Source organism: Aulonocara stuartgranti, assembly GCF_965226115.1.
Source record: "Aulonocara stuartgranti genome assembly, chromosome: 7".
NCBI lineage: Eukaryota > Metazoa > Chordata > Actinopteri > Cichliformes > Cichlidae > Aulonocara > Aulonocara stuartgranti.
This window is the reverse complement of record NC_138945.1, coordinates 62,950,107-63,094,285: the sequence shown is the minus strand read 5'-3', so window position 1 is coordinate 63,094,285 and position 144,179 is coordinate 62,950,107. Positions and strand designations below refer to the sequence as shown.

Here is a 144,179-nt window from a genome sequence, read left to right as displayed (position 1 = left end):
AGTATAAGAATTTCAGCTGATGTTAATGGTACTTAAATCTTACTCTTGTGGATGAGGTCTGTAAATAAGGCAGTCTCTCCTGATTGAAGCGATGATGTGACAGCATCTCTTGCATGAACAGTGTTAAATAAAATTCCTTTCCATGGTCTACTCGCACCTGGTCCCACATACCATAGGTGATCACTGCAGGTCTGGTACAGGAAAAATAAAGAACATTTATTAACTATTTTGCTTTAAGACCAGCAAAGGTGTTATTATTTTGAATGTATTCATTCATGTTTTTTTTGGGTAATATTTTAGTTGTAGTAGGACAACATATATTTCTTAAGTTTCTTTGCAATGTCACTGTCATGCTCAGACTTTAGATGTATGTCAGAACAATTGAAAGATATGTGGAAATCCAAGAACCTTGTTCCATTCATAAATGAACACTGATTAATTGCAATAAAGTAGTTAAATGATTCATGTGCAATTCCATTTTATTTATTTTTACATTAATAGAAAATGTTGATCAAAATGTTTGGTAAGTTCTTAATATATTATATTCAGGAACATAACCAGACCCATCTGTTGCATGTCTAATTTAAATTCAAATATTGTAAATTTGGGTGCAGCTCATGTCCAATATGACTAACATGTCCATCAAAACACTTAAGATGAAATAAATGGTTTGAGAGGTTGTATTACCTGAAAACATATTCATAGATGCTCAAGTTGTTTTTGATTGGCATTGTGGAATGACTCACAATCTTTTTACTGAATCCATCTACAGCTAAAACATGGGTGACTCCAAACATTACAAGTTTCTCGTTTTGGTCCAGGTGAACCTTGTGCCCCATGCATTCAGCATGGTACGGTGTGGGATTAAGATTCCGAGCTCCCTTACAAAAAAATCACAAAAATAAATGACAGCTGACTGGATAAAGGCAGATTTGATCATACGTTTGAGGAAGAGTCAAGTAACTGTTAAAGCAGGGCGTACATCTGTTAAACAGAATTAGGCCCTACCATTACATGATGTATATCACAAATATGACAAAGAACATTGGAATACAGTTCTAGTGGAAGATTAAATAACATAGGCTACCTGGCGTCTTGCTTCATGATAAGGTTGATGCACCTCTCTTAAAATTGACCCAATTCGTCCCTCTGCAGCATGTACCCCTTTTGTGGACAGATAGCCCTTCATCATTTTGCGGCCATATGTTGGGCCCACCTGTTTAAAATAAAAGATCATGCTACTACTAGAACAACAAATGTAAAGTAGCTTATTCTGAAAGCAAATGTGTAAAGCTAAAGTATTGTGCTAATTAACTGTACAAATACCAGTGAGAGACATCTTTAAAATAACTAACGTTACCCACCACCCGCAAGACGCTAAAACGCGCGGGCGCGGGCGCGCGCACACAGTCTAGACTAACCCCCTTACAACCCAGTTAAGACAACCATACACAGTCATAAGGTGAAGGAAGAAAGTACCTTACCTCATTTATAGCTTGTGTCACCTCAAGCTCCAACCGTGTGTCCGAGAGTCGACAGCTAGTGATTTGCTCAGCACAAAACTTTCTAACATTTCTCGCAGAAAATCCTCTCACTTCCCCGTGTTCATATGACAGACGCTCTGATATAATTTCCGATGACAGGCCTTGTTTTGCCATCTCCATGATCACGTCTGAGTATTTTTCCAACGTCATGATGTCCACACTACAGTGTTTGCCATAAGTTTGCGCATCACTTGTACAGGTTGTTGACCTACTAAAACTTCCGGTTCAGACAAAATAAATAAAGGGCCCTTTCTCGTTCTTTTTTCTTGGGTTTTTCGTTTCTGATGTGCGAAAGGACAAAATGAAAAAAACAATTGTTTTACGTTTTTCATTTTAGCTTTTTAAGTTGAGAATTAAATAAGTGTCTCATTTTCTTTTTTAAATTATACTTTCTGAAACGAAACTTCAAATACCGAAAAGTACACGGACCTTTTCTGTTAATAGCAGTGTGAACTCTATTTTTAAATTAAATCGTATAAGGTAAAGAGACTTACATCTTTCAGTTTGTGTGCCCCAAAAATATAAATACAAGATGTAGAAATGGCAGTTTTGCCAGCTGTGGTCATTGACACTAATGAGTACTAATGATCGTTTTGAATATTGGAAACTATTAAATGTCTAGAATTGGGGAGTAGCTTATGGGATTCAGACAGTGCACACTTTTTATTATTATCATCATTATTATTATTATCATTATTATTTTTATTATTGTTTTTACTTTTTTATTTAAAATTTTCCATATTCCATAAACAAGACAATGTCTGATGATACAGCTTAAGAAAGTATTTGCCGTTGAGATGCTGTCAGCCCATGTATATATATATATATAAAAAATGGCATCATTTTCTTACTTGAAAAATGCAGTACATGGCAAAGTGTCTGGGTTATGCTAAAAAAAAGATAAACACATCACAGTGTTTTCCTCAAGTACAGTGGTGAGGCAAATTCAATTACAGGCAGGCTTATCCACTGGAGCTGAGGGTGGCTCTTACCCATGTGTCTGCAGGTGAAGTCTAGGGAGAGTTGAGCTCATTTTGTAGGTACCCTCAGGAGGACAGGTACTGAAAACCTACCCCACACTGCCTATTAAAAGAAGGCCCAAAACTTTGAAATAAACAGTTCTATTCCTTATAGCACTTTCTTCTATTTTTTTCAAGATACAAAAATATAAAAGGAAAATAATCAGCATGTTATTATTTGGAGTATCCATTCGGAGCTTTAAATATAGCAAGTATAGAGGTCATGAAGAATACTACTTAAGGGGTTTAAACCAATAGCAGTTTGAGCTTTAGCACCAAATATATCGAAACAGCCCAGCCCCATTCAGTTAGATTCCCAACATAAACTGCAATCACATTGTAATGAAAAGGCACAGACTGGTGAGAAGACTAGAGAAACAACCTAAGGAGTGTGAAAGTACAAGGTCAGGAATAGCATTAGGATAAAGATTTGTGTTGGTATGCAGGACTGTAGCATAAGGTTTATATTGTTAGCTGATAATGCGAATACATTTCAGTTTATAAAGACCCCTAATACAAAGGTAATGTAATATGTAGTGTAGCAAAGTTCTTTCGCTTTGAGTAATTAAATAACATACTGTATTGCTTTCAAGTTAAGTAATAAGTAATGTGTAATGATCCAAATATGTTGTAAATACTTATCTATATACACCAATTCTATTGTTTCATATTTATGAATATATTATTCATGTTCAGGGAGGTTGTTGTGGTCTGTTCTTAGATCTACTAGCCATTGACCATTGCTGTTAAGGGCTGTGTCCTTCTCCTATATGCTCTTCCAGTACTGTTCTGTCTTCAGCCTTGGTGGTGCTGTTCTCATATTGTTCCCCTGCCACTGAGAGTACACCTTGGTTGTTCTGTGGAGAACGGTTGGCTTATACTCCTGCCTTCTATCTCTGGTGTACCTCTTCAAGCGGCTGGCCAAGGCCGTGAGTCTTTGCTTGGCAGTTTTCTAGGCCTCAGGTATGGACAGCCTGTTGTATTTCTCAGGCACCTTCTTCATCACACCTTTCTGCAGCTCCGATAGTTGGCTTACCTTCCACCGTGCTACCGTGATCGTGGCCTCTAGTCTCCTTGTCCATGGAGGGTACTGCTCCTAGTGGCTGTTCAACTTGTAGCCAAGCTTCTCACTGATCACTGCTGCTGTACTGTAGATCAGCTAGTTAATCTTGGTAATGGTTGTGGAAGATTGTATCCGTAGTGGTGCATTCACATCACCTAGTATATCTTCTGAGGGTACTTCACATAGCCTTGGTAACTGGCCATTGAGGATCCAGGTTTCAAGCTTTGCCATGATCCTGTCTCTCAGGTCAGTTCCACTCGCACTCAACAAACTTTCTTCCATCGCACTTGGGGCTTGGTACCCAATCTCGGGTGGTGGTGATGATATCGTCTCCTTGGCCTGTCGTCCTAACTCCCCCTTACAAGAGCATTTGTGTTGTACCCCTCAATCTCTAGGCATAAGAGCAGTTCCTTCTTCCAAATGTTGGAACACTGAGCTACTAGTTGTTTCGCTGTCAATGCAGATGCTGGGTATCAAAGATTCCATAGGTCCCTCATCCTACTCATGTAACTCCATCGACTGGGGCCACTTGTGTAGTAGCATTCCGACAGTGGCCTATTTTCATCTCTTGCCCACCGATGCCGTCTTGTTCCAGTAGCCCACTCATCAGGGTGTCCTGGTTCCTCAACACCTTGTTATGGCTTCATATTTGTGTCTCTCACTCAAAGTCAGTCACTGAACTTTATCCTTACAAGTTCTATTCAAATTATATTAAGGAAAAGCAACTCCTTAAAGTAGAGTATTGCATTGGTTGGTGTTATATAAAACTGTTCTGTTTGTAGGAGATAACACACACAGCATTGTTGTTTGTCATATTAAATGTGAGACATCATGCTCCATGTATTGTTCAAGCAGTAATGCACATTTTAATGATGTGTGCATTTGTCTTACAAACCATTATTTGGCTTTTTATATTTTATGTGGGTCACGGGGTGCCAAAAACATAAACTGACACAATGAAAACATGATCTGCTTTTTTCTTTTCTCCAGTATTTCCCTCTTTATTAGCAAAGAGGTCTACCTAAATAAAGTATTCTCATTTGTTGCTGATTTTGTTTTAGGAGTAGTAGTTATTTTCTTTCTGAGAAACCTGCTACTGTATCTTCTGTATCTTCTCAACCTAGTGTAGAGATTGTTACACATGAACCTAATACAGGTGCACAGGGGTGACTTTGACAGAGATATCTCAGAGGTTAGGTAGGAATTGAGGCTACAGAGAATGAGATGCCAGCTGCAGATTTACACGCCTCCACTGGCTCACTGCACATCATTAAAGTCAGAGGCTGCTTGCAGTGGCTCCATCTCTGTCCCAGCCCACACAGGCTACATCAGGGCCCCACACACTGATTTATCTCAGCTGTCTTTCTGAACGGCTTTTCCCGCCAAGAGAGAGATGGGGGCTGACGAGATTTACGCTTGTATATGAGATGAAATTAATTTTGGGAAGAGCACATGCTTCCTCTGACAAAAAAAGAACCTTTTTTGTTTCCTTTCTCTCTCCCACCACATCTGTGACACACACCACCAGCATTTCCACAGCGAGAATCAGTGATGGATGATCACATACACAATGCCTCTAGAAATTGTGCACTAAAAATATGCAATTTAAATCACAGTTAACTTACTCTATTCTTTATTTTTTAATTGATTACTTTTGGCTTCTGATCTTACCTTATATTGCTTTTTCTACTTTTGGTAATTTTACTCAGCTGTACTATAAATGAGTTGAAATGGTCATTTGTTTTAATTGCACACAAAGTAATCAAAGTTTTACAAAAAAAAAAAGTAAAACCTTTTAATAATCTCTCAGTAGTGGCCACAATATTCTATGTGGAGCAGTATATTGGATTTGTCTAAATAACTCCCTCATCTCTAGTGCCAAATATACAATATACATGGGAATCCATCTCAACATCTGCTATATTAATATGATAATTTGGAGAAAATTCAATGCCTGAAGGAAGAAATGGTGCATTCATGTGCCCAGTAGTAAATGAAACACCTTCTTCTTCTTCTTCTACAAACTAGGTAGCACATATTTTACACACATTTCAATTTTTCTTTTTTTTCTTCTGACTATACACGTGCTTCAACACATTTAATTGAATTTCCCTCAGTGAACTAACTCTATATGCATACATATATGCAACTTACCTATTTGATGTAGTTTGACATGTTTATAGGTGTTGAATTCTATACTGCATCTACTTTTTTGTTTTAGATAAAAAAGGTTCTCTAAAGGTTTAAACTGCAGTTGTGTCATCACTAAACTTCACTGAGATCAAATCTGCATTAAAGAGGCAGGAAGTAGTGACATACACGAACTAGTCCTCTATGTCATACAGAACTAGTTAGCAGTAACTTTAAAACCGAACTTTTTATGGCACATTTCAAACAGTCTTAGAGGTCCTACATATATTATCTACATGTCTGAATTAATGCTCAAAATTTTTTCTTGATGTTTACTGATGTTTTGATGTTTGAAGATTTCTTGCTCTGGGAAAGTTAAATGACTCTAAAACAAGTAGCAAATCTTTTTTTTTTTTCAAACTTCAATTATGATAAAATCAGTCTGTAATCTGTTCAAATATATGTTACACACGTCTCAAATTTCTAATCTAGCTCGAGTCATTAGACTGAGGGATGGAATTACCATATACAGAATCAATTATTCACAAGAATCATTTAACATGACATTTATAAAATTAAGTAACCTCATCTTTAGAAGGAAATTTTTGTTGATTCATTTGAAGGGATTTTTCTCCAGGCCTTTTTTTTTTTTTTTTTAACCTATGAAAGCTACCTAGTTTAGCTACCAAATCTTTTTTTATCTTGAATGTACATAAAATTTCTATTAATATTGTGATAGGTAGTAGCATCTCCAGACACATCATTTGACCTTAATATAATGGCAAATGATAGGGATAGTTACCAATAACCTTAACCTGTGTGCAGCACACAGGTTAAGGTTTTGTGGACAATTCTGGATGAATAACTCTTTAACAAGTTAAAAGACAGATAGTTGATGTTAACAAAGAAGAAATCATGTGCGTCTGCTCCACAAAGCAAAACAACCTGAAAATACACTAAAAAGTGTAGTTTAATTAATTTATGGAGTCCAAGAAAAACAATACAATGTTTGCAAGCCTGTACAGAGCATCAGTGTGTCAATCAAGCTTACAAGGATGCATTGAAATCATCAATGCAATCTCATGTGGCATTTGGCCAAAGATGTATGCAGACATTGTTGGAAAGAAATGTTTCACGTACGTGATGATCCACATACTGAACAAAAGGTTATTGCGTCATACGACAATTTTTCTAAAGTTTCCAAAATACCATTATACAAAACATAGCAAGTGGATCTCACAACTGTCAAGTACTTTGCTATACCTGAGGTGAGTTTCATTCACCTAAGGTACAATAAGCAGAGTGAAAAACTGAACATTATTTGTTACAGTTAACATTAACCCTCTCAAGGCAGGCGTTGCCGATTTGCAACAGTTAAAAACTAACAACCTGATTACCCCACATACATATTTTATGAGTTTTTTTTACTCAGAAGTACCACTGCAGGACTTGGTTGTGCATTAGCAACACAAAGTTTAATTTGAGCCTGAGAGGGTTAAAGGTTCATTTATAGGCTAATGAACTACATGATCTTTAATAATAATGATAATTTAATTTTGTATTAGGTTTTGATATTTTTTCTTATAAGAATTGCACTGAATTTAGATAAATGAGGATGATGCATTTTATTTTGATGCAAAGCTTTGTACAGTGAAGATATGAAAGCAATGTTATGTTTAAATGGCAGAGGAATAAAAATATTTCTTTCAATAAATTCAATAATTGTAACAAATAATCATAATTATCATTATGAATAAAATTGCATAGCCCTAGCAACCAATATAACTGTTTAGGCTGGAGGATGCCATTCTAGATTCAGTAACTTGATAACACTGATAACTTCATAACGTCATGTTATTAAGTTAAAGTGAATATGTGTGATTACCTTGTGGAAAAAAAAAAAAAACAGGATTGCATTAGAATGCTTGCTCCCTCTCTGTCTGTCTTTGGCTAAGTGCATTGGAAAAATTAGATTGAAGTCTGAGCAACTGTCAGTTTAATTTACATACTACTATGTATAAGTTTCATAAGCATATAGAATTATGATAACTTATCAGGCCGTCAGGTACCAACAGATACAGATTTTGTATCCTGAACACAGACATGAGCACTTCCTATCTTGTACTTGTTCAGCAAGGGTAACCACAACACTGCTGTTTCTACATTAATTACTCCCTGAGTCTTGATAGAGCTGACAAATTACTTTTTTCCCCTTACTGCTAGAGACTTTCTGCATTCATGGTGGATAATACTACTGTCAGGGAAGTGTCCTGTGCAGTGTCTCTACCCAAACACTTTTTTCACTCTTCAATTTTCACTTTATCAGCTGAAAATACAATTTGGGGCTTAGTGGCTTGATTGTAAATTGAAATTCATTGAAGCATTTACATGACATTTAGCAATGGTTGCATAATTCAGGAATAATAAAACGTGTCAAATTGAAAGGATTCCCTTTCTGCTTGTGCTGTCTCATCATTAAGCCTACACACATAGTAATAAAAAATGTTTGTACATATTGTATGTGTTTGTACACGTGTGAGACTGTGTTATTGAGCAGAATTATATATGCATGGGTGGGGATCTGCTTGGAAGAATATTAATGCTACTGTCATGCAATGTATGCTTCACAGTAACACGAATGCATACATGGAATTCTTAATATATAGTAGACATCAAGGAAAATTCAAGTTAGGCATCAATCACACAGTCGTAGAAACTGCCTGGTAACCTCTGGTCACTAAGGGAAAATGTCTATTGCTGGTTGTTGCTGGTTGTTGCTAGTTGAAAAAAATGTAGCAAGAAAAAAGCCTTCTTGTGCTTGCTTTGGGCTCTAACAGATTGCTGTGGTTGTCTTTATGTTGCATGGAAGATGCTGACTTGTCTGCAAACACTAGCCAAATACTCACCAAGTGGTAATCAAAGTTGAAAAATTGTGACCAAATCTGGACATATTTGCTTTCATATTAAAAGTCGTGCCTTGCTGCACTTCAGTAAACATGTTTCAAAAGCCCCAGCTTTTAATTGAGATCTATGGTTCCTTGAAAGGAAGGGGGGAGGAGGAGGGAGGGGGAGTCTTTAGTCCTGCATGTCTGGGGATTTAGCAGTTGATTTCACAGCGATTTCCAGCAACCACTCGCCAACCATTTGGGGAATTTACATTTTACCATAGCAAGTAGTTTTCACCAACAAGTCCCTAAGCCTGTGTGACTAGAGTCTTAGCGTTTTATACAGCAGGATTCACCATTATAAGAAATATTGCAAGGACACTTGTACCTGGTTTTTCCTATGAAGATTGGACATCCTTAATAATGACAGCAAAGTAATACCTGAAACAAAAGGCTACTCTTACAAGCCAGGTATGTTAATAACTTTAATTGTTTTGCTGATAGTTTCCTGGCTGACCGACAGTTATTTAAATGATCAACATGCAGTCCATTGCATTTCAGTTGTGCATAACCTTTAGAAATGTGTCATGATGACTTGATCCTCCATGTGTACAGTGTATTTTGTATAGTATGTTTAGGGGACGTGTATTGTTACTAGAGCTAATATATGTTCAATCCACAAACTGTACAGCACCCAGGAACTATTTTTGAACAGTTTTACATTACACATTGTTACGTCCCTCTGCAGCCTCTAATCTGCTCAGTGTGTTTAGCTGGTGCTAATTGGCCACACCTAGTCAGGTGTGGATAAAAGCATACCTGAGGCAAGCTTCCCAGGGAGCTCACTTGTCTTTGACTTGGTGGCATCAACCATTTTAGCCAACCTGGTTTTCCATTTTAAGATGAAACCTCTTCTCACCCACACCCTGTTATTCATCTCCGTTTGTATGTTGCGGCTTTTGAGCCGGGTCCTAACACATGTACACATTTTTTAGAGCTTTTTAAAGGGACTTGGCATTTCATTTCCAAAGCCTGTATGTACAGTGGGGCAAAAAAGTATTTAGTCAGCCACCGATTGTGCAAGTTCCCCCACTTAAAATGATGACAGAGGTCAGTAAATTGCACCAGAGGTACACTTCAACTGTGAGAGACAGAATGTGAAAAAAAAATCCATGAATCCACATGGTAGGATTTGTAAAGAATTTATTCGTAAATCAGGGTGGAAAATAAGTATTTGGTCAATAACAGAAATACAACTCAATACTTTGTAACATAACCTTTGTTGGCAATAACAGAGGTCAAACGTTTACTATAGGTCTTTACCAGGTTTGCACACACAGTAGCTGGTATTTTGGCCCATTCCTCCATGCAGATCTTCTCGAGAGCAGTGATGTTTTGGGGCTGTCGCCGAGAAACACGGACTTTCAACTCCCGCCACAGATTTTCTATGGGGTTGAGGTCTGGAAACTGGCTAGGCCACTCCAGGACTTTCAAATGCTTCTTACGGAGCCACTCCTTTGTTGCCCGGGCGGTGTGTTTTGGATCATTGTCATGTTGGAAGACCCAGCCTCGTTTCATCTTCAAAGTTCTCACTGATGGAAGGAGGTTTTGGCTCGAAATCTCACGATACATGGCCCCATTCATTCTGTCCTTAACACGGATCAGTCGTCCTGTCCCCTTGGCAGAAAAACAGCCCCATAGCATGATGTTTCCACCCCCATGCTTCACAGTAGGTATGGTGTTCTTGGGATGCAACTCAGTATTCTTCTTCCTCCAAACACGACGAGTTGAGTTTATACCAAAAAGTTCTACTTTGGTTTCATCTGACCACATGACATTCTCCCAATCCTCTGCTGTATCATCCATGCGCTCTCTGGCCAACTTCAGACGGGCCTGGACATGCACTGGCTTCAGCAGCGGAACACGTCTGGCACTGCGGGATTTGATTCCCTGCCGTTGTAGTGTGTTACTGATGGTGACCTTTGTTACTTTGGTCCCAGCTCTCTGCAGGTCATTCACCAGGTCCCCCCGTGTGGTTCTGGGATCTTTGCTCACCGTTCTCATGATCATTTTGACCCCACGGGATGAGATCTTGCGTGGAGCCCCAGATCGAGGGAGATTATCAGTGGTCTTGTATGTCTTCCATTTTCTGATGATTGCTCCCACAGTTGATTTTTTCACACCAAGCTGCTTGCCTATTGTAGATTCACTCTTCCCAGTCTGGTGCAGGTCTACAATACTTTTCCTGGTGTCCTTCGAAAGCTCTTTGGTCTTGGCCATGGCGGAGTTTGGAGTCTGACTGTTTGAGGCTGCGGACAGGTGTCTTTTATACAGATGATGAGTTCAAACAGGTGCCATTCATACAGGTAACGAGTGGGGGACAGAAAAGCTTCTTACAGAAGATGTTACAGGTCTGTGAGAGCCAGAGATTTTCCTTGTTTGAGGTGACCAAATACTTATTTTCCACCCTAATTTACGAATAAATTCTTTACAAATCCTACCATGTGGATTCATGGATTTTTTTTTCACATTCTGTCTCTCACAGTTGAAGTGTACCTCTGGTGCAAATTACTGACCTCTGTCATCATTTTAAGTGGGGGAACTTGCACAATCGGTGGCTGACTAAATACTTTTTTGCCCCACTGTAGATGCTTTTTGTGTGTGTGAAATTTTAAAATAATACTAACCATTTCACTTATTTCCAGTGAAATTTGCCTACTGGTTATCACTTGTTTAGGGAATACCTCCATGCATCATTCATAAGAGTAATTTGACTATACCTTTAAATAGTTTTTCAGAGAATACTGATAATTGAGTATTTTTCCCTCAGGAATTGTGAATTTCTCTGTTGCAATGCTTAACCTACAAGGTAAAGCAAACCAGTAGCTAACATACATGCACAGTTTGTTCTGCAGTTTGTATATGCTATTTTGCATCAGTATAAGGGAAAAAAAGGGCAAGATTGAGGTGAAAAACAGAGAGTAGAGCAATCCAAGCCAAATATAAAGGGCTCTCGAAGCAGCTACAGAAAAAGCAGGTGTTTGTGCTCTTATCGGGCTGGAGACATGCCATATCAGCCACAGTCTTTGAAATATGAGATAGCATTGCATGATAAAGAACATTTGATGTTGAAATAGACTGATAGATGCACACTGTGTGAAGCAAAGGAAGAGCCTTTAAATTTGCATGTCACATCCTGAAGATCAGATTTAAGGCTTTCAACCATCTGTGATAATTCAGGGCTGAAGATGCTGAAAATTGTTATCTGTGGAATCATATGCTGTGAGTAGATTGCTTTATGAATTATTTGTATACTTGAATTATACATAACAGCATGTCTCTTTGCTAAGTTTCAACTGCCAGATTTTCCCCTTTTTTTCTGAATTTTATAAATGTTACAATAAAACAATTTTGTTAGGGGTAAAAAAAAAAGGTTACTTACAAAAATGCATTCTCATTTAAAAAATGGTCTGGATGGGCTAGATCTACCAGTTAGATGTGATATTTCTTAAACTTGCACTTTGTTGATGACATGCACACTTTAAGCATCTTATAAAACAGAATGTCAGAAAGCGTGCTGCTGATTTGAACCGAGGAGAGTTCTGTAACTCCATTTAGCTCAGTTCTGTAGCTGTCATTCTACATCTGTTAAACTCCTTTACTCAGTGTGTTCTTTCCCTCTCTCTGTGTGTATTCTGAATGAAAGGACACTGAGTACATTAAGCACTTAAATGCCTGAATGTGGGTAAATCTGGGGAAATAAAAATGAGTTATGAGCTTTATTACAATCTTGTGCAATCCCAAACACCTTTCTCTCTTATTTTCCAATTCTAATTACAGTTGTTCTATATGTATGTATGTGTGCGTGTGTGTGGTTTAGATGATGTATGAATACATGGTGAAAACGTGCCTTCTACTCTCAGTAATCTAAACTGTTTTGAGTGGTCAGTGACAGTAGAAAAAGGCTTTATAAATGTGGGCATGTATGGGACTGGGTTCTCTGCTTAAGTTCATGCCCATTTCTGTATCTATCAAGGCACAAAAATCTACAAATAACGCCTCATTGTGTGCAACATATGCATGCATGAGAGCATCCAGGTGTTTGGTGTATGCATGTGTGTGAGTGTAAGCTCGTTTCATTGCAGCTGGCTCACTGCTGTATGCTCCTCTACACTGAGGCACTCGGACAGACCCCTTCAGCATTAATTACTGCAGCCATTAATCAGACCAGCACAGATAGCTGTGTAATCCCTCTATAATGCAGTTTTCTGGAGGGGGCCACCAGTGTTAATTGGATTTGATTGGATGCTAGTATGATGCTGCACACAGAACATCTTAAGGTAATAATTAGAAGATAGATCAATTGGTCCTTTGTGACACTGATCCTGTAGTCGAGGCTGCACTGCAGTTCCAAGGTCTGTTTAAATCAAGAGCGTAATTTTGGCCTTAAGTCCTAGGCTGAATTGGCTAAGATGCTTATAACCTATAATAAAATGTAGTAAATTAATGTACAGAAATGTATTTGCATCTGTACACAAATACATTACAAAAGGATAACATATAATTAGTGGTATTACATAAACTGGTTTTTTTGGCATTGGTTTTGAAGATGACATTAATGACTTTAGCTTATTATTTAACTGGGTTAGAAACTTTGTGTTTAAAGTACATGAGAAATATACATAACAGCACACCTATTCCATTATAGTACATTTATTAAAGAATTATTAATGTGTGTTTTCGGTTGTTCCTCAAGGTCCTATTCTGTCCTTTTACAGAGCTGAATTTGGGGCATACGTGAGAAGCATTCCACCCACCCATAGTATTTTACCAGTGTCTGTGTGATTTTAGTCAATCCTACCTCAATATATTCAGCTTCCTGCGCTCATGTTGTACTCTGTATGTGCAGAGCATATTATTCTAATGGAGGAAAAATATATAATTTTGTGAAACATTAAATGTATCCATAATAAAAGACATGATTTAATGCTTGGCTACTGTAATATATTATTTTACTTATCCTTTCTCCACCATGTCTGCTTTCTGTACCAGTTTTGAAATGACACATCAATCATTTGTAAAAGCCTCAGGTGTCATTTTTACATGACGTGTTAAAAATAAATTCACTCTAAATGCAAAAGAACAGCTCATGAACATTTTCAGTGCTCACCTACACAAAGGTGTTACCTTTGGTTTTGTGAAATTAAGATTCTTCAGTCTTAAGTTCTCAGACACAAACGCCACATGGGACTTTTGTGTCCCGTGCCACATTTGTGTATGTTGAGTTTGGTAGTGATGTGCGGATCGATACTGAAATATCGATTCCTCCGATACCAGTCATTTATGTTCTAGAATCGATTCTCACATTAAAATATCGATATTTTAGTAATTTAGGGTAAATTTGTAGTTTATCATTAACAGGAACACGATGGAAAGAAACTATTTCATTTGGATTGTCTACAACTGGAAGGAACTACTTCCTCTTCCGCCTTTCATAGTCATGTGCGAAATACGGCTGTATAAATGTGACAGCCCTCACATCGCTAGAGTTTGGCATTTCTTGGGGCAGTCTCGATTTGGTTGCTTCACTGGTTCTCTTGGTTCTCTCGAGTAAGAACACATAGCCTCACTTCAGATTCAATGCAGAAAAAAAAGTGCAAGAAAAAAAAATAGATGTGGCTATCTGGAGTTTGGTTAGATTTGTATAGAGGCCTGTATACTCCAGTGCAGTGTGCAGGGTCCTAAGTTCATCACATCTCATGATTTTTATAGACTAATCTTTAATAAATTTATATTTATTGCAACTTAACCATACTTGCACTGTGAACTGCAATGTTGTATGACCTGCTTTTTGTCACCCTTCTGTTGCAACAGTGTTTTCAGTCATTCACTCTGAGATGTAGATATGTCTTCGCCCACTTTAAGTGTCTGGCCTTGTTTCCACTAGAAGTACTATAGTTTATAGACTGCTATTCATTCTCTGACATCACTATTAGATACCCTTCTTTTTACAGTAATCTTGATTATATGAGTCCCATTGAACAAAGCTTGTGTTAATCTTCTGATGGGGTTATCACTCTTGTTCTGATTGTGCTTCAGGTTTCTGGGTAATTGATCCAGTTTCCAGAAAGAGGTTTAGCATCCTGTGCCATACACTACTCCCATAAAAACCTTCAGTATGATCATGTCAACACTGAGAAAGCCTCTCTTTGTTTAGAAAAACAACATCTGATACTTTAAGTTCTGATACCATGTCTGACACACTATCACAACGCTACAAAAGCAATTTTGTACAGGAAGAGCCAATGTTTTTGGCTTTCTTTACATTCTGTTTATCATTATTTTTTTTTATATTAGACACTGACCATAGGGGTTGATTTGCAAAGCAATATCTTCACATTGTCTGAGCCGTCACTGTCAAACATATTTCCACTACTAATACTTAAAAACTACTTAATACTTGAAGTTGTTTACTTGAAGTACCTGGATGTCTGTTTAATAGTGGTGCAACGGATCGTGGTTGATCCGTAATCCGAACCGATCCCACTCCACGGTTCGGCACGCACGTGATCCAAAGATTCAAAAAAGAAGAAAAAAAAGTATGTGTATGGTGGCGTGGTGGGTCTGTCAAGCGATAGTTATGGCCAGTGCTAGCGATCCAAGTGGAGGAGCAGAGGAGTTTGCGGTGTTTAAGCAGCCCTTTGCTGCCCAATCCGACCGGGCTAAAGCTATTACAAAAGCTATTGGGGTGTTTAGCTGCAGACGGGAGGCCGTATTCCGTTGTGCAAAACAAGGGGTTTAAACTATGATGAACATGCTTGAGCCACACTATGATATCCCGTTGTGCGTCCACTTTAGTGGCAAGATCATTCCAAGCATGTATGAGCAGGAAAAGATTTAAGTTATGGCTGAACTGTCCCAGGCATCTTCTGTTGCCCTAACTACTACAAACGGGTGGACCTCCAGGGCAACGGAAAGCTACGTGACCGTGACAGCTCATTATATTACAGCGGAGTGCGATATAATGAGCGGTATGTATTATTGTAGGGTCTACCTTACAATATAAAGCACCTTGAGGCGACTGTTGTTGTGATTGGGTGCTTTATAAATAAAATTGAATTGAATTGAGTGGTAGATACACAAAGCCCTATACTGCCCTATATTGTACCATAATCTTTTTTTTTAATAACTGCGTGGAATGAGTCTAGACTTTAATGTTTTTAACAGGCAAAAAATACTTCAATAAGTAATTAATTAAATGTTCAATTTTTGTCTTTCTTTTTTTGCTGATCCGAAAATTGATCCGATCCGTGACTTAAAACCGTGACCCGATCCGAACCGTGAGATTTTTGATCTGTTGCACCACTACTGTTTATGATTTAAGTATAGAGCATTTATAGATTGGAAAGTCGGAGGTTTGATCCCTGGCTGCCGTTTCTCTCCTGCCCATGCTTTTCTATTCTTTTTAGGCCCCCTTGAACTGTTCCACATTTTGCCACATTACAGCCACAAACATGAATCAATTTTATTGGAATTCCACGTGAAAGACCAATACAAAGTGGTGTACACGTGAGAAGTGGAACGAAAATCATACATGATTCCAAACATTTTTTATAAATAAATAACTGCAAAGTGGGGTGTGTGTAATTATTCAGCCCCCTGAGTCAATACTTTGTAGAACCACCTTTTGCTGCAATTACAGCTGCCAGTCTTTTAGGGTATGTCTCTACCAGCTTTACACATCTAGAGACTGAAATCCTTGCCCATTCTTCTTTGCAAAACAGCTCCAGCTCAGTCAGATTAGATGGACAGCATTTGTGAACAGCAGTTTTCAGATCTTGCCACAGATTCTCGATTGGATTTAGATCTGGACTTTGACTGGGCCATTCTAACACATGGATATGTTTTGTTTTAAACCATTCCATTGTTACCCTGGCTTTATGTGTAGGGTCGTTGTCCTGCTGGAAGGTGAACCTCCGCCCCAGTCTCAAGTCTTTTACAGACTCCAAGAGGTTTTCTTCCAAGATTGCCCTGTATTTGGCTCCATCCATCTTCCCATCAACTCTGACCAGCTGTCCCTGCTGAAGAGAAGCGCCCCCAGAGCATGATGCTGCCACCACCATATTTGACAGTGGGGATGGTGTGTTCAGAGTGATGTGCAGTGTTAGTTTTCTGCCACACATAGCGTTTTGCATTTTGGCCAAAAAGTTCCATTTTGGTCTCATCTGACCAGAGCACCTTCTTCCAGCCTCTTTCGAGGATGCCAATGTTCACATTTTGGACAGAGAGGACACATGGTTTGAAAGAGGAGTGAAAGAAGCCATCTATGTCCACTGTGAGCAACCATCTTTGAACAGAGGCGGTGGTTTACGACACCAACTGTCTGCCATCTATAATTCAGTTTTGAGTTCCCTCCCCAGACGCCTTAACGCCCACTCACATCCTGGGCCATCTGACCTCAGGAATTCGCATGATAAGGTGGGGCCAGGTTTCACAATGAGCTCACCCGAAACCGTGGCTGATTGGGACCCACACCCATTTTCACACCTTGGTTTAGGCGATTAGAGAATCATCAGGGGGTCCTTTTGTCCCTCTGTGGGGGGATATTCTCCCACTAGGTTTAAATCTGGGACTCACCACCATTTGACATTAGAACTGAAGAAGCTTCTCGGATGAGAGGTGAAACGTCTTCAAGCAACTTAAAGAAGTCCAGACGCTTGTCTTTGCAAGCTCCTTTGACTACGATGACCTGGATGACTGAGAACCTTCACAGACTTCTTCCACATGTTTGCACATGGCTTGTGGCAAACTGCAAACAGGGATTCTTATGGTTTTCTGTTAACAATGGCTTTCTTCTTGCCACTCTTCCATAAAGGTCAACTTTGTGCAGTGCACGACTAATAGTTGTCCTATGGACAGATTCCCCCACCTGAGCTGTAGATCTCTGCAGCTCGTTCAGAGTCACCATGGGCCTCTTGGCTGCATTTCTGATCAGCGCTCTCCTTGTTCGGCCTGTGAGTTTAGGTGGACGGCCTTGTCTTGGTAGGTTTACAGTTGTTCCATACTCCTTCCATTTCTGAATGATCGCTTGAACAGTGGTCCGTGGGATGTTCAAGGCTTGGGAAATCTTTTTGTAGCCTAAGCCTGCTTTAAATTTCTCAATAACTTTATCCCTGACCTGTCTGGTGTGTTCTTTGGACTTCATGGTGTTGTTGCTCCCAATATTCTCTTAGACAATCTCTGAGGCTGTCACAGAGCAGCTGTATTTGTACTGACATTAGATTACACACAGGTGCACTCTATTTAGTCATCAGGCAGTGTCTATGGGCAACTGACTGCACTCAGACCAAAGGGGGCTGAATAATTACGCACACCCCACTTTGCAGTTACTTATTTGTAAAAAATGTTTGGGATAATGTATGATTTTCATTCCACTTCTCACGTGTACACCACTTTGTGTTGGTCTTTCACGTGGAATTCCAATAAAATTGATTCATGTTTGTGGCTGTAATGTGACAAAAGTTCAAGGGGGCCAAATACTTTTGCAAGCCACTGTATAAAGTGGCTGCAATATGTAAACAGTTAATGCTATTACAGATAGATACATAAGGTGGTTCAGGTATTAGGTTAGTATGCTTATAGGGACAAGTCATAGGTACATTTAGGTCATATTTCAAAGGGTCAAAATACACACAAGGGTTTTGCGACTGGCTTGGGAATGCCTTGTCATCACCAGGGAGAATCTGGAGGTGGCTTGGGAGAGTTGGGCATTTCTACTTAGACTGACAAATCTGTGAATCTGACGTGGAGAATTGTTGAAAAGTTCTTTCCATCACATAAACAATTAATCCAATTATTCTGTTGAACTACTTGATTTAAACTCCAGATTTAAAGTCCATGAAAGTCTACCAGTTTACTTGTGTTTTGTCGACATGGAGAAGGAATTCAACATTTGTTTTCAGGGTGTACTTTTTGGGAGTATTCAGTATCAAGCCTGTTATTATGGGGTATTTGGTCCCTGTCTATATGTTAGGCTGCCCTTCGTCATGGATTGTGTTCTGTTCATTTTTGCAACTAATTGTTGGCACAGCCAAAGGCTGAAACCTGTCCACTGGAGTGGTTAGAAGCTTGGTGCAAAGTAGTCAGGATAAAATTAGACTCTCAGAGTCTGAGGCATAGAGGTACAGAGGTTTAGAGCTGAAAAGCCATCTTTCATAACGTTTGAGCTTATTAAATAGGTAGTTTGATAAAGGACTCTTATTGGCTTTTAACCACACAGCTTTTGATAGCAGTTACAGTAGCAGCTGGACAATCTACTTGTCCAACATATTTCATGGCCCCAGGCCGCTGGTTGTGTCAAACCCTGATAAGAGGCAGAAGTGATTCCTCTGAAGGGTTTCTGGGCTTACCCTCAAATATAGGGTGAGGAACTCGGTTATTCAAGAGGTGCTCAGGCTAGATAGAGTAGGAGTTTCTTTGCAGTGAAAGTAGCAAGTGGAGGTGGCTTGAGCATCAGATTAGTATGTTCTGGGACAGCTCTGAGGTGAGATGCCATCATTGTAAAATCAAGAAAAAATTATTTCTCACTCCACCTGGGTTAGTTTCTTTGGCCTCATTGCTGCACACTGTTTGTGTGTGTCAGAAATGGGCCAGCTTCACCGATAACAGTGGCATTTTAACTGCTGTTGTGAAAAAGAAAACAGTATTTGGGTTGAATATTTTTCTCGACTTTTAGTCACAAATATTAGTGAAATGCCCACTCTGTTCAGTCCTGCGGCACCACTAAGAACTGCAGTTTTATTTCAGTAATTTATGATGCTTCATGTAATATGAAAATAGGTTACTGATATAAAAAAATCTGTTATTGTTGTTGCATCTGCCTGCTTGCTTTGCAGGTGAAATAATGTCACTGACCAGAACAGGACAGCAGCTGGCCAGTCTACTTGTCCGACATACTTTTTTAATGTGTCTGGGCCATAGGTGTTGATCTATGATAACAGACTGAAGTGACTCTTCTAAAGACTTTCTGGACGCATCCACAGCAATAGGGTGAAGAGCTCCGTTATTCAAGAGACACTCATAGAGTAGATAGGTAATTTCTTTGCAACAAAAATAACCAGTTGAGGTGGTTCAGGCATTAGATTAGATAGTATTCTTAGGAACAACTCCCAGGTATGTTTAGGTCATATCTGAAAGACACAGAACACATAAGAGACTTGTGACTGGTTTGGGAATGCCTCGGCATCACCCAGGATAAGGTGGAGGTGGTGACTTGGTAGAGAGATGGCACAGCATTTCTGCTTAGACTGACAAATCTATGAGTCTGACATAGACAATTGTTCTTTCTTTCCACCACCAAAAAGAGTTGATAGGCATGTGATAACACAATACCTCTCGGCAGTGATCTCCTGGTAGCCGTGGTGCTTTTTGTTTTGTTTGCTGACATTTACCAAAATAATTTTCAGTCAAATTACATTAACTTCATTTTTTTTCTTAAACAATCCTTCATCACCATTAGAAAATAAAATCAAGCAATAGAGTAATAATAATGAGCTTGAATTAATCTTCACTTTAAAACCACTTGTATCTTTTCCTTCAATTCCTTTTTTAAATAAGACCTACAATAGAAATTCTAGTGGGAGAATATGCTATCGTTTTTCAAGCGCCACTAAGTCCCCAGCAGCATCAATCAATGTAGAACGCTTTCCACAACAAACACAATCTCATTAATGTGTATAGAACCTCGTGTGAGTACAATGTGCACTGAAACAGCAGCAGACAAAGGGAACACTAACCTGTTATTTGTCTCCATCTTCCTCTATTGGGCATATCGATTTTTTTTCTCCTTTGTTTTCAATGTAGTGTAAGAATGTTAAAAACACATAAAACATTAAATTAACACTAACAAACATGTATAACATAGATATATAACATTAATAACATGTTGTTTTCTGGTACTGAGAAAGTCTCATGTATTCTGTTAGATTAACCTTTTTTAATTTGTTTATTTTTGTGATTAAAAAATAGCATCAATTAAAGTGACTGCAGTTCATCCTGAGGGTATTTGATGGCAATACGTCCTGTAGTTATTGAAATATTTCTCTCACAGGCACAAATATGAACCTCATAGTACTAGTAACGAAAAGGTACCTCATGCAACTCGGATTTGTCATCAAGAAACCATACCAGACATAGCATAACCAAACTAGTTCCACAATTTGGATGTCCAACCATTACCCACTTTGGACGTCAATGTGACGTTCAAAGTGGGTACTTTAGACTGGACAAGTTTTTGGGCTCTACCAAGTAATCTCCCTCACTGTGCCATAAAAGGCAATTTGGTTCTCATCTGAAAACTTTGTAAATGGACAAGATCCAGAATTCAGAGGTCAGGTTTACAAACAAATGAGACAAGAACATTCAACGAGCACAAAGGGCAAGGGCTATACTAAAACGGGGATATTTTATGATTTTTTTTTACAACATTTTTAAATGTTAAAGCATCACCTTGAAGCATTACATACTAAATTACTTATTTTATTATTTTTACACATATGTATGAAAGAGGATGAGGGCCACTGGAAAAAAAAAGTGGGCACAACTTTTTTCTCAAAATTTTTCAAAAAATGAAAATAAGAATCTCTGTGTTACGCCCCTAGTCTAGGCGTGTAGAGACGCACATAAGGTTGGAGGAGAGAGAGACAAGTACCCGCCCGGGTTCCCAAGCCAAACATCTGAAACCAGTTATGAGTAAAACAAAGGTGATTTTATTGAAGTTCAGGAAGCATAGCTCCAGGGTGAACCCAGGCCAAAATAATAAACAAAACCAACTAAGTCCCGCCAGAGGAAACTAACTAAACCCTAAGAAAGAAACAAAACAAACAAATGACAATAATATCCCTCGCTCCCTGGCTCCGAAAACAGGATAAAACTGTTCAAAAGAAAAAGGGTTAGGGTTAGGGTCACCCCTTCCGCTTCAGCCTATGCGTGCCTAAGCACTACGTTAATAGACCAGTGGCGGCTCACACAGATACACAGAAAAGTATAGGTTGGAAACCAGGGCCAGGTCCTCGTCTGCTGTCAAACTGCTCACTCGCTTTTCTCTCTCTCCCTCTGGCGGCAGCTGTCAGAGGGGCTTTTTGAACGCAGTCACGTGTTCCATGGTCCAATCAGCAGCTCACTACTCTTCATTAGGGGAGGAACCTGCAAAGAGTTTTAAGCACATTAGAGAGACACAGAAACAAAGCAGCCCACACAGAGTCCTTATGGCCACAGCCGTAACACTCTGATATACTAATTGTAAAGGTAATAGTCACTGATCAAACTTGGGTGGATTATTTCAGTAGTGGTCACTTTCAGTCACTTCGTCAGTTTTAGCCTTACACACTGCCACCTTATAATGCGCACTCTATTTTTTTGAGATAGCATATTTTCAAGTAGAATCTATTTTTATGATGCAACTCATTTTATTTCATGTAGAAAATAACAGTTATTAAGTTTAAAGTACACTCTCAAGTTTGTCTAATAAATTCAACAAAAAAACCCCAACATTTTTTGGTGGTGTTGAAGTCCCCCCAGAAAAGTCAATAAAAAAGTCTACGCCATGCATGCGTGCAACAATGAGACAGTCCCAGTCTGAGAGAGCTGTCATGTGTCAGTCTGATGATTTAGTACCTAAGAAGCAAGGCAGTTCAACCCCCCCTTCAAAAAGTATAATATTTTGTAAAATATGAACAAAAACTGTTCCTGCCAAAGTAGGAAACAACAAGCTTGTTTCACTACTTGAGGCAAAAACACAACATTCGAGTACAAGCAGGCTATGAAGGAGGAGATGCTAGCAACTAGTGATGTGCAAACCAAATTTAAACAATTGAGCATTACTGGAGCACTCACTAACTGCACTACATATGACAGGGACAGCAGACGGTGGATGGAAATTACCAATATGGTTACATGGTGGAAAAGCAGGGCTTAAAGCAGCTGGTTAAAAAGCTTGAGGCAAGATACTACATGACAGGTAGAAAACATTTTTCAGTATGACAATATGGTGTATGATTCTGAAAACGTATACTGTTATTTAAGTTATTATTAAACTAAAGGGTTAATCAGCCATTTCATAGTTTTATTATTAAAATTTAGAGGGAAAACAATCTATGTTACTTTTGTCATTACATTTGAGTTATGCTGTGTCCCTACTTTTACATGATAGTGCTGTTGCTGACAGCGTGTTACAAATGTGACAAATGGCCCAAATCATTTCATCTTCAATAAAATGATTAATGTGGCAACTCTCCTAGGTGTTAAAATAAAGTTTATTGACATCAATAGAAAAAGTTGATTTAAGAGGTTAGCATGAAGTTAGCTTGCTAGGTTTATGCCATGCTCTAAGGAATGAGTGAGGAATTTAAAAAAAAAATGGTTCTGGTATTACTTTGGACATGAATAAAAACAGAAAGCTAAACAGCAGAAATGTTTGTAAGGTTCTTCAATTTGGGCTAGCTGGTATATAATGATGTGCTAGGTGGATATCTACAGACCTGTGGTTAAGGTAATATAAACACATTCAGTGTTGGGAAGGTTACTTTTAAAATGTATTTCACTACAGATTACAGAATACATGCCCCAAAATGTAGTTTTCATTCCATTAAGTTACTCAATGTGAGTAACGTATTCTGAATACTTAATATATTATTTAATATATTGTCATGCTTTTTACAACTACTTGAATGTACAATTTCTGTGTGATTTATTACTGTTACTGAAGACCACTTGCCACTGGTGTTAGCTGAGGTTAGTTCATTGACTGCTTTCAGAACTGCACATGATTATTTGCAGCTAGCAGGTTGTTAATGCTATCCATCAAGTCCAACAGTCTGCAGTCTATGAACTAACCTCAGCTAACGCCAGCTAACCTCACAGCAGCTGATGATTACCATTTTCAATCACAGTTTATAGCTTCACCTGAAAAAAGGGATAAAGAAAATAAACAACATTTTTAAGTTTGTTGTTGGAACATTTTTGTATTAATGGTTGCACCAGGCTATACAGTGGGGCAAAAAAGTATTTAGTCAGCCACCAATTGTGCAAGTTCCCCCACTTAAAATGATGACAGAGGTCAGTAATTTGCACCAGAGGTACACTTCAACTGTGAGAGACAGAATGTGAAAAAATCCATGAATCCACATGGTAGGATTTGTAAAGAATTTATTCGTAAATCAGGGTGGAAAATAAGTATTTGGTCACCTCAAACAAGGAAAATCTCTGGCTCTCACAGACCTGTAACGTCTTCTGTAAGAAGCTTTTCTGTCCCCCACTCGTTACCTGTATGAATGGCACCTGTTTGAACTCATCATCTGTATAAAAGACACCTGTCCACAGCCTCAAACAGTCAGACTCCAAACTCCGCCATGGCCAAGACCAAAGAGCTTTCGAAGGACACCAGGAAAAGTATTGTAGACCTGCACCAGACTGGGAAGAGTGAATCTACAATAGGCAAGCAGCTTGGTGTGAAAAAAATCAACTGTGGGAGCAATCATTAGAAAATGGAAGACATACAAGACCACTGATAATCTCCCTCGATCTGGGGCTCCACGCAAGATCTCATCCCGTGGGGTCAAAATGATCATGAGAACGGTGAGCAAAGATCCCAGAACCACACGGGGGACCTGGTGAATGACCTGCAGAGAGCTGGGACCAAAGTAACAAAGGTCACCATCAGTAACACACTACAACGGCAGGGAATCAAATCCCGCAGTGCCAGACGTGTTCTGCTGCTGAAGCCAGTGCATGTCCAGGCCCGTCTGAAGTTTGCCAGAGAGCACATGGATGATACAGCAGAGGATTGGGAGAATGTCATGTGGTCAGATGAAACCAAAGTAGAACTTTTTGGTATAAACTCAACTCGTCGTGTTTGGAGGAAGAAGAATACTGAGTTGCATCCCAAGAACACCATACCTACTGTGAAGCATGGGGGTGGAAACATCATGCTTATGGGGCTGTTTTTCTGCCAAGGGGACAGGACGACTGATCCGTGTTAAGGACAGAATGAATGGGGCCATGTATCGTGAGATTTTGAGCCAAAACCTCCTTCCATCAGTGAGAACTTTGAAGATGAAACGAGGCTGGGTCTTCCAACATGACAATGATCCAAAACACACCACCCGGGCAACAAAGGAGTGGCTCCGTAAGAAGCCTTTGAAAGTCCTGGAGTGGCCTAGCCAGTCTCCAGACCTCAACCCCATAGAAAATCTGTGGCGGGAGTTGAAAGTCCGTGTTGCTCGGCGACAGCCCCAAAACATCACTGCTCTCGAGAAGATCTGCATGGAGGAATGGGCCAAAATACCAGCTACTGTGTGTGCAAACCTGGTAAAGACCTATAGTAAACGTTTGACCTCTGTTATTGCCAACAAAGGTTATGTTACAAAGTATTGAGTTGTATTTCTGTTATTGACCAAATACTTATTTTCCACCCTGATTTACGAATAAATTCTTTACAAATCCTACCATGTGGATTCATGGATTCTTTTTTCACATTCTGTCTCTCACAGTTGAAGTGTACCTCTGGTGCAAATTACTGACCTCTATCATCATTTTAGGTGGGGGAACTTGCACAATCGGTGGCTGACTAAATACTTTTTTGCCCCACTGTATATATAAGCGCTATGTAAATGCAGGCCATTTATATTTTAGAGTGGGATTTGGGGCAATTATCTCAGATTTGACACATTTCAGGGTGAGTAACAGTAACAGTACATAGATGTATGAACAGAATAATTATGTTTATTAACCTCTGACTGAGCAGGAGTATACTCCAGTCCAGTATACTACAATTACCACTGCAAGAAGTCAATTACAGTTTTGTTTTTTTTTCTTTCTCGGCACTAATTCACACAATACTTGCACCATTTGATGATTAAATTGCATTTATGTTTAATAGTGGCCACATAGAAACAGTATTCATCCATTTTTCCGTCAGTATATAGTGTATATTATACTGTATTTGTTTACTTGCACTACTCTAATTTATGTGCAGGAAACTTGGGAAACATTGAGGAAAAGTTTAAATGAAGAGGGCAACATAAAACAACTGTAAACAGGGCTCTAGACTAACTTCTTAGGTGTATCAGTGGAAAATTTACGTGCACCCAAATTTTTCAACCGCATCCCTTAACACCGCAGCTTTACATGTTCACTTTTTTTTAAAAGAAAATTGCTGTCCATACAGACAATACTGATTTGTAAATGATTAACTAACAATCTTGTCAACACAAAGTTCTTTATTTGGAGCACATTTCTACAAGAAAGATAAGCTACCCTATTTTTCAGACCATAAGGTGCACTTGATTATAAGGCGCATAAAGCAAAACCAAACAGTCAGATAGGTCTAACTTTACTCAACTCATTCTTCTTGCTTCCTCCATTTCCGTACCATTTTGGGATCCTTATAAACACACAATACTGTAATATTATGTTGAAGCACGGTACGTATTACTCTGCGAGGCTCCTGACTACGGTACCCATAATATTCCAACAATCCATCAAGTGGTGCTTACCAAAGTCATACTAAAACATTTTGACAGCTTTTTGCGCACCATGTACCACATAAAATCAGTTCGTGGTCAGTAAGCACAACCAGAATTCATACATAAGGCACACTTTTGAGAAAATGAAGGGATTTTAAGTGCACCTTATAGTCTGAAAAATATGGTATTGAATAAGTTCTTGTGCTTAAAGTGCTTCACTGAGCTGAAATTTAAACTTAAACTATCTCAAGATATATAAAATAAAAAGAAAGTCAAAATCAAAAAATGCCTCAAAAGCTTCAAACTGAACATTTCAATATCTGAACATCTTACCTTGGGCATGGGGATCTGAGAGGTTCCGCCCTTGACTATTGCTGATTGGTTTAGACCACGATATGGGCATAATGTGTGTCTGTTGTTGACCACACAGAAACTTTCAGAGCTGCTGAGACTTTTTTTTTTTTTTTTTTTTTTTTACTCGAACCGTTGGTCGACCTACGATTTTCTTTTAGTCACACCATTGAGAGATTAGGTCGCATTTGCGACCACATTGGTCGCACTCTAGAGCCCTGGTAAATCAAGGCTCTAATCAAATCAAGTCAGCACTTGCTCTTCCAGTTGTACAAAATAAAGGCAAAATGTTTTCACTTCTTAAGCATGATCATCCATATCAATAAGTGAAATAGAGAAAGCTCAACAAAGCAAAAAGCAAAAAAAAAAAAAAAAAAAAAAAAAAACAGGAAAGCTAATGTGAAATGTCATTAGGTATGTTATTAGCTAAAAAAAATTGTCAAAAATTTAACATTTGTGAGCTAAAATCATAGTGATTGATCAATGCAGGGTACTACTACAGCAACGGTTCAGTAGACTGTTGTAGCATGCTAGATACCTTTTATCTCATGTTCATTTGGGTTTTATTCTTTACCTTTAGTGTTTGATCACCTTTTAAGTTAGTTAAATCTTAGCTCCTGCACTTGCATTTTTTCACAAATCATCTAATACATTACCGATTGACAGGAAAAAAGTGCATTACTAACACATTTGTATACAGTGCTGACACCACCCAATTACATCTGTTCAGACAGTGAAATTGGGCTATTTTTTGAATTTCTGTACCACATCTATTTAAATTAAACTTGTCATGCTCCAAATATGATGGCTGTCAAAATGCTAGAGTGAACCAGCAATAACTCAACAAGGAAATAAATAAATAATTACATAGAAGGCTGTGGTCAGCAAAAGTGCTTACTACCACAGCCTTCTGCCTCTTTCTCTACCCTCCCCAAAATATTATTGTCCCAACTCAGCAACACTGGGCTTATGTTTTTGGATTAGATGTCTCGGAATTTAGGGATAGTCACACAAGTAAGGCAAACCAGGTAGTGTCACAGGTGTGAAGAGAATTAGACTATGAGATTAGAGCTGAGATGAGCTACTAAGGGACTCTACCTCTGGACAGCTGCAAAGTTATAGTGGTTCTAATTTCCCTTCCCGAATGAGGAATGGTATCTCACTTGGCAGAGATTCAAGCCAGAATATGGGAACAGAGAAAGGACTGAAAACAACAGAGCAGCTTTGTCCTTATGTGCCTTTACCTTCAGTGAAGCCATTGCGTTAAAATCTATTAGTTTTTAATCCCTTTTTCATATATATAGCATAATCTGCCTGGGATTGATAAAGATTGCTAAAATACATTGCTTTAGGAGGTCTTTACTAAATGGATTTTCAATGCCACATTTGAGATCTTTCCTCAGTTGGAATACAAATTGAATATATTTGGGACTTTTTGCACAACTGTGCTTTGCCTGAGCTACAAGATGCAAAGATTTGATACAGTGTTATAATTTCACAGTTTTCTCCAGTTGTCTGACACAGAAAGTACTGATTGATTCAGGAAAAAAACAAGGCACTTTATGAAACTACTCAAGGGTACAACTTTCTCATTAAAAAGAACCTTTCTCAGAGTATTTTATCTTGTGTCTTCTGTGGAGGGTAGAGATCTGTCTAAGTCATGGACACAAAGTACACAAACCATAGAAGCATAGATCAGAGCCATCAAAATCATGCAATTAGCATGGAAGCAGCATTTCTCAGCTTCCCATGATGATATTTCAAATTGAGTTATTTTCTGTTTTTTATCATCGAAGACCAAAACACATTTTCAGACATTCCTAAAATGGCAAAATTGTTCTTCAGCCACATGTTGTTGAAGGCTCACTCTTGCATCATCTATCTGATTTAGACGTCTTCTTCGTCTTTCAACTTTGAGGCAGAAAGTGATTCCGTTTACCGTGCTTCTTTGCTTAATCTTTAGTCTCACAAAAACATGTATTTTTTACAGGATTAAATGAGGTATCATAACCTGCAGTCAAAAAGAACTGTGCCTTAAATATAAAGAATGTAAAATCACTTTCTGAGGATAGATTGACAACAGCGAGGCTGAAAAGAAAGTGACACTATGTAATCACTTCTTCAAATTCTATTGCATTGTTATTAGAGCAGAAAATAAAAATAGAAAAACTAGACCACAGCATAAACTATTATAAAGAGTAAATAATTTTTTGATTTTATTTTTATTATTATTCATACATCAGTAAAAGATACAGTATCAGTAAGATCAATAAGTGGAGGTATGAAGAAGTAGAAGTTTAGTGTTTTGATATTCTTTACAAACTTGGGGCAACTTTTGTAAGAACTTTTCTCATATATGTGCCTTATGAGCCAAGATAGGTCGGTGTGTAATAGTAATAGATACTGTATTATGTTTTACAATAATCTTATTGAATGGAAAGGTTATTTCAGAATGCTGCAATCAATTAAATAATAATAGAAACTTTCACAGTGTTATTTAGAGACTACTACTGGTGATTTGGGACATAAACAATTTAAGTTTTCTATTAGTCCTATTCTCCCAAGTTTTGAGGCAAAAATGGTAGAGTTCATTGTATTGATTGCTGTATGGGTTTGAAATGTTTGTTTTTTTGTATTCTTGTCTAGTATAATTGTTTATCTTAGAAGAAGACAGAGAGATCACGGCCGCCTCCAAGACTATGAGCTACTGTGAGCTTTCTCAAAAATATGGTGGCAGGTCATAAAAGGCATTCCCTTTTTTGAGATTATTTTTCTCTAAAACAATGAGTAAAGAGATTCAGAGGCCAGCCTGTAGCTACTCATCACAATTCAAATGTTCAAAGCAAAGGGCATCATGCTAGTGTCCACTGAAAATAAGGATGCAAAGAACAGGGATGATACACAGAACTCAAGATTTAAGGAGAATTGTAGATTTAGACAAATTGGAAATGTCTCATTCTGGAACTTTGAATCACAGTGAAGTGATTTTTATGCCGGATTGAGAGGGTGTGAACCATGCATAAAGCCCCTGGTTCACAAACCACACCTTCAAAACTTGAATGAAATTTGCCGCTGTCCACTTGGACAGTTCACATGCCTTCTGGAGAAAACTTCTATAAATCAGAATACTTTATTAATCTCTGAGGAAGCTGACTATGGTTAGTTATGAGAAAGATTGAGCAAGTTTACACAGTGGCAAGAGATATATTTGGAGGAGCAAATGTGAGGCTTTTAAAGAACACTTTACCAAATGTCAGGCAAGGTGGTAGCATCATGCTCTGGGGCTGTTTGCTGTAAGTTGTTCTGGTGGACTGCATAAACTGGATGGACTAATGAAGAAGAGAACAACCTCCAAATTCTTCATTGTTACCTCACTCATTAGCTTAATGTTCAACCATATTGGTTACAACTGGGTGTTTCAAAAGGACAAATACACATCAAGACTGATTTTGGTCCTGATGAAGCAGGCTAGCATTAAGCTTCTGAAAAATCTTTCCCAAAGCAAATTTATAGACTACACTTAAAAGGTCTGTGCCAGGAAACCAGCCAACTTTAACTGACTCTGCCAATTCTGCCCAGAAAACTGGTCATATAGCAAAGCAAAATTATGTCAGAAGCTTGTTGGAAACTCGTGCTCACAATTCTTGTTTTCTTAAGATTTTAAAGGAGTGTGCTGTACCATCATTTCATCCTGCAAAACCAACAGTTCAAAGAGGTCATTTAAAACCCCAAATTACCATGGCATTTATGCCCATGATGAGTGTATGTAAACATCTGACCACAACTGTAAGCCGATAATGTGTGCTGAATGTACACAATAAAACATGTGCAACTCCCATAATTGTTGGTACCATCTCAGGCTGTATATTCTATCAGCAGAGTGAACGCAAATGTGTGGTGGGAACCTACTGAAATAATATACTCTGCTTAATTTTAAGTATGCAATAATTAATGAGCTAATAGTGTCATATTAAAGTCTATATGTCTGAGCTCTTCTTTTAATAAGATAGATAAAGGCAAAACGAATAAATAAATAAAAGGACTACATCATTGCTTTTCACCTTCATAGTTGGGGGCAGAAGTGGTTCTGTGTTTCCTCCTGCTGTCATAACTGGTGTTTATACTTTGACCTGTTGGCAACAAAGCTTCTAATCATCTGACCTTAAAGAGCCTGAGGTTTGGGGGTGTTTTTGTGATTGCTGTGTAGGACAGTGAATGAGTCATACTACAAGGGCTTTTTCCAAGGCCACTTTCCCAGTGGTGGCTCCTGCGGCATATTTATATTACTTCACCACCAAAGAGGTTGTGGAGAAGAAGGAGGAACAAACATAGATCACTAGTGGTTTGGCATCATGTATGCAAACTGCTACTAAAACACACAATAATTACTTTAATATTATTATTCTATCCTTTATTTGGGAAGGATAATATTTTCTGTATAATTCCTTGAGAGAAAGTAGGTGGATGCAAGATGGATGCAAAACAATCTACAGTTTTCCTTGAAAGTCTGCCCTTTGTATTCAGTGGTATCCGTGTATAACAGCATTGTTACTTGCAAGTCTCCATCTCTTCAAGACATGAATTCTCTTTTGGTCTTTGTCAGTGACAGTGTTGATGTTCTCTGGGTTTAAGGTCAGACTTCTGGCATGATGACTAGTCAGTGGAGAATGAGAAAATTATAGAAGTACAAAGAGGGAGTCTAGCTTCAGAACTGCAGACATTGCAGTTAGTTACATAGGACACAGTTCAAATGTGTTTATTCAGCCAGCCATTTTTGACACAGGGGATTTGTATTGAAGTGACATAGAACAGAAAACCTGAAATCCTTTACCCTAATGCCACATCCACCTCCCACTCATGTGAAATCCAGAGGTATTTTGAAGCCACTCTGGCTCTGATGGAATGGCTCTATTGGGAGATGCCTGGAAGGCATCCTAATCAATGCCTGATTTACCCCCAACTGGCTCGTTTCAATGCAAATGGTCAGAATTGCTTTACTGAGCCATTTAAGCATGTTTTAACACCTACTTTTTTTTTAATTGCTAATTTTAGTCATGTGTTTTTCTTGGATTTTTGTCTCATTTATTTCATTTTTATGTCATTTTTATTTATTTCATGGATTTTAAATGTTTGTGTATTCAGAGTATTTTCAGGCAACAGTTTCCACCATTTTTCTTGAGTACTATTGTGCTGTTTACAGGTTACAGTATTTCAGGTTGTCCGCAGGAATAATAATAATTCTTTATATATCAAACTGAAAATTCTAAACTTTTAATATTTGAACACAATTGTCCAGTTTGCCCATTTTACATTTGTAGTAACTTATTCCTAAGTGTGCAGTATTATTAATATTTATATTAATTGTATTTATATTAAAATATTTATAATGTAAGAAAATTTTTTTGAAGAAAAAAACCCAAAATAAACAAAAAAAATAATGATGATGATAATGTACTTATGTTTTTGTGAAAAGAAATATAATTTCTTTGCTCTTATCTCTTAATATTTTAAACAGGGTGATAGTGTTACATTATGCTAAACATGTATCCAACGTTGTTTCTGATTTGCTATTTCAAAAACTGTTTATGGTTGCTGAAGAAGACACAACAGAGCCACTTCGATGTCTGTGGTGACTCTAGGACTTACTGTAGTACTGTTACTTTATAAATCTGCTCTTTGTTACTAAGTGAAGTTGTGACAGATAAACAATAGCAATCTTTCTGATTGTTATTTAAATCTACATGAATCCAGGAGATGGACAGAGTTAACGCAACATAAACTTTAACTGTAGGCCTTCATTGTTAACACACCATGTTCTGCTATCTTAAAATGTGTTTAGCCTATGGACAAACAAAACTTCTTCACCTACAAATATAATACTACAACATAGCAGAACTTAGTAGAGTCAACCTCCCATCTTGAGCCATAGTCTACTCATTTTACTATTGGAGGTGTTTGTCAGTGGAAGAAACCACGGCGTGTTCTAATAGAGACGATGAATTCGACACATAGTAATTCAACCAGACAGTCATCTTCCCTTTTTGACACATCAGTCAAAGTGCATGACATGCTATTTAGCTGCCAGGCAGTAATAGGTGGAATAAAGGTCACATTCTATGTTTAAACAAATATCGACAACCTCAGAAACCCAATTTTTTTTTTTTTGCTGCAAATCATGGTGACTTAATGAAACATAAATAACAAAAGGACAGATGGATAGATTTGGCTTTTATGCACAACCAAGTGCTCTTCTTCATCCTCTTTAAAACTAAACACAAGCACAAACATATTCCAGTGGTACAGTAACTTTTTTAAGTATAGTGAAAGTACAGACTCAACCCGATGTCTTATTGCTGCTTATTGATTTTTTTTCCTAACAAACGTCCTGTAAAATGTGAAAGCAACATATCAGTGATTACTGATTTTGGCGACTCAGATCTAGAGCTACTGAGAGCCTGTCAGTTTTCCTTTCCTGCTTCATCCTTTTATTCCTGCCTGTCGGCCAGAAGACTGGACAGAAGGTCAGAGAGTTGATCTGTGCCAAAACTCTGAGGATTTTACCCCTCCCCCTTTTCTCTCGTTCTCCCTTTCATATGTGCAGATTCTGGACCTCCTAATGAGAATATGTTACTCCCCAATACCATCTGTTCCACTTGCACTCTGTATGAGAAAATAAAGAAAATGTGACATCATTCCAACGAGACTGATTAATCAAAGTCATGGGGTATTTGCACTTTGTAGAAGTATGTCACTGTCTGTCTGCAGAATACTTTTCTGTGTTTAACAGAAAACACATGTGAATAAGGATAATGAATATGGAAAATTGAGCATCCTAAGTTTATTTAAAACAAATTTGACACTTTTAGTTATCTGCACATCGCCTGGACTCAAACTCTAACTCTGTTTTTTTTTTTTTTCAAATATAGCTGCATATTTATTTAACTCTGATAACATGTACAACAATCACCATAGCAGTCCACACAATGCATTTATTGTTCTTTCATTTGAAGAACAATAATATCTTGAAATGAAAGCTTAGACTTTTAATAATGAAAGACACTCATCAAGGGGCCAAAATAATGATGTAGGCAGGGCTTTGTTATTCGCCTCTGTCTTTTGACCCTGGTCATTCTGTAAATATGCAGACTTGTTTATTTTTCTCCATTAAATCGCCACACACACACACACACACACACACACACACACACACACACACACACACACACACACACACACACACACACACACACAGAGCCTGGAAATCCCCCTAAAATGTAAGCCTTCAAACTGATTAATACCATGGAAATGGCTGTTGTGAAGAAAGACATTCATATCTACAATTTTTAGTAAAAACTAGTAGAAGATGATTTGTCTTGGTGGCTGGTTTCCATTTCTGCAGCATCGCAGCAAACATACAATGCTGTCACTGTCAAGATGGGCATTTCTGTGAGCTCAGTGCACATGTGCACTTATTATTCCAATCAAATCTAGTCCTGTCTGTGGGCATGAACTTCCTCCCTTTCCCAAATAAGAAATGACAGCCCAGAGTGCTGCTCTGGTAGACCAATCAAAGAACAGCTTCGGGATGTTACAGTGATTACCAGGACAACCTATGCTGGACCAGAAAGAGGCCACAGGCATCAGAAAGAGAAAAGTAACTTAATAACACAGTTAGTGCCAGCGGTCATACAACCTTGTGCACAGCAGACACAGCAGGGATAAAAATTATAGAGTTACAGTTAAGTTGCTACAACCATGGCTGTTAAATGTGAAAGGTTGCACAAGACAGACATGAGCTCAGAGCAGTAAAACAGTATTTAAAGATTTGGGAGGGAATTCGATTTTAATCAAGACTGGTAACATTCTTACTGACTGTTCTTTTCAATATATCTGGCATTTAATTAAGAAAAGGCACTGAAAGAGGTGAACAAGTTCAATACACTTTAATAAATTTTAGAACTCTACTGATTCAGAAATAGACATTACCAAATGATTTCAACAGCTTCACTGCATAGACTGTACTTGTGACCAAACCATGAATTCTTTACCAGTTACTTATTTTTGATGGAAAAATAGTCACTCATTAATTGTTACACTGCTCTTGCTAAAAACCTAGGCCAGGCTAACGCGTGGTGAAACATAGTATATAGTATACCTTTATACTAGGTGGTACAGCCTTGCACTGGTTAGCATGTCATCCCTGTGCATCTGCCTTGTCTCTAGGTACTCCAGCTTCTCCCCACACTCCAAAGACATGCATGTTAGGTTAAGTAGTGGTTTTAAATTAGCCATATATGGGAATGTGTTACTCCTGTGTCCAGCAGGTCCCCTGGATGCTTGTCTTGGTTATTATCGGGTATCATTAAATCATGGATGATTTAAATCAATTTGAAAAACTGGATAGCATTAGTGGGACATTGCAGTGCTGTCACTGTGTTTGGCCTGAAGCACTTTCTAAATAAGTTTAAGAGAGTTAAAGTGAATGTAATATGGTGGAAAATGCCAAGAGCAATTGCTTTAAAGGCCGTAGTCACAGAAACTAATTCCATTGATTTGGATTAAGTTGGATTTTGACTCCACTCCACAAAGAAATAAGCATCAGACAGTCCCAGACAAAAGTCATTAAAAAAAAACCTAAAAATGGATATGATACATTTGAGATAATAAATAAATACAAAAAATGCAAGAAGCACATTTTCACTAATATGAAGTTAACCATAGTAATTATTTTCCTAGGCAAAAGACAAATAAGACATGTGGGATTTTTAGTTGTTCTTCATGTGAAATCTGTGTAATTCATGTCAGTGCTACCACCTCCTTACTCCTATGCTGTTCCTTGACACTCCAAGTACAATTTGTGTCCATGAAGAGGAATGAATAGATTACTATTTTAAAAGCTGCCACCAGTCAGACTGTGTTAAAGCCATTCTTCAATCCGTGTACTTAAAAAATGAAAAATATAAAAAGCGTGTTGAAACCATGCATCAAAGCTTAAACGTAGTTACTGTTTCATAAACTGCCATTTTACTGTTTTGTGTAGCAAAGCCACTTGGCTCACAACACTGAGGCACAATGAATACTATAATAGTATTCAGTTTGAAATGTGAAAAAAACTAAAAAACATAGTACTTATAGAAAAAAAATGATATAACAACATCTAACGTCTTCTTCTTAGAAGTCTGAATTGCTGGTGTAAAGACCCATTGACTGAGCTCTTCCAATCAATATATGCATTCATCTATTAGCTACAGTGTTTTGCTTTAGTTTCTGATCCAGAAAGGTAAATACAAACTAAAATAGAATAAAATTTCGCAGAAGCAGCATCTTCCAGGAATTTTATTTCCTGGTGTTTTTTTATTTTTGAGTATCTTAGTAGAACAGTCCACAATGTCTTTTGGAAATACTAGTAAGTATTGCACATAATGCCTCATCAAGTGCTTATCTCCGAATGAAAATGATATAATGTGATGAAATTCAAAGGCTCCTGATATAAATGACAAAAACATCACACTTTGGTTGTTTTTGGACTAACTAAGAAATAGATTATTTGTCACGCTTCTTGTCTGATACGTAGAATAAAGTTTTCAAGAAAAGAAGATTTTTCTTTTTTTCCTTGTGTTGATTTTTTCCCAGTATTTCTAGTCCCTATTATTTATTTGTAGGAACTACACTTAACAGTAATAGTCGATACATTTATAAGCTAACAGATATATTATGTGTTTGAAATTTGAACTGATTTGAGGAGTATGAACCTGGAGCAACAGAGCTTAAGTAAAATATTTTACTTTACACAAAGTCAGAAAGGAAAGTAAGGTGGATGTGAAAGTTTGTACATTATTGCAAGGCTGTGGTTGTGATAACTTTTGAGGGATCACATCGCCCCAGTATTCAAATATGTTCATAACCAACTTCCTAAACTTGTCTTCCCCATAACAGCAGAGGTTATTTTGACCTCTGCTGAACAATCTGTACTCAGACCAAAAAGTCTTTTAATATTCTAACAAGAAAATCCTTTAAGAATTCAATCACACTCTAACCTCCTCCAGAACAAATCTTAAAGGCACTGCTTAAGAACTAGAAAAGAAAAGATTAGGATCATATTGTAAAGAACTTGGATCTGAAGAACGGAGTTAGGAATTTCTGAGTTATGGGTATTCAGAGCGATATCCTAGAAAGCTTCCAGTATCCATTGGGATTAACTATCCAAGTACTGTATCATTGGCACCATTATTCAGTGATTGAAATGCAACAAAGACGAAAGCTCACTCTCTGTACTTCATTTGATGCCATCTTCAAAGAATGTTTGATGTCTTTTGATTTTACAGTAATGCCACCCATGACCCCACCTTTGCAAATACTTACTGATATGCAATAAAGTGCTATTTTGATATTAAATCTGATATTGCACTCAGCAGTGTGTCCCACAGTAGAAACTTGGCTTTCTCTTTGAACACACAGACTGTCTCATTTTCTTCCAGCCCAGTACCATACACAAGTGTATCTCACACACAACTTGAATGTTAAAGTAATCATTGAAACAGATGGCATTACTTGGATGCAAATAGAATGCCAAGAAATTGTTTGAACATGCTGAGTGCAAACTGTTTTATCACAGACAGGAATCTGATCATTGGGCTGTTTTTTTTTTAGTTTTTTTTTTTAGAATGCTTATATGGTCAAATCACACATCAAGACACTATCCCATATTACATCAACACGTGGCAATAACATATTTCCATTAGGGGTGGGTTTTTATAATCGATTCATCGATTAAAATCGATTCTGGCTTGGATAACGTAAAATCGATTCATTTAAATCCTGAATCGATTTTTTTAATATAAATTTATTTTGCTTGAAATGCCAGAATCTTTGGTGACATCTCACAAAATTTCAAGAACCACCAAACAGTTAAGACAGTAAATGAGAGCAGGTACACGGATTCTGCACATAGACTTAAACACACAGTGCGACCCGCGGATCAGAATCAGTTAGATGTCGCCTTTCTCACGGTTGGGGCTGAAAGCCGACAGCTCGCTGATCCTGATGTTTCGGCGGGTCCGCGCTTTGTGTTTACGCCCTTTTTGCGCTGATTCTAAAGCTGTTAGTTTGATCTCTCTCCAAACAATATTGACCGAACCAGCAGCAAAAGAAGATCCAAACGATTCACATAAAATCGTCATGAATTCACTCTGACTTTTACTGTTTTGCTTCCACCGCGATGCACAGCTCTCTCTCTCTCTCTCTCTCCCTCCCCCCCCCTCTCTCTCTCTGTACTTCAAGAACAGTTTCCCTTTCTTCATTATTCGCTTGCTTGTTACGCACCAGTCTACCGTAGTTTACAGCGCTGTCAGCCGCTGTTTTTTTCCCTTTTACATTCTTCCGAAAAGAAAACCTCATTTCTGCTGTTCAATACTGAACAAATTTAAACTTTTTTAAAATTATTCAAAATGCAAAACGCTTAACCGTGTCTCTAATAAAACCGCTGTAACTTCAGAGGTAATGTTCATATGTTGATTAATGGTTTTCTTTCGTTTTTGATGTACTGCAGAATATTTTTATAAAACCCCAGGCCAGGAAAATCACCTTCATGTTTTTCTGTGTTTTATCTTCAGCTACTTTGACACAAAGGCATCTGCTGTGATGCTCACACCTTTGATAAAGTCTTGCGTGTGTCAGCTTCCTTTTTATTGATACAAAAATATGTAAATGTACTGATTTGAATTATAATATTTCTGACTGTCAAAATTTCCCAGATTTAAATCGAATCGAATCGAATTAAATCGAATTAAATCGAATCGTGGATCGAATCGATTCGGGACCTTGTGAATCGGAATTGAATCGATTCTAGAAATCAGTGACGATACCCAGCCCTAATTTCCATCCCAAGGACATGTGCTCCTTCAGATGTTCAAATCTGAAACTGCTTTCTCAAACTATAGCTAGTGTTGATGATGCGCATTATATCATTTTAATATATTCACATTTTCTTTTTGTCTTACTGCTCTCTGCATTTCCTTCTGTAAAATGTCTGTAATTTTACCTTTTCTGTCATTTTTTGACATCCACATCTTGTATGATTAAAGGCTAAAGAAATATTCTTGAAATACAGAAAGCACACTAGTCTCTTTTTCATGCTTTTACTGTACTTTGAGATAGTAAGAGAACTGTTGTTGTCAACAAAAATCAAGGACCATCTAGTGTGAATGAGAATGAAGGTAATAATGAAAGAGAGAATAATTCATGCATTAGCTGGAAACCTTCTTGACACATTTGAATCATGAAAGTCATTTACTAGAAAGGCCAATATTGTAAAGGGAGATGAAAGTCTTATATGAATGCTTGCCCAGCTTGCTTCTCTTATATGGCTTTAGTAAAGAGAGATTTATATCCTCCCTCTGAAGCTTCCAGGAGTGTCATATTTGTCTGTTTTTTTCCTCCACACTGTCATATTCAGACTATATTGACTTGCGTGTTTTCTCAGTATGAATGCTTCTCCAATGATATTGTGTCTTTAGACAAATGGATGGCCATCTATATCCATCCATCTACCCACTGTTCCATATTGCCTAACAAAGAACCTTATTAAAAGTAGATGTTAGTTTTTTTTTTAATCAGCCTGTATTGTATATTCTAGGTTAAACACAGGAAGTCATTTAAACGAAAACAAAATAAAACGAATGAATAAAAATAGAGAATTCTGGTGAGATTAAAAAAAAAAAAAACAGTTAATGCACTTATGTAGCCATGGTGACCAGGACCAGTCGCTAATCAACATGATGCTAAACTAATCAATAGACTGGCTCATGTAAACTCTTTTCCACATCACAGGCCTTATCCTTCTTAAGAAGAGTAAGATTAAGGCACCGTTTAAAACAGGCATTCCAGTCATAGGATAATACACATGGAAGTGCATGTTTTACCCAGTATGTAAATGAGATACATTTGTTACTCTGATTCACTGATTGCTCAAATTTTTAGATTGCTCCATATTGCACTTACTCTTTCCACAATTTACAACAGGCTGGCAGATGCTTAAAAATAATGACCAAGTGACAGAATAAACAGAAATAAATTTCAGACTTGGAAATTATTAAACTAGCAAATATTATCAGCAGTTTTACTTCTGTTTATCTTAGCAGCAGGCAAATAAGTGTATTTTATAAACATTGACATAAAACATGAACTTAAAGCTAGAGGGATTATTTTTTATTGTATTTTGTTTTGAATATTTAGGTCTGAAATACCTATTTGAATTGAATGCTTCAGCAATTATCTGTGGTAGAAATGTTAACAAAAATGTTGATTGAAGCAGTAGCAGCGGCACACACAACATAAATGATGCATTGGAAGCCTCAATTCCAAATAAATTTGATGTACTTTATACATATCAGTGCACAGTGGGGTTAAAAAAATATCTCTCTCGCGCGCGCTCTCCTTTCTCTCGCCAATTATATTCATTAAATAAATTTAGCGATTTTTTTTTTTAATGTTCATGTAAAAATGTGGAAATCTCATTTATGGCTTGATCCTTTTCCTTGGTTGTGTTAGAAAATTATTTTCCAAGGACCATTGCTATTGAAAAACTGACATAAAATCAACAGATGGCATCATGCATGAATCTCAATTTCCATATCAGAGCACTTTCTACACTCCCCGGATGGATGGCTACGCAGTATATGGAAAGCACTGATCATCAGAAGCCTTAGATTAGACATGAAACAGAACAAATATGCAGTAGTTGTACAAATTTGTCTCCAAATATGCACTAATCATAACATTAGCGGTTTTTCCCATGGTTAAAAAAAATAAATGGAGGGAAATAAAGTCTCTGATTTGTCAATCTGGAGAAATAGAGATGCCAGGATTTCAGCAGTTAGCAAAGCCGTGACAAATTTGCAATCTCTGGAGATTTGGTTTTATCCAAAAGAAGTTATTTTATGACTTCTTAAGTTTGTTATTATTGACTGCATCATCTAGAATCAAAGGAGAGGCATTTTACTAAGTTTTAACTATAGAAATAAGGCAACATGGGGAAAAAAAGCATAATTTTATACCTTTGAGTCTGTATTGTTAACATCTGCTGTCTAATTTAAAACTAAAAAAAGGACTTGTGAACATTTTGTTCCTTCTTTGGAGTGTTTAAGGATGGTATACATCACATCTTATTTTCCACTTGTCTCAATATATAATGATGAATGGCATTATTAAATTTGGAACCAAATACTTGGTATTTATACTGCGTAGTCCTGTTCACTCTACAGTTACCCCACAAAAGATGAATTTTCATGTCAGCACAGACGAGTTGAAGACAGGGAAGTAACAATCTCTTAACAAAAGAACAAGTGGAAAAAAGCAGCAACAAAATAGAACAATGCAGTGAAATTCCTTGAACACTGTTATGGTGCCATGCTGATATTTGTGCAGGAAATATTTGTATATAAAATTATAAAGACCACATGTTGTAATAGTGACATTAAGTAATGAGCAATCAAAGTCAGTGCTTATTTAATTGTTTCAATGACTGATCGGTAGACTACAAAGTGCACAACTACCAGTGTTGGAAGGAAAAAGTAATTAGTTATAGTTACTTCTTCAAAAAAGTAACTGAGTTACACTATTATAAAACTACCTAATTACTAGGAAAAGTAACTATTGTGTTACTTTAAAAAAAAAAAGTTTAACCCTCTGGGGCCCAGGGTATAATTGGCTGTTTTTTTTTCTCTATCATTGATTTTACCTCTGCATTTCACCTTTAAAAACTATTTATCTTGCCTTGTTTGGTATCATTCTTTTCAGCACAACCTCACGCGTTTAAATTTGATGTTATTTTTTCATTTTGACATACTATATTAACACAATTCATATAAAATCAGGCAAAAAAAACAGTAGAAAAAAAGTTACATTTTTTACTGTAACAACCACAAATATGTTTAACAAATCATTTTCATAACTTGAAATGCAATTATACACTGTAAATTTTAAAAACCTATGCAAAAGTTTTGCAAACAACAAAGTTATATGCAACTATTTACCTAAAGATGCAGCCAAGGCATTTTTTTATAACCATTTCAAACTATTTACAGAGCATTGAGGTGTTCTGCATCAAATAAGAAGTTTTACAAAGGATCTGTGCCACTCCAAAAAATTATTTATGTCCACTAAGACAGAGGAGCACATCACAAGCCTGATACCTGCAGGCCTGAATGCAAGAAGCGTATAACTCCTCCTGTTTTCCACCTGGAGACAGCGTTTACACTGCCTTTGGTGGCACTTAGACAGCCACTGTGACACTGAGTCGCTGCCTCATTGTTTTGACACACAAAACAAAACTATTGACTAGACTACACACTAACTACACAATCCAAACATGCCAAACGTCACAAATCTCTCACATCTCAAAACTCACTGTCTCTCTTGTCGACATCACTCCTAAAACTTCACCCTCTTCCTAAACAACGGCACATGTTTCCATATAATTTTTTGATTGGTCGACATGGTACATTTTCCACCAATAGTAAAGGGGTGTTTTTTGTTTTCTTAAAATTGACTAAAGTATTTATGAAATAACATTTTGTATATTTTTTTTATCATGACTCTGGTTTCACGTGACCTATCAACACAATTTAAAAACTGGTATATCTCAGTTCAGTTTAGTTAACTAAGCTCCATAAACACACCGGTGTGCTTATGGAGTGAACCCTAACCCAAAAGCAGACACGGGAGAAGTGAACTGATGCTCAAACAAAAAGCGAGCCATTTATTTCAGGCTGGTGTCCAAAAACAGAAAAACAAGGCAAGGTGGACAAGGGCATAACTAAACTAAAACCTAAACTGGGAAAGAACTAAACTAACTATGAAAACACTGACGAGAGACAAGAACATGAAACTGAACAGGAACATGCAAAACATAAACATGAAAAAGTCTAAACATGAGCATGCAAATGAAACTGAAACTTGGCAGTAGCAAAACAAAAGGAACAGCTAGAGACAGAGGACTTAAATACACAAGAGGGTAATGAGAGAAGTGGAAACACCTGGGGAGACACAGCTGACACAAATGATCGTGACGCCAAAGGAAAAAGTAAAACAAAAAGAGAAACAAAACAGTTGCCGACATGTCTATTCCATCAGATTTGTAATCAAATTAAAGAGAAGCTTAAATGCAAAAAGATAAAATTGGTTCTGATTCTTTGATATATGTCTGCTGTTTGTCTTTAAGCTGCTTTGTTAAATGTCTCTTAGGTCTCTTTGCCAGTCAGTCCCCACTTTGTGTGGGATTAGCTTTGCTATTCAATATCAAGCCAATGCATGTTTGGTGGAACATGTTGAGAAACAGGCTAAAAATGCTTGTTTAAGTTCATCTGTCTGGGCCTGCAGAGCTCCCTCCCTTTGTCTCTGTCTAATTATATGAGATCTGCAAGCTGCCATTTGGTGGTATCGATTTGTGCTACCAGTTACACACAAGGCTCTGGCCCCTCTAGATAATGTCTGTGGAGTGTTTGCCCACACTGTGTAGTAATTATTGGCTTGCCAGCTCTGTTGTTCAGGATATGAATAAGTATCAACACTACAGGTAAGCCATTATCATCCATGATGTGTCTTTCTCCTGAGATTTTGCAACTCAGAGACAGAGCAGCAGAGAGAGAGAGACAAGTGTAGGAGCATGGCAAGCTCAAGGTGTTTATGTGTTTGGGAGAGACAGAGGCATATGAAAAGGCAGAGAGGGAGAAATCACAAAGTAATGTAGCATGTAATTCAGCCATATGTTAATATTCACCTGGGGGCAGAGGCAATACCAGAAGAACATATCTATGGAACTCTGATGCCATGATTTTCCATGGCAACAGGTAAATAAAAAGCAGTGCCTCCATTTTATTCCAGTGGAGCTAGAAATATTAATGCCTGTCATTGTGGACCATGACATTTATCTTAAAAACACATGAGAGGAGAGAGGAGTCAATAAGTTAACTCTATTACATTTTATTCAGCACGCTTGCCTCATTCATCATTTACCTGACTTGAATTTCCTTTAATGGATGATGATGATGATGATAAAGGAATCCTTCTGGAATCCTACCTTATATTATATTGATACTAATGTACTTTAAATGCACTTATACGGTTGTTACTTTTTCAGTTGTACGAGCTAAATGCAGGTGACAGCAACTGAATATGAAAATATGGCTCAAAAAGAGGGAGTGTTTACTCAGTCATAATAATTTTCATTTCCAGTTAGTGTTGATATGCTAGTTTACATGTAAAACTCTTTTTCAGCAGTCTTTAATGAGCAAATTTTTATCATCACATTATTTTCAACAACAAAAATTGTCGTGATGTGTGCTGTGGCAGGCAGGAGATTGGACCCAAAAGGACTCGCAGGACACAAAGGGATGAACTAAAAGAGGCAGCTTTTATTGCAGTGTGAAAAACTCAAATACAGAAAACAAAAACAAATAATAACTATAGCTAACAAACTAAGGACAAAAGGAACTGGAAAAAAAGAAACCAGAACTAGGAACTATGGAGACCAGGAACATGAAGGAAACGCACAGCACTGAGGAGATATGACGTGACAACGAGCAAGGGAAGACTGAGAACTAAAATACACAGGCAGAAACATGAGAGGATGGGGGATATGTGGAAACACAGCTGAGACAAATCAGACATAATGAGACAAAGGAAAGCAAAACTAGATACACTGACACTGGACAAGGACTATCAAAATAAAACAGGAAACACAGAGACCGAAACTCCGACTTAGGACACATAAGCTTAACACAACAACTGGGGACAATTTGCAGTATCCACCACTCAGTGACAGAATTAACATTATGCACCAATTAAGGAAGAAATTTTCTCCCAATGTGACTGATCACTAAAAAAATGAAAAATTAAAGTTTGTTCCCTTATCTGCCTCTTTATGGAGATTTGTTTTTATTTCAATTCACCTAAAGGCACTTTATATTGTAGGGTAGAGACCATACAATAATAGAATAAGTGCATGTATTAGTGTAATTGACACTCTGAGAATTACTTTAATGTTTGCAGCGTTATTTTGCCCATAATACAAAGAATAATTGATGAATCCCAGATATTCCTACCACCACCATAGTATACGGGTGAAAGACATAGCATCTTAGATCTGTAGGTTCTCACTCATCCAGGTCATGGTAGTCTAAGGAGCTTGAAAAGAAGGCGATTGAACTTCTCTAAGTTGTTTATTTTTTGTTTTGTTTTGTTTTTTTAAGATGTTTCACCTCTTGTCCAATAGACTTGCCCTAACCCTAAAAAACACAGGATCATAATTTGTTTTTAACAGCGTTGCAAGTCTGCAATGTGGACACACTGAATCTGTGTTACGTTCTAGCAAGGGAAGGATCGCAGGGCTTCTGTTGCAAAGTGACTCAGCTTGTGACTTGGCAAGTGCAAGTACATGGCTTTGCTCTATAAAAAAGTCCTGCATGGTAGTCGTTGTGGCTCTGGGAAAACAGCTAGTATTAAACAAATCTGCTTTGTTAAGTGTGTGTGTACTTTGTTTGAGTGAATCCAGTGAGAGAAACAGAGCAAGCTATTTGTTTGACTCACCAATTGGCAAAGTAGAATATTGTGTTTATTAATGTGCCACATTTGAGGTTATATTTGAGCTGTGAAAATTACACCAGACTTGACTTTCTTGTCTTGATGGCCAAAATGTGCACTGTGAGACTTCGTCGTAGTAGTAAGACAACTATACTAAAAAAAAAACACTCATTCAAAGTTCCTAATAACAAATCTGAGACTTTTTCTTAATGTTTTTTTGTCTGTTTCTTTTTTGTGTGTTTTTAAGGGGCGATGCATTGGGTTGACCGGGGTCTTTGTTTGTAGTAATATTACTTTTATTATTATTATTTGTATATTTCTCTTTGCATGTTTGAGTTTCCTTTGAGGTGCTGCTGTTCCCTTCCACATTCTTTCTTTTTTTTTTTTTCTTTTTTGTGTGTTTTTAAGGGGCGATGCATTGGGTTGACCGGGGTCTTTGTTTGTAGTAATATTACTTTTATTATTATTATTTGTATATTTCTCTTTGCATGTTTGAGTTTCCTTTGAGGTGCTGCTGTTCCCTTCCACATTCTTTCTTTTTTTTTTTTTTAGATGGCTTAATTAACCATAATTCCTGGGTTCATAATGCTGTCAATATGGTCTTCTGAAGTGTAAGTCCTTGTTAAAGGTGCCTTTATTGACTAGCTAAAGTGATCTAACATCCACAGATACACCTATGGATCACATAACCACCACTATGGCCTTCATTTTAGATTAAGATCACGTGTACATGCTGCATGGTTGTGCTCTGGCAGAGGTGGGTCGAGTACCCAAAAATTGCACTCAAGTAAGAGTAGCATTACTTTAAAATATTATTACTCAAGTAAAAGTGAAAAATAGTTGTCAAAAAAGTTACTCAAGTAAGAGTAAAAAAGTACTTGGCGAAAAGCCTACTCAAGTAGTGAGTAACTGTTTGAAATGTCCGATTTATTTTATAAATAAATGCTATCAGACAAACAAAAATAAATAAATATACAAATTGTAGTATTTTCAAATAGAATATATGTAAAAACATCAAAAAATAAGGCACAAAAATCCTAATTTCCAGATTTCAGTTTTTCACAACAAAGCTTTTTTCAGCAATACCTACAGTAAATAATATAAATATATAAACAGTGCAAACAATATACAGCGACAAGATATGCTGTAAACTTTATATTCATTTTTGCTCCAAATGGCACAGCAGCCTCAGAGAAAACATTAGAACGAGGCAACTTCAACATACAAGGCAGCTCAGTTTACCATAAATTGTATAAGTGCGCATTTATTTCTGCATATTTAGCAAAAATGTGCCATTTCTTCACTCGGTGAAGTGATGGTTAAGCTTCAGCAGCAGTTTGCTGTCAAGGTTCTTGCTGTGAAGCTGTAACTGTTTAGCAGTTAACAGGAGTCCTGCATGACTGAGAAGTCCTTCACAAGCTCCAGATGCAGGAAGAGTTATACTGATTTTAATCGACAGCTTCCTGATGTGAGGAAAGCCATGCAATAGATCCACACCTCCAGTGAATGGACATGAAAGGTACCTCTCCAGCTCCCCTGCTTCTGGCTTTCCTGACCCCATGGATCCATCATCTTAGTCGGTTAGGCTGTTGTTTGCGCTGGCCTCATCCAGCTCTGAGTCTAGGTGATGTCTGATGAAGTTGAGACCTGTGGAAAGATGTATGGTTTTCAATAGAATTAGCTCTGGTCATTATAGTGCTGTACACTGGCAAGCTGCAGATGTTTGGCAAGAAGATTTGATCACACTGGAGATGTTTTTTACTAACTCTTGTCCAAAAACAAAATCTTGTCATTCATATCCCACACAAACAGTTTGCAATTAATTCCGGACTGCTAGCCAATAGATCATCCTGTTTGGCTGTTACTCTGGGCATCACTGTGTTTCTCGTCTTTTCCCATAACGTGATATAGCTCTATTTTTCTTTTGCCTGGGTGGCAGCTCTACGCTTCCGTATCCGAGGCTTTTCAATGTGGCCTCACAAAATTATCACGACTACAACAACCATGAAAAGAGTTGGATGGACATTGCTGATCAATTGCACCTGTCTGGTCAATGTTTTTCATTAGTAATTTAGCAAAGTTGATGGTGGTAGTGTGTGTGTGTGCCTGTGTGAGTGAAAGACAGAGAGAGGGAGAGCGAGGGACAGATTTTGTATGATAAGCTTCATGTTATGGACACACAGTTTGAGCACTCAAGTCGCATCAGAGCACCAGGCCGTATAGTGTGAGACCCTGCATCGTGATCTATGAACTTCTAACCCCTGACATTCAATTGTACAGTTTGAGCAGGAGCTGAATAACGCGACTGAAAAAAAAATCGCAGTGTTTGTCCAGCTTAATGCAGACTGTTTAAACTAAACAAGCTGCTGTTTCACATAATAAATCATGTCACCCGCAGTATTGCCTTCTGTTTTAACAGTTAAAGCAGTAGAGACGAGCTGTTTGCATGTGCGTGGGACTCTAGCGTCATTAACCAGGCTAGCTGTTAGCGAAACATTCTTTGTATCTGAGGCCAAGGGTGTTCATCCTCTTCAGCTCTAGTGTAGACAACTAGCTCTGCCATGTTTTCATATGTTTCTTCTTTCCGTGTGTCCGCTACTTTGAAACGCTTGGGCGGCCACAGTTTGGTAAAACAGTTACCGGAAACTCCACTGGCGGCATATTATCTAGTGTGTTAAACTTTTTTTTTTTTTAAGTAACGAGTCGAATTTTGCAAATGTAGCGGAGTAAAAGTACAGTTTCTTCTTTACAAATGTACTCAAGTAAAAGTAAAAAGTAAAAGTACATTTTTTTTCAAAAACTTACTCAAGTAAATGTAACTCTTTACTACCCACCTCTGTGCTCTGGACATGGTTGTATCTTTTTTATGATTAATTTTTCACTTTACACAGTGGAGTAACCAGGCCATCAATCTAAATGAAACGAAATAAGACCAGAAACATAAGCAAAATGAGACCCATATATCAATACATTTTTTTTTCTTCGTGATTTTCTGTTTTTGGCAACATTTCTAATTTTTCCATAGCTATTGGATTCATCTAATGCACCATTAGTTGAGCCCACTATAGTGAGGTTTGCATGATAGTAGATGTCCAGTTTTAGGCGACTGTGCCTCCAACCTTATGGCAATGTTGGAATAATCACATATGTAAAAAAAAAAATCAGAATAAAACTTTAAAGATGAAAGACTGTAATTTAGACTGCTATAACGTTAAAGTCACTTGAAGCAACTCAAAGTTTGGATTTGCACTTCTGACTTTGCGTGGTCTATCCTCCATCCCACTTGTGAGTAATTTGTTTTGGCAGGGGGATCTACTATCCATCCCACTTTCTTCCTCTTCCAAACAGAAATACAATATTTTAATATTGTTTTCTAGTCACATTGCAAGTGGCAGAGATCAAGTGGCTGTTTGTGCCAACAGCTTTTTGTGGTATGGTGGAACAGAAGAGTAATACCTGCAAGCAATCTTTACATTTCATAAAGAACACTACAGTACATGCCCTTCACATTTTTTGGCAACAGCTGTTAGGTATTCACTCAAGTTCTTCATATTAATTGTCTATTTGCTGAAGTAGTCAGAATTGAAGGCATTCTTCCTTTGAAATGGAAGATTGTTTATTGTATAAATGCATAGATTGCATGTATTGCAGGAATCCTTGAATATGGAGAAAACTTCTGATTGGATATCACTGAGACGTCCTCCTTTACTTTACCCACAACCTGACATGAACATTTGTCTTGATAAAAGAACAACAAGCAGTACGTTTGAATTTTACCCAAATGTTTTTTTTTTCCACAGAGAAAGTAATTGTACTTATTGTGTGTGTGTGTGTGTGTGTTTGAAAATGTAATGACCCCCAAAAACGTTGTCCTTCAGTGTGGTATAAAGTAACACTGGTTGAATATTTTTAACCATACTATAACATTTAAACCAGTCTAGGCTAGAGCTGATATAGATTTAACATATAGATTTAACAAACTTTATTTACATCATATTGCATATAACATATGATATTATCCACAAGGTTTTACAATTGCTACAAGTTTTTTTTTACCTGACAGCTGTTTTTGAACTGCTAATTTAAAACAAAAAAAAGGTATATTTCTGATCCAGACTTACTGGAATTGCTTAGAAGACATCATCTTACCCTTAGCTGATTTATTAGAGGGTTTAAAAAGGTTAAAAAGTAATCATGAAGTAGCCATTTAGTAACTAAGCCGAGTGCAGAGGTGGCAAATTATGTTCTGGTCATCCGCTGTTTAATGGTCAGAGTTTTTTATCCCGTGTCACATCTGGCTCCATATTCTATTCCTCTTCTTACTAATCACTTTAAAATATTGTTAGCCTGCCCATTAGGCATTAACACAAGCAGCTCTTTTGAATGCTGTCATTTACCAGGCATTGATTCCCATTGTCTTACTTAACCAGGCTGTAAATGACCTTTCAAGGAGAAAGATGATTAAGGTGATCAAGAGGGAGCCTCATGGTGTTGAATTATTTTCAACCTCTCAAGGTTATACCTTATAGCAGCCAAATAAAGACTACCTAATAACACCTAATGTTGCATGTTTCCTTTCCACTTGTGCTTTTTTTAAGCTTACATTGGGATTTTGGCATGTAAGAAGTCAAAGGCATAGGATTGACTTTTAATGAGAGCCTTCTGAACAGTTTTCTCTGCATCCGTATGCTTTTTAGCTCCTTTCACATATACAATTATAGATTCTTTTGAGACAGATTTATTGATTGATTGAATCACCAACCAATGTGTAGTTTAGCCTTAATGTTATAATGATGATTTACACATTATTAAAGTCAAGTATGATTAATGGTTGGATTACTTACATCAGCTAGGTGTCAATGAGAGTCTTTACAGGGGGATTTTTACCTACTAAAGCTATTAAAATCATGTTACACAGACTACATGACATACTGGATAATGTTGATTGTATTCACCCATCACTGTTTACTGCAGATGTTACAAATGCAAATGCAGCTCACTAGCAATTCATAGTACCCCCCATGCCCTGTTTTTTCATACCTTTTTATATTGGCAATAATATATACAAACCTGGCAGGTCTTCATAGACCTATACTCAGTTTAATACATTTAATACATTTTGAAATCTATTAAAAATTAAAAAAAAAAAAAAGACTAAACGCAAGTATGTTAAAACTGCTATGGAAAGGTTCACACAATCTACACCTCAATCACTGCACTGAGTAAATGAATGAATCATTTTTCCAAAGTGAAACCACTGAAAAATGACATGGTCTTTATCTAACCTTAAATCTTGCTAAGTAAAAAAATGCAAACACAGATGTGCACTACTTATGTTTCTTTGGGGTTTAGTGGCCATTTACTGTTTTTTTCCCCTCTGTTTATCTGCCCTATGGCAGGCAGGTTGTGAATAGATGGCCCACTCGATCCCTTATGAGCCTGAGCAGAAATACAGCCACACAGAGGATTAGAGTGAGAGAGGATCGGCCGTCAGATCCAGATGCTGCAAATCTGCTCCCAGCCTCACATGTGAATAGGTATACCATTGTTTAGAACACTGCTTGTTTTGCAAGAACAGAGACATGGCCGTGGAGATAAATAAGCTGAAACTGAGGTTACACCAAATCTAAATCTGCTATGATACAGGATTACAAGGTTTATGTCATGCTTAAATCTTTATCCTCTGATTGTCACTCAAGATTTCCTCAGTAGCAAACTTACTAAGCCTTTAATGGTTGTGCATTAGCAGATAATTCTAACAGAAATATGGGAGCTGTGAAGAGATGTATAGCATGCTGATGATAACCAGAGATGGGCAGTAACGCATTACTGTAATCCGATTACTTTTTTCAAGTAACGAGTAAAGTAAGGGATTACTATTGCAAAAAAGGTAATTAGATTACTGTTACTTTCCCGTAAGCACGCTGCGTTACTAAAACCGTGATTTTTTTGCAAGAGTGTCTCATGACAATGATGTAAGCGAGTGAGACGTTCGTGACAACAGCTGTGTACAGATCAACAATGGATGATATAAGGAGTGCGGCAGAGAGTATGCCTGTGCAGTGTTTAAAGCGTGGAAGTACTGACCTTACTTTGAATTTGATTCTGTAAAAAGTGACAAAAACATTAGCGTCCGCTGCTCACTGCGTGGGAAGAAAACTTCTTTTTACAGCAAAAAAAATCCCCCTAAACTTCCAAGCAAGCACCGACAGTACACTGCCACGGGAATGTGAAACTCCCAGATCCTTCCACTAACCGCTACGACACACCTGCACCAGGGCAAACCTCCGCCTGCCCCACTCCTGCTATACAGGTGAAAATAGAGCAACAGGAGCGCTGACTCTTTGATTTTATTCATTTTCTGCTGTAAACACAAAAAACTATTTTATTTTATATGCTGGAATATGCAGAAATTAGGTTTAAATGTTAAACAAATTTCTTCCAGTCAGAGAATGTTGCATATAATTTAATATTTGCTTGATGTGTAAAGTTAATGGATTAAAACTAATAAAACTAGTTTCAAAAATAGACTTTTTCATTTGATTACATTTTATATGATGGATTATGCAGAAAAAATAGAACTGGGCTGAAAGATCTATTGCTTTATTACCTATTCAGGTTGTAAATCATTTTTTTAAAAAAGTAACTAAGTAACTAAGTAACTAATTACTTTTGAAAATAAGTAATCAGTAAAGTAGCAGATTACTTTTCAGAGGAAGTAATCAGTAATTAGTTACTGATTACATTTTCAAGTAACTTGACCAACACTGATGATAACCTATTGTCATGTAACTGGTTTCATGGTTATGACTCAAATTGTGCTCGTTTTGGGTAATTTGATGAAGATTCTACATTGTACACTGTATTTTATTCCAAAGACACACTGTTGCACTAATGCAGCGATAGCTCTCTTACCATAATTACAACATGAAATGCCTTCAACACTCACATTAAGGTCTGTATGGAAAAATTATTGTTAATTTTTTTTCAGTGATCATCTTAATGTGACAGTCTACAGTGTCACTATTAACACTATTAACACTGTATTAACACTATCCGCTATTAAAAAAAAGTAATGTATGATTGTGCCAGAGGCACTTCACGTTTTGTGATGAGGGCATAAAAAATATTTATTCATTAGGGGATATCAAAATTATAATGGGTGATTGGGGAAACTGATGACTAATAAATTAAAGCTTAATTTCTGACATTAAAGTAGTGGGGATAGCTCAGGATTCAGCATGATAATCTGCCAAGTACAGTAAATAATATGGTTTTTATTTTAAGGATTTGAAAATCATTATTTGAAATAAATCAACACAACCAAACTTGCTAAAGAATGTGACTTTCAGATGCATAATTTGGATGGACTAAATCACATATCATCTATAACATAAATCTGTTTTTTTCCCTTATCACCTTTTTTTCCTTTCAAATTTTACACAGCATATTTCAGCTGCCTACATCATCTTTGCATCACTAAATTCTGATACTTAGCCATAATCCACAAAAGAAGTTACACACTGGCTAAAAGGAATACATAATTTCTTAATGCCCACGCATTCTGGCAACCAAACCTCACATAACCCTGAAAGTTTGTCAGACCATATTTGCTTGGGCTGTACTTTACTGCCCAAACAGTGGCAGAGAGTCAGTTGGCAATATGGTTGGCAACAACTCGTCTGCTGTCACTTATAAAATGGTCTCAAAGAGAAAACACTGAAAAAGTAAGAATGAATCTTTGATTTTGATAAGTTATTTGAGCCATAATCATGATGGGTATGGGGAGGTCAAAATGGCTAATTTTGTACATGAAAAATGATTTTGTTAATATTCACAAAAATGATGTTAGTTACTCATTTCCACTGTACATTATTTAAACTAAAAATAGAAGGTAGCTTAAGTTTACTTCTTTGCGAAAGGAGTTCATTGCTTATCAAAAAAACATATTGACTTCAATATATTCTGAACTTCTCAAACAAATTTTGGCACATGACAGTTTTATCCAGTATTTCAAAGGATGTAATATATGACTTTATTTTATTTTTTTTATGTAATTTTTGGCACTATAACATATGGCACTGCTTAAATTATTTATATAATATGTTGGTTAAAATCCCTTTCCTTTCTTTTCTTTGCAAGCCTCCCTGAAATCAAAGAGATAGTCTGAGGAAGCTCTGCGAAAACGTGTGCTGTCCTCACTGGAAGTATGGTTGAATAGATATGCAGTGTGCATGTAGTGTTTAGCATCTTTTAAAAGACAGAAGCGCTTAGAAATATTTAATAACTTTATGTAAAATGCTTTTTATTGGGATCTCATTACAGATTTCATTAACCTCAACTGACTCAGAATTTGTAGTGTCTCTGCAATGAGAATAAGGGCTCTCATTAATTTATTTAGCCATTCATTCATTCCATAAGTACTTCTGTTCAACCAATGTTCAAAGCACATCTTGAGCCATAATAGAGGCAAAAAGTTTAAATGGTTGTCTGCTGAAGTTCAAACCAAGGGCCAGAAAGTAAGAAATGTGACTTAAATCATGGTTGTAAGTCAGGCAGATGTTTCTTAAACTGCTGATCTACAGAGTGCTTCTTTCTTTCCAAAAAAAAAGAGAGACAAAGAAAGCATGAAAGAAGGAATTGCTTCTTGCAAGGTAATAAAATGGACAGTGAGTGTATATAATTTGTGTGATAAATGTTCATGTTTTATCATTGTTAATATCAGTACACATGCTAACAGGTACCATTTGCACATGGCAACGCTCCAAGACATGATTTGTAATATATTGGTTATTTAATGATGAACTGATTTAATAACTAAGCCAGTTATTCAGTCCCTTCACTCTAGTATCACAGTTAGAACATTTTAGAGTTCATTATTTTAAACCATGGTTTTAATTTTTTTTGTTTTAATTCCAGATACATGAATGAATCAAAAACTGAGCAAAAACTGGTTAAAGATGGAAACTACAAATTCATTCTTCTAACATGAGCCTTATGGGCCAAAGGAAGCCACTGATAAGCGGTACAGTTAGAGATTAGTGAGGATCAAAGTGGACATTAAATAGGATGAGAAACACACTGATGCACTAATTATCAAGTCTGTGAAATATGATGAATTGCTTTGGATTTCAGAAACAACTTTACTGTGGCGTTAGTAAAATATTTTCCATTGGCTCTACACGCTAACCCAATTCAAAACGATTTGTGACTGCAAAGGAGTAAATATGGATGTGGACAATTACACAAGTGATCAACTAGTGAAATATGCACAGGCCTGCAGTCTTGCCTTTCTGTCCTATCTCTCGCACACCTTACAACATTATTTTATTGCTGCTGAGCCCTGCAGGAAATCACTTGTGATGTCTCGTACCCTCCAAAAACATCATGAATAATGAATGGAAGATCTCAAAATAAATAACACACATTATTAATGTATTCAGAGCCTCATTTAGAGGGGGCAGCTGTAGGTGCCACAGCACCCCTTTCTCACTAAATATGTGAGCATGTAGAATCACAAAGAACACTAAACAATGGGAAGGGTATTGTGCACTTCATCAAATCTGCAATGCAACTGAAAAATAACAAAACCAAATAATGGAGAAATGGGAATTTTAGAGCGAGGAGAAGTAGGGCGAACGTTGAGTGAAGAGTGTGTTGGAGTGGTCAAAAAACTCCTGGGCTTTCAATGGGCAGATGGCACACTCAACGTTTTAGGTCACACAAACACAATTTTCACCCACCATTTATTCTTTGTCTGTCCACAGGGGACAGATTTATAGTGCATGATCCTGTAAATATCCGCAAAAACGACAAGAATCTCACTGAAGATTTTTTTTGGGGGTTCTGAGTTGTACCCAGTTCTCATGACCAGTGATCATTCTAAATATGAAGGTTAGATCAGAAAAAGAAACTGAGGTTTGCTGTTTGTGCAACCGTGAAGTAGGTGGTCAAGAGGTGAATGAGGACGCAACTTAAAAAATTTAGTCAGTCAAATGATTTCTTGCTTTTGTTGCTAGAGCTGCAGAATTACACATGGCTACCAACCTCTGAGGGTGTTTTTAGTCATCTGGCCTCTGGTTGTGCAGCGTCTTTGGGTCCTCTGGGTTATTAGGAGAATTCTTGTTTCTTGTTCTGGTGCTTGTTTAGTTTAAATCTTGGAATTTGGGAGCAAAGTAAAAATTCTGGACTTTGTGTCAAGTTGTTCTTATGCACTTTTGGTGGTGAGGTACAGCACATTTTGTGCCTGGTCTGAAATTGTGTTTAGGTGGGCTATGGAATGAAGCCAACAGCTACAAAAATGCCAGGGCTCAGAGTGTCCCAGCAAAGCATTTTATTCTGATAAAATGTTGAAAAACTTTTGTCACCGGTCACTGGTTTTGATATTTTGGCTGCTGAGTGTATAATCTATATAAAATGATACAGCTGCCAACATATGCATAATGTTTGGGCAACATTATATTATAGTTACATATGTCTACATTTTGTCCAGCCTGAGAAAAAGTTCAGGATGTACAAACATTTTCTTTTGAGTGACTGAACGAGACACGAAGAAATACCCAACATGATTATAACATTATCTAATTGCATCCCAACACATGAATTATTCAGCTCCTGACAATGCAATATTGTCATGGAAAGGAAGAGATGTTTGTGTTAAGCTGCCACTGGCACTACTTTTTCCCTCTCTTCTTACAAAACAAAAACTTTTTTCCAAGGGCGTCATTGCAAAGCGATAATAAAAGGAAGAAAAATAAATAAAATAAAGGGCAATCATTTTGAAGCCTGCAACACCACTGTGTGTTTGTGTGTGTGTAATTCATATTGTTCTTGTTAGGCAATTATCATTTTTACAATGCCAATGGTGACCATTAGTCTGTAAGGGAGCATTCCTTGCCCTTGTCACTCTGAGAATGACTGGCCCCACATGTCTTACTCTGTACTAAAGCCACCTTCACCTCTTGCCTGATATAAATAATTTCCCCCAGGGATCAATAAAGTATTCTGATTCTGATTCTGATATGTGGTCTACCAGTGGTCAGCTTGAGAACAGCTGATTGGCTTGTCCAGCCATATATATTCCAACTCAAGCAGCACTGGTGTCCTGCTGTATGATGAAACACTATAGCTAACTTTGACCACAGAGAATACTTGTATTATAATAATAAAAAACGTTAGAAAGATCAAAAGGAGTGAAATGATATTCTCTACTTAAACAAAGAATTAATGGCAAATGCCTTTAGTTTTGTTTTTGCAATTCACATCAAATGTGCAAAAATTATATTTGCTAAATTATACTAAATTGATTGAATTTCCCACACCTTTCTGCTTTTAGACACTCGACATTTTCACGTGGTATCATTTTTAAAATTGAATGTGCCAAAGCAAAACTAAATAAATAAATTGTGTAACTGTGCAAATAGCTACAGTTCGTTGTGATGGTTTAGTTAAGAATATGTCAAATGGCGTGCTTGAATACTCAAGCGATTTTATACATTAAAAGGTTTAATTCATGCTCTGAGGCAAATATGTAGCAAGAAGATTTTACTGAAAAGGGGGGTTTACTTAATGATGTCTCCCTCAACTGGAAAGCAAAGAGGGCGGTGCTCTTTACTACCATATGCCAGACACACAGACAGGCAGGTCGACAGTTATGAAGACAGATGAATGATGCAACGCCTTCAGCACTGAGGGAAATGAGATCAGATGTTGACAGCTAGATCGACAGATCCCTGGTCTGGCATTCAAATGTTTTCTCACATCTCTTATTGCATGGTTCATGAATGGATACACTCTACAAGATAAGACATACTGTAACTGGCCTATCTGTAAATAAATGCTTTGCTTTTTTCCCTTTGCTCTATTATACATGCTGTATAATATACCTGAGTTTAGCATATGTGCAGTACAGCAGGTTGCCTAAGATAAACGCTTCACAAGCAATAATCTTCCTGAAGACCTGAAGTCTTTGGTGTCAGCCGCCATGTTAAAAAACTGCATCGTGTAGGCCTATTTCATAATTCATGTACAACTCAGCCAGCATTTATAAATAAGTTCTAAGGTGCTGAAGCCTGTGAGGGAATATAACACATATTAATCGACCTCCAGAATTGTCAAAGGTGTTTCTTCTCTTATCTTTCATTCTCATTTACTTTGTTTTATTTGCAGTATAGCATAGGCCCCTCTCTCCTGATGATTCTTACAGCATTTTAAAATACAAATAGACATGATATAAATAACCCAATATAAACAAAATCTAGTCTGTCATGGGAGAGCAGTCCTATGCGACAATCTGCCCGAGGCCATCATCAGAATACCATACACCTAACAGCAGAAGCGAACCAGTAGGTGGCAGTGGCGTCCCATTTGCAAGATACACATGGGAGGAATCTGTCTGTCTCTGCACTTAAGCTAAATCACTCTCTCTCTTTCTTCCTCTCTGTCGCTTGCTTGCTTGCTCGCCTGCTGGATGTTTTCTGCCACGCACGCACACACTAATAAACAACTATTTGTGTTTGTTTCCCCCTTTTTTAAACTGACCAGTGAATAAAAGGGGCGATGGTAAAGAATCGGTTAATGAATGCCAGTCTTCAGGACGACATGAACGCACACGGTGAAATTTTAGAAGCTGTAGAAGTTCAAAGAGAGCACCATGAAGACTGAAAGAGAGGGAAAACAATATCTCCTGCCCTCGCTGCTCCAGTCCTGCGGTTGACGGCAGAGTCGATCCACCAGCAGTGACTGGCGGAACAGTCTCAGTTGGAGAAAGCAGCTTGTCAGTGGGAGGTAACCTACATGATGCCCCCTCCTGAACTTATCAATTCATCGTCCGTCCGTGCTGCGCCCGGCGTTTTATTTTGGTACGAAAATGCTGAGCGCACTGAGGCACAGTAAAGCGCACCGATGGATACAGCCTGCTTGCACGTCTTGGAACGGGTTATTTTGTGAAGCAGCCTAAAACACACGGCAGTCTACAAGAGAGAGAGAGGAAGCCTGGACTTGGACAACCACCCATTTGTGGATAATAACCCTAAAAAAAAATTAAACATTAAATAAAAAAAACCTTACCCCGGTGTGTGTCACATCAATGGAGAGGCGAGGGTCGAATATCCGAAATATACAGCGGGGGCGCAGAAGTGATGACAGCCTTTGATGAACCATAACTCCCGTCCAGACAAGGTGAGATCAAAGCTCCGTTCGGAAAACATGTAAGAATAGAGCTTTTGGTGTATAACGAAGGCTCTTCACACTTGGGAGCCGCTGCCTGAATTTGTGATGGGGTTTTAAAGGCTTCTGAAGGATACCGCCTGGAATTTTTTCTTCCGATGCTGCATCCCAGAATAACGAATTTCCCTCTTAAATATGGAGAACGGAGCAATCTGAAGAGAGAGATTATCTCTAATCGTGACAACTTTATCACTTCTCCAACCTACAGGATACCCTTTCAATCACTGTACTGCGGAACTTCTTTTTATCGGTAAAACCAGGAGGGGGAAGAGAAATAAGCATCTTGAAATCCGCACTGGGCTGTGCGGTGAAATTTAATCAGGGCTGATAGCTAAGAAGCAATAGGGACTTGATGAAAAGTTACATTTGACACGTAGGCGAGCAGTCGGGTTCTTAAAATAACCCCACCTTAACAGCTCAACGTGTGGATGATGGTCTACCGTAAGGTCTACATGAAAGGCTTTAAGAGCATATTATTGATATCAGAGAGAAAATAAAAAGTCGTCACTTGGAGAAAATCTTGGACCACAGTGGGCATCGCTTTGCCACGAGTTGTTTCAACAATGGCACTTGTGGGTGCCTTCTGAAATGTGCGTCTTGAAAAGGGAGGAAATATCGGATGCATTATCATCACTGTGAGAGTTAATTGCATTGCATCCGGACTAATGTTTGGATTACATACAAAGTCGTGTTGAGACGTGGAAGAAAATGAGTGTGAAAAGCAAAGGTAACAAAGGATTCTCCAAAACTGCCTGAGTATTGCGGATTTTTTTTTTCGATGCAGTTTTTGCGGAGGCAGCGGAAGAAGAGCTGTTCTTCGCCGGCGGAGATCTTCCAGACCTTGGCATTTCTCTGTAAATAAGTAAGTTATTGGTTATAATGTACTGGGAGGGAAAGCATATTTCTAAATGTCTTACTATTCTCTATAGTATAACTATCCTATTCAGCCCTTTCGCTCTGTTGGATGTCAAAATGCGGAAGTTTATCTTCGCTGTTTGATGATTGATATGTACAAAATCAGCACGCAGCGCTCCCGAGGTTTTGCCATTTATATTACTTATACTGCGACCTCTAACGAAGAGATATTTAATTGTAGGGTGATTCAGAGCATCATGGAATGACGCGCGCTTTCGCATTGGTGTGCTTGTTTTAACTGCGCGTCTTCGAGTGCGCAGTATCAAGATTAGATGTCTTAAACTCTTAAAAGAAAAAGGGAGAGACCGATTTGAGCCTCTAAATTAAACAGGTAAAGAAGAATCTTTGTGAATGGAAGTGCACTTAAAGCATCTGATTTTGGTTTTTCACACTGTAACGTGACTAAACGGGGACACGCCACCTGCAATACCTACACCCGCCTATCAATCCATCCAGTCTGTACTTCTGTGCGCTCAACCTACTTTCAGTATAGGAAAGTCTGCCATGTTTTAGCACGTGTTCTTGTACGCTACAGCAACCGCGAAAAATACTTAACATGACCCAAAACATGTTCAAGTTAGATTTGAAAATCCAAGCTTTGGATGACCTAGCTGACGATTGATTAATGACCAAATATTGTGTTTTCTTCCTCTCCACCCTCCCCCTTCTTTTCTCGGGGTCCCTTACACAAAAAGCACTTGTTCACCGCCCTCCGTGGTAGCCGGAGAGGGAGCTGTCCTTTCTCCTGGTGCTGAAATTAAAAGTGGCGGCAGTCACTCATCCTCTACTCAGCTGGAAAAGGCATAGATGTTATAGATAATGGCTCAAGAATCACAACCACTAAAAAGGCTGAAGAATATCCTTGACTGTGTGCAACTAAGCAACAGATGTGATATTGGCGAAGTTCATAGCATTTCATGTGGCACAACATGTTTTGTAAATCATTTTGTAATCTGACTCATTTTACCTGCTCCTCGAATTAAAGATTAAACATTTTATTAAAGTATCAACCCCAGCACATATACATACACCACACCCACAACTCATAAAATATGCAGATAAGTACATGAAGTGCCACTGGTTGTGTGTTATGTTGGTGGTGGGCTTAAAAATAGATGTTTGTCAAGAAGGTGACAAACCAGTGTTGGTGGTAAAAGCATAAATAGAGGTGGCTGTCACTCTTGAGACAAAGAATAAATTGCATCTCTCACCTGTGAAAGTGAGAAACATGGCAGACATTATTCACCCACTTGAAAGGAAAGCCCTCCATATGATGGAGTGGCATCACCTTGGGGAGACAAATTAGACTGCTGATTTTATGTTTTTGCCCTGTCAGAGGCTTATGCAAGATAAATCCCCCCTACATTTTCCCAAGTTTGCTGATGTTTGTTGGCAGCTGGTACAGAGTGATTCATAGTAATAAGCAGAGAGACTCTTCCTCCTCCCCATTTAACACTACTCAAACCTTTTTTTCATCCCCGTGGAGATTTTCTTGGAGAGGGAAATGGGTTGTAGCTATGGGTTGTAAGGATCCAGCCAAAATAAGGAGCAAATGGGTTTGAAACTGACTGATTCACTGGGCCACTCTGGATTAGTGCTTGTTTATTTCACTACACTAGATGGACAACAACTGTATCTCCAGTGTGTCCCTATTAGTCCTTCTAAACAGTAGGAAATAGCCTTAGAGCAGGTGCAACTCAGGGACCAAGTGGGACTTTCCGCTGCTCACACAAATCCAGTCTTCGGCTGATGATGTTTCTACCATAGACATCTGTTTCATGTCCAATTTCTCTAGCCATTGTTGTCTGACTTATCTATTGAAAATCATTCCAAGCAGCCGCGTCAGAAAATTAATGAACTTGTCATCTGGGAAAGGGCACCATTGCAATAAGGTGCCAGGGTCTTGCAAAGCGACAGGCTGTATACCCATGTTCCCTCCCCACACTCCCTTTGTCATTTTTCCCCTCCTCAGCTTGTGACTCAGTTCAGATCAAGGCCAGCACTGTGTGCCTTATAATAAAATGTTCATTTTTCAAATCGGATTAATCTCTGTAAAGCCTGGCTTAGGACACCATTAGCATTCATTTCTTTCACTACCGGGGACTTGTATCAATAATGGAACTACCCCTACATTTTTCATCTTCTCTGGGTATAAAATCTCTCAGGGGGTTTCATTCAGTGAGAAAGAGAACAGTTACAGTGATCCGTTATCTACTCCCTTTTGTATTGGAAACCAGCAGTGCAATGCTGGGGGTCTTGAGTGCTAGGCTAGATAGGAGCTGAAAGCCATAATAAGATAAGATAAGATAAGATAACCTTTATTAGTCCCACACGTGGGAAATTTGTTTTGTCACAGCAGGAAGTGGACAGTGCAAAAGTTATGACGCAAAAATTAGAATACAATAAGAATAAATACAGTACACAGCTGTACAGAATAGAATAAAATAATATACTATATACAGTAGAATAAAATAGAATAAAAATATACAATAAGATAAAAATAGAATACGAATGCTATATACAACTGAGTAAAAATACAACGATGCCAGAAAAGATTATTGCACTTAGTGTTATTGCACATGTGTGGATGTGTGTGTTTGTTCAGTTAAAGTCTTTGTTGTGGAGTCTGACAGCAGTGGGGAGGAAAGACCTGCGAAATCTCTCCGTCCCACACCGTGGGTGCCGCAGTCTCCCACTGAAGGAGCTGCTCAGTGCTGTCACAGTCTGCTGCATGGGGTGGAAGATGTTGCTGGAGGTGAAAGGAGCCTTCATACGAAGATGATGTTGATAGATATGGTATAATTAATTATAATAATAATGGACTCAAGCTAAAACCATATACTTGCAGTAATAATTAATTGTGCTCTTAGCTTACGGTACATTTGGATTTTAGTATTGTGAATGTATTTTTATTAAACACCCCGTTGAGCATAACTATACATAGTGGCACAGGGTTTATGGCAATATTATATCCACATAGATATTATATTAGAGAAACTTGTAAGTGTGTGGAGCTCGAGAATAGGACAGAAGCAGCAAAAATATATTTTGAAGCTGTTGGAAGTGCATGTCTAAAATCCACAGTCATGGCTGATGACTGCAGATTTTAGACATGTGGGTGTGACATGTTGATTAATCATGCATAGCTGAAGAGGTAGGCGAGAAGAGAGTCACCTTAAAGGAAACATCTGAAAGATGCTTTCATAAGCCAGCGGTGGATTACTACTAATGTGATGGCTACTGACACAGTGTTGCAAATCTGCATCTTATGCAGCTATTGTGAGTGTGATAAAGAAGCTAACCTCAGTTTCTTCTTCTGGATGACGCATGTAATCTTTTGAAGAGAGTGCTGTGGTAAAATGTGGGAATTTGTCACAGTTTTGTCACTGTAAGTGCACTATATCAGTGGCTTCCTCATGTAGTCGTTACAGTACTCTACCACTGTGTAAGATCATCTGAACCTGAGATTTCTTTTTTATCAACTAGACACAAGCAAGCATCTTGGGCACAGCACAGCACACATGCACCATGAATGGTATCTGCAGCAGCCCTGCTCATTAGTCATCCTTTCCTGCATGTCTGTCTGAATGTTCTGTCCAAAAGAAAGAACAGCTGAGCAGGGGGACGGCCACAGCACATTCCACCATCCGATGGATTAATCAATTGGTGTTCCAGCTCAGCCCATCCAGCTCAGCCCATCCAGCTCAGCCCATCCAGCTCAGCCCATCCATCTCAGCGAATAATCTGGGAGACATCATAAAAGTGCCATTCTATCATTCTAGAGGTCAGAGAGCATTGCTTCTTTTTTTCTGTCCCGGCTCCCACTCACATCGTGGGAACACTAGTAGACTGAATGAAATGTAGATAAGTGTACTCGGTGTGGCAACATTGTGCGGTGTTTGCTGGTGTTTTGAATCAACATAGATTCAAACATTTTTGCTACTGTGATTCATGGCTAATAAAGAATTCTTTCAACTCCATCACAATTGCTCTGATTCGTTGCTTCCCTTGTAAAATTCAGCTAAGAGTACTGACCTGAATTCAGGATGCGTCATTACTCACCGCTTGCCTTACATCACCCACCTTACCAGTCATGATGATGGTGTCTTTTCGACTTAGTAATCCTCACCTTCCTCTTCACTGCCAGTTTCTCTTTTCTTGACCTCACTGGAATGTCACATGCTACTAAAATGAGAGTGACAGCACCCGAGGTAGGAATGATGTGATGACTCGGTTAATAATATCTTGCTTAATAAGTACAGGGCAAACACAGACACATTCTTTCCCTCTTTCTTTCGCTGTCACACACATGCATGTGCACATGCACGGATACACACACTTCCACAGCAAATTAATATGTATGCACCACAGAGGAGTCATTCTTCCTGTCTTCAGGGCAACTGGGCAGTGTCTGTTTAAAGTGATACTGGCCCTGGCCTCCACATTAATTCTTGCTCTTAAATTAAAAGGTTAAATGAGGTGGGAATGGGTGCCAGGCTATCTCTTTCTCCCTCATTTTACTTTTCTCCGGAATCTGCCTTATGGAGGTATGGATATCTAAGTATTGTTTAAAAAAAAAGACAAAAATTAAATTGACAGCAGGTTACAAAAGAAGACATTTCCCCTCAAGTGCTGTTTCCTCAATCTTTTGCTGTTGACAGTGGAATCTAAGAGTGAGCTTTGTGTGCTGGGGGCTTCATACCCTGTGCTCTAAACACTCAAAGTTAAAAACATTTGAACTGGAGATATGCCCTTCAAACAGGTTTTTAGTGGTCGCATAGCAACAGATCCATGACTAGCACATCCCAAGGCAGCTTCTAAGCTGTTAACTAAAACACAGGTTGTCAGTGGACACCAGCCTTTAGTGACAAAACTAAAATCTAAATTTGATACGGTCGGATGTTTTAAAATTAAACACCACAATTCTGTCTTTCTTCACTTTCTTAACAAGGTTTTGTAATATGCAGCCTGAATCCTGTTAGCATAATCAATCTGAAAGAGGATGATGAATGGTGGAAAAGCCATGTCTATATGGTTGCAAGTGTTTAGCTTTAAACATATACTGTTTTTGAGATTAAAAAATATATATTTATTTGACGGCTCTCTGCGGATAGGAGGATTTTTTTGTCCGGATAGTGTTGTGTCCTTAGAAATAGCAAGCTTTATCTGCTGGGTAGATGCACAGATTTTGTATCTCACTCTCCAAGACAGCAAAAATAGCACTTAACTAGGGGTCCCTTATTTTTACCCTTATTGTAGTTTTTGGAGTCCCCAGGTGAAAGCATCAAAGCATAGGAAACCTGGAAAAAGAAAGCAATGACACAATAAAAGAAAAAAAAGATTCAGCTGTTGGAACATAAATGACTTATATGGAAGAGAAAAAAAATCTACAACAAAAAAGTACAACACGGTGCCCAAACAAGCAACAACATATTCTGGCCACTGAACATAAGCCTGTTGATTCACTGACTGATAAAAGGTTATATTTTTAACATTTAATAAGCTCTTTGAAGCATAAGCTGTTTGCACACCATTACATGCAAAATCTAAACTGGTTGATTTGTCCTCAATGGCCATGCATGTGAATTTTGATTATCAAATGGATTCTCTGTAGATTTTTGCTTAGCATATGTATGTGTGTGAAACCACATGCAGGTGCCTTTCAAAACTAGTGTCTTCTGCAGACCCAAGAGTGCAGAAAGAGTGCCTGGGATCTGGACATCTGGGTCTAGCTTTGCCGTCTGTCTCTCAGATCAGCTTTTTAACTCATAAGCTCAGTCGGGCTGGCAATCAGTCTGGTCATCAGTCAAAGCCCCACAATACAACACAGCATGGTCACACACCAGTTAGTCGTCTCATTGTTAGACTTTCAAGTTATACAGACATTGCATCTTTGATCATTCAAAAACAAGCTATATATATAACATGTGTTGCTGACAACTCTAGCACCTTTAAAGATACTCTTATACTCTTATCATGCGTTTTCATTCAGGTACATGTGCATGCACGCAGAATCGTGTTTTTATTTTTTAAATAAATGATATATTTTTGATTTGTGCATCAGTGTATCAGTGAGTCTCAGTATCTTTTTTTGTTGCTTTTCTCTCACTACCCACTCACCCTGTTAGACTCTGACCTTAATGTGTCACTCATCCTAGCACCTGCATGTAGGCAAGGCTGCCCTACTATGATAGTTTTGATCTGACAAGAATTGACTTACACTTGATTTAATCCAAGTTGTCTCTATAGAGTCTTCTGTGGTACCAGTCTGTTTCGCCGCTTAGGTCAAGGCCTTGTGACAGCGGCTGTCAGTCCGCTCTGCAACTGCATGTGTGAAAAGAAATAAAAGCTGCCGAAAATGCTGGATGGAAATAAGAGAACTCATGCATGCCTGGCTAATGGCTCATCTCCCTCATAGACAACAATGGGGCTCAAGAGTTGCGAGTTCGCTTTGTAATTGGAAGGTTGCCGGTTCGAGCCCCGGCTCGAACAGTCTCGGTCGTTTTGTCCTTGGGCAAGACACTTCACCTGTTGCCAGTGTTGGGAAGGTTACTTTTAAAATGTATTCCATTACAGATAAGATAAGATAAGATAACCTTTATTAGTCCCACACGTGGGAAATTTGTTTTGTCACAGCAGGAAGTGGACAGTGCAAAAGTTATGACGCAAAAATTAGAATACAATAAGAATAAATACAGTACACAGCTGTACAGAATAGAATAAAATAATATACTATATACAGTAGAATAAAATAGAATAAAAATATACAATAAGATAAAAATAGAATACGAATGCTATATACAACTGAGTAAAAATACAACGATGCCAGAAAAGATTATTGCACTTAGTGTTATTGCACATGTGTGGATGTGTGTGTTTGTTCAGTTAAAGTCTTTGTTGTGGAGTCTGACAGCAGTGGGGATTACAGATTACAGATTACAGAATACATGCCCCAAAATGTATTCTGTAACGTATTCCGTTACGTTACTCAATGAGAGTAACGTATTCTGAATACTTTGGATTACTTAATATATTATCATGCTGTTTACAACTACATGAATGTGCTATTGTTGTGATTTATTATGGTTACTGAAGGTCCGCGGCTCCGAACCGTAGTAAAGGGACCTCTGGCTAATACGGTGGGTTCTGTGTCGGGCTCGTAGCCGAAAACTAGCTTTACTTTGTTGTCTGGGTCAACTTTGCTTGCGAGAGACAGAGAGAGGCGTTGAAAGGCTGCTCCAACTTAACTTATTGTTTTTGGAGGAAAATACGAACACGGTGTACAGTCGAGTCTTAATAGCTTACTTACAACTGGGCTCGTCAGGCACTCTTCTTGGCTGCAGTGGTTATTATTATATTTACATGCTTCCAGCTCCCTTTTTTGCTTGATGACAGCTCGTACTTTTCCTTTTTCTCCCTCCCTCGCTCACAGACACATAACGGGTATGGCAGTCCATTCTCCCTGCAGCACGGACTACACTGCCTATGATGCTACATTCTTTAGAGGTATACCTGTAGCATTCTGCCTATTAGCTTAGCACAACAACAACAAAAAGGCCTCTCTCACCCAGGAAACACGCAGAGAGAGAGCGTCACCCTGTAACCATGGCAACCGTAACGCTGCCGCCTGGATCAACAGAACGTAGCTGTCAAACAAAACCGAAACAGTCCTGACCCGCCACAATATGAAACAGGAAAGTACCGCAGTGTAATCTATTTATTTCAACAAAGTAACTGTATTCTAAATATCACCTTTTTAAACGGTAACTGTAACGGAATACAGTTACTCATATTTTGTCATTTAAATACGTAACGGCGGTACATGTATTCCGTTACTCCCCAACACTGCCCGTTGCCTACTGGTGGTGGTCAGAGGGTCCGGTGGCACCAGTGTCCGGCAGCCTCGCCTCTGTCAGATGTGGATGTGTAAAGCGCAGTGTTGGGGAGTAACGGAATACATGTACCGCCGTTACATATTAAAATACAAAATATGAGTAACTGTAACTGTAATACATTTTAAAAGTAACCTTCCCAACACTGGTAAAGCGCTATACAAATACAGGCCATTTACCATTTACAAGTAGTATGTTTAATTCTAAACATATGAAACCCTTAAACATTCAAACTGTCAGTTTGTCAGGAATTAAGACTGGGAGACAATTATTTTCTTCCTGGTTACAACTCATCAATAAAGATAATTGGAAAGCTGTAAAAAACAAACAAACCAAAAAGCAACACATAACAACAACAAAGTTCTCTATGAATGACTCATGTTTATCTGTACATCAGGGTGTAATTCTAATGGATAAAAACACAAAATTAAACTGATTGGTCTAAGCAGTCATAGAGAGAAAAGCCAAAAGCAAAACTCCTTGCACAGAGTTTTTCTTTGAGCTGTTTTTAAAAAAAAGAAATGTTTGTTAAAGAGCCATTTGGCAGCTGCCAATCTGAAAAAAATATCTGCCAGTTTTAAATGCATCACGTGAGGTGGTTATGGACAGGTTGATAAATCACATTGCTACAGCGAAATCTGGAAATATTAGGGAATGTAATTTTCCTTTTGGGCACTCAGACTGAAAAATTGTACTTGTGTCCACATAACAGAAACTAAGACATAATTCCCAGCAGTAATACACCCAACTGTTTTGTGTCAGTGCTTGCAGATGGGAAGCCTATTAGGAATCACATAACAGAAGACAACAAAGTTCTTGTTAAGTGTTTGTCATATTTTTATTGCTACTGAATTGCCACTTAGCATAACTGCACAAAAGTGGGTTGGATCTCAGGAATTTTGTCTCAGATCTCTGTGAAATAGCTTAAGGAATATATTTCTTCCTTTAAACTTTAGATTTTTCTTTACACTTCTAAGCTACTAACTCCCACACTGGGCTGAATCATAAGTAATCTACTGTCAAACATCATCACGTTTTAATGGTGATACTCATTTTACAGCATACGATGTTGCATAATATGTGATATTATTTATAATGGAGGATTTTGTGTCATGTGGAACTCAGGTGTAATATTTCTAGTTTTCTAGTTTGTTTGAATATTATGAAACAGCTGTGACCTCCTCATCGAGTCGCGCTATCCATAGAAGAGTCTCTGATATTCCTTGTATGTGACTGTGGTTTGATCCTTCCCTGCTCCGAGTCTGTCGCAGTGATATAGTGATTATGTATAGTAACAGGGGAACGTTCCAGGCTCTATGTTGACTGCTAATTGGGCTCCAGTGTAACGACTGTGTCATATTAATGACCCAGATCCAGCTCATTGTAATATTCATTAGGTGTGAGGATTGCCTTTTCTCTCTGGGGCTGCATAGTACAGAGGTTTATGAGTGTGTGTCTGTTTGTGTGTGTAAACGATGGTGTTTGTATGTCTGTGTTGATGCAAGCGTGGGTGTTGGAAACAAAGGTCGATCACTGCGTACGGCTCTTCTTCACTTGATCATTTTGTGTTTCTGGAAAGCACTATCCTTGCTTCACTGATTTGGGTTTCCTCCTTTGCAACTTTATTTTTAGGAAAAAGTGATAGGGATTCAAATCTCCACCTGACTTGCAAACAAATATTGAGCCACAAGTATGTCTCTTTGTGCAAAATTACTGAAAAAGATGATGGAAAAACAGACTTGAAATCAGGTGGACTATGCTAAACCATGCGTTTCAAAACAAAATCCAGAATAAACCTTTTTTTTAGCAGAGGCTCACAAAACCCTTCGGGAGACTTACTGTTTTTAGGACAGTGTGGACAGGTTAAAAGAATATTCTGTGCTTGATGAAACAGGTGGGACGCCTATGGTCACTGGCATGTAATCATTCCTCTTCCCCACCCCCACTGATATGGTCTGGATTTGCATAACACTAAGCATGCATGAGCATAAAAGCGAGTCAGTTTCTTTCTGTTTTCATTAGCTTCATCTCTACCTCTTTCTTTAATCTATAAGGGCCCTATCATGTCCAAGCCATCATATTGCATTTTTTTTTTTTGCTCCAAGGCACAGTTCTGCTATTCCATTTCATTTTGCAATGCTTGAATTGGAATGTGGAGTTTTGTAGTTAAAAGAGGTCATATGAATGTTAGGTGCCCCTTACAGCGAAAAAGGTTAAAACCCTTCAGTAAGGAAGTGGAATAGAAACAAGCTCTTCCTATTGTACTCTGGATAAGATCACAGCAGACATGCCTGGTTGACTGCTATAACAGGACAAGGTCTTTTGAAGGACAAAGCAGTTCCGTAAATGCAGAATGTATAAGTCATGAACTGCTGTCTTGCTATTTCCTTATCACTGTCTGTACTGTGGACAATCAACCTCAAACTTCACAGCACCCTGCCCTACGTGACTCTCTCTTAATTGGAATTCTTTCTTTAGTTTCATTTCAGTGTTCATTTTTGAATGATGAACCTTAATGGCAAATTGTGTTTCCTTGTACTGACTAAAGTGATGCATAAAAACAGGGGGTGTTAAAAAGGCTTCTGTCTTCTAAAGACAAATTAGGTTTTAATGAAGAATGAAAGTGGCTCTGTGGAGTCTCTGGCATAAAGTCAGAGCACAGTAACTTTTGTGCAGTGATGAGGTATTCATTATATCCAGTTAAGAATGGCAGCTATCAATCTGTAAATGAGCTGTATAAGTCACATCAATTATACTGCAAGTGTTGGAAGGACACCCATAAATGTCAAAAATGCAAATAGTCTTCAATGGATGGCTGGGCAAACAGGAGAAAGTCTTTTTTCAACCCAAAAAGCTCGGATACTCGATCCTCTCATTTAACGTGACAATGGAGGATTTCATCATGCTGAAGAAAACGAGATTCATTGACTTAGGGGAGATACAGTGTTCTCACTAGTGAAATAGGAGAACAAATCTTCATAACACTGTTCTGCCATTTTTGTACTCATTTGTAACAACATCAAAGGATCAGCTGCATTGTGATTACAGCCTCTGTGAAGTGGACCTTAATCCAAATTAACCGACGGAAAAATGCTGGAATATGGTAACAAGGACTATATTGTTTTGAATGCTTCAATAAGAAAGTTCTGCATAAACTTTTAGAATTAAATTAAGCATTTTTTATCCAGTGTTGTCAAGCGACTGTACGTCAGGAACATTTTAATTTCTTTCTTCATATCAAGTGTCTTGTTTTCACCCTTTTTAGTGCTACAGAGGTACAGTAACATGAAGTGGGACACTGGGTCTCTCCTTATGAATTCAATGTATAACAAAAATAAAATATAGTTTGATAATGACTGAAAACACATATCAGTATGTATATTTACTGGTAGATTTATTATTGCTAATTCCAAGTGGGCATTTGCTTGCTTGTTCATCGATGGCAAACAGTAGTGTGCAGCAGTGGAAACAGCTGTTTGGTAAAACCTCATCATCAGACCATTTTCTACTGCTTATCTGGGTCTGAATCACAGGGACACCCTAAGCAAGGAAGCCCAGACCTCACTCTCCCTAGCCACTTCCTCCAGCTCACCCGGGGTACACATAATCTCTCCACCGTGTCCTGAGAGAAAACTCATTTTAGCCACTTGTACCCATGGTCTTTTTCTTTCACTTGTGATCATAGGTGGGTAAATCGACAACTACAAACTACAACTGCAGAATGATAAAGAGTCCCCATTGATACAGGTGCTATACCAATCCATGTTTCAATATCATGCTTTCCTCTCCCCTCACTCATAAAGGCCCCTATACTTAAACTCTTCCACTTGGGTCAGCCACTCATCCCTGATCTGGGCTCAGACTTGGAGAGACTCATTTTTAATCCTGCCAAAACAACCATGTCATCTCTCCAAAAAACAGAGACAAGATTCTGAGGCCACCAAGGTGGAAGCTTCCTGCCCCTTAGCGCCACCTAGAAATTCTGGTTGGATGCCTGCTCCATGCATCAGTGTGATTGCAGATTGCCTTGAAGTAATGCTTCCACTCCATGAACATATCCTCAGTGAAGTCAGAAGCACCCCACCCACACTGTAAACCGGGTGTGTCGAGTACCACTTTCACCTGATAGTTTGCCAGAATCACTTTGAGGCTGACTGAAAGTCTTGTTCCATCAAACCCCTCCCACATTTGAGTTTTTGCCTCACCTACTCCCAGAGCTACCTGCTAGTACCTGTCAGCTGCCTACGGAGTCCCACAAGCTAACCAAGCCCAGTGGGACTCCTTCTTTGGCTCGGTGGATCCCTTCACCATCTGGATGATGGGGCTAAGACCTGGTACCTAGTGGTAAAGGTTTATAATAACCTTAACCTAAAAAACAAAACAAAAAAATACTACACATAATAACAGTTTCATTGATTGTTGAAATTTCAACCTTGCTTCTCAGATGACAGATTTTGACTAGATTTTGAGGATCTGAATTTTATAGATCCAGTGGAAATATTATCACATTTTCTTTTGAATTTACACTATAAATGACAAGTTCACTGGGAAGAACACTCCATAAGAGTGTTAGTGTCATTGTGGGAAATATGTAATTCCATATTTATATTATAAATTTAACCCATGAAGTTACAAAGGTTGAACACGTATATCTAATGGTATATTACAGTATATGAGGTCCATTATTATGGGAATGTTCAACCTGCACTCACACAAATAATTTAATTAAAAAAAATGTTGTTGCTTTTTTCTAATTGGTTAGAATTTGGCTTTAGGCACTAAAACTGCTTGACTGGATATAGGAAAATATGTTTACGTAGAACCCAATCAGTAGTGATTGAATGCATACTTTAATACAAATTGGTCAGTATATTGTACTTTGGCATAATGTCTGGATAAAATGTCCACGGGACAAAGCATTATCTATTTTATTTGACCGTAAAATATATCACACATTTAGTTTAATGCCTCACCTTGAAAATGGGTAACTGGCCAAGAAGACTGCTGTTCACTCCACATGTCATGTGTGCTGAGTGTGGTTGCTGTAGCTTTTGGTGTGTCAGACCTGCTTGTGAACTCAGACAGCAAGTTAATTCCACTCACCAGATGCCTGGCTAACTTGGTGTTGTGTTTGACATTGCTGTCCCTCCTTCTCTAGCTGTGTCTTTGGTTGTCATTCAATTTAGCAAGATCAGGCAAACCTTCTCTCCTTCTCTACCCAATCAAGGAAGTCACAGAAATAATGATGCTTCTGGATTATGCAGTAAATTTGCATTAAAATGACAGTTTAATTGCAATTTCTAAAAGAAATATACATAAGGCCATACATCTCACACATTAGTTGATATTATGTCTATGAAAACCCTAAAGATGTGGGAAAAGGAAATACAAATGGAAAAAAGAAAGAAAGAAAGCTTCAGAGAGTGTGTTAAAATGGAGAACTGCACTTTGATATACCACGGTAAAGCTCTTGCCTTTTCAGTGCAGCTAGGGTCCACAGTGATTTACCATGTTTCAAACTCAATGCCCAGAGCTGTTACAGGATTAAAGTCTTTATGAAATGTGGTGGACCACATATGCTTACATATGAAAGATTACTGAGTGTTTGAGAGGGGCATATCCTGGTTAGCATAAATATACAGTAATTGTCCTAATTAGAGAAGGTAAATAAAGAGGTGTCCCACAAAGACATTAAACTGCAGATATAAATATCAGGGAAACACATTATTAGGTTATAGTATATAGTTAGTATTCAACCGAGTTGCTGCTATAAGTAACAGCACACTGTATTTCGTATAAAATGGAAATAATACTGCAAGGTTTGCAAGGCCTAATCCTACTAAGGCATCGTTATGTTATGCAGTAGTAGTAGCTTGGATTTACAGGAGGATCCCAGACTGATGTGTGAGGACAAAGAAAGTCACTGAAGGTCTATTTAAACCAGTCACCCTCTTTTAGAAAACCAGGTTACTTATAGTGAATTGTCAATTAAAGTATGCTTTAGGCAGTATTTCTATTACCCTGTAGTGAGGCTTCTCAGGCAGATAGCTGAGCATTGTCTCACTGTATGAACAAGAATGTGAACATGACAAACTTCTACTGAAATATGAAGTGAACAACCAATGAGAGCAGGTACATGTCTGTCTCTCAGTGAAAACATCAAAAAGAATCTGTGCTTTTGACTTCATATACTTGACAAACAGCCATGCGATGTATGATCGGTATAATTCAATTCAAAATGTCCCAGTATGTTTTTTTTTACTTTATAGATTTATTATTTTGGAATGTGCTTCTTTCATTTCGTCTAAGGGAATCTATTCATTTCCACTCTTGTTGAACTCTTCCAAACTCTCTTCTTCTATTGCCAGTCTAAATACCCTAAACACTAAGTGTTATATCTTCCCCTCTTATCGTCGCTATCCTGCTCCACATTTTCTCTTTCACTAATCTCATTGTGCTTTATGCAAAGGAGCTGGTTTTGAGAACTGTTTATCCACATTTTCCTCATTTCCTGGTGCCTGTGATGGCAGATCTAGTAACCTGTGTGCCTTCAATCACACAGCTATTCCAGGAGAGCAACAATACCCGAGCTGATTTCAGCTCTACTGTTCCCTTGGTAATGGGAAAGTTAAAGATGGTTGGTTGCTGGAGCATCGTGCAAACAAGGCAGACTTGTGGGGTGCACTGTTCCTCCATAAAGCAAGCACATCAGTGCTATTGTTAGCACTTAGCAGGAGATTAGCACTGATGGCTGTATGGGAGCTAGCAGGCTTGGCTGGTGTTCTGAGTCGGATGCTAACCCAGCCCACCCCTGCTGCTTTTGCCACCATGTCAAAATTAGTCTAAAAAGCTGCAGACATGATTTCTTGCCCTGATGGCAATGCAGTCAATCCATCTCCAGTGACTGTGATACCACCACTCTGGAGATCACTATCAGCATAATGAATAGTGCACCCAATCCCATCTAGTAGATGATAAAACTCCAGAATCAAAGATTTACTTGGCCATTGTTCACTGGTCTGATTTCTTTAAGTCTAACAAACTCACAGTACATCATCAAAAGACAACTCATAGGTGCCAAGCAAAAAGTGAAGTCTGCACTGTATTTTTGCAACTTGAACCTAGCTAAGTAAATGCCAAAGCCTGATTTCATTAACATTGCAATTATAGATGAGATTACTGAAACAGCAAATGGCATTCAGTCTGTATCTTTTATTCTGTGTACCTGTTTCCTAATACATATGAACACAGACTATTTTTCACTACCTATCTGACTGATTACAGTGCATGATTAATTAGCAGACAGATTGCTAAACGGTGGTGAACATGGTATGATGTGCAGAGGTAAAGAGTAGACTCTCCAAGGAATTCAGTAATGTCCTCTTTGCCCTGCTCACTCTCTCACTCTTTCCCTCTCATCCTTCTATCCCATCTATTTCTTCCTCTCCTTCTATATTAAGCTCTTCTGGGTTAATCATTCCTAGAGGACGACAGTACCACAGTGCTGCAAAAAGTGATACACAGCTGTGTGGAGTGGGGTCTTGTGCAACTACTTCCAGTGATTACAGACCCTTTCAGGGATAACTAGATATCTTACAGCCACACTGTGCTTAGCACTATACACTTCAAAAGACGTGATGGGTTTTAATGCTGTCTTTGCTTTGTCACAGAGCCAATTTAATTGACCTTATTTGTCATTTATTCTTATATTTGCCTGAACTTTTACTCTAGCATCACAAGAGGGTTTTCTAATCTCCATCTTATTATAGGGCATTTCTTCACCTCACCTAACACCCTTGCACCCTATTCTGCTCATGGATCCGGTGGGAGGGCACGTGCTCTGATTCATTTGCTTGCATATGGAGGATACGTCCAGCTCTGATGGATGGCTTTGGCTCTTGTAATCCCTCAGCAGTTCACAGTTTACATAGAATTTGTTTTCAGTGTCCCAAAGGGCCACATCCTCAAATAAAGTGAAACAAATAAAAGCTCCACATGCATGCAGTGGTACAAAACATGCCGACAAGCAATTCCACGGCTATAACTAGATCTATGTACACACATACACACAATAGCTGTTTCTTTATTTAAAAAATTACATGTGCTTATAATCCATTATTCACTAATGCCTAGACATATGACTAAAAAAGTAAAAATAAAAGCTGCACAGAAAGGGGAAAAAAAAATATTTATGGTGATGTGAGATAATTAAAGTGTTCTAATATCCTCACATAAAATCAGAGGTTGCCAGTAACCGTTTAGTCTGCTCCATGTCCAAATTAGTCTGCATGGTAACTCTCTTAATCAATGTGGTTGCAAACTGTGATGTGATGTGACTGCTAACATGAAGTCTCTCTCTCTTCTTTACGCACACACACATACATAAACACACACAGACACACATACACACACTCGGGGGTTCTCCAGCTAAAGTTAAATGTCTGCCAGCTGAGCGTGTCCCTCAGTTGGGCTTTTGTTCATTTCCAGCTGAAGCTCTGTAATTTGTCCGCCAGTAATTTGTCAGGAACGAAGGCCTAGGGATGCCAAGTTTGTCAGAAGTTATATAAAATATAAAAATACACAGCTGAGATTTTCAATTAATATTTTTTGCTTTTTAACATAGAGAGTGAGCCTGTGTGTGTGCAAGCATCTGCTCTTACAGGCTTCACTTCTAAACACTGTCTACTTTATGGGTGTATAGGTGTGTACGCTGTCTGTGTGCAATGATTTCTGTCATTTCTTTAGTTCATGCATTGCTAAATTGCCCTCCCAAGCATTATTGTCATAGTAAGATGTTTGTTGGGGTAATTTTGGGAAGGAACTGGGTTTAATTAATTCCACTGTAAAAACCTTGAACCACAGATCCACTGAGATTCTTATCCAGATGGCCATTTGTCAATCTAAGGTTTAGAAAACAAAAGCACTTTTGGGGATTATAGATAGACTGTGAGTTTGGTTTAATGTAAATATACACATCACATCTAGATCATGATTCTTAGCAGCAGCATAACCAAAATTAATCCTGTAGTAGCAAACGGCAGAAAAACTGGGAATTGAAATATTCTGTAGGGGAAAATGTGTTGTCAATTAACAATATTATGTTCATTGTTAACATACACACAAGTGATAAGTTAAGAGAAATTGACATTAAGTCCCTTAGTAAGGTGTGTGCTCCCAGAGTGCCTTGAATTTTGTACCTTATACTTGTATCTCATCATTCATTCCTCAAGCTTCCATAACTTTATTGGAAAGATGGAACATCCCCCTTTAAAAAGATATTCCCTGATTTGGTATTTTGAAGATGATGGAGGAAAGTAACACTTCAGCCAATAACAGCCCCCACAGCAAATGACCTGGAATGTGATTGACATCATTTTCATCAAACCATTTTGTGAGCTTTATAACCCCTTGGATGTGAGCATTCTCATCCTGGAAGAAAATACTCCCATCACAGAAATGTTTTATCGCTAGATGAACGTGATCGCTCAGAACAAAGTGATTGTTCTGAGCGATCGGTGATTTTCTGTGATCCTGTGAACGGGCCAGTAAAATACCCCCAGCTGTCAACAAGAATCACCGGATCCCCTCACTGTGAGGGTCAAGCATTCAGGTTCTCCATTAATTTGTTCCTCTTTTGTATTCATGGCTTGTTAGACAGTTGGGTTAATAACTGACAATAATTGAAAATGAAGTCTTTGTTTAATATACTTGCTGATACGTTCATTCCCTATAATTCCTCTTGCTGTGATACGAGGATATATTTCAGTCATGTAATATGAAAAACAAAAGAAAAAAGAAAAACAGGCTAAAGATTGTTTGGTTCTGAATTTTGTGTACAGCATACTTTTTCAGTATCTACTGAAAGGGTTCACCTTGTCTTGTTTGCAGATCTGAAACAAACTGTATACGCTCTTGTTTTGATCCATGCTTTTTGATGCCAAATTGAATGCACAAGCCCTTGAAAGATTTCTACATCTGTAAAACCTCAGTGACCAAAATGCCTGAGACTCTGCAGGGTAAAAGGAAGGCATGTGGCAGGAGCCATGTACTTCTTCGGTTCATTTCATCTCTCTATGCTCTCTCTTTCTCTCATTCTGTATTTCTACAGGTCTCTGCCTGACTCAGAATAGCTCTACAAACCCAAGTACTGCTTCTTAGACAAGGAGCAGCAGTAGTATTGTGGGAGAGCATTCACACACTTGTTTTATTATTAAATCCTGGTTATGTAAACCATGAACAGACATCACTAACGCATAATGATTCACCACAGTTCAATTGTGTAACGGGCCTAATTCAAGGAATCATGAGCAATGTATGTGAGGGAGAATATGTAAGGAGGTGGCTGCGTCATTTGATTGATTTCTAGTTTTACTTCAACTGTTTCTTTCAGGACTTTGATCTTCATGTGTAATTAAGTGCCTAGAAGTGGTTGGTGGTTGAACTGTATCTGACGAACTCAAAATTGTGTCATACATTCTTTGGCAAAAAAAAGGTTTTCAGTTTGTATTATATAGCACTAGTTCTTAAGTACTGGCTATTACAATTAGTTTGTAAGAGCCAATCAAAATCTGGTTAATACTGTAAAGCAGTGGTTGATAATATCACTTCAAAGCCAGATTATTTAACTTTTGATAGACAAATGTGCCAGTCTATTATTTTATAAACTGAAAAAGTTTGAATTCATCAAAACTAAAACTTCCTTTTGTAAAGAAGTGGTTTATAGCTAGACCTACCTATGTTAGCAAATCTGTAATAAAAATATTTCTGAATTACCACAGTGCTTTTATTTATTAATCTTATTTAATTTTTTGTATTATTTTAATTTTAATAAAGAGAATCTTAGTTTTATTTATTTTTACAAATGAGCTCGAGTCATTTATCAATCAAGTAAAAATGCCACAGGCAGTCATCCTGTTTAGCACAATGTTTGACTTATTCCTGTAATTAATAAATACTCTGTTGATGCATCTTGCAAATGGTTACCATATCAAAACAAGAAATAACCGATCAACCGGTTCCCAAAAGACAAAATGAACATTAAAATACAAGACTTTGAACACTACTTTTAACCTCAGGAAAATTAGCCTTTAGCATCCTAATCACAATTGAAGACCCACCTTTTGTGTATCTTACAGCCACTACTACTAGTAGATGACATTTATTTTGTTGCTACATTCTCAAATCAAGCATGACCTAGCCATTTGGGTTATAGCTCAGACCGTAGTTTAGTAAATCATAATGGCATACCTCCTCTGACAGACAATGGGTGGAATATTTATGAAAGAAAAAATATCAACTATTACAAAACCTGTAAGAACAAACTGCATGAACAAAAATGAAAGGTATTGGAACAGCCAATAACTCCCTGACACACAAATACACCGAGCTATACACAGCTGCCAGACACAACAGGATCAACTTTAGTTAAAATACATCTCAGTAAATATGCAACATACAAATTCAAGTTCAATTCAAGTTTATTTATATAAAGCAAAAGCACAACAGTTCCCCCAAGGCATTTTATACAGTAATATTCTACAAAAATATTAGAGAGAAAATCCCAGCAGTCAGACAATCCCCTATGAGCAAGCATTAGGTGATGGTGGGAAGAATAAAATCCCTTTTGACAGGAAGATCCAGGCTCTGGAGAGAGAAGACAAAATTAAATGATATGCAGCAAGGAGTGAAAAAGGGTGAGAGACTTAGTGTATCATCTTAGTGTAGACGTTCCCTAGCAACTTAAACCTAAATACTGAGGGATGGTTCAGGGTCACCTGCTCTAACCGTAACTATGAGCTTCATCAAAAAAACACTAATTTTAAGTATAATCTTTAAAGTATAGTCTCACTCTCTCTTAATAAATTACAATTATTAATCAAAAATGTTGATGATTACAAAGAGGTCTATTCATATGTATTCAATTTTTTTTTTTTTTTTGAAGAATGTAAGGGCAACCATTTGGCTAATCATTGTTTTGCCAAGTAGAAGTGCCTTATTTTGGAATAATTATGGACAAAGGTGAATGAAGCACCATTAAGATCGGCGGCAACATCTTCAGAGAAAACAACTTTTGTGCTGAAAATTCAACACTTCCTTCTGAAATCCTCCCTAAAATACTGGAAATAGGAAAGTTTGTCAACCAGTTGTAAAAAAGCATAGTTTTAAAAGAAATGGTGTAATCAAGTAGTTTTTGCCACTTTTTTGTCATATATTCTTAATAAATAATGTGTAATAGCCAAATGAAGACTTGTGTTCAGGGACATAATATACAAAGTTTGTGTTGAGGAACATAGTAAAAAAACAGTTCCAAAAAATTGTAAATTCATGTCCAGCAACAAAAATGAATAGATTTAAAGTTATGACAATATCACGAACTGTTGGGAGGCTGGGCTGAACCGACACAATGCACTAAAAGGATTTATCGAAAAACACATACTAAAAGATAAGACTTTTAACAGACATGACAACTGAGACAGTGGAATACTGGAGGAAGATGATCCTGAAGCTAAAAAAAAAAGACCAAGACCTCAAAACTAGGCATAGAATAGTAAACCATCTTCAAATAGTTATTATATCGTACAAAAAAACTGAGTCTGAGCATTGCTAGAACACAAGGAGACTGCAACAGGATGGTTCCCGTTGTAGTCTCCTTTTAAACTTAACCTGCAAAACATATGAATCAAAACCAACTCAGATACACATCAACATTAAATGTCAAATATCAGGGACAGCACACAGTCCTTGGGCCATGACAATATCATCATTTTAATGGTTTTTCAGATTTGAATAGACAGCTTTATTTTACCTTTCAAGTCATATTATATCTATTCATTAAAAAATAATATGAAAATAACCCTTACTGAATCTCAGGCATTTTGGTCCTTACTGAAAAAATAACTGGAATGAAATGGCTCCTCTCATCTTATCTGTTGACGTGCAACACTGATGGCCTATTTTATCCTTTCATCTTACTCTTACCTTAATTCTCTTGCTCTTATTTGGTTGATGTCCTTGATATCCTCAAGGGCTCCATAGTGATGAAGCCAAATTACTTTAATAATGGAGTATCTAGATTAATAATCTAAAATCCCGCATCATTACCTTGATATTTGGTGCACAAGCCTGTTATTTAGCAGCCATTTTGAAATGAATTATACTTAATTAAATACTTTTAAAAAAAATCCGAATATGACTGGTGAACGTTCATTTTCTTTTTTCTGATGACTTGACAAGCTGCCATTTTTAGATTATTAAATTAGATTATTCCTGATATTTTACCACAGCAAAGAATCCGCTTAAATATAAATGAAAAGCTGACTTTCCATCGAGGTCATATGTTGATGGTACACAATCAACAATGCTCACTTAAAAAGATAAAGATAAAACATTGGCAGGTCTTGCTGTGCAGTGCCATCTGACCTGGCACCCCTCCCAAAACTGAAATAGAGGGGAATCACAGCTGCTGTCTCGCACGTTCTCTCCACTCTCTGTGTCTTGCTCCCCCACAGACACACATTACCCCATCCATCCAAGCCACGTTGTGGAAAGCACCATTTTAGTTATGTTTAATTTGTTTTCCTCTGCATTCCCAGCGTTCCTGAATGAATTATCATAGTGATCTCATGTCTTGACACAGTAGGTAAGAAGATTAAGTCATGTATATAATATAAGTAGAAGATTATTTAAAAAAAATAATGCCATGGGGTTTTCAGTGTAACATTTTAATATTATTATTATTATTATTATTATTATTATTATTATTATTATTATTATACCTATTATTTCATACATTTTAATGTAACTTACCTGTTAATTACATATGACTTCTTTCATGAATAGTGTGAACAATTAAAGGTTGTCTGGAGCAACATGGACATAGAATATCATCCGGCCAGTTCATTGGTCACACCTTGCTAGTACCGGGTTGCACCTGCTTTTGCCTACAGAACTCTTTTTTTTTATGTTATTTTTATGCTGTCAGACCCTCCCATCATAATCTCAGAGCTGATATTGAAACTGATCAGTCCGAAACTTTGCTTTCCAATTTTGGTGAGCCAGAGTGAATTGTAGCCTCAGTTTCTTTTTGCAGCTGACAGGAGTGGCACCCAATCTTTGGACACTGTAGTCCATCTGCTTCAAGGGTTGATGTGTTGTATGCAAGGCATGCAAAGATGCTCTCCTGCTTACTGTAGAAGCAAAGAGTGGTTATTTGAGAGTGCTTCCTATCAGCTCAAAGCAGTTTGGCTATTCTCCTCTGACCTTTGGAATTAACAAGGTATTTTTACCCAGAGGACTGCTGATTACTGGATATTTTAGCTTTTTTGGCCCATTCTCTGTAAACCCTAGAGATAGTTTTATTAGAAAGTTTCAGCAGATCAGCAATTTCTGAAATACTCAGCCCGCTGGCACTCAAAGTCACTTAAATCATCTTTATTCCCTGTTTTGATGCAGGGTTTAGACTTTAGCAGGTTTTCTTGACCTTGTCTACACACCAAAATGACTTGTTGTCATGTTAATAGCTGGTTATATTTTTGAATTAATGAACAGATGTATGAAAGACAGTATATGATGGACTAGCAGTGATATGTGACCAAGCGGGTTTGATTATAAAATAAGACTCATTTTGCAGAATTTACATCCCTGAGAAGATCCAAACAGTGGCTCTAAGCCAGAACGTGTGTAGTGTAGGAGCACACAGTTATGTGGAGTGTAGTGAGCAATGACCCATGCTGAGGTTCTGCTTCGATAATTAAAGTTCATTGCTTTTCCATTGCGCTTTTTTTATTTATAGTGTAATTTAATTTGGCATACGGGGACAAAAAATAAAGTGCACTTTAGAGTCTAATTGATGCTCGTTTCTTCTTAGTCTTGCCTTCTCAGCATTCTTCCTCCTCGACCAATGAAGTTAACTAGGCAGAGGATGGAGTGCAGGGGAGAGTTACAGGAGAAGGAGGAAGTCATAGAGAAGGCTAGACGAGGAAAGAAATAAGAAAATAAGAAGGTTAACAGGTGGGGGTGGGTGGTTGGGGGGTGCAAATTTGATTTCTTCTACACCCATTGTTAGCTTGTGGCTTTGAGAGGCAGTGAAAGCAGAGTCCATTTTCTTGTTACAGTCGTGAGGGAGATTAGCAGAGACTGGGCTTGTTTCTATTTGAGGAATAATGAACAGTCTCTCTTTCTATACAAGCCCCACTCTTGCAGCAGGTCCCTTATTCATCTCCCCCGTCCCTCACACCCGTCGTCTCTCTCTCCATAGAAATGTAGAAGCATTTGATGGTTCGTCATTCCTCATCATGTTTTCATCCAGCTTATGAAATCTGACAGTAGATGGGGATTGTGTTGTGCCACGACAGAGAGAAAAGCATCACACGGAAATAGCAAACTCCTGGGGTCACACACCAGCGCCAGGTGAGAATTCCTACAGGGGAGCGTCACTGCTAAGGAGCACTTTGCTGTAGCAACAATGTCAACTTAATTATGTAGTTGCTCAAAACTTGCACTGTATAAAGGCTGAAACCTTCCCTGGATGATAGAAAGGGGAAGGGGTTGTCTCAAATCACTCTCAAAGTATAAGCTGCCATGCATACTTTCTGCTGCACTTGTATTTTTAGCATCCTGACTTCTTGCAGCTATGGAGAACCTCCCAAATGACCTGAATATGAGATCGCATTTGACACCTTTGTTCATTAAGAGAAATTGGGAACAAAAAAGCATCTTTTCATTGCCTCCCATGGTAACACCAGAATGTCTGGAACGGGTCATGGAGAGGTAGCTTTATGATGCTTATGTAACCGCAGTTCTCTGCCTCCCAATAATTCACTCTGGTCCTGGTGGAGTAAAGGTGTCAGCCATTCACACTACTAGTTCATCCAAACAGAAATTGAATGATGAAAGGAGAATATCAAGGGGGATGGAGGAGGACAAGTGGCTCTTTTAATGACTGTGGTGTGTGATGGGAATGCTGTTAATGAGGAGGGCTGGGATAAGAAGCTATGCTTCCCACGTAGAGGGAGACAAACCTGGGAGGAGCCTTAAGAACAACTCAGCTCAGCTTTCTTGGTGCTTCTAGAGCAAAGCAAAGCCAAGCAAAGCTCTGCAGACCACAGGCGTGTGGGATGAATAGAGTTTGACTGTGAGGCAGGAAAAGATGGCATTGAGAATGAGCAATTTCCCTTTTTCTTCTTCTCTTCCCCCTTCTCCCAGAGAGACAGTGGCAGCTCTCTGGTGAAGATCAGAAAGGTGGGAGATGGAAAGTGAGCAGGAGTGGGAGAAAGAGGGAGAAGAGAGAGACTGTAGCCCTGGGAGGGTATATCTCCAGTCAGTAATTCCACTGGGGGGTCTCCCCTCTGCTCTTCAGCTTCCATCTCCAGATGAAACATAAATAACCTCAGACGGCCTCCCTCTCTGCTGAGAGAGAGAGAGAGGGTTCCCAAGAACTGTGTTCACTTTCCATACAGTTATCGCCCTGTCACCCCTCTTTAACTCAGTCTTTTTTTTTCACACACACTACCAGACATGCATGTCAGTGATTTCAGTCTAACATAGTTTTACATGACCACAGCATAGGTATGGAAAACTTTGATAAAATATTTACAATAAGACATCAAAACACACACATGGACATGGCATGATGTACCAATTCACCCAATCTGTGGACACACAGTAAGAAACCATAGTTATTTTTATTTTTTAGTCTTAGTCTTAGTTTAGGAATTATGTTACATTATGGTTGTATGTTGTGTATGCAAATACAGTAACTACAATGATTTTTGTGTTGGCTTTGTGCACTCCCAAAAGATGGAGGAATCACAACACACTCCAGCTGTGTTGGAAAACCTCTTCTGGAGACCTAACATGCTGTTCATACCATGTCGATTCTTTGTGGGCAGAAACAGTTCCCCATTACAAATCAATGCAATAATGCACCAGATGTTAAATAATCTCACTTATAAGTTTGTTCATCACCCAAAAGTAACTTGTATTACTAACAAAGTGACCACATTTAATTTTTGCCTTCATTTCTTGCCACTTAAGCACTCTCTCAAGTATTACATGCATAATAAAACTCCACAATCCAGTTTCATGGCATGTGTTAAGGTGCAACTCTAATTCTGAAAATGCTGTGGCACTATGTAAAATTGTTAATACAAATAGAATGCAATGATTTGCAAGGGTCCTAAACCTATACTTTGATCATAATTTTTGAATTTTCTCCAAATTCTCTGACTCTCTTGACAATGTTAGCGAACATTATTCTGGAAGTGTTCCACAATATGTAGACACACAGATTTTTTTTATTTTGTTTTTGTTCTTTGCAGACTGCTGAACTTCTTCCCATCTATATTTCTGCAAAACTGCCTTTTAAAGACATTCTTTTCATATTACGTTATGTTACTGACCTGTAATATAAGTAATTAGCAGCATGTCAGTAACATAACCAATTATAACCTAATTGGTTATAACATTTTTCTCCAGGCGTTTCTTTTCTTTACCATTTACTTACATAGTATGATGCGGATTTTGTAAATAATATTTTGTGGTAAATTTCATTTACATATTGTATGGACACTTATATTGCATATACATACATTTACAACATAATACCATATTCTGGTGATTCATGCACTCACTTTACTTGGCTTCAGGAAGACACAAATTAAGTCATATTCTAATCTATAGATCCTCACTTCTTCTCTTATTCCTCTTTCACCGCCTCCGTCTACAATGAAAATGTTCAACATCATAATCTGGCACTCATATTACATCCTTTCTTTGATACTATGTCAGCATTTCCTTTCTTAACTGTATTATCAACTTCAACTCTTGATACCTGTAATGAATGCTCTGCTTGGTGTAGATATTGTACTGTAAATCCGCTTAGCATGCCTAGCGCTGAGCCCACCAGGGAAGGGTAGCTACACTTCTGCATCCTCACTCTGTTGCATGGGTTATAGCTGTAGTCTAATATCAAGTCTTTTGTGTGAAAATGTGTCCACGTGGATTTTCAGACAGGTGGGTGAAAAATTGTCTTAGTATGTGGAAACAGAGATGCATGCATTTACAGATTGTTATACTAACTTGTGGACCGGAATCTGGGATCTTTCTTACATGGCTGAAAAGTCAAGGGAAATACAAAATTCTGCACATGGACACATACCAAAGCCTTCACACTTCTCTAGAGAAGTCCACAACACCACGCAGCTTTAAAGTACTTGATGATGAAAACAGTAGCTTAATGTAAAGGTTGTTTTGAGAGTAACATAACAGAAAATATCATTGGGGTGGTGAAACAACAATATATGTAACAAAATACAGTGCAATATGCCTCACAGATTATGGTTTCTTGTTAGGAGAAATATGCATAAAAAGCTGCAAGGTCAGTAAAAAATATGCTAACTAATTGGTGATGGAGTCTGATTATTTGAAATTAATATTTCCTGTGTGGAGGTAGAAATGGTTGTCTCACCGCAGCAGAAAACACCAGCTAAACAACTTCAATGTGTGCAATCATAGTCAGATCAGTCAATAAAAGAGACCCAAGAACAGAACTCATACTCTAGGGACCTTGATCATATAAACAAGATTACATTAGACAAGTCAGTGCCTTTGGAAATTTAAAACTCAGAGTTTCATATCTTCAGTGTAACGAAAATGATAGAGCAAGCAGGATCATTCTATCATAAAATAGCTTAATTAGACTGTACCGATAAGTCTGTTTTTCTACCAAATGAGACACCAATTGAAGTCCACTTTTTAATTTCTGAAAAAGAACAGATGGAGGAAATTACTCCAACTTGTCAGTTTGCCACGGAGCATGTTATTCACTTCAACAACTGCTCAAGTTTAGTTCTCAAAAAGTATGGTGTACATTTCACATGCGGTGAATTACCATCACATGTGCCACGAGTAAAGTTTGCTTTCAGGGTTTTCTGCCAAGTAGACTCACTAAGATGTGATTTATGTTGCTGAAAATTTGGATTTTAACATTGACTCTTTTCTGGCACGATGCTCGTAGGAGCAGTGGTTACGCTGTCACAGCAAGAGAATTCCTGGTTTAAACCCACTGACTGGAAATATACTGAAACAAACATGTCCATTAACCTGCTTGGGCCTTTTTGTGTGGAGTTTGCATGTTCTCTCTGGGTACTCTGGCTTCTTCCCACAGACATGCATGCAAGGCTGATTGGTGATGCTAAATTGCCCAGGTGTTCATGTGAGCACGAACGGTTGTCTCTATGTGTTAGATGTGCAATAAAGTGGTGCACACCACCTTTCCCCCTATGACAGCTCGGACGGGCTCCGGCATACCTTTACCCTTAGCTGGACAAGCAGTTTAAGACAATGGGTGGATATTATTCTTCCCTACACCTAACCAGAGTTTTGTTGACTAAACCTATTCAAACTGTAAGAGAAAACTGAATCGAATATAAAAGAATTGAAAGCTTTCTTTTAGAAAGCCTTTCTGGTGCAAAGTCATGAAAGCAAACTTCTCTCAACAGCCATCACACCACAAAATGAAATAAATAATAAGAATTCTACTGCTCTCCACTCTTCTCTTTCCCCATGTGTCTCTCACCCTCTTTGCTCATATATCACTCATTTGCCCAAAGTAATCCACATACCACTTTGCCTTTTCTTCTTAATTTGTATTCACCTTTTCTCCTGCTTGAAGGTTTTCATTTCTCTGTCTTACCTTGCATTTTATTCCTTGGCTGCGCTTTTTACCTTGATTGCTTCACTCTGTTCTTTTAAGAGTAATCTTGTCCTCTTTTTATTCTCTTTCACTTTTGCTCTCTTTTTTTTTTGTTAATTAAGAGGGACCGCGCACAGATTCAATTTCAGTGTCAGATCAAATAGATTTGCATTGCATATGCTGTTTTGCTTACTGTTCTGTGCCTCCTCTGTTAATCAAGACGTCATCTGTTCTCATGCCTTTTTCTCCGGCTTTCACCAGAATTTCAAGTTAGACATTTTAAGGAAGAAACACCATATTGATAACTTATTTCTCTCTCTCTCCGAGGGGCGAGTCATGTTTCGTCTTTCATCTTCCATTCATCTCCTCGTACTACTTTTTCCCTCTGTTTTTCATCACCTTTTTTTTTCATAAGTGTTGGTATTGTGTCCTTATTTGCCTGTCTCTAAATACTTGTCACATTTTTTAATTCTTAATGTCTTTGTTCTCTAAGTATAACCATCTCCATGTAGTCATTCAGTTCCTAATTACTGGGTCTACATGAAAACAGATCATAGTGTCTTTGAAGGCACTAACTTTTTTGATGGGGCCAAACCAATTACCTCTCACATCATGAACAACTGACAGCTGCTTTCTGTATTGGTGAAAATCTAAGATAAGGCAGCGAGTGTGAATCCATTCCGCAAGCAGATCAGGAGAAAACAAAATTCTGTTGTTGTTTTTTTATTTGTTAAAATTATTTAACGACTGATCTGAGTAAAACCAAGAGTCATAACTGTTCCTTCTATCATTTCCCGTCTTGTTGTTTTAGCTACTCTATTATCCTCTATAGTGCAATCTGTCAGCCTTTCTTCTTCTCAGAACATATCTCATCCCTCCCCTCGTGTTTGAAATCTCTTTGGACTCCAAATGCTAATTTAGTCAGGCACTTAATCAGACATATTAATTCCATATCTCCCCTGATTGCACTAATTCCACTCTGCAACGAGTTCCTGTGCGGCATCCTCGGTTCAGCAGCATTTCAAACTGTTGTGCTAACCAAGGTCTGTAAAAGTGTTTCTTTTAAACAGCAAATTATAATGCTACAGTGAATCTTTTGTAGGGATAATATGTTGAGGACAATGCTACATGCTGTAGTCTGTGATGTATCCCATTTTTCTCTTAGCCTTCAGCCCTGCAGGGCTTCCAATTCTATTGGACTTGAAAATAGCTATGTTTTGCATCACTCTAAAACACTACAGATGAAACTATTCTGTTACAATAGACAGACCTCATCCTGCACCGGTTTCTGAATTGCAGATAAGAAGATCTGGCAGTATGACATCATACCATCAGACACCATATTTCAAGCAAGTCTGGTTGTCAGTAGGCGTGATGATCAACTGTACTAGCACATACAGGCATTCAAACATACACAGGCACGCACACACACACTGACACACACACACATGGAGAAAAAAATCAGAATTTTCCAGAAAAGCCTGTAAGCCCTTATATTGTCTACCAACAAACTGTGCACATAGCTGAGGCATGTATTAATTAATAACATAGATTTGGTCACATTCTAATTTAATTAAGTCCCAGATCATGTAATTGAGAGAATTATGAAATGGCTTTCTTTGTTCCAGATAATTGTATTCTATCTAAATGCCTACTTTTAAGTCTGTTAATTTGTTTTATCTCGTCATCATTATCTTCCTCATTCTGTTGTTTTTAGTAGAAAATATAGCTTGGAATCCATGTGTGCTTGTACAACACATCAAAGCAAAGTTGAGAGATTTCATGGATCTTTTAAAGCTCTTGATATAATCATACCGCTTTTAGTAGTAAAATACAATATAAAAGAGGAACAGTATGCACACATTTGCTCTAACATGTCTATAGACATTAAATTTTTAACAAAGGTGTTTATTGTGTATACAACGTGTTTCTTTCTTTTTTTTCCTTTTTTTCTCTTAGTGTCACTTACTGGTTGGTGAGAGCCTTCTACTAGACACACATGGATTTACCATTAGATAATGACAAATGGAAGGCTCAGCTGAGCTGATTTCAGCACTTACTGCTCCTTTGGGAGATGCATTTACCACACTGCAAACCACACGGGCCAGCCCCACCAAAGACCTTAATTGAACGAGTGGATGTGTAGTCAGTTGAATCATCCTGACATGCCTTTCTGGTCTTTTCTAGTGGGTAATGTAGTGTGACCTGCTGGTCAAAATATGCTGAGATCCTGGACAGAAAACAGTGAAGTAAGACTTTGTTAGGCTACATGGCTTGTTTTCTTTTTTTTTAAGGCTGAGTATGGGTTTAATCTGGTACAAATAAGTGTTGTTCCTTTTAATTTAACTACAACACCTTAGTGCTGCTTGTCTGTATTAGACTACATTTTTATCTTGTTTTTTTTTCTTATTAGCTATTTTTTATTTGCAAACTGTCACTATCCTTACCTGTTTAGACCATTTTTTAAAATAACACACTGCATAACGATGTTTAGAAAATAACAATGTATAATTTTGATAACATTGGGGATACATTTTCAAGGCTTGGCATTTATTCTATTATTCTAGATCATCCATGGGTTGCTATTTCTTACCTTGTAGTTAAATTACAAAATATAGCATACTGACTGAAGAAACACATCATACTTTCTTATCCTACAAATGTCCAAACACCATCGAAGTCGCAGCTGTCTCTGACAGACCAGACTTTTTTCTTAATTAGAAAAAAACACATACGTCTTTTAAAATACAGGATCGAAACATGCTTTTTAAAAATGTAATAATGTAGATCTTTGTCAGAGGAAGAGGAAAGTCAGAAGGCGTTTTCTGTGCTCTCTTTGGAGGATAGAAGGTGGGGGTGGAAGGGTGGTTACAATATTGATGTTGTTGATAATAACAACAGTGATAATGATTATAGCACATAGTCCATATCCATCATCTCTATCATCTACTTTGTCGACATAATTGGTCATTTTTAGCAAAGTTTAAGACAGATAGCACTGAATACTTCTCCCTCAACTAATTGTGTTACAATATTTATTGATAAACTTACTTATTCCAGTAAGGGATCTTGTCATTGCTTACCAATTTTAAACACGTATGTGTTATTTACAGCTATAGACTTGGATTGAGGTATACTTTTATTATTGATGATAAATGATATTCTATTTATATTCCTACATATCATCAAGATTCATGACATGTTCATGAGTGCTAAACTATTCAGGTTCCTTTTTTCTTCCGTGAGCTACACTGTTGTGCAAAGTCACCTCTCCCCTCCTTTCGATGAGTTTATTTTGAGTCAACTACATCTGCTATAAATAGACCAACTCACCAAAGATCACCAAATCTGTGCCAATTGCCAGTTGTCAAAAAGCTCTGGGGCTAGTGGGGGAAATTATTATTATTATTGCTGTTATAATTATTAAATGTATTCAATTGTATTAAACTGTATATAACTCATTGATGTCCATTCTATTCCGCTCTAGTCTTTTCAGTTTAACTTTGCATTAAATATGAGAAAGACATATCTATGTTTGCAGTGTTTTGTGGCTATTAACTGGTATGTCTTTGGATTCAATGTAACCGTAATACAGAGACCATACTTACTGGCAATTTTGTGTAAATGAGAAATCTTTAATCAGGAATGGCTGTTATGATTGCCTGTTACTGTAGTAACAACCCACTTGATCAAACATACACTTATTTAGATTCAGGGTTCCTGCACTATACTAATGGATGCCATGCAGGATGGAGAGCTTTATCTCCATTTGCTTTTGTCCCCCATAATTTATTCAACAGGGTCTGTCCTCTGTGTGTCCGTGTTTGTGTGTTCAGGCTCTGAGTGTTTGTGTGTGTGCTGTGTGCATATGTGTTTTGCAGTGTGTTTGTGAAGTTTTATGGCTTTGACTGTCCCGTCGTCCCTGAGGAATGAGCTCTTCCGACATACAGTAGCATACTATAAAGTCCCTCTTGTTAGATGGAGGGTCTCAGAGGTACTAAAATATCAGCATCAGCAGAGAGTGCTGAGGAAGTAGTTGAAAGGAAAACTAACAAGATGACTCAATGATTATTTAGAAACAGTAAAGAGAATTTTGAATTAGGTGTACTCTATCCTGGGGGTTTAAAAAAATTGCATTTTTGGTAGCTGAGTAGATGCATCATGATCTTTCCAAAAATGTGCATTATTCATAGACTCTATTCCATGGAGCCCGGGGAATGGAGTGGACAGAAACTGTATTGCTACAAATCTATTTTAAAGGTTGCTTACATTTATCCTCTTTTATTTGCAGGTCCAGCATTTTGGTGGATTGAAAGCTAATATGTGGATGATTAAAACCCCTTGGATCTTGACTGAGCTGGCAGGTAAGACTTAGGCAGAGCTTGGCTCAACCTTGGTGATTTTCTTTCCTGGTCAAAGAGATATGCATGGTTTGTCTGATGCTTTCAGAGAAAAAGATGCACACATAGAAATGTGTAAAAAATTATTTGTTTTGCTTGTCATGCATATTTCATTGATATGAAATAATGTATAATTTCACACCTATGTCTAAACCGCTAAACCCATTGAAAACAAGGACATTATCAAGAAAACATCTTTTTGGTTCAGAGAAAATTCTGATAATTTGCCTGGTTTTTTTTGGGTTTTTTTTTTTAAATCAAAGAACACTTTTGATAAATTTTTCAAGGTTTGGCATCAGAACACATCTAAATGTGTGGAATTAAGTCCAGTTAACACATTGGCAAATAAACTGGTCAGTTAATAACCTCATTGATGGAGATGGACAGAGAGAAACTTGATACTCCTGTAGACTTTACCCCATCACAGTGAAATGAGAAATGACTTGATTTTAGGCTGTGGATATAGTTGAAAAAGGAGCTAGAACTATTGAAGTGTAAAACTAAAAAGAAGCTTATGACTCTCAGTAGTTATTCTATGCTGGTGCCTATGTTCACAAAAAGTCTATTTTCACTAGACGTTTTACCTTTGTGTCAGGCGTTTTTTTTTTTTTTTCCTTTTTTCTTTTTGTATCTAAGAGCGTTGTTGGACTGCACACAGATATATGCCTCTGGAGTGAACAGCTCAACTCATGCATGTAACTTCTACTACATGTCTGTTCTACATTTGGTGTGAACTGCTGTCGCAGTGTCAGAAAGCTTTTACTGGCAAACACTATTCCTCTAGGCTGATGATACTGTTTCCCTGCATTGGCAATATGTTGTCATAATTTAATACGTCTATTATCCCTTTCACAATAAATCATCCTGGAGTTGTTGGTTTTTTTTTTGACCAATGCAACCATGAACCCGGCGCTGACTCTTTGGCATCTTTGAAACTTTGAAACCCTAGTGATGTCTTAAAAGCTCACTAATAAAAGTGCTGTCTGTCAGACCTTTTTAAAAGCTACATGGCATTCAACTTATTTGATATGACTCGCATGAATAGTTGCTTTTGTGATTCACTTACTTCAAAGCTTCTTTTCATGTGGTATTTCTCTTATTTTCTCTTATTTTATCCACCCTTTATATCCATCCCTGTGGGGTAGGAGATTGAAAGTCTTCATGGAAATGATATTGAATTTGTGCAATGGAATCAATTGACATGTTTTTATTTCCTCTAAAATGCACCCTTTGCCTTTGGTGCCAAGTATCAGAAAAACAGCAGGTTACATACATGTTCCCAAACGTGTGCAGTCACAAGTGATTTTGTGTTATTGAATGAAAAATATTGTAATTAGTCTCATTACAGAACAAGTGCAAATGTACAATATGCCTTTCCAAAGAAGCCCTCTGTGTTTTCAGAATCTGTCTCTGGTGTCATTTAATTAGCAAACAACCCGATGGATCGCAACAAATTAGGATAAAGGCAGCTTAATTTTAAAAGTGCATGCTTTTATATTACTCCAGAAAGTGAGGATGTTGTCACTTTGTGAATATTTACAAAACCACATGTGAGGAAAAGGTTGAAAGCTACTTAAAGTAAAAAAAAAAATCATGAATTGTTCTTTTGAATTTACTTTCAAACCATTAGAGGTTCTTCCTCAGTGTAACTATTCTAAAAACAGTTTAATCTGTGCCACATTGCCTTTATTTGACATCTGTACCTTCTAGCTAAGCTTCTTTTAGCTGATTCTTTGCCTAACTGACCTTCAGACTAGCTGATGTTAAAAAGGTAGTGACACATCAATCAAGGGGACCTTACAAGACTGTGCCCTTGGACATGTTAACACTGAAATGATATTAAAGTAAGTCACATGTTCAGGAGTGTGTGTGTGTGTGTGTGTGTTCAAGCATTTTAGACTGCCTACAACACTTTTTATTTTGTCAGTGGATAATCATACATAATGATCTTAGTCCAACTGGATTATAAGTGTGTAACGATTAATCCGAAAGCTCAATAAATTAATTCTCAAATTCCGGTCTTATTTGAATATATTTTCTGACATTGCAGCTTCTAGCACTGTCTTCTGTTTTTAGATACCATCAGTGTGCTCCCGCTTATCTCTCATGTTCTCTCCATCCCAAACTCAATTACAGGGAGACCATACTGCCTGCATCACCAGGTTCACAGCCTCAGTACGACCTCTCCACAGCTCGGACAGACTCAAAGTGATGCATGCTCACCCTGACCTCAACCAGACACTAGAGTGACAGCAGTATACAGACTGACTCCTTCATTCGACATCCTTGAAAACTAGTTAGCAGCTATTTTCTGCCCACAGCCTCTCTGAAATGTTCACAGGGTGACAAATGATTTTATCAATATCTCTTGTCACCCGTGAGCCCCTACTGCCGACACAGCCCTTACTGTGAAACAAGAAAGCTGTCACCCAGTTTGTGAAAATCTGCAAATGCTAAGAGCACACATTAAAGACCCACAGTTGCACACGTACACAGCTTGTGTGTGAAAATATGCAGAGGTTTTTTATGTTTTAATTTGAGTCAAAATGTGCACATCTTTACTTGAGTGTGCATTAGTTATGAGTGAGTGCAATAGTTGTGTATGTATGCGTTTTCAATGCCAGCAGACCTAAATGAGGCCCTTGGCACTTGTAGCCAATGAGGCTAGAAAATGAGTGTGTTTCATTCATCAGGAAACAGTCCAAGGGTCATCCTCTGACAGAGAGGGATGCTGGTGCCTTTGCATTTGCTCTGCATTTATGTTAAGCTGACCCACACCTGCATGTCCAACTATGATGTAATAATGCCACATCACACACCACGCTTTGGTGTTGAGTGGACTTTAAGAAGTACCTGACCTCTAAAAAGTCACAAGTGGGGAATGTTTACCTTACAATAACGTTTGCCTTTAACAATGTAAAAGGGGAGAAAATGTAATGCTTTCCATGATGTGAAGCTTATTTCCAAGAGTCCACAGCTCCTGGCTGTGAACACAGCTGCAGCTACTCTGCCTGACTGATCCATGTGAAGATGGGGCGGGATACAGTTGTTGTTATTATGACTTCACCTGCGTCTGTGGTTAAATCCATTTTAATATGAATATGTCCAGGTGTCCTACTAGTTGAACCTGGACTGAATCTATCAGCTATATATTACCAACACACCACTGGTGTTTTGATACAGAGCCAGCAGAACAATGACTGCACCCACACGACCGCATGAAGTCAATATTTATGTGTTACAACAAGAATCCAATAACCAAAGCACGGCCATGGCCACAGCCAGAATCACAGTGGGAGCTGTATCATTGCAAGGCTGCAATTTTTGACTTAAGCGAGGCAACCGTCTGTTTCTTCAGCACCAATTTTTGCAAGACCCGATGAACCAAATTCTACAGTTGGCTTTTTCAATGCAGCAATAAAGACCTTTGTCTGAACATTAGACAGACACAACATTCAAAATTGTCTAGAAAAGAAAAAAAAAACATCTTCTGTGACCTTTTTAATAGTTTTTGTAAGATACAAACTGACAGATAAGCTGTTACTTTAGATAGAATCAGACAGAAGAATGTCTGAACTCTGTGGTACATTATCCATCTTTAATCGCAAAAAAAAAAAATTTAGTTGCCTCAGATGTTCAATTTTCATTGTGCACAATCTCATAAAGAATGTGGAAAATTTGAAACTGAAGTATGCAACTAACGTGAGACAGCCTATTATGTGAAACCAACAGTGCATGTACAATTGTCTTTTCAACAGAAGACATCTTTTGCCTAGTAGTTAAACTGTGGAAATGAACAATATTAGCATATTTATAGACCCAGGTTTTTTTTAGTAAAGAAAGAAGTAAGTTTTTGACAAGTTAACTTATATGTCTTAAGAAATGTCTGGAAGGGATCCCATTTATTAACATCTGAGGTCCCCAGTTGCCTATATACTTAAAATGTCAAAATGTCACTTCTTTTTCTCTGCTGTCAAATCTTGGAAAAGAGAAGTCTTTACTCTCCATCTTTCTCTCTTGTTCTATATATGTGTGTGTGTGTGTGTGTGTGTGTGTGTGTGTCTGTGACACTCAAAATACTGTTGAGGTAATGTTAATATTCATATGATCACACATACAGCTCTCCTCAGACGGGCAGCAACCTCTTTGCCCTCTCCATTTCTATTTAAACATGTTTTGGTGTCGTCAGAAAGAAAAATTATGGAAACATGTACATTTTTAATGTAAATTCTTTGTTATATCAAACTATTTCTAAAGTCTTTCTCAATGCACATGTGGTTTTATGATAAGAACTGCAAAATGCATAGTGTGTTAAAAAGGTTTGCTCGTGGTTAAGGTTAAAATTTTATAATTGCAATACATAAGCATTATTCTTGGTCTTAGTAATAGTCTTAGCAGGGGCGGAGCGTGGGGGTGGCTTACGGGGCTTAAGCCCGGGTTGTTTTGTCAGAAGCCCGGGGTATTTTGGAGTGTAATTTTTTCATAGTTAGATGCCTGGCTGACAACTGTATAAAACAAAAAGTACACACAATATTCGAAGCACGTAGTGCACACTGTGGGAATTTACGACTGTGCGTGAATCCCCCCCTGATATTGGTATGATCCAAGCTCAGGCACTAAGAGACTGAGCGAGGGGGCGGGGGGAGCTGCTGCCCGTGAGTGCGCTGTTGGAGAGACGGAGCCAGCCATACTAAGGAGAGCTTAAGTTTGACCAGGTACCAAAGCAAATCATTCGTACCGTACAAATAATGTAAATATGACGGTGCATCACGAAAGATTGATATGAAACTGATCACTTGACCAATATTATTTTACTTGCTCTTCAAGTGAATCAACAAATGGCGAAATGAAAAGCCGAACAAATGCTATTTTTTTTTAGAGTCTTAGCTTACGTGTGTTTATTTCATATTTTCAGTTCTTACCCTCCCTGACTAAATCGGTTTCAGTTATGTACTGAAATATAAGAATGGACATTAGAGGGTTCTTTCAAAGAAAAAACTCAGGTAAATGTTATTTTATATATTGTGCTTTGTATGTTGTTCAGTATATTTCTATGCAAAACAAGAGGGATTTGAGTACACAGCAGGATATTCACATTTGTAACCAGATATTTACATACACTTTAGGGAGAAAACATAAAACATTTTTACTGTACAACATCAATTTAGAGTAAACTTTTGTTTTAGATAAATATTGAAATATATTTTGAATTAGTTAAATGTCAGAATAAAGAGAGAGAGAGATCTATTTTTTATCACTTTCATTAAATTTAGGAGTACATATACACTAAGTTTATTGTTAATTAATAAGAAAACTCCAGAGGATTCCATTCTGAGCTGAAGAAGCTTCTGATAGGTTAGTAGAGTCCATGTGAGTAAATTGGTGGCACAGCTGTGGATGCATATAAGGCAAAACACAAAGCCTGTTTCTGTGACATGGGAAAATCAAGAGATGTCAACCAAAACACCAGGAAAAGAACTGTGGAGCTCCATAAGTGTGGCTCAATTTGAATACAATTTGGTGCCATTTGCAATTAAAAAACACAGACAGTTTCTCTCTTTACTCTTAAAGTTAACAAATATGTTTTTATATTTATCAATCTAAAAAAATAAACATTTAGTCTGATTTGATGTTACAATTAAAAAAGTGTTTGTGTTTTGATCTGAAGAGTTTGTAAATATCTGGTTTCAACTGTATATTTGATGATTGTCAGCACAAAGAGAGAGAGAGAGGAACAGAGATTGAGATGGAGAATGAGGACAGAACAGAGATGAACAAGAGCAGGTGAGACACACATGTTAGTCAAATGGTTGCTTACTAAAAGTATCACTGTATCATAGGTACTCATGTATCTCGTACCTAGTGTTTCTTTTTAGGTTTGCTATTTTTCAAATTCTATATTTATTAAGTTCTGCAGGCTTGTTTGCACAACAAGGCTAAATAATTATATAAACTTTTCTCAATCTAAATATTGTACTTTGGTAGAATTAAATAAATAAGTGTAGTGCAGGTCTATGATGATTTTTAGTGCTACTATCATCTAGTTCTGATTGTGGTTATGTCTTGGTTAAGTCCCCCCCCCCTCAAAAAAAAAAAAAATCCCACATGCATACTACCCTTTAGGGCTAAGCCCCGGGTGTTTCAAATGTCTGGCTCCTCCTCTGAGTCTTAGTATGATGGAATTATCTTTTTTAGCGTATCTTAGATCATTTTCATATGTATGTTTTCATTTTTAAGTATTTTAAGTATTTTTAAGCATTTTAACATTAACATTATTTGTGTACTGAACACATTTGATAAGCTTATTTATAAGAGCATGCTGGGTTACTCAGTTTTTGTTACATGCATCAGATTCATTTCACCATCTTGTTATAGATGACACAGACAAGCTGTGAGTGAAAGAATGTAAGGCTGTGGGCATGGGAGCAGCTGCCAGTTTGTCTCACTTGGCTAGTTAGCACCAATTCAAAGTATTTGGCTTGTCTGTTTCACTTGAGTGGTTAAAAGAAAGACACTGAAAAAGAGCTGCAGTGTGACCATTTTCTTGTTTTTTTTTTTTTTGTTTTTTTGTTTTTTGGGGGGGGGAGCCAGCATCCCTCAACATTACATTTTAAAGTAGCTTAAAGTGCCCTTAACTGCAGAAATACAAGGCACAGTAATAGTGCATATGAAATCATAAATGTCGCTATATACATATAGCATATATCAGTATTATAAATTAAAATCCATCCTGTTATACACTCTATAGTCCAACAGCTCGCACAATGTAGGATAAAATAATTATGCATGTAACCTACTGGCATTTAAAAAGCCCTTTTCTTGCCTTACTGACACACAAAGTACTTTAGACCATGAGTCACATTGTTAAAAAGCATTCATACAGCACTTCAAGTACTTTATCTGTTTCACATCTCTGGCCAATTTGTAATCTTCAGTTAACCTAACATGTTCACTGTGGGAGAAACCCAGAGTACCCATAACCAGCGCAGGCACAAGGTGCACATGCCAGCTTGGCAAAGAAATGCCCAGCTAAGATTCAAACCAGAAACCTTGCTGTTGGCAGGCAATGGTGTTAGCCACCCCTATGCCATCCTAATAATTCTAAATATTCCAGATATTGCTGTTATTTAACTGAAATTAAATCTAAATTTGGTTAAGGTTACGTTATTTATATCCATATGTAAATTTGCTTTACAGAAAAATGATAGCATTTGGCATCCCTTCACAAACACACACACACACCTATTGAAACCTTTTGTAATTAAACAAAATGAATCAAATCAAAAACAATTCTTATGGAGTTCAGTGACAGCATCAGGGACAAAGCTGCCCTGTCTTTACCCCAGTTAGGCTCTAATATAATGTGTGTGATTAAATGTGATGAAAGACCACTGGGAAAATGTGACTCTATATCAAAACTATGATCACATGATGAAAATATAAAGACATCTAATCGGTTTATTGTGCTGGCTCGAGAGAAGGAAAAAAGAAGGCTTGTGATGCATGTGGTGGGTATCCCTCCCACACTGGAATCCTTAAAGGATTCTGATTTATATTTGGAGCTGTTGCTGGCATTATCAAGAAGTGGCCTGATTTGATTTATATCTCATTAATCCCTCCTTCTCTTTTTCTCTCTTGCACTTTCTCCTTTCTCTCTTTCTCTAGCATACATACCAACATTCCTCTCTCACAGATGCCTCACACTCTGCAATCTTTCATCATCTTTTCTCTTCCATGCAATGTGAAAGCTAAAGCTTCTGTCAGTCACTCTTTACAGAAAAGTTCACAATCAGCAAGCACTCGAGCATTAACTGAGTGTAGAAAGCGTCAGAGGAGTCCACTCTATTTTCCCCACCTTTCAAAGGAATTAATGCATTTGTAAGGAATGAATACAGGAAGTTCATGCTGTCCATAATAAGAAAGCAGAATAAAATAACTCAGTGGCTTGTGCCAACTAGTCACAGACTTATTTTAGGGGGCTTTAGCCCCACTTGAATTTCCTGCAGTGTAACTAAATAATTCAGCCTTTTCTACCCAATTTATAATGTAAAAATATGACAGACTTCAGAATTACAGTAGTCATAAGAAGGGCTAGACTTAAGACCATGTGGAAACTACCACTACCACTACGAATGTCCCATCCTATCTATTGGAGACATGTTTTTTAAATAAACAAAATATACCATTTTACGGATGGCAGTTAATCTAAAATACTGACCCTGATTTTTATACCCCTTTTTCTCTTGTCATAATTATTTTTATTTAAACATTTTTATATATTTTTTCTCTGATCTTTGAGGACATTGTGCATTTTTATTTGTTAATTTATTACATAACTTCATTCATTATCTGTATATTAAATAAATTTGTTACAGTTCATGTATATGTAGTGATGGCAGGGCCTGTGAGCAATACAGTAAAGAACTGGTTGTTCTAGTCTTGAAGATTTTCCTTTATGCCCTTGTGCTCCAAACAGGCCCATTAACTCCACCTCAGCATCATTTAATTACACTGACCTGATTTTTGCAGGCTCTTTTCTTCTTTTTTCTTTTTTTTATTCCAGTGGTGTCCATCATTTTGACGACTATAAATATACTAATGGTATCTCAGCTTACATTGGCCATTGCCCTATTGTGACAGTATGGTACACCAGGTTATGACCCATGAATAGAACGTGCAATAACGCTGTGAGAAAAGCTGTATTTTGGTCATTTAACATCTCTTGCCTTGTGATAGAAAAAACAGTTCTACAGCAGAGGAGTGGGATGTTAGTAATGTTACACACCATGCAGATCACTAATCCTTGATGGGATTAGAGGAATACCTCTTGGCATGTGCATAAAAGTCCCAACACGTCATTGGCTGTCTAGCACACTTAAAACTGATTGAGTCAGGGAGGACTCCAAAACATGCGCAAATAGAAATGTATGAAGCGGCATGGAGAGGCCCAAGAGGCTGATGTATCTCCATCCCTCTGATGAGGGCTGAATTTAAAGTGCTTGTGAAGTTAGCAGTTAGGAGTTAGTCCTGCAAAGGCTCTGTTGATCCTGCACTGTAGGCTTTTGTGCAATTGAATCACACAGGCAGGTAGACAAACATTATTTGCACATCTGGACTGCTTTACTGTCAGAGTATGGATGGCAAGCATCATTTGTCAAATCAGGTCTCATGATTGCTTATACTACTTGTAACAGAGGTACCATCACTGTCTGCCTTAGACAAAGGTTTCTGCTCAATGATGCAGTTCCTCCAAGCGAGCACAGGACTAGAATGGAGCAAGTAGACTGCAGAGGGAGTGCCAGTCTGAGAGCATGGAAGCAAGCATTAGACTCGGGGTGAAAGTCCAGTGGGAAATAAGCGGTCTAGTAACCACTCCACAGGTGGATGCTGCAAAAACTTTTTCATCTTTCATTATTGGCTGCTTGATGAGGCAATAATTTGGAGCAAATACTGCAGAAGCAGCCCTAAGAAGAGCCTGTGTGGACAACAGGGGCACAAAAGAAAATATTCACAACTCCACATAACAGTTTCTGTAAAAGCAAGAAATGAATTCACAAATATTGCAGGTCTGGCTGTTTAATTGTCTCCACTTCTGTTAAGCAGGGTCGCGCTTCAGTATGTCTGCAAGACAAAGAGACAGCTGGCAGTTCATAATCTGTTAGGACAAAAGTTGAAAATGCTTTCTTTTCTTAATCCTATTTTCCTTATCTCTTTTCATCTAATTCCATCACAGCACTATGTAAATCCAATTTTGCTGCTTTCATTGTCAGTGTGCAGATATATTGTTTTGCTCTGTAAATCAACTTGATCTTTTCTACTGCCACAGTTTGGATTCTGTTCTGCTGATTCATTGTTTATCTTTTTATCAAGGTTTGATCTGTTGAAAAGGAGGATGAGTAAATAGCGGAGATACAGGGAGTGAGGAAGTTTTCAGAAGTCTTAACTGAAGCATGTTTTTAGTAGGTCATTATATTCATTCATGGCATTGAAAAGACATTGTTTTCACCTAAAAAGATGTGTATAATAAAGATGTGTATACAAAAATTCAGCTTCATATATTAATATTTTCTTCTTGCAGTGTCAATAGAACATCCAAGCATAAATCTTGTATTAAACCATGTGCTGCACTAAACCCTGTTGTTTTGTGCAAGGTTTTAATTTCGAGCAAATTAAAACTGCAACAGTGGAATGTGATTTTCAGCCTGGTGTGTGAGCTCTGTCACATTTGCTCAGTCCCCCTGTATGAAAACAAATTCTTTTTCCACCCCCAGGCTTTGGCTGCTTGGAATTTAAATTTTGCAATTGAAGAATTAATGGAGTCAGTAATCAAGCAATTAATCAGTAGTTACAGTAATAGCCTCCCCATTCTTAAGTGAAGAGCTTTCTATTGGAGATTAGGCTGTGTGTTGAACACACTGTATGCCTACAGAAACTATGAATATTGCATCCCAACAACACTGCAATGTTACTGCATGTCTTCATTCGCAGTGCTTTTCCAATTAACACAACAAGAGAAAATCTTCTGGGTTTTTTTTTTACAAGGAAATTGTGCTTTTCCTTCTAAATAGACAAATTGTCTTGCATAAAACATTTTTGAACACTGTAATTTGTTAATATTCTTTCTAAATTTTGATGTTGACTCAGTGACAACTAACAGAGCTGTTCATTTGTGATTAGTTTCTTTAAATATAAAAGATATTTTACTTAATTAATATATAACACATCTCAAGATAACTCTTATCTCAGAGAGCTCTTTCTGTTATTGTTGAAAGATTGAACCTTGTTGTGTGAAAGACATTGTGTTCCGTTACAAAAATGTTTCACATTTCCTGAGCTATTCATAGCCGAACAACACATATTCCACAGTGGTTCAGTATTTATCGCTGACATTTCACTGGAGGTTGAAAATCTAACAGTATAGTTTACATCTTTTTCTTCATGTTCACATTGATTTTCTGAACATGCTCCAGTTTCCTCCCACATTCAAAAACATTCAGGTCAGGTAGATTAGAGGCTCTATAAATGTTTCCCTTTATCTGTGCTAGCTCTGTGACTCACTTCCGACCTGCCCAGAGTGGTTCCCTGTTTTTCACTTAGATAGTAGTGAGGAAAAAAATGACAATAAAAAAAAACATATACTAATGAACTGTATAATAAGCAAAGCAATGAGAAAGTTGTATGACTCAACATAATAAGAGTGTTGTAATTATTGTATTTGAATTCGTTTTTGAACAATGGTGTTGCAATGTAGTCATTAATAATAAGCCGGTAAAGTCCAGAGATGTTATACTGAACATGAAATTAATCAATATGTCAGCGATGTGTCTTTCAGTGGGTTTATTATTCCACAGAATGGATATGATTATGTTTAACACTAAAACACACACATACATTGATTATAGAAAATCAACAGGGTTTTTTTTTTTTGTGTGTGACAGACACACTTGGCTGAGATATTTGACAATGAAGGACATCAGAGCATCAGTGGCATTTATGGCATTTAACTGTACTGATCTTTCACTTATTAAGTAGCTGAATACCCATATTGTATAAAACATGTAAGAAAAAATGTATGAAGTGCTTAGTAAAAAAGAAAAAATATTTTGAATGGTCTAATGGTTTAAGGTAAAATGTCTCAGACTTTAAAAGCCAACTTGGGCCCTGGGAATACTCAAGTTCCTTGAGTAAAGTTTATTAAAAAAAAAGAAAAAAAAATGTAAAGTGTATATTCAGCAGAAAGCAAATAAAGAGAGGCCACTGTTGTAGTGTTGACCTCACTGCTAGTCTACATTTCAGCTGCTTAATGTTCCTGCCTTAACTCACAGTGCTTTTCCAGTTAACATGAAAAGAGAAAATCTTACCCTTAATCTTTTTAAGGAAGTTGTAAATTTAAACAGAGCTTTTAATTTGTGATTTATAAAAAAAAAATAAAGAAAATAAACCCAAATGGAGAGGCCACTGTTGTAGTGTTGAACTCATTGCACGTTCTCTAAATCGATATACACACACATATTATATGTGTATATATATCTATATATAGATATATATAGATATATATAGATATATATATATAGATATATATTTTCACTTGCTTTCATGCTTTTTGTTTGCTGATTTGTGAGTTGTAATCAGAGGTTTCTAGATATCTTGACTCGATTGAAGGACTAGTGGGTGTTGAGCTTATTATTTTTTATGCTCCTCCACACTGAAATATAAATCACAACGCAGCAGTCATGGCTGCTTTTTTTCACTCGTTCCCTTCTTCTGCAAACAAACAGCACAGAAATCATTTGTTTTTTCAGGAATTTGGATTATGTGACTGAGATACAAGGACATTGTGCCTGAAAACGCATTTCTATATAAGTTCCCAGTTTGTGTGTGGATGTGGTTAATGGTTGCCACAAGACAGTATACCTTTTTTTAAGGCTATCCTTGTGCTAATAATTCGAAATGGCATGGGATAAACTTTAGTATGCATTAGACTTGTTCACACACTTACCTAATGGGTGTCTTCTCTTTTCTCTTTCTCATTTCATTCCAGTGGGCCAAAATCCTCTTTTAAGAGAGTGAAAGACCAGTCAATGAATTATGAATGTTAAACAAGATGACCTCCTCTCAGCAGCAGCAGATGATGCGAGGTCCTAGGTGGAACCGGGCCTTGTCCGACCCTTTGTTTGTTCTGCTCCTGGCCCTCCAGCTGCTAGTGGTCGCAGGACTGGTTCGCGCTCAGACGTGTCCCTCTGTCTGTTCGTGCAGTAACCAGTTCAGCAAAGTCATCTGCACCCGCAGAGGCTTGCGGGATGTTCCTGATGGCATCTCTACCAACACACGCTACCTGAATCTGCAAGAAAATCTTATTCAAGTCATAAAAGTGGACAGCTTCAAACACCTAAGACATCTAGAGATACTACAGCTGAGCAAAAACCACATACGCAAAATTGAGCTTGGGGCCTTCAATGGACTGGCCAGCCTCAATACCTTGGAGCTATTTGATAACCGCCTCACCACCATCCCAAACGGGGCTTTTGAGTACTTGTCCAAACTAAAAGAGCTTTGGCTAAGGAATAACCCCATAGAGAGCATTACCTCCTATGCTTTCAACAGAGTGCCCTCATTACGAAGGCTGGACCTTGGGGAGCTCAAACGGCTCAACTACATATCTGATGGGGCCTTTGAAGGGCTGAGCAATCTGCGCTACTTAAATCTGGGAATGTGCAATCTGAAGGAAATTCCCAATCTTATTCCCCTAGTGAAGCTGGATGAACTGGAAATGTCAGGAAATCAGCTATCTGTCATCCGGCCTGGTTCATTTAAAGGGCTTATACACTTACAAAAGCTGTGGATGATGCATGCCCAGATCCAGACCATAGAAAGGAATGCTTTTGATGACCTGCAATCACTTGTGGAACTCAATCTGGCCCACAATAACCTTACCCTCTTGCCCCATGATCTATTCACTCCTCTACATCACCTGGAGAGAGTGCACTTACACCACAACCCTTGGAATTGTAACTGTGACATCCTCTGGCTAAGCTGGTGGCTTAAGGAGATGGTACCTGCAAACACCAGCTGCTGTGCCCGCTGCAGTTCACCTCCTCACCATAAGGGACGCTACATTGGTGAGCTGGACCAGAATTACTTTCACTGTTATGCTCCTGTTATTGTGGAGCCTCCCACAGACCTAAATGTAACAGAGGGAAGTGCTGCAGAGTTGAAATGCAGAGCCAGCTCTTTAACCTCAGTGAGCTGGATTACACCCAATGGTTCCATCATGACACACGGTGCATACAAGGTCAGAATCTCTGTGCTGAATGATGGCACACTGAACTTTACCAACGTTACCATGCAGGACACAGGTACATATACGTGCATGGTGAGTAATTCTGCAGGTAACACAACAGCGTCTGCCACACTCAATGTTTCCTCTACGGAAAGCAGTTTCAGCTACTTTACTACAGTGACAGTGGAGACAATAGAAACCCCGCATAATGAAGGCTTCACCACTACTGTCCAACAGAAGGTTGGCCCCACACCCTCTGCTGGTACATGGGAGTCTATCTCACCAACCTCTACAACAACCACCACCGTCCGAACCGCACTCTCCACACGTGCCACAGAGAAGACTTATACAATTCCCGTCACAGAGGTGGGTGGTGAGGGATTGCAGAATGGCTTGGATGAGGTAATGAAGACAACCAAGATCATCATTGGCTGCTTTGTTGCAATCACACTCATGGCAGCTGTCATGCTTATTATCTTCTATAAGATGCGCAAACAACACCACCAGCAGAATCACCATGCACCCACACGCACTATTGAGATCATCAATGTGGACGAGGATTGTGTAACTGGAGGCCCAGGCATGGAGGGCCACCTTACTCTGCCTCCTCTTGAGCACGAGCACCTCAACCACTATAACACCTATAAGACTGCATACAACCATGCCTCCACAATCAATTCTATACACAGCTCAGCGCACGAACCTTTGCTAATCCGGGCCAGCTCAAAAGACAATGTACAAGAGACCCAAATCTAATACTTTTGTGAGACATTTTAAAACTGATGAAATTACTTACAGGCATTATTGACAGAACATTACTGACCTTTGGTTGCGAGGACTGCGGCTGACGCTCGGAATAACAGACTTGTGTTTGGCAAATCAGCGACTAGCAATGTTAATTCAGTGACTTTCGGAATTAGAGTATGTCTACTGTTTCAAAAAGTGTCTTTACAAAGCAGAAGTTATTTATTTAAGAAAAAAATGTTGTGGTTAAATCACGAAAACTGTATTCTGCAATTATTTTTTCAACACTTAATTCATGTGGGTTTTTTTCTTCTTTTTTCCTCGCATATCACAAAATTGGTTTACTAATATACTTTCAACTTCTTTCAAAGATGTGTCAAAAAACATGAAACAAAGTATTGTTCCTTTATTGTTCTTTTTTTGGTATAGCTGCCGATTTTCGATCAGATGACACAGTAACCTCATTTTCCCCATTTATCAAGGAATCCTAGAGCACATTAGTGATTTTCTCAGCTGTGGATTAATTGATGAAATCTTTTGTGACCATCTCTAACTGAGATGAATTAAACACTTGTTCATCATTTTGGAGTGAGTGACAGAACTGTCAGTGATGGAATCTGATCATTATTCACCGTTTAATTATCTGTCACATACATTAGCCACTCTGCGCTGTCATCAATAGGCTGAGGACCTGAAAAGAGGGAAATGCATCCATTTCTGCTACTGTAAAAGTTGAAGCTCACTGCTAGAAGGACAGTTTTGTTAAATTAAATACTGTTGATCTATATGTCTTTGTGTTTCTATTGTATATGTAAAATTTAAAATGATCCCTGATCTCAAATTTGTCTTGACAAATCGCATTATTATAGAAAGCATATAATAAATTGCATTAAGAACCATTGAAATTCTGAAGGTCATGCTACAGAAGCAGCATTAACACGTACTTTAGAAAGAACATAATTATGACTGGAGAGGATGGGAATAATGCTTGTACAGATGTACATGACCTCAAATTCTGGCAAACACCCACTGCCTCAGAATATTTCCAGTGTATCATGGCTTCACCTTTACCTTGCAGTGCTGTGTAGTGTTGCATATGAAGATGATTGCTTTGAAGCCCCATTTTCATGCTGGGACCCCTTACCTCATCTGCAGTACTGCAGGAGTGCTGTCAGAAGTAGACTGATGAGCGGAAGAAAGAGCTTAAACCCTTTATACAGCTGTCTGAGCACATTGCCTGTCATCTTTGTGCCATATTTCCACATGGGCAGTGCCTGGCAGTCCCAGATTCACACCCTGCTCCCGCCAACCACAGAACTTGTCCCTGAGTGGCAAGGCTTAGCTGCAAGAGGCTTATGGGGTGAATGTGTGGGATCGGGCATCAACCAGATGTTTGGGTTGCACCTGACTCTCTCCATCGTTAGTGACAACACAATTTACATTTTAATTGATGTGCCTGTGGGCTTTGGATGGGCACAGCTCTGCTGCCATCCATACCCTGGAAAGCATTTCAAAGTCCCAAATGTAATGAATGGTGCCAAGCACCATAAATGCAGTGGTTATGCAGACATTTGAGATGGCACAGGTTTATTTTTAGCAAGTTAACTGTGGTTTTTATTCAACAGAAAAATTTGCAAAAAAAAAGTTAGGCCACTCAAATTCTTAATTCGGTTTGGGTTTTTTTTTTTTTTTTTTTTACACTTGCAGTAATGCAATCCAGAAAGGAATGCCTTTATTAAAGATGATGTCATGTGCTTTCTGTGGATTCACCACGCATATTATTTAAGTAAAAGCTGGTACTCCACTGAGAATTTGAAACATTGTCCTCTATTAGTTCAAAACATGTCTGGAAAAAAATACATGAAAACAGTCCACTGCTGTGGTCACTTTTAGATGAATGGTGGCAATAGGTGTTTTAAGTTCTGAAAGCTATTCAGAATAATGATTTAAGAAGTGAAAGATTTTCTGTGGGCTTTTCTTCAAAATCATTTACATATTTTACAGAAAATATAGCAAAAAACACAGTTTTCCTGTCAAGATAACAAGCAGCAATGTCTATAGGTCTGCACGTTACACCACCTGTTTCACAAACACATGGGCTACCACAGGTAACAATCAAACAAAAAGATCCCACTGTCTACTATACAAGTTTGTATACTATACAAGCCTCATTCAAAACTTCCACAAAGCCAAGCAAAATAAACCAATTTTTACAGAAGTTTTAAAAGAATTCACTCTCATTCAAGTGGTTATGTGTCACTATGAATAAAGGCAAATTAACAAAACGGCTTTAACCGGACATAAGTGCAAACCTTTTACAGCCAATACAGATTTTAGCTTAAATTGAAAAAAAGAATAAAATGCTGCACCCCTTAGCTTAATGCATAGAGTATGGAGATTAAATGAGATACAGTGTTAGTTTGCCTCAGAACAATATGATCTATGCTTGATTCACACCGAGTTTTTATTACCTGGGATACCTGATATATGTATTACAGTTGCACAGATTATATATTTTAATTAATTCATAATCTGTAGTGTAAAAAAACACACACACACACACTCCAGCACTCCACACAAACTCACACACACCCTATAATGCAGAGTATATTTAAGAATATTAATTCTATTAAAGTCATTTTATTTTCACAGCTTTTTTTCTCTGCCAGATAAGGAATTATGCAGGTTTAAGATGAGCGCCATTTGAGATGCAAGTGGTTATTGCATGTAGTGTTTCAAGGTGTTTTGATAACCAAGACGTTCTGAATGACGTTCTGAAATCAGAAGTTCTGATGTGCTGTGTACAGCACAGACGTGGGGAATACTGTAGATTCCTAAATAAAATGAGGTCACCGGGTAATATTAGTCCAGATTTAATGAATGATTCCCCTTAATTTTTTTTCAACAACTGGACAGGATTCACCCCATAATTGCCCTTATGTGGAGACTGGCACATTTGTAAACCATATTGTGCGTGTGTGTGTGTGTGTGTGTGTGTGTGTGTGTGTGTGTGTGTGTGTGTGTGTGTGTGTGTCACATTCTCTGTTTCAGTTCATACTGGCAGGCAGGGGATCACGATTCTCCTCAGTTTATGTTGAGAGTGTAACCATCTTTCCCTTCTGCCTTTAGTTGGAGGTAAACTGTCTGAAAATTTCAATGGTAACTTTGTTGCATTTTAGTCAAGCTGTCTCATGTGTGTAAGATATCTAAAATATTTTTGTCAATATTCCTTTTTTTCACATCCTTTTCTTTTTCTGAGAAGGAATGCTGTTCTAGTGGTAGATTTATATAAAATACATTTTGAGAATAAAATATAACAAAAACAAAAATTTTTAAATTTTGATTTTACATGTGCCAACAATCTGTTCAAAAATTGAAAAAAAAAAAAAGATAAATATGTTGTAAAAGAATAAGAGATCGATTTTCATGTAAGCATTCTTTCATGACCTTTAAAAGATACGGAGATCGATTATAGAGACCAGTTTGTAGTTCATACACAAAATATGGTTCAAATAAACTATTGTTGTTTTTCTGTATTGTCTGATCCTTGTTTTCAACCTCTGAATTTATTACAGATATCATAGTTGATGTGAATATTTACCTTTTTTCGTCATCAGAAAAAAAAAATTATGCATACATAGTTGTCCAGGAAAAACTCACAGGGCTAAATATACAAAATCATATATAAAATTTCTCACATCCTGTCAGTAATGTCTGAGGGAAAAAAGGAATTTCAAAGACAAAGCAAACAAACTTTTGGTAAATATCAGTGTTCTTTAGTCCTAGTTAGTTCTCAGCCATGGTACTAGCTTGCATGCTACATAAACAGGATTGATAATTAAATTTATATAATTTATTTGGCACTGGATTACTTAGTAGCTTAACATTACAAACTAAACAAATGGAGAACTAATAAAACCATATTAGTGAAAAAATATCTTATCTAAAGCAAAGCACAAGGCAAACATGATTGTATTTTTCTAATTAAATTCTCCATTATCTGCATCCACGGGACATTGTTCCAGTTGATAATCAGCCAAGTAAAGTCAGATTCTGAATCTTGATATGACTGATGGAAAGTCATATGAGGAAGTGAAAACTAATAGTCATAAATTGTTAACAAATGAAATAGCTACAACATCAAGCTGGGGCTTTCGAGCAGTTTTGCTGAGAACAAGAACATCCAATGTTATTTAAAAAATAAAAAAATAAAAAAAATAAATAAATGCATCAGACTCTTGCTTGCTATTTTTGGATAGATGAAGATGCCGCTGATTGATTACAGTGAAGGACCTGGGCTAGATTCAACCCCAAACTTCCATGGTAAGGATCAGGCCCAACTGAAATGTGTGGCCGTAAAAACAAACGATAACTTAGAGGAATGTTTTTTGATTCTAAGATATAAATAGCACAATAGATTCCAGCCAGGTATGAGTATAGGAACCACAAATTGGCAGTCAAAAAAGCAGACAAAAAAATGGAAGATTCACAATAATTGAAGAATTTACATAATGCAGTAATGGCATAATGTCATTAAAAATATTTGCTATTTGCACCCAAGACTTCCAACTTAATAGAAAAATGAAAACGTCTGTGTCCTGTGGAAGTCCAAATCTATTTAAATTAATATATGAGAAATAAGCAACTAAACTGCATGAAAACTATCAATCTGAACCTTTAAAATAAATCTGTAATCATAATTGGAAACTGCTAAATGGAATTGTTCCAAAACATGTTTTTACCCCAAAGTGAAAATGTGGTTGTTGCATTATTCTCAAAAATAACATATTTCAATTTATTTACTTTTTATTTATGAGTCTGCTTTTCGCGGATGATGTGGTTCTGTTGGCTTCATCGGGTGAAGGCCTCCAGCTCGCACTGGAACGGCCGAGTGTGAAGCAGCAGGAATGAGGATCAGCACCTCCAAAGCTGAGGCCATGGTTCTCAGCCGGAAAAGGGTGGAGTGCACACTCTGGGTCGGGGATGAGTTCCTGCCCCAAGTGGAGGAGTTCAAGTATCTCGGGGTCTTGTTCGCGAGTGATGGGAGAAGGGAGCCGGAGATCGACAGACGGATTGGTGCGGTGGCTGCAGGGATGCGGACGCTGCACCGGTCCGTCGTGGTGAAGAGGGAGCTGAGTGTAAAAGCGAAGCTCTCAATTTACCAGTTGAGCTACGTCCCTACCCTCACCTATGGCCACGAGCTGTGGGTAGTGACCGAAAGAACGAGATCGCGGATACAAGCAGCGGAAATGAGCTTCTGGCTGGCCTCTCCCTTAGAGATATAAGTTCGGCCATCCGGGAGGGGCTCAGAGTAGAGCCGCTGCTACTCCACATCGAAAGGAGCCAGCTGAGGTGGTTCGGGCATCTGACAAGGATGCCTCCTGGGGTTGGTGTTCCGGGCATGTCCCACCGGGAGGAGGCCCCGGGGCAGACCCAGGACACGCTGGAGAGATTATATCTCTCGGCTGGCCTGGGAACGCCTTGGTGTTCCCCCAGATAAGCTGGAGGAGGTGGCTGGGGAGAGGGAGGTCTGGGCTTCTCTGCTTAGGCTGCTGCCCCCACGATCCGGCCCCGGATGAAGATGGATGGATGGATGGATACTTTTTATTTATTTTAAAGGTTGAATATACAACCTTTCCACTTCTGTGGAACTTTCTTATCAGTAACAAGCTAAAGCCCAAAGTCTTCTTCTTGAGGAACCATTTCAATTGTAGTGCCAAGTGATCTTCTCTGGAAAGTGTGTGATAAATTGGTTTTCATAATGGTTGCCTATTGAAAACATAACCCAGGGCCTTTTCCACTGGCTCCTTACTAATGCACCATTAAACTCCTCTTTTTCTTATTTATTCTGTTCCTAAGGCTCAGATGAATTAATGGATGCTTTCTGACAGTGCATTGCTTGGTATGTTACTGGCATTTTTTTGTTTGTTTTGTTTTTGTTTTGGTTTTTTTATAATGTAATATGTCAGCATTCATATAAAACTGTGAAGAAAAATATGTCACTACAAGAAATGTTTAAAGAGGACCTATTATGCTCATTTTCAGCTCAGTATTTATGTTCTTGGACTCTACACAAGTAGTTGTTCATGATTCACAGCATAAAAAAATAATAATAATGACAATATTTTATTCTGGATCCTGATGCAGTCCCTGGGTGTTTCCACAATTCAAAACAAGCTGCTTCATTTTCTGTGTCTTTAAGATCCCCCAAAGCTTAGCACCACCCAACTCCTCTTGCCAGTATGGAAATTGCCATGACAAATAAACTGGCATTTTCTCCAGTCATTCCCTTTATGTTTGTGTACAAATGTTATCCAGATGGGACATTTCTGTTCACTAAATATTACAGTCATTACATGATAACTGAGAGACACACTGGTGGCTTTAGTGTTTTAGTCACAATGTCTGTATATGTGAGACATGTTATGCTACAGACTTTTCTAGACTGTAGCACATACATTTTATAAGATGAACTACTAATCAGTAACAAAGTGTCCATATATTTGTTGTTGGGGTGTTCTCTATATAAACCTGAAGTCTCTATAGAACAGCTGAATATGCAGAAGGACAAAAAACATTGTTCACTTTCAGGTCACAAGCCATCCCAGTTACTATGTTATTGTACCACATGCATGTATATGCGCATCAGTTTTTAATATTAATAGAACATTGGAATATTCAGGCATTAACTAACACACTAACTTTTATTTGTTACAGATTCAACAGAGAGAAGTTGCTTGCAGTGTGCAAATTGCTGCGAAAAAGAAGCTAATTTCAGTTAATTTCTGCTCTGTTTCATGAAACCAGTGTTGCTGAGGAACAATAAGTGAGGCTTGTCTCTAAACACACAGCATGAGGACTAAATGAAGAGTTTTATGACACAGCCAAAGTTTTAGCACTGAAATAACTTGCCAATTACAAACACGTTCTGACAACATCTCTCTCCTGAAAATAAATTCTCCTTGTACCGACTGTCACAACCGCAGCAGGGATAATCTGCGCTTTTTTCAACATTAGTTTTTGCAATTTGCAGTAAATTGTGTTCCACTGATTTTGTAATTCACATTTGTGTGACTCATCTCAATATTCTTCTGCTGAAAGTTCTACTGAAATATATATAGCATAAGGCCAACTGTAAAAATACTCCTGTTCACAACTGTCAGTCACAAACTGACACTGAGCCTCTTTAATAAATCCAGTAATTTTTTTTCTTATGTCAAGAGAAGGTTTTCGGCTGCTGACATTAGTAAAACTGGCCCTAAAAGTTCCTTCTTTTTTATCAAATTCTGTTAAGAAATATACTCTTTTTTTTTTTTTTTTGCCTGTCCCATTTGGTTCTTTAGCCATCAGAATTGTTGTCTGAAGACCAACAAGGATACCCAATGGATTTACTTTGCCAAATGGATCATCGTGGCATTGCCGTATTGGTCCATTTGGTCGATTTTTGTTTTTATTATTTATTATTTTTTATTTTCAGATGTTACAGACGGGACAGACATGAGTGAGGGATAGGAAAGGGAGAAAGAAAGAGGAAGGAAAGGAAAAACAGAAAGGGAGAGGGACAGTGAGAAAGGGGGGGAGAAAAAAAATAAAAATCTCCTGGATCACCTGTTGAGAGAAGAATAGAAAACAAGCAAAAAAAAAAACAAAGCAACATACTAAACGCAACACCATCGCATTAATCTAGCTAAGTGTAAACAGCAGTAAATACTAAATATTCAATGTTGTTGTGCAGCACGCAGGACAGATGTGCTTCGGAGTAGCAGTCAAGAAAGGTGTAATTTGGGTCTACGCTTGTATTCCAAAGGTTTCTCCATGTAACAATCTGCTAGGGAGTGTGGGGGGGCCACAGCCCCGTCCTCCGGGGTGTGAAGCGGGTATGGAGGAGATCAAAACTCCAGACATCCAGAGGCCCCCAGAACACAAGAGACCATGGAAGACCAACAGAGGGGCAGCCGCGCCACTGTTCCAGTAAGAGCTGAGGAGAGTCCCAGATGAGGGTTCACTCAGCAGCCGCGGAGCAGAAGCCAGGGGGAGTTGCAGTGACGCGCCCATGAGCTCCGCCGGCCCCCAGCTGTGCCTGAGTGACCGAGCCCCAGGCCGAGAGGCCGGGGGCACCCCACCTCCGAAGGGGCCCAAGCGAGCCCCAGGCTCCAGGCCCCGATAAGCGGCCGCCAAGGAGTGAGCCGGTGTGTACCTGGACGCCCACCCCCAGACACAAAGAACCACCAACGCACCGACACCTGAGGGAGTCCGCCACTGGCAGGGGAAGTGGTGGTGGGCGGAGATAGGCCTCCAAACCTTGGAGGGCCTGAGGTGTCCCCAGAGAGGTGGCGTCTGATACCCAACCTGACATATAGACACAGACATACAGGCACACACAGACACAAACATCCATCCCCCCCCCCCCATGCTCTCATATGCACTCACTCCACACTCAACCAACGTGGAGACAGACATAAAGAGACGCTGTACACACGATCACACTCCCCAAGGGTACTCTACAAACCGGATCTAGGTACCCTTGCCCCTGGAGGGGGGAACTGCACCCAGACCCAGGTGGTGTTACCCTTTTCCCTGCGGTGGGGAGAGGCAGACCACCCCGACTCCGTAGCAGCAGGGAGGCCCCACACCCCAGACCGCAGTCGGACGGCCAACTCCTCCTAGCCATCCCGCTCCAGCAGGCCGCAGAGAACGGGGGTGGGAGAAGACTCCAAACCTCACTCCACCCACTCATTGTAGTGTTGATGCATGTGTGTTCTAAGGTGCAATCCAGTAATCCAGTAATTTTTTTTCTTATGTCAAGAGAAGGTTTTTGGCTGCTGACATTAGTAAAACTGGCCCTAAAAGTTCCTTCTTTTTTATCAAATTCTGTTAAGAAATATACTCTAAAACACTTCTTCAGTAAAGACTCAGAACTTCTTGCTAGCAAGGGCAGCCTCCAGACTGAGACTCGCACTAAGAAACTGCCCTGGTCTTTATTTATACTTCAGTGAGTGTTTGTTCCTTACATTGGAATGTGGAGGTGTGTGTGTGTGTGTGTGTGTGTGTGTGTGTGTGTGTGTGTGTGTGTGTGTGTGTGTGTGTGTGTGTTCAGAGTGTGTGTTCAGAGTGTGGCCCCATAACCGACTTCCCTTAACCTGCTGGTCTGGAAAATCCAACAGTTCATCTATATGTAAAAAAGCACTTAGACTAAAACTAACATAGCTACGTTAATCCTACCGTAAAACAATAAGACAAGGTACGACCTCTCTCATGCTCCTAGGATGTGGGGGTGAACACCCTAGAATGTTACAGACCTCCTAGGATGAGACATTCTTTCAATATGCCACCAACTATATACTTCTACACACAAATGATTACATGCAGCATTCTACCATATGCAAACTTACTGTATATCATTAAAAGATTATACTGACTACTAAGTACAATTTTCTTATTAACAAATTCCATCATTTGTAATGAAGAAAAAATTTTCACAGACTCTTCTCGTTTATGTGTCCTCTGTAAAACAATGGGGTTAGAACACATCGTGGCAAAGTAATATGCACATTTTGTAGTCCATCTTCTGTCGCTGATTGTAATGTAATGACTGTAGTTTCAGCAGGGTGGACAGCTGGCGTCACATTGTTAAGGAGAGACAAATGTAATGCTGTTCCAGTTCTGAGCGCATGGTCCTTCTAAAGTCCTTAGCAATACTCCTACCCACTCTTCATTGACCTCGATGAGGCCAGGAATAGGAGATAGGAGGTACTTTTTTGAATGCGCCCTAGGTTTGGCCTGTTTACCAGGTTATCTGGGGGAACCTGCACGACACAGCTGGTCTTCTTTTACTGACATTGACAAAGAAGATGATAATTAGGTGTGCACAGCTGAAGAACGTGAAATCCAAAGCTTCACCCAAATGGGAGAAAAGTGCATGGAGGATAATTGACTTGGAGGAAAGAGAGAAACTAAAGCAAACCGACAGCCATTATGGCAAAATTATTTCAGGAGAGGGGGTTTACTATGCTTCATCTAACTAACAATGCAGTAAACCAACTGCCCAGTTGCATATACAGTACAGCAAACACAGGTGACCTGCCATGTGACCAGCCAAACTCATTCTCTCTGCCTTTCTCTCTTTTTTCTCTTAAAACCATATATATGCATTAACCACAGATGGAATAATGGTAAAGCTTCTTTCTGTGTGGGTGATCACAGGAGGTGGTGTTGCCTGATGCAGTATTCTCCGTCTGTGTTCCCGTGGAAACTGTGATAGTAGGATGCACTGAATGACTGACCCTCTTTAGCATGTCAAAAGATAGCTATGCACAATAATCACAAGTCACAATCATTTTTACATGAGTAGGTTTTCTTGGTATACATGATATGATCAGCTGACCCGCTCCTCTTTGTGGATTTGCACAAATGAATTCAAGATGTCGGCAGATTTTTCACATGTTTTTTGGCTGATACCATCCTCTACACTGCCACAATACTGTATACTGTCTTTATATTAGACTGTATACAGTTGGTATAAAGGTGTGACAAGCTAACCTTTGCATCCCATACAAACTACAAAGTATTTTCTGGTAATATTTGAATAACACAAAGTTAGTATACCTTAGTTTGTTTTTGCAGGAATATCTAATATATGATTAAAATTATGACATCACATCACATTTAAGGTTTACATTTTTTAAAGTTTATCAGGCATCACTGAGCATCCTTACCTTTAAATCTAACTTCTCTTCTCAACATGTCCTGTCTTTTCTTACATTTCTAACTGAGTGAATTTATCTCACACTCTTTTCTCTCCCTGTGAAATACAGCATCTGAACCTTTAGCTAACAACACACTATGTGACAAACTGCACACAAACAGTTTGTGTGTTTGCTGATGTTTGTTGAGCTGCTAGAAACATTGAATTTGAAATTACCTGCCACTTAAAATAACCAGAAAAACCCAAAACAAAACATTGCTCTCTTCATGCTTCCTCTTCTTCTGTCACGCTACCTAGATTCTGAATTACTGCAACTACAACTTGCAGACACCTGCACTCCTTCAGCTTAATTTAACCCTAGATTATAAACGATACATGAACCTAAAGTAATGAGTCTGTTCTCAAAATGAAAGGCGTAGAAGCTACAGAAATGTGTTTTAAAATGTAGGGAGTAAAATTAAAAAGTTGTTGGTCATCTATATCACACTTAAAGTCAATTGATAATTGTATTATTATTATGTGATTGAACGTTTGCAGCTAGCTCCTTTATTCTGTCATATACATTACATACAATATAAAAATTAAATAAATAATTAATAACATGCTTTTCTGTTATACATTTTGTAGTTTTTTTGGGGGGGAAAGCAATTTGCTATTGGTTGTATGGTATTATAGCAAGTGGTTATGTTTTGCATTACCGACCAACTCACTGACTTGTCTGCTTACAGCCCTCAGGGGCAACTATCAGTTTTGGGCATGTTTGTCACCAGTGTCAAGCTTTTATGAAAAATAATTGAACTTTTTCTTTTATTCTTCACATTTACTGATGATACTGTACCTTCATCTTTTAGTTACATGCATACACCTTGGTTATTGGAAATGCCTAATCAGACAATCACATGGCAGCAACTATATTTACATGACAACATTATCGCCACCCGCCACACTTCAAACATCAGAATGGAGAAAGTCATTTAAGTAACTTAGAATGTGGCATAGTGTTTGTTGCCAGACGGGCTAACAGATCTTCTGGGATTTTTGTGCACAACCATTTTTAGGGTTTTATAGAGAATGTCCTGAAAAAGATGATCTATCCAATGAGTGTCAGTTGTCTAGGTGAAAAACACCTTGCTAATGTCAGTGGTCAGAGGAGAATGACCAGATAGCTTTGAGCTAATAGGGAGTAACCTAAAATAATTACCAGCCAAGGTATGCAGAAGAGCTTCTCTGGTCGCTATGGTAGAGCGTAAACATTTCTTTCAAAATAAGACACACAACTACAACATGGGAAAAGACCCAGGGAAACCGGAGCTTCAACTCTCGTGGCCTGGTACCAAATGACTCGATTGGGGACCGCTGCAATAGAGCAGCAGCTTTGGGATGTCCCAGAACAGGACATTTAAATAAAATCTGCAGGAACTGTGTGATGCTATCACAACAGTATGGACCAACATCTCTAAAAATCTTTCCAGCGCCTTGGTAGTTAAAATAAATAAATTCAAGGATGTGGAAAGAGAAAATGAAAAGTAGTTTTCAATGTGAGGTGTAATGAAACAGCCTTGTGCTGTCAGCCATTTAATTTTATTCCACTAAGCTAACATACCCAACATACTAATAGAGAAAGGAGCCCTGTAGGCCATCTGCTTCGAAAACACATTGCTGCCTTGCTTGTCAAACCACAATCATTTTTGGCCAGGGACAGAATGTTCCTCTTGCAAGACTATTTGCTGGGTAAGTAAAGCAATGCATTAAAGTAACAGGTAGTTACCATATAATAGTAGTTAATATGAGTGACTGCATAATACTGCTTTAACACTTCTGGCTACCTGAATTGGTGGAGCTTATGAAAATCGTACTTTTACCTTAGTTTTGATCTCTGCTATTGCTGAGAAAAACATCTGGCCTGCACTTTAAACATGATCTTTCCTCATTAAAGATCCTTTACTCTTACCATTCTTGTATTCTCACCACAGCTAACAAATCACATATTAATCTCCATTTGATATTTTGTAATTTTGCTGCATTTTCTAATGTTCTGCTTGTTGACTAATAGGGGTGCTTATCATTGTGCATTGTTCAGTTTATCACTAAACGCTCTAAATTTGTACATATAAATTACATCTCTAAATTACAAACAACCTACTTTTATAAACTCCTGTTTTATAAAAGTGAGCTTGCTGCAAGCACATATTTGAAGGTCAGGTCTTAAGAGGGAAAAATCCTCCTAACTGTGCCAATTCATTAATCTAAAGCTCAATGCAGGAACAAAATGTATTTGGATGATGAATGTCCAGATCAAAGGCTTTTGCTCCCCCAAAGGCATGAAATTACACAGAAGTAAAGCTCTAGCTCTTTTTATGAATTTAATTCGTGATACTAGACCAGGTAATTTTTTTCAGATTTATATTGTAGTGTTTTAACGATGCTTGATACACAGATTTTTCTGAAGAAGCCAAAAGCATGGGTAGAACACATGACATCAATTAATTAATAATAAGCACTATAAAAAATAACAAACAGAAACAGCCCAAATAGTAAGACATGGCATATGAAGAATTACACTGAAGCAGACATGGAACTAACAAGTATGTAATGAGTGTATGGTGGAAATCTGGTTATGTATGATCTTAATTGTCAGTTTTAAATGAAATATTGCTGTGGTGTTTTAACATATAATAGACCTTTGTGCCATCTCACCCTTTTCTTTTTCAATTTTGTTGAGTCAGAAGACCCTGACTCTGAAGTAAGAACGTTGGAGAAAGTGTGCAATGCTTACAAACTGGGACACTTTAAAACATTTTAAACCAGACATACCAATTCATCTTTCTTTGAGACTTTGACAGAAGACACAAATTAATCTCATAAAATTCAGATTAAAATATATAATACCAGCAAAGAAAGACAAGTAGCATACATATCATCAATCTATCTATCCTTTGTGTTTCCTTCTATTTGATAGAGTTGGATGTCTCGAGACATTTACGTGGTCTTGGTCTTGCCTTGGTCTCGGATCCCTCAGTCTTGCTTTCTCAGATTGACATAGTGTTCGGGAGATTTGGAGTCAACCATCGGCAGGGGTTTACTGGGCTTAAGCTCGGGTCATTTTATCAGAAGCCCGGGGACTTCTGGAGTGTAATTTGTTTTATAGTTAGATGCCTGACTGACAACTGTATAAAACAAAAACTACACACAATATTTGATGCACATAGCGCACAGTCGTAAATCCCCCCTAATTTTGGTATAATCTGAGCTCAGGCACTAGGCGACTGAGCACAGCACATACGCATGTGAGTGCCTGCGAGTTTGCTGTAGGAGAAGCGCAGCCAGGCAGACAGAGGAGGGCTTAAGTTTGACCAGGTACCAAAGCAAATCTTTCATACTGTACAAATAATGTAAATATGACGGTGTATCACAAAAGATTGATATCAAACTGATCACAACAAATGGAATGAAAAGCCGAATAACAATGTTGTTTTTTTAAAGAGTCTTAGCTTACATGTGTGTGAATGGGTGGATGACTGGATATGTAAAGCGCTTTGGGGTCCTTAGGGACTAGTAAAGCGCTATATAAATACAGGCCATTTACAGGCCAGGGCATGTGTTTATTTCATATTTTCAGTTGTTACCCTCCACGGCTAAACAAAGCACTCTTAATCGGTTTCAGTTATGTACTGATGAACACAACAATGGACATAAGGGGCTTGTCTGTGAAGGTTCTCAGTCATCCAGGTCATCGTAGTCAAAGGAGCTTGCAAAGAAAAGCGTCTGGACTTCTTTAAGTTGCTTGAAGACGTTTCACCTCTCATCCGAGAAGCTTCTTCAGTTCTAAGGTCAAATGGTGGAGAGTCCCACATATAAGCCTATTGGGAGTAACCCCCCACAGAGGGACAAAAGGACCCCCTGATGATCCTCTAATCGCCTGAGCCAAGGTGTGAAATTGGGTGTGGGTCCCAATCAGCCAGAGTTTCGGGTGAGTTCATTGTGAAACCTGGCCCCACCTTATCATGCGAATTCCTGAGGTCAGATGGCCCAGGATGTGAGTGGGCATTAAGGCGTCTGGGAAGGGATCTCAAAACTGGATTATAGATGGCAGAGAGTTGGTGTCGTAAACCCCCGCCTCTGTTCAAAGATGGTCGCTCACAGTGGACATAGATGGCTTCTTTCACTCCTCTTTCAAACCATCTGTCCTCTCTGTCCAAAATGTGAACATTGGCATCCTCGAAAGAGTGTCCTATATGGGCTCAAAATGTGGTCATAAATATTTTGTACTTGTAAAAAAGATTTGTATGTGTAAAAAAGATTTGTGTGTGCGTAAAAAAGATTTGTATGTGTAAAAAGAATTTGTGTGTGCGTAAAAAAGATTTGTATGTGTAAAAAATATTTGTATGTGTAAAAAGAATTTGTGTGTGCGTAAAAAAGATTTGTGTGTGCGTAAAAAAGATTTGTATGTGTAAAAAAGATTTGTGTGTGTAAAAAGAATTTGCGTGTGCGTAAAAAAGATTTGTATGTGTAAAAAAGATTTGTGTGTGTAAAAAGAATTTGCGTGTGCGTAAAAAAGATTTGTATGTGTAAAAAAGATTTGTGTGTGCGTAAAAAAGATTTGTGTGTGGACTTAGAAAAAAAAACCCTGCAAGTTACAAGTACGGATTTTTGACCCTATTTTTCTTCCCTTCATCTGATTGGTCAATGTCATGTCAATCACAAATGTAACAATCCAATCAGAGAACAGATGGGTTTGGCTGTCGAGGGGCGCTTTTTTTGAACTGCAGGTCTTTGAAGGGAATAAATGCCCTTTTACATGCCAACGCAGCGCTTTCCTTCATCACCACGAAGGAAAACAGTCTGTGGTCGTCCGAGTTTGGTGATTTTTATGTCACAGGACTAAGTGTTTAATACAGGGACTTCCACAGCCTTTTCAACAGCGCTGCGGACCGCGGGGTGGGGGCGGGCAGTGTTTTGGAAATGACAGTCTTTATTACAAAGCTTTCTTCGTTATGAATTAGCATACATGTTTTTATTGAACATTTGAAGAACTAGCAAAAAAAACAAACTCTTGTAGAGGACATAAAGTCAGAGATAAAAACGACAAGGAGCAGGTGCATCTAGTACAGGTAGAGCTGCTGCAAAAACCCACAGAGCCCAGCAGCCAGCGTAACAAATTCTGGATCCTTTGCTTTTAGTTAGCAGTTAGCATTAGCAGCACATCCTGCGTCCGATGTGAAAGGACTTTTATGCTGTGCACTGTGACTCACAGCAATGGTCCTGGGTCAGCCCTGACTTTTTTTTAAACTAATCCTAAAGCAATAATGTTATTTCTAACCACTGATATACCACAACCTTTTCCTTTCAACAGCTACTGAAAGTTAGGGGACCTAGCTGCTATCGGATATTTATATAGCGATCCTCCAGCTTCAAACGGTATCACCCTTCAAGGACCTGCAGTTCAAAAAAGCGCCCCTCCGACAGCCAAACCCATCTGTTCTCTGATTGGATTGTTACATTTGTGATTGACATGACATTGACCAATCAGATGAAGGGAAGAAAAATAGGGTCAAAAATCCGTACTTGTAACTTGCAGGGTTTTTTTTTCTAAGTCCACACACAAATCTTTTTTACGCACACACAAATCTTTTTTACACATACAAATCTTTTTTACGCACACACAAATCTTTTTTACACATACAAATCTTTTTTACACATACAAATCTTTTTTACACACACACAAATCTTTTTTACACATACACAAATTCTTTTTACACATACAAATCTTTTTTACGCACACACAAATCTTTTTTACGCACACACAAATCTTTTTTACGCACACACAAATCTTTTTTACGCACACACAAATCTTTTTTACGCACACACAAATCTTTTTTACACATACAAATCTTTTTTACGCACACACAAATCTTTTTTACACATACAAATCTTTTTTACACATACAAATCTTTTTTACACACACACAAATCTTTTTTACACATACACAAATTCTTTTTACACATACAAATCTTTTTTACGCACACACAAATCTTTTTTACGCACACACAAATCTTTTTTACAAGTACAAAATATTTATGACCACATTTTGAGCCCATAGTCCTTTATCCTTAAGATGCAGATGGACTGCTGAGTCTTGTCCTGTGGAGGTGGCTCTTCTGTGTTGTGCCATGCGCTTGTGAAGTGGCTGTTTGGTCTCTCCAATGTAGAGGTCTGTCCCTCTGTGGGGGGATACTCCCACTAGGTTTATATTTGGGACTCTCCACCATTTGACCTTAGAACTGAAGAAGCTTCTCGGATGAGAGGTGAAACGTCTTCAAGTAACTTAAAGAAGTCCAGACGCTTTTCTTTGCAAGCTCCTTTGACATAAGGGGCTTCTTTCACAGAAAAAACTCATACACATACACTTTAGGGAAAAAACATAAAAACATTTTTTTTTACTGTTAAACATCAATTTAGAGTAAACTTTTTTGTTTTAGATAAACAGATATTGAAATATCTTTTGAATTAGTCAAATGTCAGAATAAAGAGAGAGAGGGCTGTCTATTTTTTATCACTTTCATCAAATTTAGGAGTACATATACACTAAGTTTATTGTTAAGTAATAATAAAACTCCAGACGATTCCATTCTGAGCTTAAGAAGCCTCTGATAGGTTAGACTAGTAGAGTCAATTTGAGTAAACTGGTGGCACACCTGTGGATGCATATAAGGCACCCCCAAAACACAGAGTCTGTTTCTTTGACATTTGAAAATCAAAATATATCAACCAAAACCTCCATAAGTGTGGCTCAATTTTGAATACAATTTGGGTGCCATTTGCAATTAAGAAATACATACAATGTCTCTCTTTACTCTTAAATTTAACAAATATGTCTTTTTTTATTTATCAATCTAAAAAAATAAACATTTAGTCTGATTTGATGTTACTATTAAAAAAGTGTTTGTGTTTTTATCTGAAGAGTATGTAAATATCTGGTTTCAACTGTATATTTGATGATGTTGGTGTTTGGCTTGCTTGTCAGCACAAAGAGGGAGAGAGAGGAACAGAGTGGGAGATGGAGAGGAGAATGAGGACAGAACAGAGATGGAACAAGAGCCAGGTGAGACACACATGTTAGTCAAACGGTTGTTTGCCAAAACTCATCAGAACATGTATCTAGTACCTAGTGTATCTTTTTAGATACCATTTGTTACTTTTCAAATTCTATATTTATTAAGTTTTGCAGGCTTGTTTGCGCAACAAGGCTAAATAATTATATAAACTTTTCTGAATCTAAATAGTGTACTTTGGTAGAATTAAAAAATAAGTGTAGTGCAGGTCTATGATGAATTTTAGTGCTACTATCATCTAATTTTGATTCTGGTTCTGTCTTGGTTAAGTTTTGAACTGATTTTGAACTCTTGTAGTCCTGTTTTAATTCCCGATCAGTTCTGGGTCTGGTTGAATTGGGGTTTAGTCCTTGTGTCTAGATACAGCCCTGATTTTGTTCTGCCTTGCTGCTTAATTAAAAAACTACTTTAAGGTGTCCTGCATATGTGATATATATATATATATTTTCCTATATGAAGTCATTCTTTTTTGAACAAAACTCAAAACACAGCCTAATAAATCTTTCAGTAATTTCTGCCGTGCTTAGAGACTGCTTTGTAGTGAATCAGAAGAGTCGACACCCATTGAGTGAAAGCTGGCTCCTCACTTAATTTCCTTTCGCTGCTCAGCTCTCACACAGTGGCTCAGCTGTGCTCCAATCCCCCCATATTGTGCCCAATCACATGCGAGGATATAGGATAATATCATTATGTGAAAAACAGAGAGGGTGAGAGACGCGACAGTCAAGTGGAGCATGTGTCTGTCCTCTCAGTAAGTGAGTGAGACAGTAGACAGCGTTGAGGAGGGCTGTGCGAGTGCATCGCAAAACCACATAAATATGCCTGACACCAGTCACACACACAATCTTTTTTATTTCATTTTTTGAAATGTAAGTGCTTTTTACCTAACATTCTCATGCACACATTCTGTCACGACTAGTGAAGCAGACTCAGGCACAGACCACAAACTCCTTCAAACAAGAGTGAATTTATTTACAGTGCTCTCCACAGTGAAATATATACACAAAGGTGTTTGGGAAAAGGGGCCGGGGTTCCAGGGTCTGGGAGTGAAAGGGGCAGGAGTCCAGGAAGGGAAGATTTCCACACAGCTTTCTTAAACACCAACAGCTCCTCTTCTCTCCACCACCACTCTGGCTCACACTCAGTCACAGTGCACAGGGAACGGGTCCATGGGGGAATCTACACACATACAGATAAACCGTTAGTCTCCAGGTTCAGGCATACTCACGACTTAAACTTTGCAGATTGCAGGACAACTGACGCTGATGGCTCAACGATCCAGCAACTACTTGAGCAGGTCCGCCATCTTAAGTAGCACTCTAATTCATAATCAGCGGTAGGTGTGCTGATCATCCCCAGGTGCGTGGGCCAGGGGCGGGAGCCCACACTGAGCTCTGCCCCGGCAGGAGAAAGAGAGAGCGGGAGAGAGCGAGAGAGAAAGAGAGAGCAGAGGCGAGAGAGGGAGAATAAATAAAACAAGGATGTGCATCTGGCTCAAAAAAACACACATACATACACAGAAGCAAACAACCAGTCATGATATATATGTTGTGTTTTCTCCCTGCCCTGGATCAAGGCCTGGGGAGGGTGTCCAATGGCGAGCATCTGGTGGTGAGCCTTAATCCATCAGGCCCGGCTAGGCACACCCCGAAGAAGGGACATGCTTGATTGTGTGATCGTATGATCAGATCTACGGCCATCCAAGATGGCACCGCGTGTGGATGCCCTGGTGCTTCAGTGCGTTACTTCTGTTTTGTTTTTGTGCATAACTTCTGTGTCTGGGCACTCCTCTGGATATTCTTACACCAGAGAAGAGCTTCTTAACTACAGGACTACAACACCTGTGGATTTACTTCCAATATTTGTCGCATCTGCGGCAGATTTACTGCAGACTCTGATCAGGAAAGTGAGACGCCGAAAGAGAGGAAAGCGAGCTGGCACACTCGTACGTCTGAGGAGACGCGGACTGCGAACTGCTCTTCCTGGGATCTTCCTTTCCAATGTACGCGCACTCGGGAATAAGATAGACGAGCTGGCCCTGATGAGAAGCATGAACAGAGACTTTGCCTCCTCCTGTGTCTTATGTTTTATGGAGTCGTGGCTCTGTGAGGACATCCCGGACTGCGCGCTCAAGCTGGAGGGCTTTCATCTGCTGCGCGCGGACCGGCAGGCCTCTCTCTCTGGTAAGACCAAAGGTGGAGGTGTCTGCTTCTACATTAATAGTGGCTGGTGCACAGATGTAACAGTGATTGCTCAGCACTGCTCTTCCTCTCTGGAATACCTTTTTATTCACTGCAAACCGTTTTATTCTCCGCGGGAGTTTGCTTCATTCATCCTGGCCGCTGTTTACATCCCGCCAGATGCGGATGCACAGGCAGCTCAGTGCGCACTCGCGGAGCAGATACTGCACATGGAGCGGACATTCCCGGACTCTCTCATTATTGCTCTTGGGGACTTTAACAAAGCCAATCTGAGCCATGAGCTTCCCAAATACAAGCAGTATATTAAATGCCCGACCAGAGAGGAGAGGACATTAGACCACTGTTACAGCACGATCAGCGGGGCCTATCGCGCGGTGCCCCGCGCTTCACTCTGACTTTCTGACCACGTCATGATCCACCTAATCCCCGCGTACAGACAGAGGCTGAAGCTCTCCAAATCTGTCGTGAGGACCAAAAAACTGTGGAGCAACGAGGCTGTGGAGGAGCTTCGCACGTGTTTGGAGTCTACAGACTGGGACACAATGAAGGCTGCTTCTAACAGCTTGGATGAGTTTACGGACACTGTCACCTCCTATATCCACTTCTGTGAGGACAGCATCGTGCCATCACGCACCAGGGTGTTTACTCCTAAACTCAAAAAGCTGTGGCTGGAAAAGAGAAAGGCGTTCAGAAGCGGAGACAGGGACTGCTACAGAGAGGCCAAGTACAGGTTCACTAAAGAAGTGGACATTGCTAAACATCAGCACTCTGAGAAGATGCAGCAGCAGATCTCAGAGAATGACTCGGCCTCTGTGTGGAAAGGTTTTAGGAATATCACCAACTACAAGCCTAAAACCCCCCACTCCACTGATGACTTGCTCTTGGCCAACACCCTTAACGACTTTTACTGCCGTTTTGACGAGCCACCAGGCAGCCTTCACACCTCCAACGGCCCCAACAATAGAGGCACTTTGGACACTCATTCCCCCACCTCTCCCCCCTCCATAGAGCCATCACCACCTTCAAACACTTCACCTACAACATCCCCCTCCTCACCCTACACAAAAGAGGATTTCACACCACCTCCTCCCACCACAACTCTTCATATTCATGAAGCAGGTGTGAGGAAGCAGTTTAAGAGTCTGAATGCTCGAAAAGCTCCCGGCCCAGACGGTGTGTCTCCTGCCACCCTCAGACACTGTGCAAACGAGCTGGCCCCAGTGTTTTCTGGCATTTTTAACTCCTCACTGCAGGCATGTCATGTGCCTGCCTGCTTCAAGTCCTCTACCATAATCCCTGTCCCCAAGAAACCTAGGATCACTGGACTAAATGACTACAGACCCGTGGCTCTGACATCTGTGGTCATGAAGTCATTTGAGCGCCTGGTTCTCTCCTATCTCAAGACCCTCACGGCCCCCCTCCTGGACCCCCTGCAGTTTGCATACAGAGCCAACAGGTCTGTAGATGACGCCATCAACATGGCCCTACACTTCATCCTGCAGCATCTGGACTCCCCAGGAACCTACGCCAGGATCCTGTTTGTGGACTTCAGCTCTGCCTTCAACACCATCCTTCCAGACCATCTCCAAGGCAAGCTTTCCCAGATGAATGTGCCTGATCCCATCTGCCGGTGGATCACTGACTTCCTGACGGACAGGAAGCAGCATGTGAGGCTGGGAAAGAATGTCTCTGCCTTCAACACCATCCTTCCAGACCATCTCCAAGGCAAGCTTTCCCAGATGAATGTGCCTGATCCCATCTGCCGGTGGATCACTGACTTCCTGACGGACATGAAGCAGCATGTGAGGCGGGGAAAGAATGTCTCGGACTCCCGGACCATCAGCACCGGCTCCCCTCAGGGCTGTGTTCTTTCTCCTCTGCTCTTCTCCCTGTATACCAACTGCTGCACCTCCACCCACCAGTCTGTCAAGCTAATCAAGTTTGCAGATGACACCACCGTTATTGGACTCATCTCGGACGGGGATGAGTCTGCCTACAGGAGGGAGGTTGAACGTCTGGTGTCTTGGTGCAGCCACAACAACCTGGTGCTGAATACCCAGAAGACAGTGGAGATTATTGTGGACTTCAGGAAGCACACAGCCCCACTCCCCCCCATCATCCTGACTGACACCCCCATCACCTCTGTGGACTCATTCCGCTTCCTGGGTACCACCATCACCCAGGACCTGAAGTGGGAGCCCACCAACACCTCCGTCATTAAGAAAGCCCAGCAGAGGATGTACTTCCTGAGGCAGCTGAAGAAATTCAACCTGCCAACACGGACGATGATGCAATCATCGAGTCCATCCTCACCTCCTCCATCACCGTACCGCTGGAGCCACTATTAGGGACAAACAGAGACTGCAGCGTGTTGTGCACTCTGCTGAGAAGGTGATTGGCTGCAGACTCCCATCTCTGCAGGACCTGTACACCTCCAGGACACTGGGGCGTGCAGCTCGGATCTCAGCTGACCCTTCTCACCCTGGACACAGTCTGTTTGACCTGCTCCCCTCAGGCAGGAGGCTCCGGTCCATTCGCACAAGAACCTCTCGCCATAAGAACAGTTTCTTCCCCTCTGCTGTTGGACACATGAACAATAACCGTATGACTGTTCCCACCACTAACACATGACCCTACGCTGTGTTCACTGCATCATTCCATGTTTGGCACTGATCACCACCTGCACTCATGTATATATCTTTCTACGTAGCACTTTAATTCTTATTTTTATTTTTATTTTTTCATGTCTATTTAAGCGTAATTTATGACAGTATGTTTGCACTGAAGCACCGCAGCAATTTCCTAATGTTGTAAACCTGCTCAACATTTGGCAATAAAACCCTTTCTGATTCTGATTATGTGATCATATGATCAGATCTATGGCCATACTTTCTGGACACTTGGGTGAAGAGAAACAGCATTCCACTCTCTGGACTCTGGACATCAAGTCCAAATGGACCATGTTCAGCACCTCCATTGCTAAAGCTGCTGCACTGAGTTGTGGCCACAAGGTGGTTGGTGCCTGTCATGGTGGTAAGCCCTGAACCAGATAGTGGACACCAGAGGTGAAGGAAATCATTATGCTGGAGAACGAGTCCTCTAGTGCTTGGCTAGCCTGTGGGACTTCTGAGGCAGCCAATAAGTACCCGACAGGCCGAGTGGAGCACGTTGTGGGCAATGGTTAAAGCAAAAGCTCAGGTTTGGGAGTTCGGAGAGGCCATGCAAAAAGACTTTTGGACTGCCTCGAAGAGATTCTGGCAAACCATCAGGCGAACCAGGAAGGGAAAGCAGTGGAGCACTGTTGTTTACTTTGACTGAGGGCATTGTCAGGCAGTGGAAGGAATACTTTGAGGACTTTCCATAAAGAAAGCAGAGTCTGGGGATGACTCGTCTATACCAGGGGTGAGCTCCCTGAGGCAGTTAACCAACTAATTGGTGGCAGGGCTCCTGGAGTGGATGAGGTTGGCCTTGCGTTCTTGAAGGTTCTGGATATTATATGACTGTTTTGGTTGACACGCCTCTACAATGTTATTTGGAGATTAGGGGTCTGGATTGGCAGACTGGGGTGTTGGTCATCTTCAAAAAAGGAGACCAGAGGGGACTATAGGGAATAAAACTTCTCACCCTCACAGGGAAAGTCTATGCCAAGGTGCTGGAAAAGAGAGCCGTCTATTAGTTGAACCTAGGATACAGGAGAAACAATGCACTTTTCATCTTGGCTGCAGAACGCTGGACCAGCTCTTTACCCTGTTGAGGACACTTGAGGGTGCATGAGAGTTTGCCCGTCAGTCTACATGTTTTTTGTGGACTTGGAGAAGGCATTGATTGTGTCCCTTGGGGTGTCCTGGACTATCTGCTCGACAGTCTTTGTTGATATGCACATTATGCAAACTGCTTGTGAGAATCTGGAGACAAGACTGAGTGTCCTGAGACAAAAATTCAGCCCTGACATTTCGGGTCCAGACGGCCCACCATGATCACTCTCGCTCTCTCTCTCTCTCTCTCTCTCTCTCTCTCTCTCTCTCTCTCTCTCTCTCTCTCTCATGGATACACATGTATATATTTCATTTTGTTTGATTGAAACAGGTTTTAATCAGTTATAACCAAAAGTCGTTGTTGGGTTAGTTCTCAGTTGCACTTCAGCATATGACAATAATTTAAAGTTACACAGTATCTGTTAGCAACGTGGCCATTCATTTTATCTGAATCATTGAATCCCTTCCTAATCATGTTCCTCATCTAATCTGTGACCATGCTAATTTTACCTTCTTCGTCTCTTGCGCACTTCTCCACACTAGCAACAGCAACCTCCTGTAACTGTGAGGCCTGGTCACTAGTTGTTACTATTTGTTGCTGTTCACGGTGCGCATTGCAGCAGCCTGATAGCTAACATGTCAGTTAATTTGACACATTTTGCTGCATCTATTTTTAGTTTCTTTTTATTATCTTATTTCAGCTTTTAGCTCCACCTTTTTGCCACTTCTTCCACACTAAACTTTTTCTACAATCTGCATGAACCAGTGTCATTAATGAAAAAAAGGCTTCTTTTAGTCCCTGTACAGCCAGTGTTTAGTGGTCCATCGGCTCAAAAGTGCGTCGGACCACCAGGAAAATATCAGGTGTTCCCAATTACCAGTCCAGCCCTGACTCGGGACATTTCTGCTCAAAATCCACCCTGCAGCTGCTCATTTTTGCTTTAGCATCAAGAGCCCGCTCGATCTTTAGATGTTCACTGATCACTCTGCATTCCTTCAAACGTAACTGTTATGATTTAGTCCCATTTCAGAAGGTGGCATACTGTTCCAGATCATTTTCTAATAACATCATTTGATTGCCTCAGCTCAGATTGTAGCTGGAGACGCATGCAAAGGTGTAAACTAAGCTACAGAAAGATTAAGTGCTATAGAAAGCATGTCTTCCACCCTATGGAAACATATGACTACTGATTCTATAGAAGCAGCATAAAAACGTCTAAAATGAGTCTAGTTTGACGTTGAAAAGAGGGAATCCTTACAGCTATCAGGCACTGACTGAAGGGAAGAACATTCTATTTCTTATATGTTAAAGATAAAAACCAAAAACAGATAAAAATACAGTGCTTATAAGTAACACTACAATAGTATTATCTAAGTAAAACCAATTAACTGATGCATTCCATTTCATCAGGAGCTTGGGAACCATCGATCAACCTAGGACGGACAAACAAAATACAGTACTCATGTAAATTAAAGTCCTGGAAAACCTCTGGCTCAGAATCAGAATCTTTTCATCCAGTTATTAATTTATTTCTTCACAACTCCTTATTGATTAACCAATGGAATGAACAAAATGAGCTTAAGGGGAAATGCTTAAACAACATCTGTTACTGAAAAAAATCAAGAATGTCACACGCAGCTTACTTGAATCTTTGAAGATGTAAAATATTTTCTGTTCACTAACTTTTAGGACACCTTAACTTGATGTGTGTTGATTCCAACTGGAACAGCAGTATAGAAAAGTCTACTCTGTATACAGTAATAGCAAACAGTCAATTTATGTTATATGTAAATTAAAACATTACTTTGTGTCACAAGAACCTCACTTCACCCTGGTATTTCAGTCAAAAACAGGATTTGCACGTTTAAGAAAGCAGAGATGAAAAATCTGGATTATACTGAGTTAAGCCTATTCCTATTGAAAGCTATAGATTTGTAATAAGATGGATAGGGTAAGCTTTACCTCCACTCTATTTCTGCCAAGTTGTAAAAGTAATCAGCAATACACTTCAGATGATTGGCGGAACAAACTAGAGGTCTTATCATACGCAGTACCATGCAGCCATAGAAAAATCCATAGTAACTCTAGCTTGCAAAATGTAGTTATTGTCTCTCCTCTGGTTGATCAATCATAGAAGCATATTTGAAAATGAAAAATATTTGGGTTTGAACATGGGGGCCTTTATTTCCCATGTTTTTTCCAAGTTTGGTCCTGGGCTTTTTGACCCAGCATTTTGTGTTTTCTTTGGACTCCTAAGTTCTATTCACCATTAATTGTCTTGCGTTTATTTTGTGTATTGTTTTTTATTCTCTGTACCAGTTACTATTGTGTTTATCATGTTCCTTTTTTCAGTTAACCCTATCTCCCTGGTGTTCCTCATGTATTGTTAAGTGAGTGATGCTTCCTCCCATATGGAAAAGATATATATAAATCTTATAAAGTTTGTATCTGTCTTGTGTGAAACTTGTATGAAAAGTATATAACAGTGAAAACAGATATAAGATCCCTTGAAAAATTATATAAATGAAACTTGTATGTTTTGGATACTTACTAAAACAATTTATGAAAGTAATGAGAAAGTGTCCACTTTCATGAGTAAGTCATATAAGTCTTATATGATTCACTATATGAAGTAGGCCACATCTTATGCAAGTCTTTTATAAGTTTTTACTATTTCCTTTCCATATGGGCTTGTTTAGTTCTGTTTGCTTTATTTTGTTAGTCATTTGTCCTTGTGCTGTATTTTTTGTTTTTAGATACTTCCTGTCTTGTTATCAGATTTAGTTCAGCTTTCTTTTATTCCCAGGTGTGTCTTGTAAATGCTCATCACCTCATGGATTTATTCCCACCATTTGTCTTAGTTCATTGTCGCATCATCCTGTTTTCTGTTTACTGAGTACCAAGTCCCTGCTCTCAGTGTTTCCCTAGTGTCTCTGTGTATTCTTTTTTTTCCTTCAGTAATAGATAGCTTTCATTTTATCCTTGCCTGCTGTTGCATATCATTGCTTGATTTGGTAATATGACTGAAGAACAAGAATAGGTTACGACTTCTGGCAAAAACTGCCAGAAAAATCTCAGTGCACTGGAAAGACAGGCTTTTGGACATTCATAACAAGCATGTGCTGCAGAAGGTTTATTTTATTATTAATTGTTTTAACCACCCACTCCACATTGAGTTTGACTTTTGCCCACTGGCCATCATTTTAGAGTATCTGTGAGGAGGACCAAAAGACTCCAGGTCTCTTTCATTCCTATTGCAACCCATCCCCTAACAACAAATAGCCACTTTAATGGGTTTTTATCATTGTTAATTTTATTGCATTAATAGAATTGTCTTGTTTCAGGGTTTGTTGTTTATTCATTGTGACACTGTTTTATTCTTTGGAATCATTTACTCATTGGGTATGTCTCCCCATCTATGTCGTCCTTGTTGGCCCTGCTACTAAACTAATTTCCCCTTGTGGGACAACATAGTATAACACTGTGTTGCCACAACACTGAATGTAATGGAATTGAATTGAACTGAATTGCCTAAGAGTCTGCATTTGGAGTCTTTCATCACTAAATCTGACATGCTAGAATTTTTTAATGTTTTGATCTTTTAATGAGCCCAAATCAGAAATCTGCAAAAAATTATTCTCTACCGGTCTTTTTGGATATTTAATATACGTCAAATATTGTTACTGTTTTAAACTCAAAACTAGTATGTCAAGTAAGATGCATTGGCTTAGAAAATTATGTGCAAGTGTTGAGACAAACTGAGAATGTAAAGCGGATAATTTTTCTGTACTACCTTTGTAGCAGTTTAAATACTGTACTGGGGAATTCTAAGGAAACCATCAGCACAGGAAAATCATTTAACCAATATCATTTTAGAAGTAAAAATATTGGCGGTGGCCATGATTACCATTCAGCCATCTAGTAGATCCACCAGTTGTAGGAATTTCAGAATCCTGCGTTACAGTTTTCGCATTCACAAGCTTTTCAGAAAACTCGACCTCTGACCTTGACCTTGAGATCAAGGTCACTGAGCTTTAAACTTCCCCGAGATTTTTAGTAGATACATCAATGGTATTAATTTCTACCCAGTCTGGATGAAGGATTTTGTGGTGGTTAGCCCTGTTGCCTTACAGCAAAAAGGTCCTGAGTTGGACTTCATTTAGCTGGGTACTTTCTGTGTGGAGTTTACATGTTCTCCCCATGTTTGCGTGGGTTCTCTTCAGGTACTCCGGCTTCCTCCCACAATCCAAAGACATCTGTCTGTCTGTTTCAGAAAAGAACTCTTTGGCTCTTAGAGGAGGCAGACGCATCTTTCACCCTCTCCTTCCCTTATCTTCCTTGGTTGCTGCTTCTATGTCCTTGTCTGGTCTTGCCGTGTGCCAAGCGGGACTGTCTGTTGAGGACATTGAAGACATCTACCTATTCTGAACCATGATAGGGGGGTTCTTGCCGATCGGAGCTGGCATGGCCCTTGCTTAACGGAAAGTGAAGAAAGCGCTGACTGTTGTTCAAAAGCCTACAAGGCTAGCCGCTATGATTGAAAGTGTGGGAAGAGCTGTGAGTACTCAGGGTGTTCTTACCGAACGCAATATGGGAAAGATCTTTGAGGAGCTCACGGCTCTTAAAGGGGAGATACACCTGGAGACCAGTGATGGACATTAAGGCTACCGACTGTTGATCTTCGCCTAATAGGTGAAAGGACACTTTCTCAGGCTGAACACAGGACAGACATCCTGACACGCACACACACATGTACACTAATACTGATACGCCCTCACCACCACCCTCCCTTCCCCGAATCCAACGCCTCGCCATGCTTACCTCCCATCCGATGTGGACAACAGCTCAGCCAGAGGCGCGATCGCGAGATTGCAGCATCCCAGATGCAGCTGTGCACAGATGTTGCTTATCTGTCCTTTCTTTATGTGCTATGGAGTTTTTGTTTTCTCCTTATACTGACTCCCTTTTGGGGACCAGTATGAGCAGAATTTCTTTTTTTCTCTTAGATTGCCCTTCTGTGTTACACATTTCACTGTTTTTCCTTTTTGCTATCTAGCCTGACCTGTCTCCCCAATGTGATGTTTGTGTATTTTATGCATGGTCGGTAAGGTCAGTAATTTCAGTTGCAGCCAACTGCAACCGACAAATAAAGGCATTTATCCAATCCAATCCGATCCAGTCCAATGGATGGATATCAGAATTTCAGTTATACTAACGTATGAAAATTGTATTATAGTATATACATTGTGGTATATGATGATGCTCAGACTTTGTGCAAAGATAATAATAATATCTTTCACAAACTATGGGTATGGGTACTACTTCAGGCAAAGTAAGCCTGTGCCCGCCCTTACTGGGCTCTGTTTTCAGGCTTTAGAAAATCTAGCGCCTATTTGGAAACTTCTCAAAGATTAGTTTCAGACCAGACTAAGTAGTATGTGTATTCACCAGGAGGCTAGAGCCTTTCTTAGCTGCCAGACTCACAGTTATGGCAAATTGAAAATCACTAATTAACTCAACAAGTGTGTCTTGAAACTGGGGGAGGAAGCCAGAGTAGCCAGAGAGAACCCAAATGGGCAAAGGAAAACTAGACCAACTTCAACATATAAATGTCTCAACCAACTCAAAGGTTGACCATGAACCTTCATACTGTGGGGCAACAGAGATAACCACCGGACCATTATGCTATCATAAATTAACACATACATACAAGATTTTTTGCTAATACAATAAGCCGCCATGCTACTCTACAGTTGGGCTGTGAGTGATTCTGGGTTGAGAAATGCATCCAAAAACAGGTATTAGTGTTGCAGCAGGTTTGTTCAGCTGTATGAATATTCAATATATTTAGTCACATATTGAATGTGACTAAATATTCTTATATTTCTTATAATGAATTTGTGAAACATAAACAACATGAAATGTTGTGACCACTTGATATCTCAGACCTCACCATCATGGTTCAGTCTTTGTTTACACAAGGCGTTGTGTGCTTCAATTAAATATGTCAGTAATATAATCTTACCTGGTTACATTCTGTTACTGGTTTTAGTTTTGCAGTGTTCCATATTTCTTTAAGGATTTGTTGATTTTGTTTTTTTGTTGTGCCACTACAGGATGATTAAAAAAAATCTGCAATGGCAGGCTTGAACATGTATAATATTTTGCAGGGATTTTGTAAACACACCTTTGGGGGGATTATGCATGCAGGGTTTGACTACACCAGCACCAGTAGCCATTATCTCTAAAATTTTACCACGCTTTTCCCAGATGCATTAAAAATTGTGTCTGGAAGAATTATTACTGGCGGAGGCAAATGGTAGAAAGAGAGATGAAGTTGAAGGGGAAAAAAAAACTTGTAACAAACTTTCTGAGAAGAAGTAAGCCGGAAGAGCTGACTGGGGAATAAATAATAGAGAGGGAGAAAAAGAGAAATCAGAAGCCAACCTAGAAAGTCACTCTGTCAATTGGTCAGAGGGTACTAGGAATTTTTAAGTTTCTTATTAAACATGACTTTGTGGTATAGAACAGCAAAGGAAATGCTCTTCCATAACAACAACCCATGACTTTCATCTTAATTCAGGACTAAGATAAGCAAAATAAATCACAATAAGTTTCAATAAGGTTACCACAAGCAACATGTTTCCATATTTTATTTTATGAGAAAATAAAAGCACAAAAAGTTTTAACCAGTGTTGTATGAAGTGTTTGATCAATATAACCTACAAGTCTTTTCAGATGTCAGGCTTGTTGTAAAATCAAACAAGAAGGGAGAATGTGTGTGCCACAGAAGTGGTTTCCAGCATTTGTCCTGTAATGTCAAATGAGCTAAACAAGTCAATGCAAAGGTTACTATGCAGCTTACTGTAAGTACAGCAGCAAAGTCTGGACTGGCTGCTACACTAGTTGTCCTCCATATTTTGTTACTGCATTCATTACTACAGTACTTTTTCAGTGAAATTCTGTTTGCATGACACTTAACTACTTCATTTTGGTTAATTCATATTTGCTTTTTGGAAAAAAAAAATGAGTACAAAATAATATCAAAGTATGTGATAATTACAAACATACCATTTGACATCCACTTATGATTTGAGCATTTGCACTACATATGCTAAAACATGGTCATAATTTTTGTTAGGTATGAGGTTAAAGAAATGTTAATTACAAAGGATATACCATTCATTTGCTCTTATTGCTCCACAATAGAGAAGGCACCCAGTGAGTAAAGATCTGCTCTTCTTTCTTTGCTGTTAGTTCAAAATGCTTTGTGAGTGCAGTGGATTTAACCTTCTGTTATTGCTTAGCAACCATCTCAGAGGACCCTAGGTGTGGCCAGTGCCTCATGTGTGGTGCTTCCCAAATTTCTTCAAAGCACTATGTCCCATGCTAACTGCTACTAATTATCCTGCCAATGTCCTGAATGCAGGTTTAGCCGTACAGCAGAGTGAGATATCACCAGCACCGATTCTATCGGACTGCAGCGCACACTACTACAGACTAAACAGGTGGATCCCAAATGGATACATGAAGGTTATGGGAGACTCCAGCTAGACCACAGATTTTTTCACTATAATCTGAACAGGTACAATCTAGCTGCTTTACATGTTCCTTTTTGTACTGCTTCAGCACAATTGCATCCATCATAGATATACACAGTCCTTTATGGAATCCTTTAGGCATCCTTTCCTGATTCACCTTCTGATAAATCAAACTTAGTTCAGTCACTGGTGAAGTACTTGACAGAATCATTAGCTATTAAAGCTTAATCAATGTCTCTAGTCACCATGCCAATTAAGCGCCACAGAAAGCATTGATATTCAGGATTATTCACGTTGTTCTTATTGAGTCATCCCACTGCTATTTCAAACACATTATATCACCAATAGAATGTAAAAATTTAATAAAATAATTATATCAGAAGATCTCGATATATGAAAAAGCTATCCCGCAGTTTAACTGCCTCTTACTCCCCCGCATCCCCTCCCCAATTGCTGTTTGCAGCATTTAAGTATTTAAAATAAACTGATTCATATTTACAGTTCATGGCTAATCAATTTACAGCACCAGAATCATCCATATGTACAGGGTATAAATGTATTGACCATTCTGCTTGTTGCAATGAAAAATTGTTCAGTGGAAAACATGTGCTAATTAGTTCAAGCTCCATTGCAGTGTGGATATTGATCTGTTTTGGCAGCAGTTCCATTAATTGCAATTCCTGTTTATGAACAATTGTAGTGGTAAAGATCGAGAAACACTGATTTCACTTTGGTGGAAGTTGTGGCATGTTTCTAATGTTTATATTGTTGCATGCTGATTCTTTTTCTAGTCTGTAATTATTAAATGTTTGACCAAATTCATTTATTTACAGCCAGTGTGCACGTGTCTGTTATCGGTCTCCATGTGATGTGTTGTACAGCCAAAATAAGAAAAGAATGAAGTCATCAAGAGCTTCCTCCTACAATGTCAAGCTTTGATATGTTGAAATTTGATGTGTGGTTGTTAGAGGGAGTTTTAAATCCTTCATGCCAAGAATTGGGAGGGGGGCTGGGGTGGGAATACTCAGACATGTTTGAAGTGAGTGGGCCTGTTTGTTAATCATTTGTCATCATCTTTTGCTTTTCTTATGTCACTCGTTTCTACCAGTAATGTGGGGTTGAGGAGCAATTTAATTACTGCTTGCCACTAGGTTTTTTCCTGTCTCACAGTTGCCCTTTTTTTGGTGAATTACCTCCACACTTATTACAAACTCTTATTACTCAAAGTAGAGAGGAATGTGGCTGGCTGAAAGGAGCTAGTAAAGCAATGAATGTCTTGTTTTGTTGATTATTTAAGTCAAGTAGGACAGAATATTTATTTTTTGTATTGTTTTGGTAAAAAACAAAAACAAAGGAATACAATCTGAATAAATAAATGAGGCATTAATATGGAACAAATATGGCTGACTACATTACTGAGCTGTAATGTACATTACAGTGAATAAAAGTGGCTTAGTATAAATTAGACTTCCTGTCAAGGATAAACCAATTAAATTCTTTTAAAAAAGCAAAAAAAATGAATGCCCAATGCATGTAGATCATGGTGAGATTAAAAAAATTATTAAAAAAGCAAAACAAGTCCTGCTTACAACAAAAATAATAAATACAAGATGAGCATTTCCAATTAATGCTTGTTTATTAGGACTTAAAACTGATTATTTTTTTTGGAAAGTGATTTCATAGTAAATAAACTGACATTGCTGGTTGGCAGAGAGAATGAGTGTACTGTCGCTACACTCTGTCCTGTTCCATTAAAATATCCCATTCAGATGGTGATTTGTTTATTGATATTTTTCTAGTCTAAATGATCTGAAGGGGTTTGTTTTTGTAGCACTTCCACTAACTTGGGCATTATTTCTTACTTTCTGGAGCTGCAGTTTAGATCATTATTGAGGTTTAGCTTCTTCAACTTGGAACAAAACAAGTACAGCTGGAGACCTGTTGCTACCTGAGAAAGATTCTGGACTCTAAAGTCTTTGAATGACAAAAAAACAAAAATCCAAAACCAACCAAACACAAATAACAAAACAAACAAAAATGGGCTACCAACAGTTTTTGTAATTTTGCAAACAATTTAGTGTGTTAACTATTTGCTTACTGTGAGGAACCTGAAGTCAGATTGTCATGTTCACAAACATGTTTTTCAATTTGCTTTAGCCTTTATTTCAAAAATCAGTCAATGAGATGTGTTGTTGTTAAATCCACACCAATTACCAAAACAGCTCTCGTGCTCTTTTGGTAAGGCATGTGCAGTTTTTGATTTTGACAGTCATATGTATCCAGAATGTGTCACATTAAAACAAAAAAAAAAAAATCCTGTTTTTCCACAAGAGCCGAAAATCACTTTATGCCAGTGTTGATAACATCCACTTGTTGAGTTTCATTTTAAAGGCACAATCTCCAAAAAGACAAATGGTCCAGCTTACGTTTTTCATTAACAACATGATTTTAAAAAAAATAAATAAATAAAAAGTCCATATTATGAAGAATATCAGTCAGTATATTCTTAGTTGGGGGCGATCATGGCTCAAGATTTGGGAGTTCGTCTTGTAATTGGAAGGTTGCCAGTTCGAGCCCCGGCTCCACCAGTCTCGGTCATTGTGTCCTTGGGCAAAACACTTCACCCGTTGCCTACTGGTGGTGCTCAGAGGGCCCGGTGGCGCCCATGTCCGGCAGCCTCACCTCTGTCAATGCGCTCCAGGGCAGCTGTGGCCCCAGGCAGATGTGGCTACAATGTAGCTTGCCATCACCAGTGTGTGAATGGGTGGATGACTGAATGTAGTGTAAAGCGCTTTGGGGTCCTTAGGGACCAAGTAAAGCGCTATACAAATACAGGCCATTTACCATTTAATTGTCAGTTCAACCTGATTTAATGTATTTTATATTTTAGATTCACTATTGGCTCATTATAATGAGAATATAAAAATCCTTCATATCATATCCTTCATCACTGTTATTCCCAAACAGTGATTGTGACAGAACTCAGCCATAAAAATAGAGGGGATACTGAATGCTGAAAAGGGTGAACCAAGTGTGTCCTCCAAATTCGAGCAAGAGACGGCTGCATTTCTCAGCGGCCTTTTGGAGGAGTCTTTGAAATATGACAGATCTTGTCAGCGCCTTATGACATATTCAGCCAAGAAATGTAGACTTCAGAAGATACTGTCCTCGACAGACAGAGTATCAGTGGATTCCTGCTGTGTTAGATGATGGTGCAGATGTAGTCTTTTGCTCACAAATTCCTGACATTGTTCTGCTTTGTTGCCACTTAAAGCAGCATCTACTTTCCTGATCTAAACAAGCTAAAATTACAATATTTGAGTTGAAAATGAAATGTAAGCATGAAAACAAATGAGAACATTTTCTGATTAGAACTCCACTCAGTGCAGTCCTCTTTTACACAAGAATATGAGATGAAAACATTTTTAAGAAAAAATAACTGAATACAGTAAAAAAAAAAAATTCTGAAAAAGTACAGTATATGGGCAACAGTGGCAAGGTGGAATTCCAAGACACAATGCTAAAATAAACTTGTCCTACATACATAAATACATGGCATTGTTATTAGTCAATGAATGGCAGGTGTCAAAAGGGTTCTTTATACAATATAGGATCAGACTTTAGAAGACAGACACAATGGAGGACTGATTAAAAAAATCCTCTTCTATCATCACTATCATACCTTTGTTGAACTGTAAGCAAAATTGTGTAGATTACATCAAACACTGACAAAGAAAAGTTTCCTGATTGCTTTCTATTTCTTCTGGTGTTCCAACCAAAGAAGTAATCTAATTTACCCTGTTGCAAACCGTATACATCCCAGAACTCCTTGCTATAATACAGTGGCAAGCATGGGCTCTTATTTCATATTATTGACACCCTTTCATGTGTCTCTTAACTGTTATAAGCCTGTGGCCTGTCTCCACCCGCTCAATATCACTGACCGTTTGAGTGATTGGCCTATTTATTCCCACAGTGTTCATTGATTTTGTTCTGACGCAGCTGCAACCTCTCATCTTGGAGCCCAACCTTGGACATGTGCCTTTAATAGCGGTCTCCTATGTCAGTTTTCTGTATAGACGAGATCCATAATAGTAACATATCTATGCTAGAGATTTTACAGGAGCCACCTCTCGTGAGAAACAGCTCAACACTAATTGTTGAACTGTGTCTGTATTGAAAATATAGGAATCTTTTTATCAGTTAAGAACATCAGCAACTCATGTTGTTGAACTCAATTCTGCTGTCATCACTCTGATCCAGTAATTTTCATCTCTGTGAGCCGGTCAGCCTCGATTGCCTTGTACATGTGACCAGCTTCCTCCAGGTTTTGATTATTTAAAGCTGGACAGTATTTCAATAACAGCAGCACAACTTTAGGGTCATTATTTTTTGTTTTTTTTTTAGAATAAGTGCGGTTTGAGATGGACATCGATTTCACAGCTCATCCACTTTATTTTTGAATGTAAATATATATTTATACATATAAATATATGAATATATGTATGCTTTTGACCATGTGTGAATCATTTTTTTATATTATATTATCTGTATAGCACTTTAGAGCACACCTTTCACTTTATTAAAAGCACCTGTCCTGAGGACCTGTCCTGGGGCAACCATATCACCTCAGTTGTACGGAAGGCCCAACAGCGCCTCTACTACCTGAGGAGACTGCGGAGCGCACACATTCCCAGATCTCTGATGTTGAACTTCTACAACTGTGCCATTAGCAGCGTTCTGACGTATGGATTTCTAGTGTGGTTCCCCAGCTGCACCAAGGCCGATCAGCAAGCACTCCAGCGGGTGGTGAAAGAAGCTGGCAGAATTATTGGAACAAGTCTGCCAGAGATCAGTAATATCTTCCCCACTCGCTGTCTGAGGAGGGTGCACAGTATCCTGCGGGACCAACATCACCCTGCGCGCCACCTTTTCCATCTGCTGCCCTCAGGGAGAAGGTACAGGTCTATACAGGCCAGAACATCCAGACTGGCCAACAGCCTGTATCCACAGGCTGTGAGGCTCCTGAACTCTCTGCCCCCCTCTCACGGACAATAACCATATCCAACTTCTTAATAGCAATGAACTGGTCTGCATTGGTGCATCATATCTTTATTCTCTTCCCCCCCCTCTTTCTTAAATAGATAACTATCATATCTGATATCATATCTCACAGTACAATAATATTGAATGGGTTGCATTGTTGTATTTTGTCATGTTTCTCAGGTCTTTGTCTGAATTTCTACGAACCTTATTGCTAAGGATTGTCTTATTGCATTGGAGTCACACTGGGTTAAATATGTACACTTGGGTTTTAAGGGGTATTTATTATTTTCTTCTTTTTTTTGGGTTGTATGGAAGCCCCAAACGCAATTTCATTGTTCTTGACAATGACAATAAATAAATAAATACTAAATACTAAATACTAAAATACTAAATACCTTATCAAGCACTTTATTTAGCATTGCACTTTAAGCATGGATTTGTACACAAGAAGTTTAAATATTTATTGACTATTTATTGGGAATTTTAAAATCAGTTGGTAGCCTTATTTCAGATCCTGCACAGCTGCTCCTCATCAAGGAATGTGGTGGTTGTCTGTCAGAAGAAAAGAATGGTGATTGAGATTTTGATTAAGGTTTACCAGTAAGGAAAACTAATGCAAATGTGTGTGTGAAATCTAGGGATAAAAGTGGTGCAAATAAGTGTTTGTAAGATAATGATTACTCACCTTTATTGCCTGTGTCCTCTTCAAGGTGTTTGGGCAAATGTTTCCCCGGGGTCCAGACACCATTTAAAGGTTCCGGGAGAGACCATTGGTAAAGAGTGTGGTGAATCTTTATTCTTATTGATATATTGTATACTGTGGTGGAAGGTTGGGATTTAAGAATTTACCTGAGAGTGGAATAATGGTTTAGTCTGTGACAGCTGAACATATTTAAGGCTGCCAATTGTCATTAGAGGGTGGATTTTTGTGCTGTGAAGAAGCGCGACAAATTAATTGTTGTAAGGAGAGCTGTATAGGAAATAAATGCTTTTTTTGTTCCACTACACATCTACCTGACCTCATCTGTTCTAAAACTTAGCTCACCAAGACTCTCACTGTCCTCATACATGTTCTGCACAGCCCTCACATACTTCTCCGCTGCTCCTCACTCACTCATACAGTACTACAGTCCCTCTCCTGACATCCTGTCATATATCCTTCTGACCTTCTCTATACTTCACCATCAAGACTCTCAAATCAAACTTTGCATTGGTTGTGATCTGTACTTCTTTCTCATATCTTCATGTTATAGCTCATCAGCTTCATCCCTTTATGAAGGGGAAGGGAGGGTGTGGACAGTAGAGAATAGCAGGCCTCCACAATTACCCCCACCAACCCTGGAGCCAACTCAGGACATAATGCAATAATCCAGTATCCTTCAAGGAAAATTAGAGAAGATGGATAAAGAAAGAGAGGTCTGGGCAACTCTGTTTAGGGTACTGTCCTAAAACCTGAATGGATCTGGAAGACTGTCCTCTCTGTCGGTCTCTCCCACAGTCCAAAGTTCTCCCATATGGATGGGGTCAGAATACTTTGTGATTCTAAACTGACTGTTCATGTGGATGTGAATGTTAATGCTTATCTTTCTCTGTCTCTGTATAGCCCTGCAACAGATCAGAGTCCTGTCCACAGTATAGCCTTCCTCTTGCTGGGATAGGCTCCAGCCATGCCGACCCTGAACTGGATAAGTGGAAGAAATGGATGGATGGAAAAAGTATATAATTTCTTAAATACACATTTAATTAATTAATTAATTAAATCCACCATTAGTTAATTAAAATATCAATTTCTTTCATTTAAAGTATATTTAATAATTTATTGGCTCCTGCAGCTCAGGAATCGTGAAATAATTAATTAAACAGTGAAATAATTAAATTTGTGTTTAAACAAAATTATATATTAATCATATATTTATTTAGTTAATTTTGCAACTCTTACTCTGCTGGCTTAATCTTTTGTCTTTCTGTGATTCAATGGCTTTGAAAAGATTGCTGTAAATGGCTGTGGAGTATCATTGACCTAACATGATCACACCTTAATTGGCCATTGTACTGTACATGGTGCTTTATTATA

General features: G+C 38.6%; 2 protein-coding genes and 2 long non-coding RNA genes across 6 annotated transcripts in view; 2 read left to right on the top strand and 2 right to left on the bottom strand.

Annotated features, from left to right (window-relative positions):
• Nucleotides 1-1,961, bottom strand: part of LOC309711083 (uncharacterized protein) — a gene marked incomplete at its 3' end in the record, with an annotated part of 2,603 nt that extends 642 nt beyond the window's left edge. Inside the window, exons 1-4 of the mRNA XM_082541105.1 lie at nucleotides 1,485-1,961; nucleotides 1,088-1,216; nucleotides 688-881; nucleotides 44-191 (exon numbers count right to left, since the gene is read on the bottom strand). Of these exons, the coding sequence (XP_082397231.1) occupies nucleotides 44-191; nucleotides 688-881; nucleotides 1,088-1,216; nucleotides 1,485-1,694 (681 nt within the window). The 5' untranslated portion in view covers nucleotides 1,695-1,961. The remainder of the gene's footprint in view (nucleotides 1-43; nucleotides 192-687; nucleotides 882-1,087; nucleotides 1,217-1,484) is intronic.
• Nucleotides 1-2,627, bottom strand: part of LOC309710115 — an 11,223-nt gene extending 8,596 nt beyond the window's left edge. Inside the window, exon 1 of the long non-coding RNA XR_014277655.1 lies at nucleotides 2,537-2,627. This is a non-coding gene — a long non-coding RNA (uncharacterized lncRNA). The remainder of the gene's footprint in view (nucleotides 1-2,536) is intronic.
• Nucleotides 2,628-58,192: 55,565 nt separating this feature from the next.
• On the top strand, nucleotides 58,193-109,243 carry lrrc4ca (leucine rich repeat containing 4C-a). 3 transcript variants are annotated; one of them, XM_082539345.1, is made up of 4 exons: nucleotides 58,193-58,272; nucleotides 59,105-59,182; nucleotides 91,112-91,184; nucleotides 103,762-109,243. In XM_082539345.1, the coding sequence occupies exon 4, from the start codon at nucleotides 103,813-103,815 to the stop codon at nucleotides 105,754-105,756; it is 1,944 nt and encodes a 647-aa protein (XP_082395471.1). In that variant the 5' UTR covers nucleotides 58,193-58,272; nucleotides 59,105-59,182; nucleotides 91,112-91,184; nucleotides 103,762-103,812; the 3' UTR covers nucleotides 105,757-109,243. The 3 variants fall into 3 exon arrangements, with proteins under 3 accessions (XP_082395471.1, XP_082395472.1, XP_082395470.1); XM_082539344.1 differs by lacking the exon at nucleotides 58,193-58,272 and adding an exon at nucleotides 58,904-58,955; XM_082539346.1 differs by lacking the exon at nucleotides 59,105-59,182 and having other exon boundaries at nucleotides 58,204-58,272.
• Nucleotides 95,624-123,517, top strand: LOC309710116. The gene is made up of 3 exons (XR_014277656.1): nucleotides 95,624-95,935; nucleotides 96,136-96,223; nucleotides 123,474-123,517. It is a non-coding gene; the product is annotated as an uncharacterized lncRNA (long non-coding RNA).
• The last annotated feature ends 20,662 nt before the right edge of the window (nucleotides 123,518-144,179 follow it).

Coding starts and splice junctions, on each gene's coding strand:
- lrrc4ca (XM_082539345.1), top strand. CDS start 103,813: ATGTTAAACAAGATGACCTCCTCTCAGCAGCAGCAGATGATGCGAGGT.